The 107513-nt window shown below is 40.0% G+C and overlaps 4 protein-coding genes across 16 annotated transcripts; all 4 read left to right on the forward strand.

The window, feature by feature from the left end:
- The first annotated feature begins 6149 nt into the window (after positions 1–6149).
- LOC117256656 (adenosine receptor A1-like) lies at positions 6150–9791 on the forward strand. Its single transcript, XM_033626213.2, has 2 exons — positions 6150–6564; positions 6849–9791. The coding sequence occupies exons 1-2, from the start codon at positions 6236–6238 to the stop codon at positions 7498–7500; spliced, it is 981 nt and encodes a 326-aa protein (XP_033482104.2). The 5' UTR covers positions 6150–6235; the 3' UTR covers positions 7501–9791.
- Positions 9792–28311: 18520 nt separating this feature from the next.
- On the forward strand, positions 28312–44706 carry LOC117256540 (tubby-related protein 3-like). 3 transcript variants are annotated; one of them, XM_078170132.1, is made up of 14 exons: positions 28312–28549; positions 29705–29753; positions 32989–33121; positions 33265–33381; positions 34226–34351; positions 38140–38265; positions 38447–38575; positions 39504–39586; positions 39719–39883; positions 40015–40127; positions 40241–40349; positions 40446–40544; positions 40913–41084; positions 43453–44706. In XM_078170132.1, exons 1-14 carry the CDS (start codon positions 28503–28505, stop codon positions 43584–43586), a joined length of 1602 nt encoding a protein of 533 aa, XP_078026258.1. In that variant the 5' UTR covers positions 28312–28502; the 3' UTR covers positions 43587–44706. The 3 variants fall into 3 exon arrangements, with proteins under 3 accessions (XP_078026258.1, XP_033481894.2, XP_078026261.1); XM_033626003.2 differs by lacking the exons at positions 28312–28549; positions 29705–29753 and adding an exon at positions 29883–30235; XM_078170135.1 differs by lacking the exons at positions 28312–28549; positions 29705–29753 and adding an exon at positions 29883–30235 and having other exon boundaries at positions 32992–33121.
- A 4590-nt stretch (positions 44707–49296) lies between these two features.
- Positions 49297–92303, forward strand: tead3b (TEA domain family member 3 b). 9 transcript variants are annotated; one of them, XM_033626742.2, is made up of 16 exons: positions 49297–49470; positions 49817–49964; positions 67283–67537; positions 76593–76657; positions 79477–79539; positions 79691–79753; positions 83160–83171; positions 85123–85248; positions 85381–85421; positions 85591–85647; positions 86108–86172; positions 86253–86389; positions 87355–87528; positions 87952–88095; positions 88191–88343; positions 90047–92303. In XM_033626742.2, exons 3-16 carry the CDS (start codon positions 67531–67533, stop codon positions 90158–90160), a joined length of 1221 nt encoding a protein of 406 aa, XP_033482633.1. In that variant the 5' UTR covers positions 49297–49470; positions 49817–49964; positions 67283–67530; the 3' UTR covers positions 90161–92303. The 9 variants fall into 9 exon arrangements, with proteins under 9 accessions (XP_033482633.1, XP_033482634.1, XP_033482636.1 ...); XM_033626743.2 differs by lacking the exon at positions 83160–83171; XM_033626745.2 differs by lacking the exon at positions 79477–79539.
- Positions 92304–94424: 2121 nt separating this feature from the next.
- On the forward strand, positions 94425–107224 carry smpd2b (sphingomyelin phosphodiesterase 2b). Of its 3 annotated transcripts, none has more exons than XM_033625467.2 (11): positions 94425–94681; positions 98560–98671; positions 98774–98870; positions 99055–99131; positions 99608–99701; positions 100541–100630; positions 100720–100802; positions 101019–101151; positions 102531–102635; positions 102766–102943; positions 104496–107224. In XM_033625467.2, the coding sequence occupies exons 2-11, from the start codon at positions 98622–98624 to the stop codon at positions 104930–104932; spliced, it is 1344 nt and encodes a 447-aa protein (XP_033481358.1). In that variant the 5' UTR covers positions 94425–94681; positions 98560–98621; the 3' UTR covers positions 104933–107224. The 3 variants fall into 3 exon arrangements, with proteins under 3 accessions (XP_033481358.1, XP_033481359.1, XP_033481360.1); XM_033625468.2 differs by having other exon boundaries at positions 94425–94672; XM_033625469.2 differs by lacking the exon at positions 94425–94681 and adding an exon at positions 97778–98344.
- Positions 107225–107513: the final 289 nt, after the last annotated feature.

Raw genomic sequence — 107513 nt, forward strand, 5'->3', positions numbered from 1 at the left:
GTGAAAACATTATGTAATTTAAAAAAAGAAACCAAATAAGTATGACAAAAGTGAAGAGCACAAGTAACAGAATTCAAAGTCAGTTACATAAAACAAACAAGCAAACATAATTTAGAATATGAAAAACAACAAACAAACACACAAACAAACAAAAAAATAGAAGATAAACAGGGGTACATGCTAAGAAAAAGGTCTATAAGAGGATTTGAGGGAAAAAAATCAACAAAAGTTCCAAAAGCCTGGCATTTGTTTTGTTTTTCAACAAAGTGAACAAACTGAATGACAGACCAGTCTTATATTTTAAGAGAAATGATAAAAAAAAAAAAAAAAAAATCAGGAGATGACATTAGTGAATTTCTGTATGTGAAAACTAACTTTAGCAACTAGAATAACAAAATTCATTAGATATTCAAATGCCCTAAAATCTGGATTATTAGAACAACAAATGATATCCCAAGTCGGTCTAAAATCTTTTGGATGTTTCATGATAATATAAAAAACAAACACTGCCTTGCCCCACGCACGTGCAACCGCATGCAACAGTCAGTGACGTCACGTCAGGCCAAGGGCTCACCTGTCAGGTGTCATGGAGAAGACAGAAAACAAAATATTGTCGCCGGTTTTCTCGGTTTTGGCGAATTTTGGAGGATATAACCAGCTGTTGAAGACATGGAGGCGTTGTTAATTGAGGAGTAACTCAGATGACGATTTTAAAACTTCTCTCTGTGGCCTGTGTTCTCTTCCTATCAACATCAAAGTGGTGAGTCTGCTTTGATTTAAAGTTAATGGGCAGGTTTAAAGACTGTGTCCATGAACATGTCATTATATTGGCTAATAAGTGAATGTATTTTTGACGTTTGCTATTCTGGCTTCAGTTAGTTTTCTTTTTTATCAGGGGTAAAAAGGTCACTCAAGTGAGTTAGCTTAACTCCAACCGTTGACCTAGCGCTAATGTACTCTGGTCCAAACGGGGAAGAGGGCAGTAGCATTTGTTAAATGTACGTCATCATGCAATACTTGTCCGATTACAGCAACATATTGTTCTACAATGCTCAGACAATAAGCAGTCTACAGTATTTTGGTCTTTCAAGCATTTATCCGTTAGAAGTACTCGGGAAACACAAATAACGTCACTCATTTTAAGGGAAGCCTCATTGTAAAAGTCATAACTGCCGCCAACGGCTAACGTTAGCCACATAGACAAGCTAGCTAACACTAGCTTAATGCTAACGCAGCATCAACACGATGCTAACGTCACTCCTGCCCCAGTGTGAATATTGTTTATAACATTACTGTGTCTGTGTCTGTGCTGAATAAATAACAGTTAAAGTGCACTTGAAAATAATTTTGCAAGACACCTGTCATTTGCGGCAGACATTTTGTCACTGCCTAACAGTTTTTGTGACTATTTTATCTACTTTTCTATTTCATATGTTTTTTTAATGGCCCCAGTGCGTTAACTTACTTATTTTCAACTTTAAGTTTTCCCTATCAGTAATTTAGGCATGATGGCTAAAGTCCTTGCTGAATACCACAGCTAAGTGTATGAATGTAGCCTATGTGCCAGCAGATACATACCCATAGTCAACGGTAGCATGCCTCTTGGAATTGGTATAATTAAGAAATGAGTGATATACTATGAGCCACTTTTAAAATTTCAGATTGATTGTGATTGAAAAGATGTGTGAAGTCAACATGAGTTGTCAGGTCAAAAGTTACTGTGTGTGGATGGTAGTTGATTTTATGGTTCCTTCTTTGTTGAGTTCTGTCAGAGGTGAAAGTGCTTGATGAAAGCTTTTTTTTTTTTGCAAGAACTCTCAGTTCCTCGTGGCACTGCTGCTATCATCACTTTCATTTTTCACTATCGTCATTAATTTTTAATATAGTGCATTTTCGAAAAAGTCAGTGTTTGCTTTACTAGCACATATTTTTTCTCTGTCATGCTTGCTCAGTAATACTCATGCCTACAAAAGACTTGGAGTTGGTGACTTGTGCTCAGTAATCACATTTTGTTATTATTACTTGATCACACAACACCGGCACATTAATCTGACCAAAACTCTATGTCAGTGTTAACCTCTACCTTTCAGCAATCACTTCATAAAAGCGTAACAGGCCCCTCTCAATAACATACCAGTTGTGACCAACCCTTGTCATCACCTCATCTGTTTGAAAGTACCAGCGTAGCCCTAACCCAGAGAACTGAACATACCCTTTTGCATTGTCATGTTGTAAACATAAGGCTAAAATCAGCTCTAGTAGCAAAACCCCACCACCCTGCCCTTCTCAAATCTTTATTCTGACACAAATGTTGAAGAGAAAAACAGGGAAAGCAGGCGACTAGGAAGAGAAACCAATGAAGAAATGGTCTGTAGGCATATTAACTATGGTCTCTAGTGATGGATGAGTGTTTACTATGTGCACCACCCGCACAGTGATCTATCAGTCAGAAGTTAGGCAGCTTCAGTGAGGTCAAGATCCAACTTGATAGGTATGATCAAATATGCAAAGTGTTAATGATGCAACAATTTCCAGAAGATTGTTCTGTTTAGGTCAAGGAGAGCAAAATGTGAGTACTAAATGTGATTTTTTTTTTTAATTATAGAAAGTGAGTGTGTTTACATGGACATGAGTAATCCATGTATGATCGGGTTTTTGGAGCATCTAGTTCATGTGTTTGAGCAATTAAACCCCATATTCTGCTCATGAGTAAACCCAGTATGCCAGCTGGAGTACTCTGAAAGAAACCACAATGTATACAGGGAATATGAATAACCTGATTTCTCTGTGCTCATGTAAACACCATACCCCGAATATGATCATAACAGGGATGAGCCTCATACACGGGTTCACTTAATGTAAAGCTTAATGTAAATTACTGTACGAATTATAAACATGAACAAACTCAACAGCATTTTTAAGAGTGAAGTAACAGAAAAGTAGGTTTAATTTAGGCTCATGTGATATTTGAAAGAGAGTGTGTTTAACAGCAAGACAACTGATTTTGCTGTATTATTTTTGTTACTGTTTTGTGTGAGACAACTGAGATAATTTACATCATGTTATATACATTACAAAATATAACATATATGTAACATGACACCAACTTTTGTGGAGAATAGCAGAATGATCGTAATGAACGTTAACAAGAGAGCAAGAAAGCACAACTGGTACTAATGTATCAATACTGTGGAAAATTAGGTTTGGAACCGTTTCAAATATCGATGTGTATGGATGAATAGATTTTTCTTTGACAACACCACAGCTCAGTAAACACTCAGATAGGCAACTTAACTGCGTGTCATCAGTTGACGCATATCACCACCTCTACAACCACAGACACAAAACTTGACATGATCAGGATCAATATCAAGAGTGTTCTTAGCGTTAAGATTAGTATCAGGGTGGGAGAAGCGGGGACATTTCTCACAGACTGTGTATGGTGCTTATGAGAAAATAAATGTTATATTGATATACAAATATGATAATCTATGACTAGGATTACTTGAACTGACTGAGCAAAGCAGCATGTCAGATCACTGCTGCACAATACCAGTCAGCTCAGTTGACTGTCTGATAAAATTATAAAAATTGTCTTTTCAAGGAAAAGAGCAGTCAGCCTATTTGGAGAACAATGAATCAGCCAACTTGTACATAATATTGAAACAGGATTATTAAGGAACTCAAAATGTTGAGTGTAATGGTACTGTAAGTCAACTGTAATATAATATAAGAAATGAAACGAAAGATTGAAACCCCATGTTGGAAACTATGTATCAGTGGCCTATATCGAAAGAGATACAAAGGCCAGAGTAAGTACCATGTAAAAGTGTCAGTATGCAAATCCTTAACTCATATTTGCATAGTTTTCAACTAGACTTTATACGTCAACAGCATAATAGAATTCCTGAAATCCAGTTATGGCTACGGCTGCAGAGTTTTTTGAATATTCATCATGATCACAATTTTGGCTTCCCACTATTAAATGAACATGATTTGGGGCAATATTGACATTTAGGGTGCTTTCACACCTGCCCAAGTTCGTTTGCCCCCTTAGTGCTGTTTGTTTGGGCAGGTGTGAACACAGTAATCGCACTCAGGTGTGCATTAAAACAACCGGACCGAGACCTTCTTGAAGAGGTGGTCTCTGTCCGGCTGTAAGCGACCTCTGGTGCTGTTTGTTTGTGGTGAGAACATGTTCTGACCTCGATCCGAACCAACTGCAGTCACATGACACATTGTTTGGGTTAAACATGAGCATGTTACAGTCCTGGAGGATTATTAATGTGCACCTCCTCCTGTACTGCCTTAATATGCACATTCAGCACATCCAATGCATCAAAACATTCTTTTCTAGTTGGAGCCGCGCCTTGTTTGCCTAAAATGAACAATAACAGCAATATAGTCCACAGTCACCAGCACTAAAATCAACCTGCGTAGTTGTCCCTCCATTGTGACATTAGAAAGTGTCACATTTAGCTTGCAAGTGTATTCTTCTTCAACGTTTTGTTTACTTCCTTGATTTTTTCCGGCATGGAAATTCTGACCAATCAGAGCAGCTGTCTTGCACAAGCATTTTATCTGGTCCGCTTGTAAATGCTGCCGTGAGAACACAAACCAACTCTAGGCAATTATGCAACTTTGCAACAAAACTAGTCCCTGATTAGGACCAAAATAAGCAAACTCTAGGTCTGAAATACATGGTCTGTTCATAAAAAAAACTCTGCTGCTCATCAAACCAAGTACTTCCCAAAGTAACAGTCAGCCTGAAGCCAGCCCCAGCTTGAAGAGCTGACGAGCAAAACAAAAATAATTTGTTCATCAACCATCATCATCCGTTGTTTGGAAGTATTTTGGATTTAAGGGAGAACAAAGAGTACATGAGACTTGTGTCAGTGCTGCAAAGCAACACAGCTAACTTTAAACCACCTAAAAAAACACCACAAATGGTTCAGTGAATGCATGAAGGCCAAGACAAATAATGAAGCTAACGTAACCACACTGAATCTCTGAATCGTTGACCAGCGTCATCACAAAAATCTATAACATTGACGCTGTACAGCATGTCACGGTATAGTAACCACTGAAACAAGAAAAACATACAGCAGCAGCAGATGCCTATCCATCCAACTCTTAAAGACAGTCTGAAATAACCAATGCAATCACATTCCATATTTGTTGATTGGCAGCAATGTAGCACAATTTGAAAATAAAAGCAGTGCTCTTTTGATTTAATTTTGCGTAAAAAAGCTTTGGTACAATTTTATGTGGTTTTTGAGAGGCTAAATTGTGAGTAAGGCCCAGTTGTTTTTTGATGCAAAGATTTGTACAGTAGTGGGGATGTTGCATAACATGGAAGTGAAAACAGTGCGCTGTTTATTTATGTGGAAGTGCAATAAAAATACTCTGTCCCTAAAAGTCAGTGAATAATAGTGGTAAATAATTGGTACATCAATATTGATCAAAATAATCTGGATTATCATTTTGTCAAACATCATGCAGCCCTAGATCTGGCCTTTTTTGGTCTGCTGCCTAAGGATTTTCAGTGGCCCCATCTGGCCACCCCTGTCAGAATTTTTTAATGATAGCTGTACCAATGCTCCTGATAGAAATCAATGGATTTATTGTGACTTGTTGGCCTGGATGTTTACAATCTTAATGTGGTTGTGGTTAACTTACCTTTCAGGCTCCAGAGTGATAGTTTAAAAACAAGGAGTCAGTAACATGGTGACAAACTACTGTCAGATATCACTGAACTTTATGCAGCTAAGATGACTTGATAAGAATGAACGCCTTCACAAGTGCTTGGAACTATTTATCTGTAAACCAGTTACAAATCTTGTCAAGAAGTCAGTCTCATTTCCTCTGGACAAAAATGACATGAGGGCTCATATTGTACACCTTTGTATCATCCATATAATCTATTGCAATAGCATATAGTTTGATTTTATGTTATTTTTTTACTGGACATGGTACAGCTTTAAAAGTTAAATATTACCATACAGTAACATACAAGTACAGTTAGATAAACCTACAAAAAATGCAGATGCACAGCTTGCAGGCAGAGTATCTCAGAGTGTTATCAGAGCTTGGAAAAAAAAAACAGGACTTCCTCAAAGGTTTCACAAGACCGAGATGAATGATAAATGTCACAGCACAGCACATTCAGCCTGAGAGCCACATTCAGACTTGCGACACCGTTTGACTATCAAATATTAGCCAGATAGGCAGCACAATGGATGTGGGTGAAGTGATCTACACGTTGTTGGAGGTGCTGATCGCCATCAGCTGTTTATTGGGTAATATGTTGGTCATTTTGGCGCTGTGGACCAGTAAGATCATTCAGCAACCGACTTTCTGCCTTATTATCTGCCTGGCTGTGGCTGACTTTATGGTTGGCTGTGTGGCCATACCGCTGGCTGTGTTGGTGGACGGACGAGTGAAGACTTCATTCCATGGTTGTCTCTTCATCAGCTGTGTTGTCATCCTGTTGACACTGGTCTCGGTTTTCTCTCTCACAGCTATTGCAGTGGATCGATTCCTCAGAGTGTATATCCCTCTCAGGTAAGATTATTATTGTTTTTTTTAACAACATTTTTTTATTACAGTTTATTGTGCAGAGGAAAAGTAACCTAGTGTTGCTAATAAGTGTTGCCATAAGCTTTGTATTTTCATCCATTTTATCTCAACCTCATCTCTGACACTTTCGGATGGATTTTACTGCAAAAAGGACCTGATTTACTGTACATTTCTGCAGATTTCATGACTGTTTTTATCATTTGGAATTGCATTGTGATTTTTTTTTCAGTTCATTATATCATTAATTTGTGTTTCATTTTCTGTTTTAGGTACAAAAGGACTGTAACACAGAGACATTCTTGGCTCGTCGTAGCAGCATGCTGGCTTCTTGCAGTGCCACTGAGTTTTTCTCCAATGCTTGGATGGTACAAACATGAAACCTTGGCTGCGTCAGTCAACTCAACTATTGTCTGCAGGTTTATAGATGTGATCCCCATGTCATACCTGGTTTACTTCAACTTTTTCCTCTGCACCCTGACACCTCTGTTGGTAATGACTGTTTTGTACTTCTACATTTTCCGCATCATCCGAGGAAACCTTCGAGACAAACCAGGCAACGGTGCCCAAATCCAGTCTCAGAACTACCTGAAGAAAGAGAAACAGCTGGCAGGATCTCTGTCTCTGGTCTTGGCTCTGTTTGCCCTGTCCTGGATCCCTCTCCACATTATGAATTGTATTGCCTACCTCGGTGGGCTGAATATTGTACCAGAAGAAGCTTTCTATGTCGGCATCCTGCTCTCTCATGCTAACTCGGCTGTAAACCCAGTTGTGTACGCGTTCAAAATACAGAAGATCAAGGCAGCGTACCTGAAGCTCTGGAGACGGCATTTAGCATGTGGAGATGAAAATGGATCTCAGACAAGCCAGACAACAGACAACAATCTCAGTAGTAACCCGAACAGTGTGCCGCAAATTGAGTGAAGGAAGATTTCCTTGTTTGTTCTCAAGGAGCAGGTTTGATTGACTGTCAAGCATCAATAAACATTGTAAAACATATTAATATTATGTAAAAAGTTAAAGTCATGTACAGTATGTGAAGTGAACTGAAATTTAAAATAAGATATTCTGTGTTTTCATACAACACATCGAACCGTTTGCACTGAAAGATCTGTTATCTGTCATTTTCAGGAATCTGTGTGTGTGTGTGTGTGTGTGTGTGTGTCCTGTATATGTGAGCATGTGTGAGTGTTGTGAAATCTGGGTTGTCGCCAAAAAGGGTTACTTGTAAGTTTCATATCACTGTTGTATTTCTGTTTCTGCTCAAGTTCCAGTTCTTCATGTCCGTTTTAACAGAAAGCACACTCTGTATTGGAAATTACTGTCACTATATTTGAAAAAAGGATCAAACTTTTTACGCATGATGCATGGATGCTAGGTCTGTCCACATTAATCGACGAATTTTAAGCATTGTTGTCACCCTGACTTTGGGGGCATGCATTGTACTGCATGTACACCTGACCAGAAAAGTAGAAACCCATGTACAATGTAATATAATCCAACAGAACAGCGCTGCAGCAATTTCTCACTCCTGTCAAATACCGATGCTTGGTCAGTGGCCTGTCGGTGTCAGACACCAACGCACACAGACACCCGAAACTGGCGGTTTGAAACGACCCAGGCGGCGGCTTTTGTTGACGCTTCGGGCAGCTATCATAGTATAAAGAGAAAAAAAAATCCACATTGGGCAGGAGGCGGGAGAGCTGGGAGACGGCTGTCTGTGTCCCGTGTGAAACCAAAAGTCAAAGAGTTGTTTCAATAACAGCGTAGTGTGCTAGTATGTTTATAATGCTATGCTTGTGACGTATGTCTTGTGCCGTTATGTTAGTAACAATCATACTTATTTTAAGCCCAACCATGGTGATTTTCTAAACCTAACCATCAAAAGATGCTTCTAAGAAGCCAAACTGTATATTATCTGTGAAAATGGAAGTTTATTTTTAAAAAAGACTTCATGTAATGACCGTAAATTGACAAGCTGCCCCTGAACGTCCAAAAATGACGCAGGAGGGGTACCTAGCATGTCATATTTTGATGTGACGGGCCTCTGACCAAGCATCGGTATTTGTCAAGTTAGGATTGTGAATGTGTTGTGAAGTCAGCTGAGTGATCATTTTTAGTAAATCTATAGTTTGATCTGTGTTTGTATTGGATTAGATTACATAGTAATGGATTATGAAGAAGAAAAAACACTAGATACACATTTCAAAAGAGCGCAGTGACATGACAACACCACAAAATAAAACCTTAAAAATGACCAAAGAGTTGAGTCAACTATAGTTTTAACAACAATCAAACCTTACAAGCTTCACAAAGGTTGCAGTTATTACAGAGCTGCAACCTTTTCTGCTTAATGTGTTTTAATACTTGACCAATACCAGTTATGCTACCTCCAATAACAAAAAACATAAGCACAACACTGTATAGATTTTATTTATTGTACTGTTTTGTAATAACTGTCCGTCTGTTTTATTATTAACAAGCAAGAGTAGGTACTTAGAAATTCATGCGTCTGCTAAATTGAAGAAGAAATCCAACCTAAAACCCGTTAATGATATTTCAGTGATAGCTACTGGCAATTTTGTAGTTTTCTTACGTACAGTGTCATAACGAGATAGGAATATAACATCAGCTTCTCAAAATAATGTGGCATTAACACTTGCTCATGATTTAATGGGTACATTAGTTTAATTAAGAGATTAATAGGACTTCTTTGACTCATCAGTATTTTTTTCATTATGCTATCAGTTGTTTTTATGTTTCTATCTTAAGTTCTTATTTCAGAAATTCAGTTAAAGTTCTTCCTAGTCCCTGTTACTGTATGTTCTTTAACTTTCTGATCAGATGTTTGCACATTTTTAGATAGATATGTTAAAGTTAAGATAGTTAGATAGTTTCAGTTCCTTACAGATACAGCCCTGTTGTCCTCTGTACATACAGTAGGTAGTGACTCTGAAGTAAAGTTAAACTTTAATCAGCAGTCATGTCAGATACAATTCTGGTAAAATGTTAATGTGCAGTATGTGCAGAGGCTTAAACCACAAAGCAGTATGTGCAGAGGCGTGCATGTTTGACATAACTATGTTTGAGATATTAAACTGATGTCAATCTATTATCAGTCCCCCGATCTGATTCTGGGTATAAAACGACCACACATTTCAGTGTATTCTGACTTCAACTACAACATGCATCTTAGTAAATAACTTTTTACACTGTGGGTTTGCAGTGAGATTAATATTCTAAACTTTACTCAAAGAATATTGAATATTTATGGCTTGTGGTCTTTTTTTTTAGCAATGCATCAGGGGCTATATTCACAAACATTGTGAGAGACAGCTCTTAACTTAGTCTTAAAATTTGGAGCAAGGAATCCTATCTTAGGAGTGATTTAAAGGAAATCTAAGCAAGGAAGAGAAAAACATTTTTTACTTTAGTAAGGAAGTGTTGTTGACCATGTTGTGAGGTATTTTATAAAAGATGTGAATGGTTGACACAGACAGGCCCTTTTGTGAGCCTGCGAGATGTGGACACCCAGTGGAAATTAAATGAACTGCATCACAATATAAAAGCACTGTCTGTGCTGATGAAAGGTAAAGACAGACCCAAGTCATCACTGCTGCACTGTTGCAGTATTCCAGTTGCCAAATGCCTTACTGTTGTGATCACTTCATTTCTGGTGTTAAAGCATAACTGTGTTGGGTAGAAGATGCGAGCCTATCTCGAATAAGATCGACCACAAACATTATCTTTCCATGATATAATCTTTAGCGTGCCATTACCTCATGCAGTGTTATTGCTCCTGCTTTCTTGTCTCTCCACTATTCTCTTCAACACTTAAAAAGTTCTCATGCCAACTCCCAACAGTATTCACCTTAGGAGCTCTCTTAAGGGCTGAGATGCTTTGTGAATAACTTTTAACTTCACCAGGATGTAGTCTTAACTTTAAGGGGAAACGTCATAATTCTATGAATTTTCTATTTTGTGATTCTATGGGTTTTGTCATTAGAAGTAACTTTTCGTACTAGGAAGCTTTGTGAATATGGTCCCAGATTCATTAACAGTTACTCTAACAGCAGCCTTTCAAAGCAGCAGGGAGTCAGATTTAGTTTTGATTTTCTTTGTACTTTATCTGACTTCTTTGTTGTTCACTTACTGAGAAATTCTTAATATAGTGCTGCTCCCACACTTGTGTAGGTTTTGTTGTGTAGCTTACTCTTAAATCACAAATTATTGTCACTTACACCTCAGTTATTTTCATTTTTTTGCCTCAAGAGTCCTCCTTTATGGTGCTAAAAGCTCTAGCTGAGAGCAACTTTTAGTGAGGAATAAAGAGAACTTCTAATCTAAGAAAGGGCAGGGTTGTCCGTGTTGCTGTGGATGAAGATGGCATAGTGATTGGTGTCTGACAGGCTGTGTCAGTGAATGTGATTTGAATTAATTAATACAAGAATGTGTGGGACAAATTACTACCACTGGTTATAATAATAATGATGATAAAAATAACTAAGAATAAGAACAAACTTTATTAATACAGCACTTTTCAGAAACTAAGTGTCACATGACATGATTAACATGATATAATCAGGATTAAAATGTTTCAGGCAATTACCATCTGCAACGAGAGAGTAAAATAAAATCAGACTGTTTAAAATGAGCAATAATTTAAGTTATAAACTGATAAGACATGCTGGAAATACAATAGTGTGCTGGCAATAATAAATAAATTGATAGATGTAGCACATAAGTGGATACATTTAATAAAAGGATATTTCAGATGTTTTCCCAACTGTGCCACAAATGTCATACATGAAACAAAGTAAAATACTGACTAGTTAAGTATGTTGTATCTTGCATCAAAAATCAGCGTGTCAGCTGACAAAACAAATTGTCATTCTTCACTGTTGTTGGGTACAAGTAGCACAGGTTTTACTAGATAATCCAGCCATGGCAATGATATTACTTTCATTTGTGTATTTATTGCAGTTGCAGAACTGACAGACTGAAGAATTGTTCTGTCTCAAGGCTGAGGTGTCCAAGTACCATAGAGCTGTGCAATGTCATCTCCAATGTTATTGGATTGCTCTGCTTTGTTGGTGATCTCATTGAATCCGCATTAAGTGGCTTTTGTTTTTACAAGTCACTGATGCAATGAGAAGCATTACCTTCAGCACATTACTGACTGTGAGGAGGTCTTAGTTACTTAGGAATCATTTAGACTGCCTCCACCTTCTCTGAGTACAAAACTTAGGAGTTCTGACTTTAGGATTGACACATCCCATATTTATTGGAGTTTCTCCTAACTCTGCCAGCTAGTGGTTACTTAAACGTGGATGTTTTTTTGATGCACACAATAGAGCTCCCAAAGCTTTAATAATTTCCAGAGTGGTGATAGTCTTTGGCCACAAGATGGTGTCAGAGTGGCTCCGGTCAGTGTGAGTGAGCTTCATTCCAAGCACTCATTGTACCTCTCAAGGAAGGTAATAGACTGTATAGTTATCACCTGAGTAGGATTTACTCCATCCCACAAACTATACAACCTACTACCTCACCTTGCTAGGCTCAACTTCAGGCACCAATAAATATCCTTAAAAACAAGACTTTACCCAATATGTACCAACTTAAATACATGTTGTGAGAATAGAGCAGATCTATTATTGTATCTGGTAAATATATGACGTCTTTGTTGTATCTGCATTCTTCTCTTGGAGAGATGAGTGACAGGTTATCTCTTAAATCTACTTTAGTCCGTGTATCTGAGTTCCTTCTATCCATGGAGCTTTCCATGTGCATACAGGCTTCGTCTTCACAGCAGATCAACCTGTCTCCTTAGGAAAGACAGTAGATTGTATAGTTATCTCAGAGGGAGGACACAAACCCCACAACTATTCAATCTACTACCTCAGCCTTAAGGACAGACACTTTTGAAGGTGGCAGTGGAAACTTGTTGGTTGAACTGTGAGAGAAAAAAGAGAGAATGAGTGAGGTTTTTGACCCACCTTTGTCAAACAGTGGTTGAAAATCATTTTCTAATCTGTGTAGAGGTCAAGATGTGAGGGTTTTACCACATGCAGTCATTTTGGAGCATGTTTAGTAGCAGCACTTTCCAGAAAAAAACTAACTGTTAAAACATTCAGGATTTTTGTGTGTGTGTAGTAAACAACTGTTATTGTAACCAAAATAGTCATAAAAACATGTACACTGTTAAACAATGTTATTCAAATGGCACCCCTGCCATGGAAGGTTGTCTGGTAGCAGTTTTATCGGGAATTACCTTTCAGGAGCATTTTCTTCTTGACTCATCACATTGTGGCCTGAATTACAAAGTCAAGGTTTGGTACTTCAGACTTACAACTAGCCTGACAGTGCTACTGTGTTCATGTAAGTGATAGACAGTATCTGACCACTTGCATCAGTCTGTGCAAATGTATTTGCCCATTGTGTTTGAACGACGGGTGTCAAATACACTGCACATTAGTGTACACTAGAAATGTGCAAAAGAAATGCCACTACTTTCTTAATGACCTGCACATTAAAGACAAAATACACTTCCATCACCACAGGGAGCTTACTTTTAGGGAAATTGGCTTATAATGAAGGGCAGCTGTGCCAAGAATTAGTACCTATTTACTCCAAAACTTGGCTTTCCAGCTTGACTTCCCAACAGACAGAAAAACTAGCTCAGTTTAAGCATGTTTTTCCCCAGTTCAGTCCCCTCTGTCTCTACAACCAGAATACAACAGGAGAAAGATGGAAAATGGCAGCACTTCAGCCATTTTAGGGAGTTGTTTGGCACCCGTACCCAACATCTGTGGTGCAACCTGTTAACTTCTGCCTCCTTCCTCCAATCCCTATCCATACTGTTTATTTTCCCCCCAAATAATAGTAAAGGGAGTGCTGAGACTGGCTTAAGGAATTGCTTGTTTATAGATGATTTCAGAGGGTTGATTGTTGCTGATTTGCAAATACGTGCCAAGAAAACACTGCTAGTGATTTTTGTTTTTGCTTGAAGTGTTTTAATAGCAAAGCTGAAGGTCTGACTTCAGAATATTGCCCTTTTTTTGCTCAGTGCGAAAGCCACTTCAAGTCCATTGAAAAAGGAGTCTGTTTACTGTGCCAGCTAGAGTCTGGGACACAAGCTGGGCAGAGCTGTCTGGGCCCCGACAGAGCCATACTTTGGCTGAGCTGACTGAGCCCAGACACTGTTATGGTAGACGACGATGGTCAACCCACGCAAAGGCTAGGACGCTTTGCATAAATTAGCATGTGAACCATGGTCGCTGAAAAGCGGCTGGGCAGTTCATTAACATTCTGAATTCCTCTTTGGCCTAATTAATGCCGACAGTGATTGAAATGTTTTGGCAGGCTGCGCGGCGGTGGTGCCAGGGCATACTCATTGGGGCAGAATGAAAAGGCACAAGGGCATCAGAGAGTGGGAGGCCTTAATTGAGATGTTGAATTAATTAGACGGTAAATGGTATCAAACTCTTCTAACTGGCTGGCCAAAGCAGAGGGAATGGAGTGAAAGCAGGAGTGGATTCAACTTTTTATTCAAGAAAACTTGTGTGGACTACAAACACAATTTGTTGTGGTGAAGGACCACTACTGTGTGGTTCTCTGGTGAAACATAACTTCTAGAATAACTCAGGGCTCAACACTAAGGAGTGCCTGGGGCAAGTGAAATGCCACGTCTGGCTAGTAAATCTAGCAATTCACTATGATCGTGCAAGTAGTAAAAAAGAATTAAAGACAGTTTTTTTCCAGAGCCGATGATGTAAGTAGCTGAGAGGAGAGCCATCTCGCTTCCTTCTCATTTCTGTTCAGAGCTGCACATGTGCAGTACTGCTCAGGCACTTTGAGAGAAAATGGCGGAGGGTAAAGACAAAGTTTATGACCTGAAGCAAGCTCTTCAATTATCCTGGGCACAGAGTTAACTTGCATGGTTAGAGGATGTGGGCCAAACTCCAACTATGTATTGCACACTTTACTGCAAGTTTGAGAGCCAGATTTGATAACCATTACTAAATTGACTCTGTGCAAGTAGATATCTGATCCAATTAGGGGAATTGGTTGGGGAATTTCCACTTGCCTGGAAAAAAGCATTTACGTTGAACTCTGTAATTTAGGCTATTTGTTGGGATTGATAACTCGGGAGTCGATTTAACTTTTTATACAAGAAAACGTGTGTACATGGACCACTACTGTGTCGTTCTCTGGTGAAATATCAGGATTGCCTGGGTCAAGTAAAGTGCCATGTCTGGCTCGTAAATCTAGCAACTCACTTGCCTGATCAAAAAGAACTAAAGACATAGTTTTTTTCTGGAGCTGATGATGAAGTAGATGAAGTAGAGAATGAGTGAGCCATCCCTGAGAGGTTCACATGGCAGTACTGATCAGACCCCTGCGAAAGAATAGCAGCTTGTAAAGACAAAGTTTCTAAGCTGAAGCACAAGCCACCATGTCAGTTATACTGGAAACAGAGGTTTACTTGGGTGGCGTTAGATGATGTGAGCAAACTCCAACTATGTGTTGCGCAGAATGCCACAAGTTTGAGAGCAAGATTTGATAACTACTTACAAATAAAACAATGTTTTGAGGCAAGTTAAAATTGACTTTGACCAAGTAGATTTCTGACCCACTTGGCCAACTGGGCAAGTGAACAAAACATTAACTTTGTACTCTGTAATTTATTTGTTTGGATTTATAGCTGCTTAACCATTTAAAGTATTTAAAGTTATCAACCACTTGGAGCTTACACCACAATATGGACAGAAGCAATATGACTCACAAGTTATTTTTTCATTTTCAGTATCTTACTGTAAAAGCAATGTATAGAAAATAAAATTCTAAAAATGAAAACAATCATTAGATTAGCCCACACAAGCACAAATTAAGTGTTTGCATTGTTTCATGGAATTGTCAGCAATCAATTTGATTCAAATGTCCATTCTTTTACCTTTACATGATTTGGTGATCGCGAATCTGCTTCCATAACTGTAGATAGGGTAGTTATAATTTACAGGAGTCATACATTTATAATCACAGGCCAGTGAGGCATGCAAATAGGTACACTTTGATTTTTTTTAGTCATTCTTACCTTGATAGTTTCCAAATATCCTGTTTGTGAATTTTGACAAAAGCTATGCTATTGGTAAACAATAATAAGCACCTCCATTATGAGTCCACGTGGGTGGGTGGGTAGGAGTAACCAAGAATGGAAGCAAGTCTTTTGTTTGTTTGTTTGTTGTTGTTTTTTTAACACCTGGAAGTGATGGTTTGACTTGTTTTTCCCCAGGCTGCTGTCGATAGTAAAATGGCTGCTCTGTTGCAGAGTATAACGAAGGAATAGTGTTATAAATCCATGACCTTCATGCAAGACTCATGCCAATCAACATATCGCTGATACGGTCATTCATTGTTACTTCAGATAAAGCAGCTCGTCTTACAGTTGTAAACGTTCAACTTGTTAAAGATATCCGTGTTGTCAAATGCCAGGTGCCGAACAAACTGAGAATTTAGTAGACGAAGACACAAAAAAATACCCATTACAAGTTGGCGTTGGTCCATGATGATCGGCGGAATACGGGGGGACGAATGTGAGGGAAAAGACTGAGGTTGGTTCTCTTGTGCAGCTCTCTCCAATATTTGGTGCCAAGAAATGGGCATTGTCTGCGTGCCAAGCTGAATCTCAATGAGACAAAAAAGGGGGTGATGTCGTGGATGCAGCATGGCAGAACCCACCACTGAGGGGGGAGGAGAGTATTGGCAGCCAAGCAATGAGAGGATGCCATGTCAGAAAGGGGCTATGATACCACACAGTAAGGTATGGTGGCATAGCTTGCTGCCAGATGCTCAGTGCACTGTTTGTGCTATGTGAGCTAGGTGTTCACACGTTGAGAGAAAAGGTCCATTGTTCTATAAGCAGACTTTGTCCATATGTGGGACAAGTGGTTATGTTTTGTGTGAGCCCGAGGTTCCAGTTGAATCTCATCATCTGTGATGCATCCTCTCCAACAAACTCAGGTCAGCAGGAGTTCACTTCCATCTAACAGGCCAATGTCTGTCTTGGCGTCTCGATTTGAGACATAATTTCCAAATTAATTTTAATGTTGATGGAGCAACAAATATGAGATATATTTTCTGAAAAGTACTTGCATATTGAATCCAGAAAAATAATTCCGTCTACTTTGGCCACACACGGATTGACATTGAGTGCATTAAAGTTGCAGTATATACGCTGCATTTTAATGTGTGGAGCCAATCATCCACTTATCCAGGGCCGGAAACTTCAAACTAGAGAGGAGTGAGGATTTTGTTTATTTTATTTTTTGGTGGTGTAACTGGCCGCAGCGATGTTTCCTCAAGTCAGGTGTTATATCAGTTTTTTTCCATTCCAATATTAATTTTTTGGAGATATCAGGTATTGTAGGGAGTTTCGCCTTTCTTTTTCTTGCCATGTTCCCGTTTACTTTAAATTTTCATTTTGCAGTATTTCTTCCCAAACCTACACATTATAAAAACCAAAAACGACTTAAAAGACTTAAACTTAAAATTCATTTGTAATCTGGGAAAAATTGTCATATCTCTAATTTATCAACTGTTGTCTGAGCCAGTGTCCCACAATGATTTTTGTGCTTGTGACCTGCAGGATTTTCCCAAAAAACTATGTTCAGACTCATACAAATGTAATCCCCCTCAATCATCACTTATGATCCAGTAGAAGTGTGTGGTTGTGTATTTATCTGCAGAGACTCTGCCTGTATTTTCTTATTTTCTTCTTGAAGTATTTTGCTGATGAGGTTGGGACTTTATAAATAATTAGCGACTGGGTGCCTGACTGTAAGCAGCAAAATCGCCGACACAGCATTGGAAAAAAAAGCCTGCAAATAAAGTGTGGTGTAACACCAAGCGCACAGAGATCATTCGAAACGAGTGTTTTTTTGGTGATACTATTTGCAAGCAGTAGCTCACACTTCCTGCATAGTTACCTTGAAAAAAGAGCAACATATACCTCAGTCATGCAGCCTGTGACAATGGGCTGAGTTGTGAGTAGATAGAATAATTTTGAATCATTTTTACAATCCTGATGTGGTAAAACTATGTAGTAGTTAACATGACAGAACCAAAGATTTAAAAAAGAATCTTTTTGTGTCATGAAATGTAGTTTTTTCTTACCTCAGTAATCATCTTGTGACCCCTCAGATGAATCTCATGACCCCTTGTGGCTGGAAGCCACTGGACTACTCAATTCAATATCTGACTTGTCCTAATTGGAGAGGAAATGGCCCCCTACATTATGTCAGGACTTCATTAGATGAACTGGTTGAATTTTAGGGCTTCAGGCCATACGTCTAGCAAAGGGAATGACAATTTATAAATGCCATGTGGCCAGACATTTGCTGTCGCCTTTAATTTTAGTGTCAATAGATGTCAGAACTAGCGCTACACTTTGAAGATAACATACTGTTTTTCCTTTGTGCTAATTGAATGCAAGGCAAAATTACCATAAAATACCCCTGTACCAAAGGTGGTGGACATTTCAAATACTTTTTGATTGTAACAAGTGTCATGCAGATTGACACAACAAAACTAAAATGGTTTTTAAAATCACTATCTTATATTACATATTATATACCATATTTTTGTCACTGCTTGTGTTAATTGACATGGTATCACAGAAACAGTCGGCATAGTGAAAATTTACGTCTATTTAAAATGCTACTTGACTGCATATCTCCCGTTGGTGTTTAAAAAATCAGTAGTTGTGTTAATACTTTCAGCATTATATTATCCACTATCTACTTTTTAAAATATTTTTATTCTTATTCTTTTTTATGTGAAGTGTTTTTAAGTGCTTCGTTGAGGGTTTGTTGATAGCATGCTGTTTTATTTGAGTGATGAGGCTGGAGCACTGTTGTTTGTGGTGTATGTTTTATTACGAGCTATGAAAGTTTCCTGTTTCTTGGCCTGTGCGCCGTATCCATATCCTGTTGTATTTACCGCTCAGTAAAGTACGACAGATGGAGCTTTACTTTACACACTGACATACTCAAGAGACCAGGCTAAAAAAGTCTTTGCAAGTACTTTTTATGGTTTGTTGTAGTCAGAGTTTTAGCGGCTAGATGTCAATACAAAGAGTGCCTGAAACTTTAGACAGTCTCAGGGGTTTGTTCAGTGATCTTTTGTCATACGTGGCTCTATCTTGTCACGGGAAACCTGCCAATCCAATATTCCACACATTAAAATAAATGCAAGGACACTGTGGAACATCTGGATCTTCCAGATGTTACTCTCAAGATGGATCTCTCATGGCTTTTGCTCAGAACCAGAACAGTTTTAAGTGGTATAGTTTATGTAAAGCGGCCGTAGTCAAAAGAATCAAATCAAATGCTGTTTATAGCCCATGAATCTGTTTTGCTAACAAACAGGAAGAGCTGGATGTGTGTATGCAGTGTGACCTGATAAAAGCAACAACGAAAAAAAAAGAGAGAGACTTTGATCCTGGTAACCACAGAGTCACTCTAACCAAGGGGAGGAGAGAAACGCAAATAGCGGAGGACATGGCTTTCCAAACAACATGTCATCAAGCAAGTTCATCTGAGGAGAGCAGGGGGGGGAGGAGGAAATAAGTTCATTTTCTCCCTTGTCAGCCCATCCTCCCTGCGCCCTCCCCCTTTTTTTCCCTTCATTCACCCTTTCTGTACAGTACAGTATGCCATAATCTGCCGTTATCACACACTCTAACACAAACCCAAACGCTGACTCGACTGTATGCAAACAAAACCACACACAGCTGCTGCACACCAAGTAGCATGAGCCAAAGTGTTCACCCAGTTTGCAATAAGTCCAGTTCATAAAGAAGTGTAATCTGTAAGTAAAAAAAAAAGTTGTTTTTGTAAATGTTCCTCATTTTGATGTGAATGTTTTAAAAGCTTTTATACTTCCTGTGGTTAAAAATCCCAAACAAACCGAAAACGCTTGATGTAAAAACCGAGACCTTGCAATCTTACAATGCAAGCCCCTTCATGTATAGAACAATGCTTGCATCAGAGAAATCTGGTTCCTACTGGTTTGTGAACAGGTCTATCAGACCGCAGCGCTCAAGAACACATCAGAAAATGATAGGAGTCGCCTGTGTGATATACAAACCACATATTTTACAAGATGCTTATTCCACCCACGTGGGATTCTTTTTCATTTTGTGGTAAAATACATGGCGAACAGTAGCCGCAGTACAGCTGAAGGATATTTTGTGTTGCCTGTGGTGCAGATTTCTCGCACCTTCATACTGTAGCAACCCTGCAACACAGAAACCAAAATGTTTAATAAAAAGGGCTAAATACCTTTTATCTCAGAGAATTTCCTGTTTGAAACTTAGCGGTAATTATCACTTTTGATGGGGGGAAATTTGTTTGTTCGAGCCACTGTAGCTGCAGTGTCTATAGGCTCCGACTTGCAGTAAATTATACTTAAATGTTGCTTTTTTACCAGTCTTGTACTTTAAGAGGCAATTAAACACCCACACTTTCTTTTCACTCGGGGCATGTGTTTTTATCGTATGTAAACTGCTCATTACAGTAACTTTATACAAATGCTGTGGTCATTTTTTCTTAATGCATTTAACTCAAGAAACAACATAATTTAAGACGATATTCTGGTGTGTGTTGATCGAAAAGAAACAGTGGAGATTTAGGCATTGTTCGGTGCAAGCAAAGCAGACACGTGTACAGTGTGGAAGGTGACAGTGAAGGAAGTGTAAAAGTGCAAAAGAAACAAATCAAGGGAGACTTCAGTACAAAGAGGAATATCAAGGCCGAAACAGAAGCAGAATCAAAAATGAGAAATACCTGGAGGTGAGATTTTTTGTACAGGTCAGGCGAGTGTTCACCCGCAGAGAATTAGGCCATGGTGGCGGTGGAGGGAAAAAAAAAAAAAAAAAAAGGCGGGTTAGAAAAGAGACAAGAATGCATTTCCACATCCCTCTCTTTCGCTTGCAAGTCGAGGGAAAGGCTGAGTAGTGTACCAGCAAGCAACCCCACTTGAACAGGGGCTGGGGCTTGAGAGCAGTTTCTGGGCCATGCCCTCCTCTCTCCCTGCCCACTTTTGCCCCGCTGCCAAGAGGGAGAGACGGCGAGGAGAAAGGGAGGTAGGAAAAGAAATCATGAAGTCACAAAACTGTGCTTACACGGTCCTAGCAAAGATACGAAATCCACCCGGAAAACGCATAAGAGTAGAGTTTTGCTCTGAGGTGAAGTTACAGAGTTGACAGAGTTCATTCACCACATAAAGGGGAGCAGTCACATGAACTGTAGATTATGTGTCATCAAATAGACATCTCACTTGACAGTAGGATTAGGGGCTGGGAGGGGGCGGGGGGGAACGGACAGAGAAATAAGCTCGGTTGAAGAAATCAGAAGTGAGTACTTACATGCTGTCTTGTAACAAAGCCAAAGGGTTTGACAGATTTATCTACAGTTGGCCAAATAATTCAGTGCCAGATATTCCTGAAGCATTGCAGAGCAAATGAGTTAAAGGCTTCTCTCAGAACCGTGCAGTAAAGCCTTTTGTCAGCAGTTGGCATCAGTCCCAGGTAGTACATGCCTCATAGTTCCCATTTTCGGTAGTCACTCCGGACGTCTTTAGTTGTTCTGCACCTGCCTGTGTTTTCATTCGGATTTTTTGCAGAGCCTATAGGAGAGAATGATAACCACTGAGGTTCTGATTTAATTTCATTGTAGTGGTGTGTGGAAACCAGTGTTTACAGTCAACATAACAGACCGAGCGAGCGGTCGGGTATGTTTACCACAGTACGTCCTCAAGTAACAAAATTGTGTCATGGAGCTCTGCAGTGAAAATAAGGGCAAGTGTGGGGTCAATATCTGGAAACAGGCAAATGTAAAGATAATATTTCACGTGGATCACCACCAAGAATTACAAGAAAAACATTAAAATAATCCAATGTGTGAGTCCTGAGTGGAGCTTTAATTTTCAAATGTGTCCACGCCACAGTGCCACAGACACTGAGTATCTTTCCTCAGGCAGTATCCAAGACAGCTTCTTGTGTGACGTCACTGACTCTTCATTTTTTTTTTTCAGCAATTACGTCCGTATATATACTTTAAATCCTTTCTCTCCTCATGCAGTCTTCTTTCCAGAGCATTTCTGTACACATTCTTGAAGAATCTGTTGTTTAAATGAACCAAAAAAAGCAAGCACGAGTCATTGTGCTGACATCTCAGGCAGGTCGGAGAGGAGGAGAGGAGCTGCAAATACATCTTAACTCTGTGTCTTTCTCTTCCTACTCGCAAACACTGAGCTTATAAAAGTTTCAGCTGCAAGGGTTTTGGGCCAGCCTCCACTGGCACCGTTTCAAAAGAGCACTGCCTGTTTCAGAAAAACGGACGGGACAAGTCTGCGAGGGGAGCGCTGGCTCTTTGCTCCCTCTCCCCCGCCACTATTTCTCTGCTCTCTCCCTCTCTCTCTCTCTCTCTCTCTCTCTCTCTCTCTCTCTCTCTCTCTCTCTCTCTCTCTCTCTCTCTCTCTCTCTCTCTCTCGGGGACTCGGGGCAGTGACCGCTCCCAGGACTTTTACTCTCTGCTCTCAGGGTAATGCCACCTCGTGCCAGCTCAGGCATCTGTTTGGGATTCGCGGCAGTTTGGATTGCTCTGCAGGGGCTGGTCTCTATCACAGACACCCAGAGAATAGGAAATACAAGCTACAGCACTATTTCCTGGATACTTTGTCCTCCATTTCAGATGTGTGTCAAGCTCTCACGAGGCTCAGCGCTGCTTGTGTTACAGTTCACACAAGGTTCTGGCTGCTTTGCCTTTATTTCTGCTCTGAGTGGCTGAGAGATTCTCATCTAACCTTCCACGTTGCTTCTTTCTTGACACTTTATAATGCTGCATATGTTGCTTTTTTCTTTTTCCATGTGTTCCCTGCGTCACCTACACTAAAAAGAATAATGTACTCAATGAATAAGTGCACAAAAGAAGTAGGTTTATGTTCACACAACCAGTGGTCTCCCAAACATACAGTAATTTAACCTTCCCTTGTGTTATTCTCACCTCTCCCTCTTATGCTGTGCCTGCTTTATTGTAAAGCCTCTCTGTGCAGGTGTCATATGGAGGACACAGTTCTCTGAGCGCTGTGCACTGCCAGGAGCAAGCAGGAAGGAAATCTGTGTGAAATAATATTTGCCAACATGTATGTTTTTCTTACCCCAGTGTGCCCAAAGTTCAGTAATGACAGGACTGATTACAGTGCAAACAGAAATCATGTTGAAATATGTGAAAAATTATTTAAATGTTTTGAAATGAGAGTGAAACAGTCTTTCCTCTTTGTTTCCTGCTGGTCTAAGAAGCTGTACAACTTTGTAAACTACTGTTGTCTGTAGTCCAGAAACACAGTGACCCTTCACACAGCTATCTACACAGTGGGAAGGGTGTAAAGAACAAATGACCTGCTGTGAACTGTAAAAATTATGAGAAACAACTGCTCCTTGTCAGAGGTTATAAAAACACTATTTTCTTCAAAATTAACGGTAACAGCATATCGTACATGTAGGAAGCCTCAAAAAACACTGAATAATTTGTGATAACACATCTTCCAGCTGTTGCATTAATTACTTCCTAACATTCTGCTTGATACTGTGTTCATGTATGACTGTGTACATGCATATGAGTATTCACTCACATAATTGTATATCTGCATCTACGTAAGTGTACTTTTGAGAATTCAGTTGGCCTTAATAGTCTCTATGGCGCCAGTGTCTGAGGATCCTGTCTCTCCACTGGGAACATCCAGTTGAGAGCCTGCTTACAATACAGCGGTGACGTCATCAGTACTGACTGGGCATTGTACACATCCTCGTTAGCATAAGTGGAGTCGTTAAAGCTTTACATTGCTTATGTAAAGTTTTGATTCGACAATTCACTTGACCAGCATGGAAAAAAAGTACAATTGTTATGTTTTGTTTTTATCAAATCATATCCCAAAACAAATGTTAAAGTCCTCTCAAAAAAAGGCATGACATGGACTTCTAAAAGCAGACGAGATCAGGAAACCCTGTCCTATTACAGTTTTTTGTTGTTGTTTTTACAATGCCAGATTTTGGGCAGAGACAGTAGTAGCTATGGAAGTTGTTTCATGACAGGCATAGTCCCTTAAAGACTGAAAGTCTTTTGCTTTGTTTGATTAATTCAGGTTATGATAGGGAACCTCTAACTCAAATTATAAAATTCTCATCAGCCTCAGTATTTTGAAAAATTATAATAATAATAATAATAATAATAATAATGATAATAATAATAATAATAGTAGATGTCCAACAATGACCAAAAAGTTATTATGTAGGTATTCTTAATTTATTTTTTTAAAGTTTGTCATTTTGTGGAAACAACAACAAAAAAAGCTGATGATTAATTCCGCACTCGGTGGCATTTATTAATTTTGCATCCAATGAAACGCTCTCTTGCATTATTATGTCCTTCACCATGACTTCTTGCTAGTTACTCACCGACATACAGGAAGTGAGGTTTTTTTTTATAGAATGGCAAAGGCATGACACACCCTAATCTGTCTTACTCTTGCTGTGTCTCAAATCGCGTACTTCTGTACTTACACTTAATATTTTGAGTGCATAAGTGTGTTCACACTGAGAAGTATGGAAAAATGCAGTGCACTATGAGTACCCGGATGGTGCACTCGAAACGTTAAAGAAGTTGAGTTTGGACCTATGGACACTTCTCGCCCTCAGTGGTCGCCAGCTTGGCTACATAGCGGAAGGGGAGGGACGGCTTTTCAAACTGGAAATGGCGGCTGAGGACTGTGACTGTGAACGTCGCTGCATTGTACAAATACATGTGTTTTTTGCACTAAGCACCACTATACTGTTGTCGGATATAAGCCAGCAATATGCTTATTGGGTTAATCTAGCAATCTGTAATGATTTTGTACCGCGAACGATAACGCAAATGCTAATGCTAGTTTACTAACTAGCTAATTTGCGGTCGTCATTTCCGGTAAGTGTGCAATGGCCGTGTTTGGTTTGAGACAACACTACCCTGTCAAAATAGTACATAGTGCACATAGTATACTACATGGAAGTGTACTAACAGAAGTACGCGATTTGAGACACAGAGTCTGCCTCTTATGGGTTTACTTTGACATTCTTAACCGAACACTAACCAAACTCACTCCTCTTGCCTAAACCTAACCAATCCAAACAATGAAGGCATTGAGTACTAGCCAATCTGAGGGAGAGCAGGGCGGGTCATGCCTTTGCAATCCTAGGGCAAAATGGTGTTACAGGACCTAAGAACGAGTTTGGAGTTACAGGCGAACTTGCCACCATCACAGAAATGTAACACGCACCCTCCAGTTATCACGGAACAGTAATGCCCACCCTCCCTCCAGTCCTTCTCCTAGGTCACCGCCCAGGTCAGTGTGAGCTAACCCATGGATGGATAAAGCTCTGTCAGCACTGTTGCCATGTTTGCACAGTTAGCGGAATTAGCTCTAACTGACACCATTTCAGCTCAGCTACCTCCATGTTTGCAAGTAACTGTCTGATTGGTTACTACCTTTCTATTGGCTACAACGACAACTCTGTCCCTAGCTTCCTGTTGTTACAGGAAACACTTAGATATAGAATAACATAGCAGTCTGTTAGCAATTTCATGGAGACCTAAAGCTAACATAGAATGCTACAATAACGGTAAATGTCAACATGTAAACACCCAGTAAGCATTAAAATAGATACACTTTAGGTGTGCTATGTGAGCCATAAAGGACAGCAAAAAACTGGTAGAATATTATAATATTTCATTTTTGATCAGTCAGGAGACAAACACAATGACTCTGACTTCGTCGTGGTAAATTTTGAAAAGAGAAAAGAGTACCATGTACATGTATAGTACATACGCTAATATTAGTGCTTCAGCGTGTTAATGTTAACAAACCTATAATTAGCATGTTTGAACTATCAAGAATTGCTAACTTTATTGACATTAGCTGACCGGGACAAAGTATAGCTAATGAAAACTAAGCAAAGTCTGACAATGTGCTGAGCCTGACAAGCTGAGTCTGACCCTTTTGATTCCATTACCACGTTGCCTTTCCTCTTGCGCCACACTTAGGCCAACATGTGTACATTTTTCCACACCAGTGTTAAGAATCTAAGAATAGTTACCTTGTCTCTTGATTTCTCAGGATGTGACCTTGTTGAATCAGCAGTGTGAGATTGTGAGTTTCATTTTATCCACAGCCCAAGAGACTATTTTTGCTCCTGAATAGCATCTTTCCATTTGTAATGAATGGACGACACCTCCTGCCATTGTCTTCTTCTACCCCTCCACCTTCCCTGAACAATCCCTCCTGTGGGGATTGACTCATTTAACCCAGATTTTCCTGTTTCGTCTTCATAGTTTCTCCTTCCTGAGATACGGGCCCTCTCTGAGTTGATGATTCACCCGGCTTTACAGTGCCACTGGGTTCACGTCCTCAACAACGTGCTGTTTCAGCACTCAGCCCATGGGTGAACTAAAATATCATCATCATACCCCCTCCTCAAACACAGGTCACTGCCACTGGAAGCTCTACCTTTATGTATTTAACATAATTCTTCCTGGCTTAGTGTTTGTACAACTGCTTTGAATGGTCCCCGTTTCACCATAACTTTGATTCATGTGTTTTCATTTCATTCAGGCTTGTTGTTACAGTTGTTGGTATAGTAAGAGCTGGTTTTATGGCCTCTCTGCTATACTCCTGCTGCTCCTCGTTGCTTCAACAATGTTTACCATCTCGCTCGCGGTAATAAAACACGACTGACATGAAAATGGATTGGAAACACAGAGTATGGTGAGAAACGCAGTGTAGCTTCTGTCTCTTTAAGATCTTGATGGCTTCTCCGCTGCTCCCTTGAGGTCGCTGGCCTTCCTTAGGCCGCCTGCCAACTGCCATGTTACTGTCAAGCGTTTGCAGAAATGCCAGCAAAGCCATTAGTCTAGACCCTTTTCAACAGTCAGCAGACTGGACAGCGTGAGCAGCACGGTGATGTGGAGAGACAAAGACCTGGCCTCATAAAACCACAAAACACATTACTTTTACTTCTTTTATTTCCTATCACGTGTTATTGTTCGCTTCAGCTGTGATTACTCTCCTCTTGTGAGCTGTGAGACTGCACACAGGACTGTGAGAGGGTTTGAGGTTGGAGAAATCCACCTTTACGATAGTTGATCATATTTTGTTACGTTTTTGGATCATTACTACTGAAGATTAGTCAGTCATCTTTAAAAAATGTGAGTTACAGTATCTCCATGTGCCCCCTGGTGCCTCACAGCTGCTTCTTGCATTGTTTATTGTCTCTTGGGGTGCAGCAGCATCTGGTGGTCAACTGAGGAAATCACACTTTGTTTCTAGTATACAGTAGTCACACTTCTCTTTTAAAATTGACTTAGTGAAGTTCATATGCCATATTTTTGAGCGTTGTCTTGCTTCAACACTGTTGCACACATATAATGATAACAATAATAATAATCATAAGGTTTATCCGTATAGCACTTATTAAAACCAAGTTTACAAAGTGTTTTGCACAAAAAAACACAACTGTAAAATACACAGGTCATGTTTAACTAAGATAATAATACATACATGATAACAATAAAACACCAAAAGTAGAAACAATGGGTGAATTTAAACCTAAAATAGAGCAGTGCAAGACTTACGCGCAATGTCAGGAGCAAGGTACAGTGTAACTCACTGGTTAAGAATAAAAATAAACCTAAAAATTTAAAGGAGAAATTATAGGAATGCCTTTAGATAAAGATAAACATTCAAAAGTGATTTTAAAGAAGATACTGATGTAGCAAGGCAGGTCATTCCACAACTGAGGAGCCCTGAAAGCCAATGCTCAATCCCCTTTATTCTTTAAGAGTGAGGTGGGAACAGTCAGCAGGTTCCTGTGTGAGGATCTCAGGTTGTGCACTGGTTGGTATGGGGACAGCAGTTCAGATATATATTCCAGGACCAGGCCACGAAGGGCTTAAAAAGTCATGAGTAAAATCTTAAAATCAATGCTAAAACAAATTGGCAGCCAGTGTAAGGTCATTAAAATTGGACCAATGTGTTCTCTTTTATTGATTTTTATTAAGGAGTCGCTCTGCAGCATTTTTTTCACAATTTGGAGTCTATTGATTTCTGATACCTGTTAAAATTCAGGCCACTGAGCTATTCTATTGAAGCAAATTGAGATGATGTTATTGAAGGCATCTCACCTGTAGCTGTCAAAGTGACAAGACCCTGCCCTTAGCACCTGTCTGCCTTTATTCCTGGATTTACCCAGCTTGTCTACAATTCAGACAAAAGACCCTCTGTCGATAAACCACCCTCTCTAATTTCAACGCTCTTGATGACTGCACACTTTTATCCTGGTTTAGTTTAACACACCTGAATTAAAACTATACCTTTTTTTTGTTTGTTTTTAACCGAATCAGTTTTGCTTTTCCTCCACATAAGCCATATTTCTTTTTCTTGGGAACCTCCACAGAAATGCTCACAGATGGTGAGTAGCTGATTAGAGTAATCCCAGTTGAAGGGTCGGCCATCCTGGTTGTGTAGTGGTCGATGGGGGAGAACCTGTTGCTTTGTTAAAAATCCTCTTAGAATTTGGGTCATGTGACCCCTTTGTGGGCTACAGGATGTGTATGGAGACTTGTGGGCATTCACAAGCTGGATGGAGACAGTCACACTTCTGCCTAGATAAAAAACGTACTTAGTGAGAGATTGTATTAATGGTTTCATGTTTACAATACGTACAGATTTAAATGCAGTGATTTGCACTGGATATCCTTCTATCACTACACTCTCTGTCTCATGTTCACTCATTAAGACCAAAATCTGGATGTACTGTAACCTCTTTACACATCATCATGCCCCTCTACAATCACACCGTGAAAGAGGCCTGGGCACAGGACAGGTATGTCAACATGACCACACAGAACTTCGCAAATGTGTCATCCAAACATTTTTTGTATTAGTGTTTGTATCAGTGTTGGATCTCCTCATCATGTCTGCCATCAGTCCTACCTGAGGCCTTGTGGTTTTCTGAATGGCTGTTACTGCTTCATCGCAGCCACTTTCTGCTGTTACTAGCCAAGTGGTGCTAAACCAATAAGTGTCACGGGGAAGCTTTACTTGCTGCTGTCGGGCAGACATACTTAGGCCCACTTCCCATCGCCGGTGTGACCTGTTACTGTAGGAATGACACTTTGTAGCACAGAGTTCAGTGGGGCATTGGGAACGGAAGCTTTGGCACTGCTGGCTGCCAAAAAATGGACACTATGCTTGAACTAGAATGGATGGATGGATAGTTACTGTGATAGGGCCGTACTCTAACTCTTCAGTGAGGGTGCTTTATTGTAATGGTATAGATGCATGTTGAAAATAACCGTGTTTACTGTAAATACACGGGTATGTAAAAGTATGTAATAGACAACAGATGAAACAAAGATAAACAGGTGATGACGAAGGCCTGTAAGGGGTTGAATAATAATGTATGTCTTTTTTATTTTTTTTAATTTTTTTTTTTTTTTGCCCAGTGTCCAGGTTACAAACGAAACAATTCAGTCATTAATCAAGTAGTCAACAGAAAATTAATCAGCAATTTTTTGTTGCAATACATTCATTGTTTTAAGCAAAACTGGCCAAAATTCACAGATTCCAGCATCTCAAATGTAAATATTTGCTGCTTTCTTTGTCCTCCTTAGTATTAAATTAAATATTGTTGTCAGGTGCATAAAATCAAGCACTAATAATATGTCAACAGTGGCTGTACTATTACATTGTTAACACCAGATGGTTTACAAATGAATCAAGAAAATATTTGCCAGTTAATGATAATGAGAATAATGAGTGGTCACAGCCCTATTCCCGATCACACATGTAAAAGCAAGTGATTCAGATCATATTCTACATTGCAAATTAATGCCTTTCTTTTACTGCAGGTACCGCTGTACTGCAGTATTTTGTTGACACCAGAATGACACAGTTATAATAAAACTTGTAATTACGGTCATGTGACCAATATCATTGCATTTCATCACTAACATGTTGATAACTGTTTTTCCCTCAGTAGTCAAGAGGATGAGGATTCTGCTTCAGCCCCACAGCTACAAGTTCAGGTAAATCTTTTATTAAAATTTAAATAAAAAAAAAAAATCTATTCATCTATTGAAACTAGAAATGGTGACCAAAGATGTAAACCATAAGCTCCTGACCCTGCTGGCAGTCTGACCCACAGTACAAAAGGTGTGAAGGAAAGACAAAATGACAAACATCCTGTGTCGGCTATGCTGAAGCTTGCATGAAAATCCCAGACACAATCACAAGGACCTCCACAGGTCTGCGGACAGTGGACACATGCCATAAACAAGTCCTCTCCCTCCTCCCAAGCCTTTGTTGGTTTCTCCCGTTGACGTGTTTCTACAGAGCAGATGGCTTTACACATAAATCCTATTAACAACTTTCTGCTGATGGAGAGTCACTGAGGACAGGGCTTTCTCACTCTTTCATTATCTCTGCTCAGAAGCCTGCTTTTTTATTTTCTAACCTCTAAAGAGAAGCAACAGTAGAGCTGAAGTCAGAGGCCATGTCTGCGGAGAAGGTAAAAGGGTCGGGCTGTTGTTTTGTGGATTTTTTTTAATAGACTTTCAAATATGATGTGATGAGATGTAGCTGTGATGTGTGTGATGACATGCAGTGCTATTTGGATATAGACCATAAGGGATGAAAGTTATTCTAATTCGAGACAAATAACACTTGTACCATTATCATAATATTTACAGTTGGACTGCACAGACAAATTTGACAGTTGTGGTGCAATGCAGCCAGGAGACATTTTTCAGTCTGTATGTGCCTTGTGTTTGATTTGTGATGTTGAATACTTCAGTTATTTAAATCTGAATTAAAGACATTTAGAACAACGATTATGTAAAAAGTAATCTCTGACCCACATGTGAGGTAACTGCTCTGTATACGCTGTCTGCAGGGGAAGTATTTCATTAGAGTAAAATCCATCTGAGACAATATTTTAAAACTGGCCATGTAAAACTACACAACATATGTTGATTGATGATGTGCAAGTTAACGGGTCTGCCAAGCACAGTATCTGCAAAAGCACGGAAAAGGGATTGAAGTGGCAGTCAGTAATCCAGCTATCCAAACCACTTATAGTTACACTCTGGTGATGTCCAAACCAAGTGCAACATTTCCTATCTTACTGCCTCATGTATTTGCTTTTAGTAGTACCATATGTATCAGCTATTAATCTGTTTTTGTTTTACTTATAGTCAAGCAGATGTTGCATCATTAAATACAGTATGAGTATTTGTTCTTTTAACCCAACATTAAAGGTGATTATTAAATCACAATTTCCTAAATCTGTATCCTAAATCCAAATCCTTAGTGAATTGCAGTAATTATGCAACATCTGTGTCAGCTCAATCAGAATTTATGAAACAAAATGTATAAACGTCTCTGGGAGAGTTTCAGATATTATTTAAAAACAAGTGCTTTGATCAAAGTAATAACCAAGTATTTAAAAATGCTCTATGGCATTAGCAAGACAAAATTGTTTTCCTGAGATTTTTCTAAAAGTTGTGAGTACACTGGAGAGAAATACACAAAACATTGTTGGTGAAGACCCGAAATTCTAATGTTTAAACTAGCCTTTGTCAGAAGTTGAAAACTATAACAGACAAATATTGGCTGGAGTGTGAAATTACATTTGACAGATTTAATACATTACAAAATGATCAAATCTGCTGCCATAACTCTGAGTTGTAGATAGACCTCCATGGATGCAGGATCTACATCTAATAGGATTACCTTTATTGTCTCCGTTGGCCGCAATCACACTGACCTCCTTCTTTGTGACTCAGGTCAGTGACAAGAAGTTCCTGTCACTGGTTTCAGACTCCTCACACTTAGGAAATGCTTTCCTGTTCTATTCATTAACATGGGTATATTATGGTTTAAAAATCTTCCAATAGACAAATGCATGTAAGGACACATTGTGTGGGAGGACTGAAGGTCAGAGGTTCGAGCCCCCTTTGGACTTTACCTTAAGCTTGTGTCTAGACGGCCAAGATGGAAGCTGATATTGCAGGTGGTGAACAGCAAAATGAAGAGTTATGAAGATTTATATTTTGACAGAATATGCACAAAATACAGCTTATTTTATTTACAGAACAACAGACAGAGTCAATTAAATTTTCTATTTCTTTTTCTATAATGTTCTCAGTGGTTGACACGTATTAGTTTTCTAAAATAATTGGCTTGCCATGTCGCGTCCTCTTAATATGTGTGATGTAAAGTGTGTTTGTGATTTGCTGTGATTTGTTTTAAGTTTCTCAGTACTCAGGAGGAGGCTTGAGCAAGTTACATAAAATAGTTATAAAACTTGTTTTGCATGTGTTTAAAAAAATACTAATAGATTATCTAATTCTAGAAAATGCAGATTCATGTGCATAATGTCGTCGTGCTCAGGTCATGCTGTGTTGCTTCATTCACTTCCTGTGTCTGTATCTTGCTGCACTGTTGTAGGGATATTATTTATAAAATTCAAAGGGGAACACATCCTGATTTAAGAATTCTAACATATTATTTCCATGGCCTGGAAAAGTTTAATCAGTATTTGTGAACTTAAGCTAATCTTTCTCAAAACCAGAAACCAGAGAGGAAAGTCTCAAACTTGTGATGTCATCAAGTATAAAGTCTGGAGCTGCTCCATAGACAATGAATGGGAGCCCAATTTTGTGCATCCACAGAAAGTTTGTTTCTTTTTTAATTTCCCGAATTAGGTTTATTCTATTGTAGTGTTCCTAGTTTTGAAACAGAAAGTGTTCCCATATACTCAGAACATTCCCCTGGGTGCTCTCAGTGTCATCTAGAGCATCATTCCCAAGTCATTGTCTGAAGAACAGTTACAGATTTTACACCTGATGACATCAAAAATTTGAGTTTTAGCACTCTAGTTTTTCAATTTGGGAAAGTTCTTCATGTTTATGTGTTAATATAATATCTATTAATTTTGACAATGGGTAATGTGAACCATTAAACATAAAATGACACATTTTATTTTTACACTAGAACAATAATATTAATAGCTGTAGAAGCAGTAACAGTACAGTTCTTCTAAATCTTTTTTCCTTTCTGCTCCTTGCCCCCCTTCGTATCTGACGTTGTAATGGTGAGTTACTGTTATTGATTAAAATGTTTAAATGCTGCTGTTTTTAATAATTGTTCCAAGGTTATTTTTTTTCTGTCTCCCAGTTTACATTTTGTCGAGTCTTTGCCATCTTTTCTCTGCTCTCCTGTCACCTCTAATTTGTCTTGTATCTTTAAGAAAATCCATAGAAGACAAAAAAGAAAAAGGAGGAAACAAATGGCACAACAGAAGCCAAGCTGAATGCAAAAGAGGCCAAGCCCAAAAAAACAAAGACCAAGAAAAGTGTAGATCTATCCGAAGATGAGAATCCTGCCATACAAAGTGAGGAACTTTAAAGACACTATGTTGTTTTAACCATTTCCTACAAAGAAAGCAGATAACAAACTGAGATTTTGCATTTTTCTCTATCTCTACTGTGATGTAACCACATTGGTTACACTGCTGTTTCCTTATCGACATTTCAGATGGAAAGAAGGTGAAGAAAAAGAAACCAGAAAAAGATAAAGAAGAACCTGAGAAGGAAAAAGAAAAGGAGAAAGAGCCAAAAAAGAAAACCAAAAGTGCTCCAAAAAAGAAGAAAGGTACACCACCAGTTGAATGTTAACACTTGGGGTCTGAGGACTTAAAGCTATACTGTGCAGGAATTGTCAGCCACTAGCCACTTTTACACTGCCTGCTCAAGGCGGGAGTATCACGCCATTATACCCCCTTGCCGTGCTATATATGAGGTATGATTGTAAAATGTGGGAACAGAGTGGTCTTGCCTTTGAGCCACGAGAGGAGGTAGTAACAGCGCCAAAATGGTGCTGTATAAACTGGACAGTCGGCAGGACGATACCATGGGCAGGACGGGTGTGACATTTTGATGCTGTGTTACATGTGTAACCCACTGCAGGGGATTTAAAATGTAGCTGTTAGCAGTTAGTGGCTAACTCAATGAAGTAGAATGGCATAAATGTCCGCAAATTGGTTCACTGCTCGCCAGCAAAAGTGAAAGCCAGCTCCAGATTCATTCTCATTTTGAAACTAGCTTTGTCTGCTTGCTTTTTCACCTGTATTTGTGTTTTTTCTGCGCTCTATCCACTGCTTTCGTAGCCTTCTCATGGATGCTTGCTGCTACTACCCGATAGCTACTTTTTATAAAGTCCCCTCAACTGAGTGCCGTTGTATACTTCCCATACATAGCATGATTGGGGGAAAACAAGAAAATACAGGTTGAGGGCAGAGTCTGCAGATAAATACACCGCCACACACTTGTAGTGGGTCATTTGTGATAAATGAGAAGGATTACTTCTGTATGAGTCTATACAGTGTTCTTTTAGTAAAATCCTGCATAGTGTACCTTTATTCTTAATTAAATGTCTTAAAAATAAATTCTTGTATTGAATGTACAAACAAAAGTCTATTGAATATGTTTCTTTACAGATTCAGGCTCAGATAACGATGATGATGACGATGATGAAGACACCCCCAAAAAGAAGACTAAGAAGAAGACAACAAGGGACAGTTCTCCATCTGCAACCACCAAAGAAAAGAAGTCTAAATCTAAAGGTATGACAAGAAGCAGGAACACGGTTTTCTGAAGACATTAACAGTGTAATCCAAACAACAGTTATGGGACCAGACTGTTAAGAGGATTAAATTATTTTATTGTGTAATGGTGAGTAAATGGAAACACTGACTTGGTACTAGAGGGAACAAAACACAGCAATCTAGTGAGTAGCTTCCACTTAATTTATCAACTGTGGAAAATGTCATTAAAACTGTTGTGGTCAATTCCTGACAATTGTCTTTTTAGGTCTACTTGCAATGTACAGTTAAGAATGGAAATGTTTAGCCAGACTCCTCTGTAGCCTTTTGTAGGACTTTGACTTTGCAGGAGGTCTGGAGAAAATGATGTCAGTCACTTAAAGTTTGTTTATTTATTGTGTGGAACATATTCTTAGTTAGTACAGCCCTAATTAGAAAACAATAATCAGTCAACAAGCAACAAACTTACGAAGCTAGAGAACTGAAATAAAATAGAGATGTGGGGCCATGATGTTTTCCATGGCGGGCTGCCTATTTTTAGCCATGCTAATGACATGGCTTTCGGGATGGCAATGATGGTTGGTTGGTTGTTTCTCCACTTTGGTCCAGACTGAAATATCTATTGGACAGATTACCATGAAATTTAGCGCAGACATTCATGGTTATTATAGGATGTATCCTACGGACTCTGGTGATCCCTGACCTCTCCTGTAGCGCCACCATGAGGTTGATATTTGTGGTTTTGTCGACTATTGGATGGGTAGGCATGAAATTGGATACACAGACATCTATTTGCGTTGATGGAAAAACCTGGAAAGTCATGGAATTTCACTAGTTTTCTGGGAAAGTCATTGAATTAGTGAAATCGTTGAAAGTTTTGGAAAAGTCATGGAATTTTGTTGTGTAATGAATTAGATTGTTACAGTAATCTACCTATGCTTTGCTCCACTACTACTTTATACTGTACTGTATTTTTAAGATGGAACAGTATTGATGTTATGCATTGCGGATGGTCGTGGACATTTTATTAAGGGTCCTTGAAAAGTAATGGAAGCTTTTGAAATTTTGTCCATGGAAATGTGTGAGAACCTATGTCCATATCAAATACCATCCGCCTCAGCTTTGTTTAGTGCTTATCACTTGGTGTTAGTGATTAGTGAATTGAGATTGTGAAAATACTAAACTTTATACCGGCTAAACATCAGCTTTGTCATTTTCAGTATGTTAGTATGCTAATGTTAGCATTTAGCTCCAAGCACTGCTGTTCCTAGCTTAACAGAGCTGCTAGCATGGTACCAGTCTAGTCCTGAAATATTCCTCCAGTGCATCAGAACAACAAGTCATGGTGGGGGGCAGCTTTTGATGTGTCTATCTCATTATTCCTTCGACTTTGCTATAGGCTAATCAAGTGAGTATTACCACAGACATTTAGCTTTAAATTGAGTTATTTATCACTTTCAGATTTAATTAGTGTATGAAATAGCCCAGAGTGTTGCTGCTCTTTTCCATTATTGTGGTTGGATCATGTCCCGAGCTTCTGCCTCAGAGCTGAACTTCACCTTCCTCCACCTCAGATCAGCTGTCAGTCATTTCAGGAATACCTGCTCCAACTTGTGTTTGTGGCTCCATGCTCCTCCTGTAAAGTAAAAGAAAGCTTGGTGCCCTGTTTATGTTAACCATAGAGATGGATTTAATCATATCAGTTGCCTACTTTATGGTCACTATGGCAGTATGTTACTACTGTAGCCAGCTGCGTTTACAGTTTTCATGTTTGTGAATTCAGAATTTTATTTTATTGCAATGTATTTTAAGTGTAGAAAAGTAATACTGAAAATATATTTTCTGAAAAACATTTACAAAACGTTTGTAAGAGTTCAAAGCTTGATTATAAAAGTTTGAGTTAAATTGACATTTCACTGGATTGGATTCGCACACTATTCATTAATTCTGTCTACGTTTGCAACATTAGAAATCAGTTTTCATTATACAGTGTATCACTGTTGGTACTATTCATAGAAATAGAATAAGAGTAGAACAGACATTGAAGTGTTTGCTGTGGTCATTTGACTGATTTAAAAGGAAATGGCGATTGTTGTTGCTTGTTGTGGTGACACATATCGGTGGGGCTGCTAAGTGTGTCACACTCACTAGCTTGATAACTCTGTTTTGGCCTACTGGACACACTAGGCCTGTGTCTGTCTCTTGTTGATGCTCATCATGTAGCCTGAGCCTATAATCACGTTCATAATCAGTTATTCATTGCCTGCGTGTCCTGGTGTGTTGCCGAGCCCACGGTCAAAACTCAACTAATATCTCACCGACATCTGACGTTGGAGACATGGATAACATCGGCAAACATGAGCAAAGATTGTGATCACAGAATTTGATGACTTACCAATAACAATATGAAGCAGCTAAACCCAGCAATCCTCAATTCCTCTCTAGCAGCAAGTCAATTGAGACAGTGCACAAGAGATGTCTTCATACTATTCTCCACTGCTCGTTTATGGTCATTGCTACAGAACCTCACCTCTGTGAGCTCTCAACTTGCTGCAAGTCGGTTCACACAGAGTTAGCCCTCTACAGCGGTCCCAGTTCTTTGCAATGGCAGTGGTACACATAAAAATGGCCACTGCTATGAACATCCTGCTGTGTTGATTTGACTGTTCTTTCTACTCTAATTCTGTTTCTATGGTTCTATCTAATTAATACGTTGAACCACAAAGCTTTTGGTTAAGCGACTACATAATGGAGCATTTAGCCGCTAAAGGGCCAGATATTTTATATTAGACCAAACCAGGGCTAAAATGAGAGTCAGTATTGGACTTACATTCATCAGGTGGTCAGAAACATGATTCCAAATTATTAATGACGCTCCATATCTGCTGGATGTGTTCAAAGGTAACCAAAGGTGGTTTCAGGTATAGCAGGTTGAATTTAATTCTGCAGTTATTTATCCCTTGCATTCTCCCTCATATATGCATTTATAACAGATTGTCGCTGTCAACTAGTTAATGTTTAGACAAACCAGTCAAAGCCATTTTTACCATTGACTAGACACACCAGTCTTAAGGACTCACCTAAGCAGATTTCAAACCACGTGCTTTCACTTCCTAAAGTCCATTAATGCCAAAACTGTACAGGGAGCACAGACGGCTTTGAGCAGTAATCAGTCAGCAAGTCGAGATTTGAGTTCATGTTGGGACAGATTTGTCATTGTGGAACACGTTTTTAGAGCGAGGTAATCAGGGTTTTGAGGATACGAGACTCTAGCCACTAGATCTGAACGAGGAATTTTGCATCCTTTGCCTTGATATCTTCCAAGTTATGCACTCTCATTTTGTATCCTTTGCATGTAACTGACACTGAAAGCAGAGCAGATATCTACATGTGATGTCAGACTATCTCCCAGTGTGCATCATCAGCTTTTACCTTGGTATATAGACCCAAACATAGTCTGAGCAGCAAAGCATAGGTGGGTTCTGCTAAAGTTCTGCAGTGTCAGGAATTTGAAGAAACAGTGAGAGCAAATTTCAGACTGAGTGAGCACACACAAAATCAGGGTTGCATGCTCGAAATTTGTTCTTCACTCACAAGTCTGTCCCAGCCTAAATTCTTGCTTGTTGAATGATTACAGTTTGGATTTGTTTTTCCACCGTCTAAGTCACAAAGGAATTTCCTTTGAATTTGCCTTTGAAAAAAAGATTGATTAAATTCCTTAGTTTATGGTCACATGATTTTCCATGTTTGGTATCACATTCAAGGACAGATAAGATTTTTTTAAACTTCACTTGTTTGTCATTTCTCAGAGGACAAAGATTCTGATGGAAAAGAAAAAAAGTCCAAGTCAAAGGAGAAGGAGAAGGACAAGAAGAAAGAACCGGCCTCCATGTTCCAGATAAATGGAGAAAAAGACTCAAAAAGCAAGAAGAAAGGTGATTACATTTTAATAAACTGTCACAGTTTAAAACTGTACTGTTTATCCATTGAACCTCTTTTATTGCAAATAAGACCTCACATCCTAGCTGACATTAAACTGTGTTGTTATTGCTTGATAAGAGTTTTTACAGAATTATGAAAGTCAACTGAAAATTTTTACACCTGTCTCCTGAGCAGCTGCCAAATCAGACAGTGATGACAGTGAAGAGGAGACAAAGTCGACCAAATCAAAGAAGAAATCCACCTCCAGTTCAGCATCCATGTTCCAAACATCAGGAGACAAGGACAAGAAGACAAAAAAGAAAGGCAGGTTTACCAGTAATGCGGGATTTATACTTTTGTGTCGTATCAATGCCATACATATACCATAGGGTCTGCACAGATTGTAGAGTCTATGCCGTACCCTACGCCGTAGCCTGATGTGCATCTCCCCCGAAGTGTAACTATGCATCACGGCGATGCAGACCACCTGTCTATTTTTTTAAGCTAAAACTATTTCCCTCAGTGGAGACGAAGCTTTTGTGTGAGGACAATGGGGCCTTCACAAAAACAGCATTTTAAGTCTTGTGCATGATTTGTCCTTTGGGGATTTATACTTCAGGATTTATACTGGCGTCATATGAGCAGATGAAAAATCTGCTTGTCGCTAGGCTAATTTATACAATGTAAAACGCCATAGGCTTGAGCTAATAATGTTAGCATCTTATATTTGTTTGGAAAACATGTTTAGTATAAGACAGTTGTTTTGTCGGTGAACCATGTGAGTTGTAATGGAGCTGAATTTTGTAACAGTTGCCTTTGTTAAATGTTGCTGTTGTTCCTGGTTTCATATGAGTTGAGAAAAGTCTGCTAGTCACCAGGCTAATTTATCCAATGTAAAATGCCATAGGCTAAAAACATTAGCATGTTGTATTTGTGGGGAAAATGTGCTTTGTCTGTGAATGCTGTGAGTTATAGTGAAGCTGATTTGTGTACTTGGGTTTGAAATTGTCTCTATTTAGCCATGTTTAATGTGTGTGTTGAATCAACTAAACTTTACAGCACTTGAAACCTTGCCGCCCACTAGTGTTTCAGAGGTGTAACTGCAGAGTGACACAGACACGCCACCGCATAAGTATAAATGCTCACAAAGGCGTAGGCTACGGCGCACGGTCTGCCACACAAATATAAATTCCCCTTTATCCTCCTTTTGAGTCACTGACAAGTATCGGACCATTTCTGTTGCATATTTCAGCAAAGGCAGAAGAGAGTGATGACTCTGACTCTGAGAAAGAAGAAAAATCAAAGAAGAAAAAGGGCAAAGGAAAGAAGAAAAAAGTATGTCAAATCTCACAGTTCACCCATAAATAAAAAAAGACAGTTCAGTCATTTAATGTCACACAGGCAAGCCAACATTTGTAATGTGAGTATGACAAATTAAATATGAACTTATTTATGCTTCTTCACCAGGAGAGATCTCCATCACCTCAGATTGAGTTTGACGACTTGGAGAATTTTGTGATGTCGCCGGCTCCGCAGGGCGTGACTGTTAAATGCAGAGTGACTCGAGACCAGAGAGGGATGGACAAGAGCCTCTACCCTCTGTATTACCTTCACCTCGACAACGAAAAGAAGGTCAGGGATTTCTCTGGATTGCTTTTGCAAATAAGTAAATGAGTAGTCCTTGTGTACATTTAGGGGTTTGTGTATATTAGATTGCCCACTTTTTTTTAAATATAACAGGACTGTGTCTTTTTTTTCTGTAGACATTCCTGTTGGCTGGGAGGAAAAGAAAGAAATGCACAACTTCAAATTACCTCATCTCCATTGATGCCACAGATTTGTCGAGAGGTGGAGAGAATTTTGTTGGAAAGCTGAGGTACGCTGCCAAATCAATCATTCATGCATTCAAAAGCAGCACACAAACTGTGTAATATGAGCCAAGGTTTTTGTTTTGTTACTGAGTTTTTAATTCTGTAATACACTGTCTAGATCCAATTTAATGGGGACTAAGTTCACTGTGTTTGACAACGCTCTGAATCCAGAGAGAGCTCTTCCTGACATGTCTAATGCACGGCAGGAGCTAGCAGGCATCATTTATGTAAGTCATGAGACAGCTGCATTGCATTTCATGAATTACTTTTTAGGGTACATTTGATTTAAAAACAAAAGTGGTAACATTTATTTCTGGCATCAGGAAACAAATGTCCTAGGGATGAAAGGACCCAGAAGGATGACAGTTGTCATTCCAGGAATGGACAAGGACAACGATCGGGTAGCTTTCCGACCAAGAAATGTAAGATCTTATTTTTCTTTATTCTGCTTATTCTGCTCTTTTTATGTTCTCAAGGCAATAAAAATAAAATACTTAACAGACAAGGTCACCAGGTTGTTAGGAAACAAAGTGTAAAAGTGTGTAATCAGGATTATCAAGGAGACACCTCCAACTGTGGATATTTTGACTTTTGATTCATGTGCGTGAAACCATCAGATGACTAATTTGCAAAATCAGTCATGCACACTGTCAACAAATTATATCCATACTGCTCACAGCTTGAGCTATGATACTTTGTTTGTTATGATAGCAACACAAGGTCAACTTGTAAAATCATATTACACTTTGTTGGTATTTTTCCAGACTTATGCTTGTTTATTTCTTCGCAGGAATGTGACGGCTTGTTGATAAGGCACCAGAATAGAAGGATGGAAAATCTGATCGAGCTTCACAACAAGACGCCTGTGTGGAACGAGGAAACAGCGTCTCATGTGCTCAATTTCAACGGCAGGGTCACTCAGGCCTCCATTAAGAACTTCCAGATAGTCCACAGCAAAGACGGTGAGTACTGTCCTCCACAAGTTTTTTATTTATCTATCTTTTTATCTATCTAGGAAGACAAACACTCCTAGTTCCCTGCATGACGAGTTGTTAAAATATTAATGGGTAACTTTGGTATTTTTCAACCTGGACCCTATCTTCCAACATTTTTGTGTCTAAGTGATTAATGGGAACAAACATTTTTGAATCTGGTCCTGTATTGAGCGAGAGCGCTGCAGTCGAAAGCAATGTCACCACTTGGGGCATTTGTGCACTGTTATTGAAGGGACCCTATGGAGGTAGATCTTTTTTTGTTAAGGAGGAAGATAATTTTTGTTTAAACAGAAAGGGACCCAAAATCACCATTGCCCAACCCACCAGAGTTTATTGACATAAATAGTAATTTTAGCATGTATAGAGCTGCATATTTTCAAATCTAACTGGCTGAATAAAGCATTTATTTAGATACAAAAACATGACAATAGAGTCCAGGTTGAAAAATACCAAATGTTACCCTTTAAACAGGGAAATACAAAGCAGGTTACTGCCATGTCACAAATTCATAAGGATTTAAAAACTTAAGGAAGACTGATTAGTTGGAAGAACTTTCAGAATCAGAAATACTTTATTGATCCCAAAAGGGAAATTATGATTTGTCACATTCACTCAGACCTAAAGAATAGAGAATCATGAGAAGTAAAAATAAGAATATGAAATTAAGTATGTAAATATAAAGCAGTAAAACAAAATGAAATAGAAATTAAATGTGCATTAAAATAAAATAAAATGTGCATTATGCTGCCATGTTTAACACTAGAACTATTAGGATATAAAGAATTTAAATATCAAAATAAAATATATATTGTCATTGTAAGAGTAAAAATGTAACTACAATATATACATCAGTAGAATTAGAATAAACATAAGAAATATGTACAGTTATGTACACTGTATGTCAAATTAATATATACAGTAAAGAGGTGAAAAATATTGCACAGTTGAATACTTGCACAGAATATTGTGGCAGTCTCTAGTTTTGTCTCGAAATGGTGAGATTTAAAATCTGTAAGTAGAGCACGAAAAAACATTTTCATAACATTTGGAGTCTCATAAGGACACAGATGAAAACATGTTCTATTTTTACTGTTGTTTACATAATGCTTGGATACAGTTTTAGATTACAAAACAAAACTGTTTTTACTGATCTAGAACAACACTTCTTCAAACCAAAAATTATTTCCTATGACAATAGGTTTTATTTAGAAACACCAGCATGCCTGAATTAGCTTATTACACTTGAAAGCTGCTAATTACATAATTCAGGAGAAAATTCTGACTTAGTTAGAAATAAATAAAATCCTGAAGGCTCCCAGGAAAAGAGGCTGTTGTTGTTTTCATGAAACAAAACTTAAATAACAAGAACCGGCCTCTATGAGTGCTCACCTTGATATTACAGCACAGGAAATTAGCATAATGTCATATATGTGCTGGTTGAAATTTTGCACAGACATTCATGTTCCCCAGAGGATGGAGCCTGCTGACTTGGGTGATCACCTGACTTGACCCCTGGCGCCACCATGACGTGGACATTTTTTACTTTTAGTGGAATATCCCATGAAATGACTGCCAATAAATGTGGTGCAGATACTCATTTTCCCTTCAAAATGAATTGTATTCACTTTGGTGATGCTTTGACTTTTTCTGTGATCGAAATCTGCTTACCTACCTACCTCCCTACCTACAGTACCTACCTACCTACCTACCTACAGTACCTAACTACCTACCTACTTACCTACCTACAGTACCTACCTACCTACCTACTTACCTACCTACAGTACCTACCTACCTACCTACTTACCTACCTACAGCACCTACCTACCTACCTACAGTACCTACCTAGCTACCTACCTACTTACCTACCTACAGTACCTACCTACCTACCTACAGTACCTACCTACCTACAGCACCTACCTACCTACAGTACCTACCTACCTACAGCACCTACCTACCTACAGCACCTACCTACCTGCGTATAGTACCTACATACCTACAGCACCTACCTACAGTACCTACCTACAGCACCTACCTACCTACCTACAGTACCTACCTACCTACAGCACCTACCTACCTACAGTACAGTACCTACCTACCTACCTACAGCACCTACCTACCTACCTACCTACCTACAGCACCTACCTACCTGCCTACAGTACCTACCTACCTACAGCACCTACCTACCTGCCTACAGTACCTACCTACCTACAGTACCTACCTACAGCACCTACCTACCTGCCTACAGTACCTACCTACAGCACCTACCTACCTGCCTACAGTACCTACCTACCTACTTACCTACCTTCCTATTTAAACTCTGACTTGCCTTTTTCAGTGGACTACATTGTGATGCAGTTTGGTCGAATAGCTGATGACATTTTCACGCTGGACTTCAACTACCCGATGTGTGCCGTGCAGGCCTTTGCCATCGCGCTCTCCAGCTTTGATGGCAAAATCGCCTGCGAATAACAGAAAGATCCTCAGTCGGCTACTCATACTGAAACCAGTCTGCAACACGCCTACACCCACATCACAACAACTCTTTGGACTTGCCTTTAACACTTCCTGTGATAGGCGGCAATAATGAATGATGGGCCCTTGATCGTGACAATACCTGCTGCTCTGGGCGTGTGATTCCCTTGGGAGTGAGAAACAAAATTGGTCTCATTTTATCATCTGATCTTATCCGGCAGGGCACAGGAGAGTCCTGGTTTTTGTCTCAGTGATTCAGAATGTCTGTGCATCACAGGAGGACACACATCACTTCTATGGACTTAAGTGACTGAAATGTTAAGGGTTTTTTAAGGGGATGATGGTACACCTTGACGATGAAGGATACCAACATCATTAAGAGATGTAATACTGTGTTATATTTTGGTTTTGCTGCGCTGTATTGTTTTACTGTGTGTTTAAAATAAGTCACAAATGTCTCGTGTCAGATGTGACTGTGAAATGCAGTCACATAAAAAATGAAGTCATGACGAGAATGTCTCATTTCGTGAGACAAAATTCAGGTTTTATTTGATGGGGTACACTCTGCCACACACTGGTATGCTCACAAAATAACGGATAGCTCAAACGATCAAGGAAAGTACTTCTATTTTGAGGTCAACAGGTATTAAGTCTAATAACAGCCTGCGTACACAACAGGCTGTCCATATTTTAGTGACTTTAAAAATAAGTTGCGGTTATAATGCATCATTAGAGTAAGCAATACAGACGTACAATATGTTGGAATAGAAGTGTCTTTAGTTTTAGTATGGTGTTAACGTGACGTTTTTCTCAGCCCATCTCAGATATGTAGGTCTGATTTGAGCTCCTGTAGGATTTTCTATCATGTGTTTCTGGTTCCAACACTTTGTTAAATTAATTTATTTTTCTGAACACTGCCTTTGTTGCATTTCTAGTGTTTGTATTAATTGCATTAGTCGTGTTAGTGTTTGTGTCTAGCTGCTGCAGAGGCACTGCAGATGGAATTAGCTTGCAGCTGACTCGGTATATCTCTAATCCTTGTGTGACATGATTGTTTTGTACATGGTTCCTGACAAATACATTTAATAAACTAAAGGAATTAATTTGATAAAGTCAATATTTATCTTATAAATACCTGTTTCTGTCAATCTTTTCTTGTTTCTCATGTACTAGCTTTAATGTCTGTAGCCCGATATGCTTAAATATTGCAATAATGCAGTAGAAATTAGTGGATTTTGGGAGTTCGGTAGCCGAAGTTCACAGTTTGATTCCAGCTGGGGACCTTTATTTTGCTCTCCTTGCATATCCTGTCTGTATCGTCACTCTCACGATCAAATAAAGACAAAAAAATAGCCTTAAAACAAAAGAAATTCATGGACTTCACAGACAGTCAGTGCTACACCGCCAATCCCTCTTTAAATCCCTGCACTTTGGGATTTGGTGATCTATTAGCACAGACATAAAATATGTTTAATGACAGTGTCACCTTGTGTGAGCCGCATTTGGCAGATAATCAGAAAGACTCCTAGTTGCAGGTTTTGAGAGACACCCACGCTGTAGCTCTCTGACATGTTGAGAGGAGAGCCTCGCTCAGGGTGAAAAACCTGTTTGTGGCGAGGGCCTTGAGAGTAAGTGAGAGGTGTGTATTCTGCCTGAACCTGCTCAGGCAGTTGTCCAGACTCGCAGATTAAATGAAGCCTGAAGCTGGCAGCTCTTCTGGACAGATGCTGCAAGGTGAGTTCTTCTTCCCTCATTGTCTTTTTTTTCTGTTACGTGACTTCCAGCCAAACAACTGCCAAGATTACTGTTGTCATTCTTAAATGCTAATTCAATAAGTGCATCTACGAGTGAGTCATGTTCACGCCATCTGCACGTTACAGCAGCTGTTTTAGTGTCTCAGAGGAGGATGAATTTATACTGTTGTAATGTTGCAACTATGCTGCTGACCAACAGAAGGAGCTGTTGCTGATGGACATGTGTTCACGTTTGTATTGTTTACAGTCATATACGCATTCTTAATTGTTAAAAGATCTTTATCTCCATGAATTGGCCCTTGGAGAAAGAGAAGGAGAAAAGCAGCACAAGACTCACCATTATTCCCTCTGAATTATTCACTGAAAACAATTATTGTCTACAACTATTGTCTGTACATGCAGTGTATTTATATGGTACTGGCAAGAACAGTATGATAAAGTGTGATTGACTCATCTTTTTTTGATTTATTGCAGGTTTTTTACACCTCATTTGGTAAATTACTAACTTCAAAGTATTCCTCTAACTACAGTTTTGATTTTCTATTTTAAAACATAAACTTACCATGTACATTTATAATTATTACAGGCTTTTTATATCACAGCAAAACTAGAATGCTGAGGTTTTTTTTAATATTTATGTTTAATATAAGAATCCTAAAAAAATCCCAGTATGGAGTCATACAGTCACACTAAAATTAGATAGATAGATAGATAGATAGATAGATACATAGATAGATAGATAGATAGATAGATAGAACTTTATTAATCCCAAACTGGGAAATTCTTCTGTTACAGCAGCAAATGATCAAACAGTATGTGGACAGTAATATACATGTAAATACGAGAACACAAAAACAGATCACAATAAAATATATAAGAATATAGAAATAGAAAAATATATAGAAAAATAAGTAGTACTAAAATGTTAAATATATAAGACAAATATACAGGAATAAAATAACAATATCAAAATTGCAGGAGTAAAAAAGAAGCTCAGTTCTATACTCAACATGGTGAGAAATGAGGTAGAGGGTGTAAAATATGTGCAAATTGCTAACAAGTGTGCAATTGGTTATGAATTACAGTGTCCTTAAGTAATACAGGTGAGTCACCTTTGTGACCGATGATTACTTTTAAAGTGCTTAATTATTAAGATATTTAAGCAGTCTTAATGATTTAAGATCACTTAAATTGTCACCAGGGAAATGTGTTGGACATAAAGACTGTCAAATAAAAATACATATTGCAGAAACAGACATTAAGTGAAGTCAAATACGTGCAGCACCGCCCCTCATTCCCCACTGACAGAGGGATGAAAGAGTTTTCATTCCTTTTAGGCACCTCCTCCTGTATGTAATAGAAACCTTGATGCGTCTGTGTTTGACCAATGTTGACTTTTGTTTTGACCTGCAGCAAAGCACTTCTTCAAATCTTAGAAAGTAATAAGTATGTGCACCCCAGATCACCTCTAAACTTACAATTTTGACCCTTTATTTACATTTAAATAGCTTTAAGGTTGGGAAAATTATGTTAAACCACACTGACAGAATCACGTTTATGTTCGTCATCAGTGTGTTCCAGTATTTTATTGAAGCTATAGGATGTTTACACTGAGTGTCTTTTTAATGCTGCATCACTTCATCAAATGTAAATACTTCAGAAGCCATGTAGCCGTAGAATCTGACTTAATTACCATTTAATTTTAGTTTTTTAATCACTGAGCACATCTGAGATGTGGGCGTAGATTTGGAGGCCTGTAACTTGGCTCGATGTCTTGTGCATCATTTTATCAGTGATGGAATAAAGATTTTCTAAGTCTATTTATTCAAGTACTGTATTTAAGTACACTTTTAAGGTAACTGTATTCACATTTAATGCTACTTTATACTTCAACTCCACATTTCAGAGGCAGATATTTTACTTTTTCAGCCACTATTTGACAGTTATGGCTACATTACTAATGTTTGACATAAAAGGTGTGGTGTTATTGATGGAAACTAGCCAGTAAAATGTAAAGTAGGTAAAATAACCTTCACCTTGATCAGCTACATGATAAAAATACAGCTAATACGCTTATGCATTAATAAAAAAAAAAATACAGTAATGTGATCTATATGATTATATAAAACTGCGAGGGACTATTCAGCATCAGTGCTCAAAGAATCCGCAGATAAAACTTTTACTTAAGGGAATATTTGAGTGCAAGACTTATGGTTGAAATTGAAAAATGTTAACACTGTTGTATTATTTATTCCTACTGTATTTAAGTAAAGAATCTCAGTACTTATTCGACCACTGCCTTTCATACACATTCCTCCAAATTCAGCCTGACATATTTGGTATGTTTGGAAACTGGGATCTCCATTATAATCTACAGTTTTAAACACTGTTTGGCTGCACAGTGTAAGAAGAGTGCAGTGATGAAAGTAACTAAGCCCATTTACTAGAGTACTCTAGTTAAGTACATTTTTCAAGGTACTTGAGTATTTATAATATTGTACGTTTTACTTCACATTTATCTGACTTTTGGTACTTCAAGAAAACTAAGATAACATAAGATAACTTTATTTGCCACTTGTACGCCTGCACGTAGTCTAGGAACATAGGAATTCTTGTGCAAAAAATACAGTCAAGACAAGTAATAAAGAGTAAAAAATAAAGTGCACCCAGCAAAGTATAATAAATAGGAAAGTAACAAAAGTTTGACTCTAAGAGCTCCCCACCGTTACACACAGGGGAGCGCCATCTTGAATTTGAGAGAAACATTTTTGTACTTTTACCAAAGTAAAATTTTGAATGCATGACTTTTACTTTTTTATAGTTTCCTTTTGTGTCGTGATACAGTTGGCAGGTGTAGTTTGGTAGAAAGAAAGTAGTTCCTACATGAAACTGCTCACAACAAGGTCTGTGGATTATCTTTAGTAACCGGGTCATGATTTCTGGAAAGAGACATTGCTGTTGAGTTTTCAGATGTATTTAATATAATTTAATTTAATTTTGTTTTATTTTATTTTGCTTTTTTAAAATTTATTTTTTAAATTTTATTTTATTTTTTATTATTTTGGTGCTTTTTGCACCACAAGGCATGTGCCATCTAGCTATATTATGTTAGAGAGAAGGCGGCCAATTTCTCTGCAACTCACACCAAAACAATATAGACTGATGAATAACACCACTGGTAAGAGTAAAAATATGTACATTTGATTTTGAGGGTGAACTGTCCCTTTAAGTAAAGATCTGAGTGCTTCCACCACTGGAAAAGTGTAAAAAAAAATGTAATAGAGTAAATTATAAATTGAATTAAAGAGTGAATAAAAATTAAATGTAAATTATATTTGTTGTTCTCACACCAAGAAATTCTGGAAGGACTAGTGCAGATTAATCATGGACCATATCTCTGAAGACTTTACATTATGATGAGGAAATGTGTCTGCAAGGTCCCAAAAAAAGAAGACAAACTTTTTTTTTCTATCATATATATATATATATATATATATATATATATATATTTAGAATGAATTATTATTGTAATTAATTAGCTATGAAACTGCTCTTTGATTAAGAACCTTGACATCTGTGGGTCTTTTTATATCTTTGTGAGGCATGTTGTAGTATGTCACTGTTATTGTTGTGTTTGTGTAACTGTACGCTGAGTCCTTTTCACAGTGTTGTTTAAATTAAGAATGATTAAAAAAAGTGTAAAATTCATGTCAGTATCAATATTTCAAAACTTCTCTTGTGTGCTTAGGTGATGCATTTAGTTATTTCCCAACCTCACACTGATATATTAGTGTGTGTGTGTGTATTGTCAGACTGGTTTCAGAGCAGGAAGCAACAGCTCAGCCTGCAGAGTTTTGGTGGGCGGAGCCTGCAGTTAAGTCCCGCCCCCCAGCCTGTTGATTGACGCGCACCACTGGCTCCTCCTTGCAAGTCTTTTTTTCCCTCCCCCTTCGTTTTCCAGTGTAGTGCGTTGATTTCATACCAAAGTCATACTTAACATTCCACTTATACTGTCAAACCTCTGAGAAATATTACGGAAAACAACAAGGCGCCAAATTATAAGAAACTAACTAAAGTGACCAGCTGTTCTCACTGAGGAGAAGAAGGTGACTGGCAGAATAAAAAAGGTAAGTTCTCCTCTAATGTTCCCTCTTTCTGTTTAGAGCCCTTTTTTGTGCCTGGCTGAGTTTTTTCATGCCGCTTGTCTCGGTGAAGTTTTCAGATCATTGTCATTTTTTACATTTTTCCGCGGAGCTCCCTGCGTTGGGAGGGAAGAAAACATTTGCAGATTGATAGTCTATTGTGTTTGACTTTCCCAGTGTGCAGGGATATCTTTGACAGGCTGTGTGCAATCATATTTCCACCGGTAGCCCCGCTCATTGACACACACTAATACTAAAAAAGAAAACACAAAGCTTGTGTTCTGACAGCACAGACGTGGGGGCCAATATGTTTGTTTTGTGTCTCGCACAGTTCATACCTGGATCATCACAACACTTGAAGCCTTGTTCGTCAGGAGGAATCCGACAGTTTTACCTACAGGTACAGAGAGAGAGACAAACAAAAACGATTTGGAGGAATACACAACTTCAGTCTGGTTTGGAGCTCCTGCATCCCCAAGGTAGGACGACTTCTTGATTTGTCAGTAGAGTTAGATGACGGGGAGTTCTCGTGTGCGCCACATAACACTACATATGAATTTATTAGACAAAGAAACATTTACAAAGAAATAAAAATATTGAGAAATAATCAGTTTCAACCAAGATTCAGCTTCATGTACTTTCTTTTTGCTTTTGTCTGGTAGTGACAGGATTTAAATTTGATAAATATATTTAAATTTTACTACTTTTTCATCACTTTTAAAGACAGAAATACTCGTTTAGACACTAATTTTACATATTGTACATTAGTTTTAGACTGGCAAACTAATTTTAAAACACATTCTCCAATCAAACTTTATTTATGAACACAATATAAAGTATAAAGCAGATTTACAAATATACAAACAATTGAAAAATATAAATTAAAGCCAGGATACAGGCTTGAAACCACCTCAGGAATTAAAAATAAGGATTTCTGTTGCATCATTGCCCTTAGTCCAACATTTAGAGGCCTCCTGTATTTATTTATTAGCTGATCACAAAAAAATCCTACATGAATTTTTTTTTAAATCTTTAACTTTTGTCAATTTATAAGAAATTCTGAAGCCATAAGAAATAAATGACAGACTCAACGCTGCCAAATAAATAACATTTATGTATAAAGACAAATCATGAGGCCCTTTGTTTTGATAAAAAGTACCTTGATTTTTTATTTAATTTCCAAAAACTAATGTTTTGCACGTAAATGGATATTTAAAATCTATTTTCTTTCTTTCTTTGTACTTCTTTCGTGCCAACAAACAGTGCATGCGATGATACTCTGCAAAGTCCCCCTAAGTACATAATTCATAGGTGAGGATTTGAGATGCATGGATATGTATGCCAGCTAATTGTATAATTATGTGAGCGCCACCTCAGGCTACACCTGCTCTGAGTTGTTGGTTCAGGCTCGGGTAACCTTCTTTTTTTTTAATGACATAGACAAATGTTTTGGCTGATTACAAAATGTTAAAAAAAACTCAGACATGTTAGTATTTGTACAGTCAGATGAGCTGCAGTGTTCAAATCACTGCCAGTCAACAGGTTTGGCTGAACAACAGAATGCAGTCTGTCAGGTTAGTCACAGCGAGCAGAATAACCTGTTGAGGTTTCTGTTCAGCTGCTGTCTGTCTCTTACTGTTTGCTTTTTACCTGATATTTTCACAGTGTTTATTTTACATGTGTTTGAAATATTTTCACCAAGTTTGTGGGGAAATCTGCGCCGAGGGAGCAGTTTTCACAGCTCTGTCTTTAATCCATATGGCTGCGAGTGTGAATACGACAGGCTTTTTGGTGAGGTTTTTGAAGGCTGGCGGTTTGACTTCATGCCACAATCTGTCGATGCAACACTGATAAAGAGGACAATCAGATATCTCCCTTTTCCCGTTGGCCATGTTAGGTCACAGTCGAGAGGCGAAATCCACAGTTTGAGCCCCTTTTCAAGAACCGCTTTCTATCAACATGTGGAAGTGATGTTCTGAAATGAAACGAGCAACCAGCACAACCAAACAATGTGTCCTTGGTAAATGAGACACGCCAAAATGCCTAATAATAGATTTTGATGCTGATGGGTAAATCTGGAAAGGATTAGGCATTCTGCTGCTCCGACAGATTCCCTTTCATTGTTTTCATGCAGCATGAATGCATCAGGCCTCCTAATGCTCAATGTGGTCTTTTTTCCCCTTCCTTGAACATACTTTATGTTTCTCAGCCGTTGTGGATTTAGCATGTATGCTGTGTGTGAGAGTTAAATGCGAAGGGAAAGTTTTACAGCTTCGCCCATGTCATGGAGGTCAATTAGATTACTTGGGGTAATATCCCCTTAAAGTGGCTGTTTTCTCTCTTTTAACTCCCCAGCTGTGTTCCTCCGGGCCGTTTATCGGAAGGAAGAGTTAATGAGCATGTGTTCTCTCCATGAGGGTGAAAAAAAATCTGTTATCCCCTCTGTGGTGTTTTTGATTTTTGAAACATATGTTTAGTCAGAGGCTGCAGGTATCTCAAATGTGGCGCTCTGCTGATTCCAGCGCCGAAGTGTATCATCTTTTCTTTGCTCTGGCAGAGTGTTCACCCGGGCGTGGGTCTGTTGACCGTTTGTCAGCAGCAGCTTCACCCGTTTGTGTCAAACCCACAGAAGGACGGCTAATGAGCTTTTGCCCATTTGTGCAGACGTTGGTTGCTTTTTAGCACCATACCCACAAGTGCTCGTCCAAATGGTGGACACTTGCCCCTCTGTCAACCCAGAATCTGAACAAATACCACTTATGTCTGCGTGGTGAGCACACAGAGGGCCTTAGAGAGAAAAGCCTGCAGCACTCAGCAGAAAGGGCATTAATGACAATCTGGAATACAATATGCAGTCTGACGCTAACTCGCAGCGGTTGGGTTAAAGAGTGCAGTTGTGTCGATGAAGAGCATATTGTGCTTTGAGCTATTTATTACAGAGATACAACAAAAGTGCCAATCAAATATATCTTCAAACTTATTGCTTCACTCCCAAAGTCCCCAGCAACGCAATTTATCAACATTGCATTGGCGTTAATGCACTGCACATGTTTACATATCCTCCAAACCATGAGGTTTTAACAGATAAGCTTTCTGGCCTCCTATTCGGACCGCTCAGGGGAGGAGCCGGGGAGTGGTCTAGAACAGTGTAGTCTTTGTGTCAGCTGTCCCCAAGTTGCTAAACGTTTTAGTTGTTCTTTCTCTGGCGACCAACTGTTAGGAGTGATGTTCCACACAAATGTACTCTGAAGAGGAAGAGCGCAGAAAAGAAAAGTCTGTGCCAGCGTCTGTGGCTCCTCCAGCCTCATTATAGATAACATGAGGCTCACTGAGCCCGTCTGGTGTTTCAGAGACGTGTGTGTGTGTGTGTGTGTGTGTGTGTGTGTGTGTGTGTGTGTGAGGGCCTGTGTGTCGCGCTGGAGCTCCAGTGACCCAAGGGCACTCATGTGAAACCCCTTTAATCCCTCTGCTCAGAGTGTTTTGGGTTGGGGGATGATCTTCTCCTGCAGCAGTTATTCAGTTTGGTTGCTCCTAATATAAAACAACACAGGTTTCCGAGTGATTTTAAAGGTGATAGGGCCTGTTGGAGCATATGCAACAAGTTTCCTGTCTGCTCCAGTCTTTTCTAATGTCTAATCATCGTTTTTCCTTGTGAAAATCCCCCTATATGGCCCTGATCAAAGCTACGACTGCTTTTAATGCCTTGTTCCACGATTTATATGGTTAGCTGAGTTATTGACTGGTGCATTCTACTGCAAAGTTATGCATGTCTTAAAGGTTTCACAGATTATGGCTTCTAACCGCTCCCCTCACCACAAAATGACCAATTCAGGCTAGAATGGCTTCTCCGCTGCGTTCTCTGGAAAATTTCCGATTAAAATGCTGATTCAGGCTGTTAAAAAAAAAAAAAAAAAAAAAAAAAAAAAAGGAAAAGAAAAGCATTCTGGCGCACTGGCTCCGTTTTGTCAGTCTTTCCCTCTTCAGCTGGATTCAGACTTGATTCTCTGAAAGTGTGACAATTCAAGGTGGACCACATAGCCTGCAGTGTTAAAATAGAACAATGAATGAATGAATCGGGCCTTATGTTCAGGCTCCAGCTCGACGTGTGATACTCATTTAACCGCCTGAGTCGCTCAGTGACTCATTTAGGAAAGCAGTAACCTCCTCTTACCTCAGAGCGAGGGAGCCTGTTTCCACGCGGTGAGATTGGTTTACAAGAAAACAACAAATAAGAATCAGTCGCGGTGAGTTTCGTGGTGTAAGTGTTTGAAAAATGTCCGTCAGATTCTTCCAGCTCAGATCGCTTTCACACATTTTCATTCTTGCGTGCAGGACGCTACTCCGAACATTATTGTTTTTCTTGGGCATGCAGCTGGTATCAAACTGCAAATGTTTGACTTGACAAGGGGAGCATGTGGTGTGTGTTCATGTGTGTGTGTGCATTTGTCTCAACTTTTCCCTCTGCCTCTCTTTGTGCCTTCTTGCCGTGTGAGCTGTTGGCTGTCCAGCCCTCCTCTCACTCAGCTCTGATTGTTTCCTGAGCGCCGTGCCAGATAGGAAGTAGGAGGAAGTTATTGGAGGAGCTGGAGAGAATTTATTAGGGCCAAACACAGACACTGGAAGGAGAGGGGAGGGTGGTGACTCTGATTTTTTTTTTTGGGAGATGGGGCTCATGCTTTCATAAGTAGACGGAGGCAGCGGTGTCGGCTGCAAACTTTGAAGAGACAGGCCGACACTTTAGCAAGCTTATCACCTTTAATTTCTTAGAAGCAGCAATTTGGTGAAACGTGCATGTGTGCGTTTCTCTGTGTCAGGAGGAATAAAGCAGCGCCTCCAGTTCTTGTCAGAGAGCAGCTTTCCTGGCCACAAACCTAAAATGTTTTCTTTATCTGTAATCTGACCTTAGAGAGCAGCTGCTCCTTCTGCCACCAAGTCCTGTTGTTTCCCCTGTCAAGTGTGTGTTTGTGTGGCTGTTGGTGTGTGTTGGAGGGGGTCTCACTGTGACATCTGTGAGCACCCCTCAACATTAACAAGACGTGTGGAGGAGTTTGTGGCCGTGGATTTGTTACTGTGTATAAATGTTAAGTTCAGTGGAGGTGTGTTTAACTCTCAGCTAAGCAGGGGGGCTTTCGGCTGCCAGCAGGGGTCTGTTCTTTGCCAACAAGTGTCCCGACTCGAGCAGCAGCTTAACAAAGGCTGCATTTTTAAAGACAGGAACAAATCCTGTAGTGTATTGGTTAACAAACAGATGGAGGTACTGTACATACATTATGCCAGTAGACATGTGATGGAGAGACCAGCACAACAGGCTCGATGGCTCGACAGTGGAAGAGACAGATTTGAAGGGAATCTGTTAACAATCTGCTTTGGGACATGAGTCAGTAGAATTGAGTCATGGTAACGGGGGTGTACAGACTTACGGACAGGAGTGGGATTCTGATTTTCTCAATAATTGTGTGTGATATGACCAAAAAAATTACTGTGATAAGAAGAAATAATGTAAAAGAGTTGTGTGAATCAAAACCAGCAAGAGATGTTTAGTTTTTGTAATACTTCTAAATCTCATCTGTAAGCTGCTGTAATCATCATTTTTGAATTTTGATAACTGTGTAACATAAAGAAGGACTCCTGGGATGATTATGACCTCTGCATTTTAGCATCTTTCAGCTCATTGTTTTGGTTTTACGATCACAACTTTACTGTTGTAGTTCAGACTGATTCCTCTCATCAGGATTATTTAAGTTGAAATTCCCAATAAAGCCGCTGTGTGCTACTTACTAAACCAAACAGTTGACAGTCACAGTTTGCAAGTAGCTGGTGAACACAGTGAAGCATTTAGGAGCTAAAGAGACAGATGTCACTATCAGGTGGTTGGTGGAGACCAAATTTGAGCCAAAAGGAGAGGGGGAAAAAATCTTCTAATTCAGGTGTATGTTAGCAAGTTTCATCTATATGCAGTTTGTATTTTCTTTTATTGTACTATTATTGAATTGTCTTGACACTGGCACCAAAATGAAAACGCAAATACACACGTACTTGGTGCACAATTTTAGATTCTTCTGATTATGATGCATTAAAGAAAGAGTAGAAGACTTAAATCTATCACCAGGGCTCCATTACATCTACAAGTCTACATTATTTAATCTCCTAAAAAAACACATGCTAAATATTTTTGTAAATCATTAGTGTCACCACGATACAATATAATATTAGTTGTTTGGACAACAATAAGATATTTGCAGATATCACAAAGTCTGCCACAATATGATTTTGATTTGATTCAGGTCAGAGCCCTGCGATTGATATGAGACGATCATATATATATATATCTATATATACACATATATATGTATACATACATATATGTGTGTATATATAGGTATATATATATATCTCATATATATATATATATATATATATATATATATATATATATATATATATATATAACAAGTACAAGTACATGTGTGTATGTATATATATATATATATATATATGTATATACACGGCTCTATTAAATGCTGTATTCTGATTGGTCAGTCGCAGCATTCAGAGGTCTGATATTACTGTGTAATGACCGTTGTTATGTAGCCCAGCGTTGCTAGGGACGCTGCTTTTCATTTTCTCTTTATTCCCTGTAGCTATTGTAGCGCAGATTCAGCTGTTGCTGGCAGTTTTTTTTTTCTCCTCCCAATTTAATTTATAAATCAATAAAAATCGTATAATTAATCAATATTCTGTCTCAAATTATTTATTTAACTGATAATTAGCCGTGTAATAAGCGGGATAATGTAATGCTGCGCGTCGGGGTTCTATTCCCCCTGCCGGGAGTTATTTTCCCAGTATTCACTGGCTCATTATACATTATCCCTTATATATATATATATATATATGTATATATATGTACATATATAATTCTCACAGAAGAAGCTGCTACACTTTTCTGTTTTGCTTTTGGCTGCAAAAATAAATTAGAACTGCAGCTGGTTAAGTGCAGTTAAGTTTACTTGAAATTGACTTCACTAACACACTTAAAACAAGAACAGCATTTAACAAAAGTATAACATTTGGTTCAATACAAACTTTCAAGGTTTATTGGCAAAACAGTTGTTTTTTGCTGGTCACCATTATTAGCCTAGGCACTTTTACATTACATAAATTAGCCTAGACTTTACTTCTACTCATAGCTTAACAAATTACATGTGTCATTTATACTTTTTCTTAATTCAATTCAATTTTATTTATAAAGCCCAATAAATAACAATTTGCCTCAGAGGGCTTTACAGCATATGACATCCCTCTGTTCTTTGGACCCTCACAGTGGATAAGGAAAAACTCCCCCAAAAACTACGTCTCCTGACAGACAAGTACAGTGAACTTTTAACCTTGGTTGAGTTTTTTAAGCCGAACATTGTTAAAACAGAGAAGCTAATGTTGCCAGAAGTTAGTGGAGTGAGATATGAGTATTTTATCAAATTACAGCATTGTTTGCAAATTGCTTGTCTTTGTCTGTTGATACGTCTTTTCTTAAAAATTCAAAATATTTCTATACTGCTGATGTATCGCAGAAAGGGGAGTGAATATCCTCATCATCTTTTCTTGGCTGCTTGCCGTTATCTGACAGGTAATGAGACAGACTGTGACACAGACAAGCCATGGGAATTTCAAAATAAAGGCATATCTTAGAGAAGATATGGATCGAGGTTTTGCATTACTGATATTGGATCAGTGATGATTGTATTGATACACTGACCCAGATTGATGAGCCGTTGAATGTACTCATATGTACTGCTTTGTTTTGAAAAGCACCGTAGAGAATTTACAATGCCGACATGAGCAACATTAGGTCTCTAATGACTCTTAATGTTTGTTTCAGTTTTGTGTTTAACGCTGACCTCCAAATGCGACACTACATCCAATGGACCAGGTGCATAAACATGCCGGCCTCTTGAGTTGTCATTTAATGCTCCGGCTCCGTTCCACAATGTATAAAGCACCAGACATTTTTCTGCCCTGACTTTTGTTTGCTGCGTTGTCTTTTTGTATTTACAGCATTTTTAACCAGTAACATCAACAAGTCATGTTTTTATGCATCTAGCTCCGGCCGTCTTGACATCATTATAATAAAAGTTGCTCTGACTGTTGTTTTGCTCGCGAGGAGGAGCTAGTTTCTGTTTGAGAAACCACAGTTGAGGTTGGGAAACACTTATCCTCAGAATGGAATAAATAATGCGAGTGTGAAATTAACAGCAGAAGCATCAAACTTTGAACTTACAAGTCACGTACTGTACACAAACGCTGCCTGACTGTAATGCTTCATACTCATAATACTGTCCTAGCTCGATGGGCTCGCACGGCTCTCACGGTGGGATGTTTAGTCTCTGGATATATTTCTATGATCCATCCTGTTTGGTCTTAAAAGTCGGGAGGTTCGGCGAATGTTCCTTTCTCACCAGCGAACTGGAGGAAAGATGTTGCCACCAGGCCATAAAAATTTCGAGACATGACAGAGTAATTTTGACTCAAGGTCTTGCCCCACTGTAGTCTTCTGAATTCCACTGCGTAAGTAGAAACCCATCTGGTTGGTGCATCTGAGAGTACCAAGATGATCTCATGTTCAGTGGAAGATAAAATTGAGGAATAAAAACTGGCAATCTGAGAAAAGATTCAGCTCCCTCTGAGTGAATAAGTGTTATTGTGTCGACTCCTGAATGTCATGCCGTCCACTTGTCACACAGGCTCTGTTTGTTTTCCTGCCTGTAGGTGTTTGTAAGGGATTTCCTACACTCTGTGGCACACTTAAACAAATGCCTGCGATGGAATCCCTTCCTTGATTTAGGTTATACCGACAGCTTTCCTCCGTGTGACCCGGCAGCCTCAGAGTGACTCAGTAGAATTACTGGAATTCATTGGGACATTTCACTGCACACAGTCCTGTCTAGAAGAAGAGAAAAAAAGGAAAGAAGGAAAGGCAGCGCGGTGCCAATAAACTTCGTTGGTTCGTAGATGGAGTGGGAGCTAAGAGATAAGCTGATTGCTGAAAACAGACTGCAATGTGATCGCTGCGTTCAGGGATGGGAAACTGGGGAAGAGGGATTGTGGTGTATGAATGGTGCTGTTTGAATGAACGTGCGAGGCGCATAGCTTTGCAGCGTTATTCCTGCTGCACATTGGAATTCCGTAGCATGTTGGTCTCATGGCCTGACTCCCAGAAAGCAGGAGGGGAGGTGTGTCCCTCCTGCCTCCTGATTTTGTGTTAAATGTGAAAGCAGCGTGTCATTCAGATCCTTCAACAAACTCTCCCATCTGGTACCAGCATGAAGGAGTCTCACACACAGGTTTGGGCTTTGGACGAGGCCCACAGCTAACAATTGTTTTCATTATCCATCAATCTGGAGATTATTTCCTCGATTAATCCATTACTTATTTGGGTTTGTAAAATATTACAAAATAAAGTTCCCATCACAGTTTGCTGCTGGGCTGATATGTGTCATCAGTTTCTGTTTTTGTTTGACCGTCAGCCTAAAACCTAAAGTCATCACATTAAAATGAGACAAGCAGCAAATCCTCACAAAAGAGAGGCTGAAAAAGACTTAAACCATCAACAGATTATCAGAACACTTTCAGATAAGAATTGGATGATATGCACTGTTATCGCGGATCAAAAAAACACACAATAAGTTGATTGTGGTGAATTTCCATTATCAGGATAATAGGGCTGTACCCAAATATTCGGATATTTGAATATTCGTTTCTATGGGTAGGTATTCGTTATGAAAATTTGGTATTCGATATTCGTTTTTGTTTTTTTTTTTTAACATATTTCTTTGGTGCTAAATGTAGTCTTTTTGTTGTTGGTAAATGTAGGTTATCAGTAAAAAGAACCAGCAGCGCATCGGCTCTACAGTCCACGGCACTGCTGATTAACCATTTTATTGCAGCACAGAGTGTCTGCCAGCAACCAATTACTTGCAGAGGCTTCCTACAACTTGTTTCAACGGTTCCGATTTAATCCCCCCTCAGCTCATGCCTTGTTGCAGATTTATTTCCTGTCAATCAATTAATCGCCTGTTTGTATTTCAAGCTACTGGTGTTCCTGTGCGCGGCTCCATGTATGTGCAGTTTAATTTGTTGTGTAATTCCACAGAAATAGAATGAATAGAAAGGACTTTGAACTGTTTGCTGTACTGTGGTCATTTGACCAATACAAAATAAGAAAATGGTGATTGTTGTCAGTTGTTATGGTGACCACATACATCATTGGGGCTGTAAAGTGTCACACTCACTGGTTTTCAGAACTCCAAACTAAGACAACGTTAGCTTGACTACCTTGTTAACTCACTGGAAGCGCTACATTTAAACTTGGACAGAAACAAAATAGAAGTCACCAGGACCGTCATAGTTAGTCTTGTTAGTTGGTCAGTTAGTTATTCCACTGTTCCAACAATCACCAACTCAGGTTTGGTTGAAGCAAACCCTGAATATACTGAGTTAGATGTCAAAATATGCTGATCTGCACGCTGCGTATCCCCATGGTCTTCAGAGGCAGCTACAGTAACGTTACATCATGTTTCAACAAACATGCTATTAATGGCAACAAAGGAAACAGGTATTTTAAAGTACTCATTCATTCATATTCTGTAACCTCTTATCCTACAGGGTCACAGGGGGCTGGAGCCTATTCCAGCTGACATTGGGCGAGAGGCAGGGTACACCCTGGACAGGTCTCCAGACTGTCACAGGGCTGACACATAGAGACAGACAACCATTCATGCTAGCACTCACACCTACGGACGATTTAGAGTCACCAATTACCCGTCTTTGGACTGTGGGAGGAACCCGGAGAAAACCCACGCTGACACGGGGAGAACATGCAAACTCCAAACAGTTTGCATGTTCTCCCTGTGTCAGCGGATTGCTCATTTGAAAACATAACATTACTACTCCACTGCTCATTTGGTCATTTCTGAAAAACTTGCCATTTGCCACAAGTTGGTTTGTTTATATGGAAGTTAGGCTGCTACAACGGTTGAACTGGCAGTGGTACACATAAAAAAAATGGCCGCCGCTCTGACCACCCTGCTCCGCTGACTTGAATGGGAATGTCTGTTCTACTTTGGTTTTCTTTCTAAGTGTGAGTCATTACTGTGTTGTGGAGCTTCTCACCCAAACTTGACTCAAAGGGACAACGCAGTGTGTTTATGACATCTGCTCTAATGTAATCAATCTGTTAATCACAACAGCTTTTCTTTTCAAAGTGACGTGCTGGCAGTAAATCGTGTTGGAGAACCGAATCCCAAAGCTCTCCCTCTTGAGCCAAACTAGCTGTTACATTAGAGTCCATAAAACTGTCCTTGTAACTTTATTTACCGCTCACTTTCATCACAAACTCACGACTATTGTCCAGATTTGAAATCCTGTGACTCCACCAGTGGATGTGTTGAAAAACGGCTCCACTGACAATGCCCTGCCTCTAGTCTGAGCTCTGAGCGTGTTCACTGCTGATGTTGCATTCCAGCTGGAACAATCCCACTGTTTTCCAGACCCCAAAGTGGACGCCTAAATTGGACAACACCCCCACCCCGCATACACACCCCCTTTCCCCCCTCTGCTCTCCAACCAACCAACCAACCCACCCACCACCCACTCCTCCCATACACACGCATCCCCTGGTCTCCTGTCCTTATTTGGGTAGAGACGTTCTGAGCGCTGGGTGGAGGGGGGGGTTGAGGGGGTGGCAGAGGAGGGAGGGAGGGCGTTGGGTTGACACAAGGGAGGCAGGAGGAGAAACAGTGAGCACTCGCAGCCCTTTCTTAATAAGGACATGTCTGGAATTCAGGCCCCTCTCTCAGTGAAGAGCCTCTCTTTTCCCCGCACCTCACTCGAACACTCTCCTGCGAGTACTCGGAGCTCCATCGAGGTCGCCTGATCTGCGCGTTACACAGACCGGCGTTTGGTGCTCTTCACAGCTAGCTCGCAGTACGGAGGAGGTTTGCAGTGTTTTCTCTGCTATAATTAGAGGTAAACAATAGAGTGGCTGCCCCTCGCCCCTCACCCCCCCTCCCTCACTGTGCCACCAGTCTTTGATTATTGCCCCAGCTCTGCTGAAGCTGCTGCCCCGAAGCACCTGTGCAGTCATTAATGAAATACTTCAGGCTGCCTCAGAGACGCTTTAACACCAGGCCGCACAAACTGCATCTGCTGCACATGAGGCTGAGATAGAAATCAGTGTTTAAGAGTCACACTAGTGTTGATGTTAACAGATGTAAATGTTTCAGCTTTTAATTCACTACACAGGCTGCTGACAGACAGTGAGATAAGGAAAAATGCCTATCACAGTGTTCTAGAGTCAGAAGTGACATATTTAAATTTGAGGTGAAATGATTAGTTTAAACTATTGCAACTATTTTGAATACATGTCTTTAGTTATTTTCTTTGTTATACACAGTAGTAGGGCTGCACAATTAATTGAAATATTATCAAAAATTGCAATTTGACCAAGTGCAATACCCAAATTGCAGAAACTGGAACTTTTTGATGAAGATAAATGTCACAACATACGATTATAAATTAAGCATCGTGGTGCTACAGAGATGCCCCGGCCTACAAATCATATTCCAGATGTCAGGGAACACGCTTGTTTGGTGCAAACCCCAGCAAAAATCCTCATCGTCATAATTTTTATTTTTATTGTTTCAGTGAAAATGAAATGCAAAAACGTCCAGTCCCAATAATATTTTATTTTTTTGCATGTCGTGCAGCCCTCCATGATTGTAAAGTGAATATCTTTGTGTTTTGGACTGTTGATTAAACCTTAAAACAAGACATCTGAATACGTCATAATGTGGTGTTGGAAATTATAAGAGGTATTTTTTAAATCCATTAATCAAGAAAATAATAGGCAGATTAATTGAGAAAGAAAGTAATAGTTGTTGGTTGCAGCCCTGATATAAATTTCTTTTTTGTCCAACTAACAAAACACAGAGATGTTCACTTCACTAATTTTAGACACAGAAAAGCAGAATATTCTCAAGTTTTAGAAGCTGAAAGCTGAATTTTTTTGGGCTTTTTTTTTTGACAAACTGACTCATTGTTTCAGCTCTGATTCTCATTATCGACTGCCTTTACGTGTCAACCTTGTGATAGTCTGACGACCTGTCCAGGGTGCGCCCTACCTTAGAATATTTCAGTAGGAACTGGCCCCAGCCCCCCCACTCCCCTGAATAGGATAAGCAATAAATAAAGAATGGATGTATTTCTGTGTTTTTGTTTTATTATTGTCTTTGGTGCACTGTCTTTTTTTTGTCAGTAAAGTATCAGTACAAGTACAGATTATGATTAAGCTAACCCTTCCTCTGGTCATATGTTGTTAACAGTCATTGGGAGCGATCCAGCCGTGTGATCTGTGAGGACTGTCATGGATCACTTGAGCTGCTGATGAGTGCTCAGTTTCAGTGTTGAGTTTTAACACCGTGACCCTGTTGCAAAGGGTTCGCCATAACCAGTGCCCTCTCAGCTAAAATTAGCTGCTTCACTAGTGGATATTTGTCAAACTCTCGTTTGAGTGCTGTGACGTACGTGAATTTCGTGTTGTATGTGGCGTGCGGTTGAATCACTGTAGAACTAGTCTGGCTCACAGGATGAAGATTCTGGGTGCAGAGCTGCCAGTGGCTTATCCCCTCCATTATCTGCTTATCACCATTTTTTGTTCTTTTTAAATCACCCTCACTACATGACACGAGTTTTGAGTACCTATCGCCACACGTACACACACTCCACAACAAAAGCAACAACCTCTGAGTTACGAAAGCTACTCAATAAAACTTCTTAAATGTTTTATGTGGCGTTTTCTGTTGCAGGGATTAGGGCTGCAACAATTATTCCCATTGTTGATTAATTAGTTGATTATTTTCTCAGCTAATCGATTAGTTGTTTGGTCTATAAAATGTCAGAAAACGTCTGTCAGTGCCTCCTAAAATCCAAGATGAGGTCCTCCAATTGTTTTGTCCACAACCCAAAGATACTCATCTTGCCGTCAAAGAGGAGTAAAGAAACCCAGAAAAACTTTTTTCTTAAAAAAACTACTTAAACTGATTCATCAATTATCAAATTTGTTGGCGATAAATTTCATATTTGACAACTAATTGAATCATCGTTGCTGCTCTAGAAGGGATTTAGACATTTAAACACCAGGGCTCGCATCCACACTGCAAGCGTTCTACCAAACAAGATCTCACCCAGCAGTATTTTGCAAGAGCACCATTGCTGCATCCTGGCGTAAGCGCCGCCCAAAATGATTGTGATTGGTTCATATAAATACAAACAACCCAGGGCATTTTTTTCCCCTTAACCCAGAATTATGGTAGGTTCAGCCAGACCTTTCTCCAGCGCATGAACAGCCTGAGTTTCAGTAGGTCTGGCTATGCGTGACTACTGTATAACTGATCTACTTGCCTTTGATCTTTTTTAATTCCTGTTATGTGATGTTTGGAAGAGAAAGGAAGCGTCACTAATCCTCCGCTTCTGCTTTTTCACCAGTTTGTGGTTAGCGGTTATTAAGTGTGAATCTTTCTAAATACTGAGAGATAAAAGGAGAAGGGGGAGGCTATATGTCACGGCTATCATCATCATGAATATATCTAGATGAAACAACTTCTTGGCTGCATCGTGTTGGTGTAAATATCCACTGAATAATCAAACAGATGTATGTGGTCTTGAGAAAAAGAGTGTCACTGATTATCAGTGACATTTTCATACATTTGATATTATTTTTCCAAATAAAGTTAGAAGTACAAATCACATTTCAAGACTGAAACTTAATTTCTGGGTTGATTTTTATGTTGCAGAAATAATACAGTTAATATTTGACTCCCTTGCTGTGCAGAAGCTCATAAAAGAGGTACGATCTGGCTCATAATGGGGAAAACCAGCTGAAAACAGATAATGTAACATACTCTTTTAACGTTCTATCACATAAACTCTAAATGTCAATATAATATATCTCCCTGTATTTATCTGTTATACTTTCTTTTTTGTCAGCATCTGCAGAAATGCTAAAGCAGAAACACAAGCATCATGGGAGGATCGTGGTTACCTCATAGACTTCCATCTCAGAAACAATACGATGCTGAAAAGGCAGCTTGAAAAATACTTAAGATCTTTGCCTGCAGTCAGCCATAAGCCAACCACACTGGGACACAGTTCCCAGACCACAAGAATTCTTTGAGGCCAGCGCTGATTAGTGAGGTCTTTAAACTTCGTTTTATGGAATATCTTGAATTCATTTGGCCATTTCAGAGGAATAAAATCGAGGAAATTATAGTAATAATTACGGTCAGCATTGTTTATTCATACAAATTTAACGACTGCAATAAAGAAAATGTCAAAGAAAGCCAAAGTGGTGACCTATAGATGAATGACATTTCCTTACTCAAGTCCCATTATGCTTAACGTGAACTCAAACAGCTCTTGGCCTCGTCTGCAGCCACAAACATAATTCACTTTATGTATATTTCTAAAGAAAAACATTTGACAAATTTAGCAGGGATTAAGCTCGCACAGTATGAAAGCTGTTAATCAGGTTGTACACATAATTTAGTTTAATCAAATCCATGTTCTTCTGTGTAGTATTGATCCAGTAGGCATCCTGTTGAAATTTGCTTGTGAATTTCAGCAGCGTTGCATCATAAATTCAAAACAAGTAAAAAAAAATAAAGAAGCTGTTGAGTGCTCACCTTGTATTATGTTGAATTTGTGTTCAAATTGTGTATTTCTGGCATGCCTTTACAGTGACTGAAGAATCCAAAAAATGGAGCAAAACTATATCAAAACATCTGTTTACAAACCCTCGCACAGCTCATGCAGTAAAATTCAAATCACATTTATCCAGTCATGTGCTCAGAACTTCCCAAACACGTGCATTTTCCGCTAAAACCTTACGACGTAGAACACTTCAGCACAGCACAGGCTGTTTGTGCTGTGTTTGAAATAGTAACGTTTTATGTGTTTTGGAAGCTCTGAGCATACGACTGGATAAATGTGACTTGGATTATACTGCACGAGTTGTGTGGGAGTTTGTTAACAGATGTTTTAATCTAGTTTTGCTGTTGTTAAACGTGGACCCCCATGACCTCAGTTCACAAAGGATTTTCACCTTTTTTTGGATTCTCTGTTTAATGGTGAGACATGCAACAAAAACAAAGTTTTTCTCAAGAAGTCAAGGTAACAGGGGGTGAGTATCTTATATACAAATTTTCATTTGGGGGGTGAAGTATTCCTTTAACATGAAGAAAAAGCGGCAGTGAAAAGAAAATTATTTCCGAGATTCATGAAACATTCAGCAAAAACATCAAAAAGCCTCGGCTGAGTTCCTCCATACAAGATAAAGGATGTTTTCTTCATGTAATGGATTTGTTTGTCAGGCAGCATCATATGACCCACATTTTTTACTTTGTTAAGGAAAAGTAGATCAAATTGATATAATATTTTGGATCATTTCTTTGGTCTAAAAATAACCTCATAGCATCTGATTCTCTAGTATTACAAAGCTGTTAATATTGGGGTTTAAGCAGAGAAGTGTTCTTGTGGTAAATGTGAAATGATGGCTGATTACAGCACACTTGTAACGTGGTGGGGATTGTTTTACAGTCAAGGTTGGTGATTTTTGTTATTGGCAGCAAATTCCATGAATAGAACAAAACCAACAGTACGTCAGTGTGTCTCTTAATACTGAATCTTACTCTGTGGCTCATTCATTCCCTCTCAAGACATAAATCCTTAAAAATAGGTCACAAATATAAAGTTTCATTCTTAAATAAGACTAAGTGACTTCCTAGAGCAGCTGGGTGCTGTCGTTTTTAGCAAACGTTTCTCAAACAGGAGTAAATAGCACATTTGTTGGGGACTATTTACAGCTGCGGATTAATACAGATTTGATGGTGATGTAAGTATTTACATCACCAGGAGAGTGTGTGTTGGATTTACTCACAGTGCCCAGGCTTATAGTTACCAAACATGACACAGACTGCAACGATGTTGCTCGCTGATGAGTTTTTAAATGTTATTAGACAACAATAGGGCTCTGTAGCACATAAGCTATTTCAGGCTTCGGCTGCACAGACGTCATTTGTCAGTAATTGTTGATTTGGTGTCATGGGATTTGTCGATAATAAGAAATCATTACACTTTTCTTGGTAAAGAAGACTGAACCGCCTGTGTTTCAAGCTGTAAACACTGTTTCAGTTTCACATGTTGTGTATTTATGATTAAACATTCTGTGTGCAACATTCAGAGCGTTAATATAGCAGCAAACCACTTCTATGATGTAAAGATATAGTGGAGTGAGGGCATCCTGAGCAGAGAATGAAGTCATTCTGCCTCTGTATGTGTGTTGTAATTCGAGCTTCTCTGTGGTTTGTTGTGAGAAGCCGGTCCGGCAATGCATGCATGTTAGTGCACGTGAGTCCCTGCATGTGTGTCCTGTTGGCTAGCTCATCAATGCCGCTTGGCACAGTGCTCATTCAGAGGTTACAGCTAATATCAGGTCAGCGTTGTTGCGGAAGTATAGCACCCACCACCCTCCTGTTCTCCCCTGTTTACACGGTTAGCTCTTTTAGCACTGTTGCTATTTATGGAGTTAGCACTGTTTGCTGCTAGCCGCCGGCTCAGCCACTTCCATCGTGGGAACTGTTTCCAGACGACACATACGCTCTGAATTTCTCACAGAGCTCCTTGAAGATTATAAACATTGCTGAAGTTGCACCACACAAATTAAGCAATTTATGTCTTCATTTCACAGGTCTCCCACAGATCCTTTGATTTTGGGGCTCGGGGTCGGGCCCAGGGGGAGCCGCCACCATTGCGTCCAACGAGTGGAGCGCCAACGGTAGCCCAGAAGATGGGCTGGACGGGGACAATGAGGACAAGACCATTGACGGAGACGCCGAGGGCGTGTGGAGCCCGGACATCGAGCAGAGCTTCCAGGAGGCCCTCGCCATTTACCCTCCCTGCGGCAGGAGGAAAATCATCCTGTCAGATGAGGGCAAGATGTATGGTGAGTACGCTGGGTAACAGCCAGGGCAACAAAAGAACAACAATTACATGGAAATCAGTCCCATAATGAATGCACAAAAATGAGAAAACCACCCATTCCACAGAGATTTGTGGCTAAAAGAAAACCCACCATAGTGCCCTAAAAAGAAATGAGAAAAATACTTCTCTTCCTCTCGTGCTCGTGTCACAGCTTTGACACAGAGGTGAATGTTTTCTTTCCACTCTCAGCTCTCCTAAACAAGTCTGTACCTGTTGAGCTGTGACCCAAGGGCAGGTTCTTCCAGTCACACCAGTGCTCTCAGAGCTGGTTATTGCTGTCCTGAGAGCATCTCCACTCCTCTCCTCTTGATTTACACCTGTCTCTTTCTTCAGAGTGTTTTTCTTTACAGCCTGTTTTTTATGCCCACTGTTTTATGGCCTCTTCTCTTCCTCGCTACACGTTCAGTCGCAAAACCTGCTCTTTGTGTTTTTTATCGCTGAACGTCATTTCTCCCCACAAACCGGTATCACTGGGAGAGTTTTGCCTGTAGGTGACTGGTTGAAGCTGGTTTCTGGAGAAGTGTTTTCGTTTGATGCTGGATGGCTAGGTTAAATTGGCAATAATTAGCACAGCGTGAATCGAGACTCAGGAACAAAAACATCACATTGGCATGTTGAAGATTTTAAACATCCATATGGTTTCAGAATAGTAATGCTGTTTCCTGCAGCGTGTTCATTAAATTGCAGGTGTTGAGCCTTTAATGCCCTGAAAAACTCCAGATGGATATGTTGGCAAGTTCACTGGTAGAATCACTGACATCCAGGTGTAGGGAATTGAACGCATTTGTCTTTCATTATTTTGAACCCACTTTCCCATTCCTATTGTTGCACGCTCTTCCTAATTAGATTTAGCATTTGAGGCTGGAATTTTTGCTGAAAAGCAGCATGTGTTGATTGACAGGAACTGTGCTGCCTTCCTCGCTGTTTAACATGCCGTTGTCCTCAACAAACCTCTTTTTGGTTTTGTGAAATTATGTTATTTTCACCATCGTAATTCAACTCCCTCAAGCCATGCTTTGTAGGACTTTCATGCCCTTTAATTATTGCCCATCATGTCCCAAAAACTTGAAACTGATTCTGGCTTCAAAGCAACCAGAAAAACCATCAATCATCGCCACCAAAGTCTGTGACGGGCTGTGTATTTTAGAAGCATTAGTGTTTGTTTTTTAAGCACTTTTTTTGGGGGTGGCTTCTCTGCTGTTGACGTCAGATAGGATTCTTTTGGCGTGATTCACCCGAGATGGAATCTCATCTTCTCTTTCGTCGGGCAGATTTTGGATATTCAAGGACAAGCGCATACCTGAGATAACTCAGCCACTGTTTGAGCTTCTGTTGTTCCTCTGATCCGGTTATAAGGAGCAGAGAGGGGAGGAGACAAGAAACAGAAAATCAGTCAACAGCTGTTTGTTTTTCTGGTTCTTTAATCATGCAAGTCATTTAACAAGCAAAGATGCCTGCTTGCTTTGCTGATTCCACCTTCTCTAATGTCATGATTCTCAGCTTTGCTCTGATTGTTACTTAAATATTTCTGGGTTTTGGACTGTTGGTCGACATAACAAGACATTTAAAAAAATCATCTTGGGCTCACGGCATTTTTCACTATTTTCTGACGCAGACATAAAAGTTAATTAAGAAGAAGATATATTTTTGTAATTACTGAGAGGAAATTCAATGTTTTTCACCCTTTTATCACATACACACAGGCCCGATATACACACAAACACATGCACAAACAGGGCCTATGCATGCTTTCAATGGAGGGATGTCAGGGTCGGGGGGCTGCATTGGGCGGGTGCCCTGGGCAGTTGGTGGTTTGGTGCCTTGCTCAGGAGCACCTTAGCAGTGCCCAGGGGGCGAACTGGCACCTCTCCAGTAACAAGTCCACACTACATACTTGGTCCATACAGGGACTTGAACCACCTTCGGTTTCCAGGTCAAGTCCTTAAAGAATGAGCAACTGCCGCCCCATTAAAGCAGACCTCTTAAGTTTTTCTCTATTTTGTGTCTTATACATAGTGTTACGATGTTGCATGTTTGTAGTACAGCTGGTCAAGGTTTCAATAATGAGGTAAATGTATGTAGAAGTAATCCCTGTGAGCTAAACTTCATCTTTAGACTGTTCTGAATACTCAGTTTCCAATGTTTTTTCTACTCTAGCATTTCTCTATATGGTCATCTGCTCTTGGCACACTACTGCAAGTGTTTACATTATGTAGCCTACACTGCTAAATGAAGCTACATGCTAGGGCTGCCACTAACGATTATTTTCATTGTTGACTAATCTGTCGATTATTTCTTCGATTAGTCGACTAATCATTTCATCGAAAAATGCGTTAAAATGTTGAAAAATGTCGGTCTGTCTCGCCCAAACCCCAAAATTACGTCATCTAATGTCTTGTTTCATACTCATGCCAAAGGGTTTTAGTTCACTGTCACGGGAGAGTGTGTAAAGCTGCCAATATCTGAACATAAAAAGCTACAGTAAGAGTATTTTGGGGTACTTTTATAGTACTTTTCTATGAAAAATGACTCAAACCGATTAGTCGACTACTAAAATAGTCACCGATTATTTTGATAGTCGATTAGTCATCGATTAGTCAACTAATCGTGGCAGCCCTACTACATGCTAACGTCAATGAAACATTAAGGCTAATCTTAGTTGCAGATGTTGTAAATTTTTCCCCGATTTCAGAGAATATTCCTGCTGGAACATGTCTGGTTGTGTTTAGAATATTTTACTGGGGATTTTTTGTGGTGAAAAAGTGCCGATCTTCACATTAGTCATTCCCTAGGCCGCAGTGACGGTGCAGAGACACTGAGATATGCAAGACTTAAATACTGACCAATCAGAGCAAACTGGGCTTTTTCAGGTCGGGGTCTTAAAGAGACAGGCCCATAAATAGAGCAGCATGAGCACAGGTGTTTTTAACATTAAAGCATGTAAACATTTTTTTCTTGAGACCTATATATATATATATACACACACACACATATATATATATATACACACATATATATATATATATAGGGCCTCTTTAATTCATTATGAAATTAATTGACAGATCAACCTACAATGAAAAAACAGAAATGAATGACACCACACTTGGTCTTCTTACAAGACGCATTTCTGATGTAATTTAGTAATAAATGTAGTCATTTCTGATTACAGTTAATCTAATTAAACCAACTAAAAGTTTATTTTCGGCAGACATGAGGGTAGGGTTGCAGTGATATATTGATTTAAAGGCATACTGTGGTATAAAAATTGATGGTTATCATACATACATACATACATACATACATTTGCTTATCTTGCATTGAAAAAAAATGGAACTGAAAGGAGACTCTCACCTTTATTTTACTGATTTTTAAACAGGAGATGTTTTTACAGATACTTAATTTGAGAAAAGGTTTCAAGTTTCAGTTGTAACGTGACACTGCAGTATTTTCTAAGATGGTTGTTGTAGCATGAAAATCTCAAACTGTATCCAAGGGAAATGACAGTATTAGTTAAGTTATTCTATAATTTTCAGGATGCCACAACTAGTTTACAACATGCTTTTATTGGTGTGCACATCTGAAGCACAGATCACTGCAGGCATCTCTAAATTTACCTAAACAACTCTCCAGCCCTGTTTAGCAGTGCGGTGTTGTGTCCCAGGCTCCATACATTCGTCATGAGAATGTCAACAAAGAGGCCGGCCGTGCACAAACCTGCCCCCTTAGCAACAAACTGTCAGGACCCCTTTTAGAGGCCTGTTTTTTTCTAGAGCACTAAACACCCTCTCCGCTTACAATAAGTCATCTGAGGCTCCATGGGCAGAGCCAAGGCATGCCCCAGAAGAAGTCGTCTCACAAGGTGATTACCTCAGACATCTAAAAGCTGCCCTGACGTGAGGTTAGGGGAATGTTAACGATTGCACTGTATGTAATACTGTCTACCTTGCAGTCTCAGACTCCCAGTGGCCTTCAAAAGAAGGCTAGTCATCCCTCCCATTGGGAATTCCACTTTTTCTGCCAGGACTTTTTTTTTCTCATTTGGTGGGAAACCTTTTGCAAATTTCCATTGCCTTAGCAAGATGACTGCATTGTCCATGTGTGTTCTGTGCTCTACAAACCTGTCTAGACTTCCCAGAAGCATTGCCAGTCGTTTACGTAGCTCGGGGTTGACTAAGAGTTCAAAAGAACACATTTTAATTTTTATAAGTCACACATGTTAATAATCACATCAGTTGTGTCAGAACATGAACAACACTTTGAGAAGCTCAGCTCTTGTTTGCTATCTTTCACTGCCTGTAGAACCTTTTTCATTAAATGTGCATTATCATTATTATTACTATGACTTTTTAAAAGCGTCAAATCTACCACAACTTTCATGAATTCATTCTTGATACGAGCATAATCAACTTGATACCACTCTCATATCTGCACAGTGAACATACAACCAGCAGCTAGTTAGCTTAGCTTAGCATAAAGACTTAAAACAGTCTGAAACATCTAACCTGGCTTTGTCCAAAGGAAACAAAATCCATTTACCAGCACTTCTTTAACTCACTTATTAACAAGTTCTATCTCATTTAGTCCGCACACTGTAAATACAAGGTGGTCAAGTGCAGGAACAGGTAGTCACTGCCCCTTGCCAAGAAATAGCCTGGTCCACAAACCCTGTAAAACCACAAAATGTCACTTTTTATGTACTGATTAAACAAACAAGGTATAACACATTAGTTATTGAGCTTTTCATTGTGCTGGCAGGTGGGTGTGCTGCCTTTCAACAGAGGCAGGCTAGTTGTTTCCCTCTGTTTACAGTCTTTATGCTAAGCTAAGCTAACCTAGCTGTAGCCTCATTCTGCGTTAGACGGTAGACGGTGAACTGGATATCATTTTAATGGACGAAAGCAGGACGTTTAAATTAAGTGAGGCCAGCAAAGAATAATGGGAACTGTAACAGTAGACAACATTGCCATTTAAAGTTAGAATATTTTAACTTGTTGCCGTCCACTGTGACAGAATAAGCCAATGTTGCGTAGTTTCTTCACACAAGGCTAAAAAAATCAGGCAATCTGGACAATCACTGGACATTACTTGAAAAATTTGATAAAATAACAAGCAAGAAATAATAATTCAATATGTTTTATTCCTTTCTTTGTAAATAATGCAGCATATGACCATGTGGTTTTGTTTTACCGTCCTGCCATTCTGTCACATTGTTTGGAGGTGTTGTCTGTCTGATTTCATGTGAACGCAGCCTTATATTTAACAGACAGATCTGAAAGTGGTGCCAAACTTCTGATCTAAACCTCTGCAAGCAAACAAACTTGCATGCTTGATTGCTTTTGATTTTCCGCTCATGTTTTTTCAGAAAGTAATGAACAAAAACTGTCCAAAAATCTACAGAGTAGTTTCAGCACAGAGGTATTCCGTCTTGGTGAAATGAATAGTTGGCACATTTTACAGGCAAAGTTCAGAGGAAGTGTCTTCAGAAGATGCGTGTGTGTCAAAAAAATGTTGCCTGTCTTGTTTTGCTTCGGGGCTGTACTGACATGTTGTTCCCCTGCGTTTTCTGGCCTCGACAGGTATGTCAACCCCCGAGCACACACCTCTCCCTCTCTCAGCCCTGCAGCTGTCACCACTGCAAAGCACTCTGGGTACAAAGAAAAAAAGATTGCAGTGCTGGAGGGAGGCTTATGTCTGTTTTGACCTTTGCAGGCCACATTAGGAATTAGCAGAAGGTTCAGTGCATATGTATAGTTGCGAGCAAAGATGTGTGCGGAGGTAAAACAGAGGGGGGCCGAGCGCTCTGTAATGATGACTGAGCAGGCCTTCCCTGTCAGCCCCCTCACTGAGATGTTAGGAATGTTTTCAGTCATGGCTGAGCAGTATGTTAGCAATTTAGGATTACCTCAATGTTATGAGAAGGGAGGAGGGGAGAGAATATGGGTGGAGAAAGGGTTCAGGAGAGAGACAGAGAGGGGGAGAGGGGGGAACGGAGAGTGAGGAGAGATTACCTTTTTGCTCACTATCTTAGCGTGGAAGTGGAAAATTCCAGCGGTCATGTAGTAAAAGAAAAAGATAGGCGTGTCCTGTCAGGGAAGAGGTTAAGAATGGCAGCCTGCAGCGATCTGAGCGGGTGTTGAGCAATCGACAGGGGAATCATAAGCAGCTCGAGAAGAGAGGGAAAGACAGCGAGTACGAGGACAAACAAGGCTGTGCACGCGATTGTGCAACTGTGTGTCTGTTTGTACGCACCTGTCGTGTCCCCCTGCTGTGTGGACCAGCCTTTTCACCGTCTCTCAGACCTCCAGCACGTCAAGTCTGAGCAGATCTCGGCTGCCACGGTTGCAGCTGCCATTGACAACACAGAGATTATGTCCTGTATTCTCTCTGGGGTTTGAGAGAGCAGAATGTGTCTAAAAAATAACCGCTAATATAACCAGTCCTACTGGGTCACTGCTCCAAGAACACCAGGCATAAAATGTGCAGCTGCTGCTTTGAAGTCTCGGGACTCTTAAAATATTGTGTCAGGTTGTGATTTTGTTTTTTAAACTTAATAAATCACATCCAGTGTTTGTTTCTGGATGCATCAACTGATTTTAGTGATCCAGAGCCTGCTGAATCAGATCTGTTCAGCAGGACTGGGGTTGAACACAGGTCTCCTGAGTGATTATGTTACCTCTCAAAATGTCTTGTATGCTGTGGTTCTCAAAATTTGATGCAAGGGTGTGAAGTGGAGGATAAGGGATTTGGGACTGATTACCTCAGTGTTTCTGAAATCTTTTGCTTTCGCCCAGTGACCAACAATTCTTTTTAGTGATTAGTGCCTTTAGGGATTGAGGCTCTGTCCAGTATGTGGCAGAGGCATCATGATCCAGTTTGTCTTTTTCTACAGAGCAGAAAAACTAGTGTCTGAGAATCTGTCTCACAGCTTAATTTACAAATCATTTTAACATTCAGCTTTGTAAAAGTTTATTTGAAACTTTGAAATCAAACGCTGTTTGAGTTATTTGTCCGGCCCTCTTCAAAGCGCTGTCTCAGCAGCAAACTGTATGTCACGTAAAACAAAAGCTGTATTTTAAATATCACAAACCAACCAGATGTTGTGGAAAAAAACTGAAGATATCGTCTCAGCTCACAACCACAGAACTGCACTGTTCAACAGATGAACAAAACACATTTTTGATTTACCATGCTGTATAATTTCTGTGCTCAACACTGCTGTAAAACCCGTTACAAAAAATGTGTATGGTCTTACTATTTAGAATTAATTGCGTGGAGAGTCCTGAAGTCTGTTGTGAATTTACAGTTTCACCAACAGCCCTGAGTGCACCTCAGCATTCTTCGAGATGTTCTTATCTTCTTAGTCAAACTGTATTTCATACTGTATCTCACACACACTTTGCAATGAGATATCTGTGAAATTCATAGCAGAACTCTGTGGTTGGGACGATGTAATGTTTTTCCCCGTCTGCTCCTCAGCTGAAGAGATTGAGAGTGACAGTTGCGCAGGGGTCGGACTGGCATTGTTCTTTCTCTGTCATCCTCTGCTGGGATGGTCGGCAGCAGGTGCTGCTGTCCGTTGAGTGCAGGGTCACATAGTGGTGTTGTTTTGGGAAAAGGGGGCTGCTTTGCTGCCAGGTGGCAGTTGTTGGCAGAGACAGTTATGGCTTTGTGTTTCCTCCAAGAGTTACAGCATCAGCTGCCCCTTTTGCCCCTCTAACCGACGACCCCCTACCGCAACCTAATGGCCCTCACCCCGGCTCTAACCCCTGCTTTTCCCTGAGCTGGAAGTGCATGTGTGTGTTCGCCTGAGCTCTGGCTGTGTTCACAGGCCCAGGCCAATCAGACTGGCTAGCACAGATGTGACAGGCTTAGAGGAATGCTAGGAATGCGGAGGCGCTGGAGCGGGCGTGTCCATCCTTGGCCTGGGGCAGAGGGGGGACGGGCTAGCTCAGTATCGGCAGACAGTTCAGCTCTGCTCTGCTGGCCGACCGCCGGGCTGACTGGTTGGAGAGAGTACGGTGAGGGCTGCAAGCCTGCTGGAGATGGCCTGCAGTACTTTTATGGTAATTGCACTAACCAGGGCCTTCTGGAGGCCAAGTGCTAAAGAGTGTGTGAAAAAACAGGACTTGTTTCTCCTGTCATTATGTGTGTGGATACGCTAAATTTCCTAGACACACAGTCTATTGTGTGCGTCTGTGTGTGTTACAGAAGGCACATCTTGACCAGTTTTTGTTGGTGTAAATTTCTGTCAGCAAGTTTCGAAGAGTTTAGGTCATTATTCATAATGATACAGCGGTTCAACCTCTCCCTTTGGCCCAGTTCTCAGCCACAGAAACCCAGTAAACGTGACTTGGCAAAGAAAAGAAGTAAAAAACACTGATGGACTGATTTTCCTTTGAGACAGCACAATAATGCTTTTTGCACTTCTTATACACCAAAGATGATTTTTTTTCTTGATCCCAGCTGCACTTTGCTGAAGAGGCAGTGCTTGTTAAATCTCGTGCACGGCACTGAATGTTAAGAAGACCATGAAAGCCCAGAATAGAAGCCTGTTCTCCGCACAACCTGTTTGTGCAGAATCTCGAAAGTAGATGTTATGTCATGAAAAACATGGTTCTGTTTTCTAAGCGCTCTCTATAATTAGGCTGCAGGGCCCCGTGAGCAGACAATAAGGAGGTGTGAAACGAGCTAATGAAAACTTTGGAGTAAAACAAGTAAATCAGCCTTTAAATCACTGTCTTATTTTAAAGAAGAAACTAAATTTTAAATACAGTCTCCCAAAGGAAACAGAGGTGTTGTTATGGCCTGTGACCTCTGAGAAAAATGTGTTTGCCCTGAGTCTGAGGAGCTCTGGGAAAGGTCACACTGCTGTAAGATGTGTACTCAACATATAACAAGAGTGCCACCTTCTGTTCATTTCAGGGTATCATCAGCAAACGTTCAAACACTACTTGATTGTCATGTATTCCTATGTCCTTGTTTTTGTTTTTGACCGTACTTCCTGTTTTGTGTTCCAGGTCGCAATGAATTGATAGCAAGGTACATCAAGCTGAGGACGGGCAAAACCCGCACAAGAAAACAGGTAAACAAGTTTTGATTATTGGATTGGAATAATTATGCATGAGTTTGGTTTTAGTGACTGACAGTAAAAGACAGAAGTTTGAAAACTATTCAGAACTGCAACAACTGTTTTATAAAAGGATTCATAGTTGCTGATGTCCTGCTTAGTGGATTACAAGTTATTTAAAGGATAGGGCTGGTTTTATTACATATAATTTTTTATTATCATTCAATGTGATTGTTCTTCTTTAAACAGCCTTTGAATAACCTACTCTGGCGTTTTTCATTTTCTTAACGAAGGCAAAGTAATTTCCGAAACTAGCCGGGCACTACAGTTTTAAGTACACAGTACTCAAACTAGAGTAAATAGTGCTTGTTGGGGACTATTTTTATCTGCGGATTACTACACATTCAGTGACCTCGTGGGTATTTACAACAGCAGGTTGGTGTATGTGTGATTAACCATAGTCTGTATAAAAATAATGGACAGAGCCACCATGACATCACCTGTTGGTTTGTGGACTCCCATTTTGAAGCTTTGAGTTTGGCATTTTGTCCATTGTCACCTTGGTTTTTTGGAGCAAGAAGTGATCATATGTGGACGAAAGGGTGGAGCTAACCCTAATGTTAGCTGCTAGCTTGGTTAACACAGGGTATTAACAGCTATGGTTAACTGTGATAATGCTAGTTCTAATTTTCACTAGCGAAAACAGGTTTAAAAATGTAAATTACAGAAAAACTGACGATCTCACACCGTAGAGCAGTGGTTCCCAACTGGTGCAGCCAAGCAGTCCAGATTTCTCCCCGGTCAGTAGTTCAAAGTCCACACAGTTAAATATGTTCTGCGTCATACTTGCATTTGACCATGTCATCGAGCTAGTTCGTTGTCTCTGTCAAGTAGCTGTCCGTTAGTCACTCACTCTACAGCAGGAAACGGCACCTCAAAATAAAAACTCTGTGCTGGAAATTCACTGTGCTTCAATTTAAAATGTGTTTTTTACAAACTTGACACGTTGACAAGTCGCTTGCATTGACCCACTTCTGGACCGCAACCCACCAGTTGGGAACCACTGCAGTAGAGGGTCTTTCAGTACAACCAAATGCTGAACAAGACTTTTGAAGGTGACCAAAATGTTACAGTTAACTTTCATAAACTGAAAACACATTGAAAAAGCGACAGCTTCAGCTATGACTATACTCTGTAAATTTGTGGTTACGCCATGGTTATGTTACCTGACTAACATGGTCATCTTGACTTGTCAACGAACTGCACCTACATGTCACTCAAAGCAGCCACGCCCTTACTTTGCGTAACTTTAAGCCTTAAAAACATTTAAGTGGGTGAGCGATATAAAAGAATCATCCCCCTATAGTTGTCATAAGCCCTTTTTAGATAGGAATTGCACAAATTTGCAGGAAAGCCCAATTAGTCTTTTTTCAGCATTGGCAGTATAAAAACAAAATCGGGAAGTGCAGCAAAATGCCGCCTGCCTACTTTTGTTTATACAGAATGCGCCTTTTTCGGGGCAATGGGGGGCGCGAGCAAGTAACAAAACGTGTAGCTCAGCGTGTGACGTAAACAGTGACGTAGGAGGGAAGCCGCGGCTGGTCAGTCCTTCAGCGATTCTCCCGTTCCTGTCATCTGATGGTCGATGGCCTCTTCGTTTGCGAGGACAAGGAGGGCGCGCAATTCCTTGTCTCCCCAGTTGCTCATCTTTACAGTGTCTGTCAGGTTTGCGTTTCCCTCTTGCTACTAGCTGCTTGCTAATTCCTGCTATCAGCTGTTTCCTGTTTATTCACCACCAGTGGGTCGCACGTGCGGCGTCATCAACAGCTCCTCCCACAAGTCATCAACAGCCCCTCCCATTGCAGAAGGCCGCCTCTTGTTTTTAAACTAAAAAAGTTCCGCCAATATGTCTACCCTACGAGGCGGAAAATTGGTGTGTCTGTGTGTCTAAACGTTCGCAGCTGGCCGGCAAAATGGCCCAACATTTGCGGAAAATCTGGCAGTGTAAAAGGGGCTATAGCTACTGTTTTTTTTTTTATATACTGAAAACATGTTTGTGTTCTGCTGTAAAGTTTGACATTTTAACACATGTCAGTGTCGAATTACTCACTTTTGGAGCCAGCCTCAAGTAGCCTTTCGAGGAACTGCAGTTTTTGGCACTTCGGCGTTGGTTCCATTTTAAGCCCCAAGGTTGCTGCTTGGGATTAACTAAAAATAAACTCCAGTGCTCATGTTACTCATAATGATGAAACATTTTTTAATAGGCTTAAGATCATTGGTTCCCAACTGGTTCAGCCACAGGGTCCACTTTTCTCCTTAGTCATTAGTATGAGGTCCACACAGTTTGATATGTTAAGCGTCACACTTGCTTTTGACCGTGTCATCGAGGTAGTTTGCTTCTTTCTGTCAAGAAAGAGTCAGCGATACTACAAAATAAAAGCTCTGTGCTGGAAATTCATTGTACTTAAAAATAAAGAGTTTGCAGTCCACCTGTAGTCCATTCAGAAAGAGCCTGCAGCCCACGTTTGGACCATGACCCAACAGTTGGGAACCGCTGGTTTAGACAACAGTACAGGTCTGTAAGGAATAATTTAAGTCAGACTTAAGTTGCACAAAGAATAGTTGTTATGATGATCAGTTTAGTGATGGTTTTGTCTTTGATTTGTTGAATATAGAATATCCCAGCCTTATCCTTTAAATCAACTTTGATTGTTTGCTTGAACTGTGAGCTCTTGCTGTGTATATTATCTCTGTAAGTGTGTGTGCATGTGTGTGTGCATGCATCTGAGTGCATGTATTTTTTTATGCTCAAAAACTGTTTCACACCCCTTTAGGTGTCTAGTCACATACAGGTGTTAGCACGGAAGAAAGTTCGTGAATACCAGGCGGGTATAAAGGTAGGTGCCACCAACCTGCCTCCCGGCAACACTGACTGGGCGTCTCTTTCCTCTTTGGTTACGGCTTCTCTCTCTCTCTCTTTCCTCCCTCGTATCTGTCTCTCCCTGACTCCTTTTCCTCTTCCCTCCTCTTGGCTATTCTTCTGTGCAGGTTTCTAGCCACTTGCAGGTTCTCGCCCGGAGAAAATCTCGCGAGATCCAGTCAAAGCTAAAGGTATGCGCTTCACCGCGGGCTCGGCGGGGCTGGTAAAGGCTTGGCTTCGCACTAACCACTTAATCAATGCATATCATTATCAGTCCTTGATTTGAGGCAAGGCCAGTTCCTGCTAGATCCGTGGATGCAAGCTTGGCAAGTTAAATACACTGTTTAACGACAAATCCCAAAGAGTTAATTCTGATATATCCACAGTGCTTCTGTACCATGCATGCAGCTTTTTAACTTCTGCTGTAGGTCAGAGCTGCATTATAAGACTAATCTCACCACTCAGTAGTCAAAGTATCGCAACTGAATAATGATAACGTTTCTGGCTTTTAAGGAATGCTACACACGCCGTTATGATGAGCCAAGCGAACAGTCATTTAGCTGCATGTTGCTCCAGCTCTGTATCTGTCCTCTGTGCCAGCCATGCCTCTGCAGCATACTCTGTTCTCTAAGACTTCCTCTCTCCCTAAAACTCTCTCTACTTTGATGCCTTTAGTTCCTTTAATGTGTTTGTAATCTGTTTTGTTAAAAAAAAAAACATTAATCTTCATCATATGACTCCTTTGACTTGTTTATAGATCTTTCTGTCCTTCCTGTCACTCCTGTTTTTATCGTTTTTGCATTTTCACATATGTGTAATGCAGACTCTTGTAAATACACTGCAGTAGTCTAACTTCAATTTAAATTAACCCCTTTATGCAGAATAACCCTATAGTGGACACCAGCATCTGCTAGTGACATACTTTGTTTGAAATGAAACCGTAAAAGATAGATTAGCCATCTTTCAGTGGTGTCAGATGTAGTTCAGTTCACTCTGCAGTGGCTCCTTACTTCCTTACAAAACATAAACTCTGACATCAAAAAGTGATTATATAACGTACAGTAGGAACACTCAACTTGTTCATCCAGTGTTACAAGTTTCTAATCTTTCCACAAATGCCAAACTTATCTTGAATACAAAGTGCTGTCCTGTTCATAGTCAGCACACAAATAACCTTCTCTATTCAAAAGTTAGAAGACCTCACCAGTAAGTAGGGCTGGGTATCGGCATGCAGTACCTTTAAGGTATCTGTTGAAACAACCCAAGTAGTATCAAAACTTCTCCAGTCAAACGATACCTACGTTCAGTTCTTTTTTGTATCCAGGTTTAGAAAAAATTACTATTCGTTAGGTTTTGCTTGCAGCCAATCACAACATGTGCCCATTGATTTAATGCAATATGTGATTGGCCCTCTACTGCAGCAGCTACAACCCGTACAGTCTGTGGTGTGGTGAAGTTGAGCGTGGTGTTATTACAGTTCAGCAACCAAATGCCACCACGATATTGGAAAGTATGGCTCTACTATGTCCCTCCGTTCATATTATGGGTATCGAATAAAGTAGAAAAAAAGGTATCAAGTGAAGTACTCTTTTGGTATCTTTGTCACTTTAAGGCCCCGATCACACAGGTTGCAAAGCGCGAGGCGCACCGCACTTCCTTTTTTTTAAAAAATTGAATGCCAGTAGTAAAAAAAACAAAACAACAGCAACAAAAACATCATGTCCTTACACGGACCGTCCCGTGTAATCAATCTACCGTTGATGTTTTTGTAGCTCTGGTTGAGGGTGAGAGGCTGTCAGCAAATAGTTTGTATGGCACAGGGAAACAGAGATCTGTGTGGGTACATGAGACCCTAAAAAGAGGGTGGATCATGGGGAGTACCACCAGTTGGTCCAGGAGCTTCACCTTGATGATGACTGTTTCTACCACCAGTTTCTCCTCCATTGTTTGCCAACTGTGAACTTGTTAAGACCACCACATTGTCCGATTGGACAATGGAGAAAAACCTTTTCGCTCTGAGTTGAAGTTTTTTTTAACTGTAACTGGATTTCAGTGTGCTCTGGCAAAAATGTGAGGTGCATCGTTACGCAAAAACTGTGAGCAAAAAACTTCATTCTCATTAAAAACAATTACCAAAAGGCGTCTCCAGCTGCTTAAACACTTTCTGTGTGATCAGGGCCTATGAGTTTTGGTATTGGTACTGGTATTGTCATTTTTTAAACAATGCCCAGCCCTACCAGCGAAGTCACAGGACGTACAAAACAAAGTCGCCACATTATCCTCCCCGCTCTTCTCACAGTTACATTATAGAGTCAAGAATTATGCTTTACAAAATGTCTTTAAAATTGACACTCTTCCTCATATCTGTTTTGAGGAAAGCATGCTCTAAAAATTGAGCCAAGAAGCTGCAATATAATGTTATAAAATCAGACTTTTAAGGCTTGTATTCATTCTGTGTGGTGACTTTATTCCTCTCTGCTTTAAGGGGTCAATCATGTTTTCTTCTTTCTGTGTTTACTTTGTGCACACACAACCTCCTTCACACATAACAACATATTTGACACATTTTTGTAGCAAAATGAAAAATTATCATCACCTCATGCTCATGTGTACTCGTTACAAAAAAAATCCTGCATATTTTAATTTTACCTGTTCAGTCATCATGTAATTTAGTTCAGTCGTTTTGGTTTTAATGCGTTGTGAGATCACCTTCATGGGACGATAGCATTGGCAGCACTTTAAGGAAAGTTCAGTGCCGTTCTTCCTTTGAACTTTTTCCCTCTGTAGCTTTTATAAACGTTAAATATCAACTAATGAAGTGTACGTGCAGTGGTAGCCGTGCCAACGTCTTGTTGGAGTGTTTATTGAGCCGTTATGAAGTAAAGCCAAAGTAGTTTATTTGCCAAAGAAAAACACTCAACTAGTTTCCAAGCTGCGCTTTTAAGTTCAGATAACAAAGAACAACTCCCTCCTCTGGGGAGTAAATGGATACTGTACCATCAGCTGAACAAACAGGAAGTATAAGTGAGACGACTGAAATGGATACACACTGTAGTAGCAGCTGTACATTGGACGTGATACACTGAAGGCTTGTACTACAATAAACCTCCAAGGATTTAACTGTTTACTGTTTGCATCATGTTTTTCCTCTTTTGGTTTTTTAGTAGGGGAAATGTTGTAAAGTCTCATAAAGCAAAGTGCTCCCTAATTATACAGTGCAGAGTTTTGTGGGCTTTTACTGAAAGAATATCCTTATTAAACAGACCTTACACTTTGCTTTCTACATGATTTTGATAATGATTACACAAATTAGTGCTGTCAAATAAAATGAAATTATATAAAACAATATTTCTTTCCCCTTTCTAAATATTGTGATAATTATGTATTGAATCATGCTTCTATAACCTCAGTCCCTACCGAACATTGTAACGTCTAACCCAGACTGAACTCATGTAACTGCACACCACATCTACAGAATAAAATCAGACGAGGCAAACCTGGATTGAAAATAAAATTTTATTTCCACCAAAATTTATTAATCTCAGCACATCATGTAGAACTGTACAGTACTAATGGTTTCTCTCTTTTTTGATTCAGGCGATGAATTTGGTAAGTGAATCTGACTTGTGCAATATGCTTCCCTGCTCCCCTTTGTTTGGCAGCACCAGTGCACTGTCCCCTTGCTATGGCCCTCTGCTGGCATGGCGTCCCCACCCCGTTACTGTCCTGTGATGAAGCAATGCTTAGGAAGCAGCCACGCTTCAGATACTGCTGCACATCCTGCCTGATGTAGTGTAATCCCCTCAGCCTCTGCCAAAGAGCCAAAGTCTTGCTTGCTTTGCGTTAAGGTGTTGCTCTTTGATTCGGGGTCTCACTTCTGAGGCATCTGTCCTTTGATTGCAAAGTCATAGGTTAAAGCTGGGACAGGCAGGTTAGTTTTGGCATTACTGGGCAAAAATCCCATAATAAACTTTGAGCATATTGTAATTCATGTGAGCCAAGAGCAAACTAGACCTGTGCACCTCCTCTTGACTCTGTTTTCAGGCTTTAGAGAATCAAGTCTGTGACGGGAGACAGTGGTCAATCACAGGCCGTGTATTGGCTGTATTACAAATGCAGAGCCATGTGCATGTCCCTTTGGTGAAATCATGATTCAGTGGTGGAGAATCCTGCAGAAAAAGTTGCTATTCCAGCATTGACAGCAACTGCCTACACTCCAAAGCTCCCCAGAAAAGGAAGACGGACTTATCAGAAAGAGAGTCTAGAAGAGAGTCAGACAAAAAAACGAAGTAAAACAGGTGTCAGTGTTGGTGAAGTTTCTGGAGATGGAGAGAAAATGTTGTGCGAGAGGATAGTTCAGCCGACTACTAACTGGAGCCAGAGACTCATAGCTTGAGACTTGAATCACTGTGTGCACTCCGCCTCACTCCCCGTCGTTACAGACCACCTCATCAAGAGGAGAGTGGACAACAGCTATGGATCTGTGCTCAGCAACCACAGCAACCCAAATCCAGCCAGTGCAAACCCCAGCACCATGGGATCGGACAGCCACGACTTCCAACTGGATCAGCAAACCTTCTGTTGCTGCCGTTACGTAGGTTAGACCTTTGGGTTACAGAGGCCCAGTGATGGTGGAGTGGCTAGTGAGCTAATTCTTGTCTCATTCGTAGTCTGATAAATGCTGAGAATGGGGTGAGGAAGGGATGAGCGAAAGCACAGCAGGCAACTCTAGAATGAAATAAGATCGAATATATCAGTGTATGCAAACACCGTGTTACTGGATGAAGCGCATGAATACGCTCGTGGTCATCTGGTAGGAGGGGCATAGGACAGAGCATGGGGAGCTGCAGGAGGAAGGTGTATTTTCAAATTCAGCTGTTCTTTTTCCTCTTCCAGATTTCTGCCTACCCCAGCTTTAATGAGCTTAAGTGCATACATGAAAAAAGAGCAAGAGGATGCATTTTAAATTTAGGTTGGCGTGTTGAAATCAAAGCTTTGATGTGTTTGTAAATTATGAACCAGTATACATGAATTTGTTGGCTTTGTATACCTTTTCCTTTGTGTTTCATTGATATATTTTAATTTGTTGATGTACTTTTGACGCAAAACAAGTGCAAATCTGCCTTCTAAACCAATGCACTCTCTTTATTCTCTTTTTCCTGTGGTGATCCTGATAACACTTTGACATTCATTGATCTTGTGACCTGAGCTTAAACACCAGCCAATGCTACTTCATCCTTCTGTTCTGTTCTCTGCTTCATTCTGTCAAGCTGCTGTTTCACATAAAATGTTTTGTTGTTTAGTTTTGAGAATTATTACAAGTGTTTTTCTCACTATTAAGCTATCCTCATGTCAAGTTTATCTCTTAATAGCTCTACTCAACATTATTACACACATTAATTTCAGAATATAGTTGTTTTAAACATAAATCAAACACACATAAATAAATATAGTGCAGTGTAAAGTCTAAACACTACTCTGTAATACAGTAGTAGATAATGTTTAGGTTATAGTGCCACCTTGTGGCTGACTCGTGTCACTCCTCTGTTTCAATCTGCAGGATCAGGCGTCTAAAGACAAAGCCCTGCAGAACATGGCAGCACTGTCGTCTGCACAGATCGTCTCCCCGAGTATGATAAAGAATCACCTTCCACCACTGCCTCCTGCCCCCTACCAACCACCCAGAGTTAGCCCACCACTCATTTTATCACACATTATCATGTTTTGTTGTATGTTTCAGTTGCATTTGAATTTTATCTTTAAATAAAAAATAAAAAAATCCTACAAAACTAATTAACATTATTTTCTTGCTCTGCAGTTCTGGCCTGCTATCCCAGGACAGCCTGGACCCTCTCAGGAGTAAGTAAACCCCTCTACTGAACACTCCTGATGTCTGTGGTGTGACACCAGGGTGTAATTAGTTTAGTATTTAGTAAAGAGAACAGTGGCTGAGTCAGCACAGGGGTTAGGTTTATTGTCAGGTGGGTATTGCAGGGCATGTTTAACGGATCACATTTTTGCACACCAGGCTGGTTCTAGATCTCAACCCGGGAAGGACTCCTGGGCTTTGCCGCACCAGCCATGCGTAAGTTCCCCCTAGCCGAGGTCCAACTGTGAGCACAAAGCAGAACTAACTCTTCTTCTCCACTGTATTGTACTGTATGTTTCCTGCACTGATGTAAACCACCACCGGGCATATTAACTGCTTCAGATCTGATCGAGAACAAAAGGAACAAGGGAGATAAATCCCTCAATGTGTTCCATGACTTGTGGTCACTGAAAAACTACCAAAATCTCAAAATAATTTAATCAAATTTCTTTGATTTGTCAGTAAACGCATTATTAATTGATGCTGTTTTGCATCTTTAAGAAACAATGAAGCAGGTGGACTTACGCCTAGCTGGTGCCAAAACACATGCTTTGACACTAACAGCTTTTCACAATAAAAAAAAACATTCGTCAGAAGTACCCATGTGCCACAAACATCTCATACCGACCTCTGTAGTGGAGCTTATTTTCTGACTGAACCATTCATTGTCTTTCAGCATCAAACCTTTTGCACAGCCCCCGTTCACAAGCCTATCAGGTCCTGTACCACAGCCCATACCAAGTAAGTATGAAGCATCTGTGAGAACTGTTCAAAAATGAAACTAAACATAACTGTTGTATAAACGTGTGCTTGTGCCACAGGTTATGAGCCCTTGGCGCCTCCTCCTCCTCCATCTGCTACTGCAGTGCCAGTGTGGCAGGACCGGACCATCGCTTCCTCTAAGCTGCGGATGCTGGAGTACTCGGCCTTCATGGAGGTCCAGAGAGACCCAGACAACGTGAGTGAACATTTACAATAAGGCTCCCCACTTACAGACATGTCCGGATTTTTGGAGGGGAAGGGGACTTTAATAATCATAATAATAATAATAATAATAATTTAAAATTTATTTAAATAGCACCTTTTAAAACACAGATACAAAGTGCTTTACAGTAAATCTAAAACACATTTAAAAAACAATGACAATGAAACGAACGTAAATGTGTTGAAATGTCGCCAAAGTAAAAGAAATATAAGGAGGCCAAAACTAAAATCAAGGTAATAAACGAGAATTAAAATCAGTAAAATAGACAGCTCAGATAAAATCAGGACATGCTTTCCGACAGCAGTACACTTTTAGGAGAGACTTAAATGAAGACACTAACTCATACAGCGGTATATATTCTCGAGCAGGATGTTCTAGAGCCTCGAGGCCCTGATCTTAAAATCTCTGTCCCATTTAGTCTTCAGCCTGGACTCTGGAACAGACAAAAGGCCTCTGCCTGAGGATTCCAAACTACACAAAGGTTCATAAGGGACTAAAAGGTCTGAAGTGTAATCTGGAGCCAGCTCATGAGGAGCCTTAAGAGTAATCAGTAACATCTTAAAATCCATCCTAAAACAGACAGGGAGCCAATGTAAAGACACTAAAACTGGTGTGATGTGATTGTACGTCTGTGCTCAGGGGCCCAATGTCTCACAGTCCGTCTATGCACATGGCAACATAACATGCGATTTTGGTGATGGACAGCATCTTTGACCATCTGGATAGTCTGATGTGGTTAAACCACTGTACAACAAAGAACAACCGAATATTTAAGTGGTGTTTGGATCTGATGTCAGAAGCTGTTCACAGGACACAACCTGATATTCTCCTCTTTCCTCATTCTCACCAGTGAACACACTGTCATATTAAGTTCTGCAGCTGATGCTCTTGAGGTTAACCCTGTCCTCTGTTGTCTCATCTGTCTCTGTGCACTGCAGTACAGCAAACACCTGTTCGTCCACATTGGACAGACGAACCCCTCGTATAGCGACCCGCTCCTCGAGGCCGTGGACATCCGGCAGATCTACGACAAGTTCCCTGAGAAGAAGGGCGGGCTCAAAGAGCTCTATGAGAAAGGCCCTCAGAATGCTTTCTTCCTCGTGAAATTCTGGGTGAGCTGTTACATTTGTGTGATCATCTACCAGTTACAGTTTTTGTTTATTTGTCTTTCACTTTGTTTTATGTTTAACATTACTCTAATATGTAGAGATGCTAAATTTCTTTATGTACAACTGTATAGCTCTTTGAATTTTACCCTTTCAGAGTGACACAAGTGGTGTCAAAATATGAAAACTGCTTCCTTTTCTGATATGTCACAGATTATACAGAAGGCATTTCACAATGAATTTCTTCCTCCTCTCTCTGCACACATTATATTGACCCCAAACGTCTAGTCTCAAGAAGTTTGTCATAGTAAAACCCCTAAAAAAACCTTCAAATGTTCTTGAGACCTCACAGTTCCTATGAGGAAATTTAATCTGCATACATTTATGTGATGATCATCACCAATCTGATGACATGTACGCCCCCTGCAGGCGGACCTGAACAGCAGCGGCATGCAGGACGGTCCCGGCTCTTTCTACGGCGTCAGCAGCCAGTACAGCAGCCTCGAGAACATGACGATCACTGTTTCAACCAAAGTCTGCTCGTTTGGGAAGCAGGTTGTCGAGAAAGTTGAGGTAAGAACGTGCACCGATTCTGTGTTCCCTTCTCAAACTACAGCCTCTTGTTTTTACGTTACCACTCGGTGTGTTTGACTGTGTGTGTGTTGCAGACAGAATACGCCCGCCTGGAGGGAGGAAAGTGTGTTTACAGGATCCACCGCTCTCCGATGTGCGAGTACATGATCAACTTTATCCACAAACTCAAACACTTGCCTGAAAAATACATGATGAACAGTGTTCTTGAAAACTTCACTATCCTACAGGTAACACACACTCGGTTTTATCTGACTGTTGAAGGAATAGTTTGACTTTTGGTCAGATGAGATGATTGATACCACTCTCATGTCCGTACAGTCAGCTGCTTAGCTTAGCTTAGCTTAGCTTAGCTTAGCGTATAGACTGGAAACGGGGGGAAACAGCCAGCCTGGCACACAAACCCCCACTATATGTCATTTTTACACTGGCTTATGTACGGCTCAACCAAATGAGATATAATATGTTAATTACTGAGCTTTAAATGTGCTGGTTGGACAATTTTGTTACCTTCAAATAGAGCCAGGCTAGCTGTTTACCCTGTTTTCAGTCTTTATGCTAAGCTAAGCTAATCAGCTGCTGGCAGTAGCTTCACATTTAACATTCAGATATTAGAGTGGCATCAGTCTTCTCATCTAATACCTACCATACACTAAAAGGTGCGTTTTTAGTCACACACTTTAAGATTTTGCAAAGACTGGAGACCTTTCAGAGTCATTATTGGCAGGACTTAAACTAGATTCCTTTAGAGATTATTTCCCATCCTGCTCCTGATGGGAAATATTACGCCAAACTCCCTTTACAAAATATGTAAGGGATAAAGCTCGACAATATGTCAAAGGTCATGATCCCGCTTATACCATAGTCACTTAGTAAAGAAATAAAAAATTAGAATATTTATTCATATTTTTATGCTTTTTGCAGTCAAAATCTAAAGATTCTCACGACCCATACAATACCTTGGTTTCCTTGGTAAAACCTGAGGGTTTACCTCATACCTGGAACAATCATGGCCGCCCTGTAAGGGTTCTGATGCAGTGGAAACGGTATTCACCACTCTAGTAAATAGGACAAACCTTAGATACGACCTAGCAATGAGAGATATTCTAGTCCACCCAGCTCATGGAACCCTTTGTCCCAGCTATTAACCAGAGAGCTAACATTATGCTAGCAAGATTCAAAGTCAGTAACACTGCATACAGTTGACAAACAGTAGGTTTAACAACAAGACTGAATAGCTATCTAGCTATGTCACTGTCCCCAAAGCAATATCAAGATTTTCACAAACAAGTAATACGCCATGTGTAACGTTACTGTTGGTCGCAGCCTGAAGTAGCGAGTCCCTCCTGTGGTGTAAAGTAATTATAAACAGATTACAGATACTGATACTATTATGTAGTCGGCGTATTAATCTAGAACAGTGAACAGACATTTTCAGTGGAACGTTTTAGGAGGTGTACATTATCAGGTTTTAACAGACACCCTGCAGCCAATCAGAATTGGGTATTCACTCAGACCATGATTTGCTGCTTCTTGTTCGGCGCTGGAGAGAGAGTGCAGATATTGGTTGTTGACAACGTTCCAGTCATTAAACTATGTACACGAGCCAGGAATAAAACTTTATGATAATATAAACATGTTCTTTTATTTGGAACATCAAATCGAGAAGCAGACCGACAATTCAGACTGAGTTTTCTGAGCTCACAGGAGCGTGCCACAACTTTTATGACTTCTATCCAACATTGGAGGTTTGTCTGCGACAGTAAAATCACATTTGGTGTCGTCCTGCAAGAAGCCAATAAGAGTATTTTACAGAATGTCAAACTATTCCTCTAATAAAGTACCAAACCATCAACAGTTTGTCACTGTGGTGTTTCAAAACAGATTGTGCTGCTTCATGTGTCTCACCTGACGTTTTCTCTCTGCCCCTCAGGTGGTGACGAACCGCGACACCCAGGAGACCTTGCTCTGTATAGCGTTTGTTTTTGAGGTTTCCACGAGTGAACACGGAGCTCAGTATCACGTCTACAGACTTGTTAAAGACTAACAGCTCTTCAGGGAGGTTTTTTTGGAAAAGCCAGACGAAAGCGTGACACAATCTCTCTTCGACCAGCTCAACCATCCAGGAAACAAAAAACAACAACAACAAGACAAACATTCAGACAGTGCTAGACCGAACTAACACGGACACATTTTTATGCTTTAAAAACAAGTCTCGTTTGCGAGGAAATAAGAATCTCGACGTGCTGACACAGCAAAGAAATTTTTGAAGAATTACGGATTTTTCAAACAACCAGTTATTTTCCATGTGTTTAAACATGCTTTAGATGAAGTGGGTCACTTTTGCCGAGGTAATCGATGGAGCCTGAAATGTTTTACTGAGGGAACGAGAATGTGTTTAGGGTTGAAAGGACTCTTAGAGTATCGGCGGAGGATCACGCTCCGAGCAATAAGAGAAGTGTACATACAGATTAAAGAAGTAGAGAGAACAGGACCACGGAAGGGGGGAAACCAGAGCCAAGTGGTGTTGTTGCAGTAGGTGTGTTAGGAAAGCAAGTGCCTTTTCTCCAAAGATTATATCATTGCCTGCCACTTTGGATCGCCTTTTTTTTTTTTTTTTACTACCTCTTGTTTTTAAATGAACAGAAAAAAGACATGTATTTTGTCCAAAAAATTGGAAAGAAGCGCCTCAGATTGACATCTTCAGAGGCGTTTTTTTGTATTTGAGCACACAGAGGAATGGGACGGGATTACTAATTTTCATGTAGCCTGTTTTTACAAAAAAGATCGTCCCAAGTTTTACAGTCCAAGTGTCTAGGGAGAAGGTTTATTGTGTTACCGTACTATTTAGGTTCTGCTTTTTTTTTTAAATGTTTTATTACACAGATTAAAAATCAGGTCTTACAAGCATCTATCTATAACTGACTTTTGACACTAGGGATGCCTTGTACCGTTGCTAGCCTGACATAAAGCCAGGGCTTTGCCATCCTTAAGAGATCCCCTGTTATTTCTCTCTGTGCGAAGACGTGTGCTTGGTTGCACTTAAAAAGATCAAGAAGGGGGGAGGTGAAGCAACAGCAGTGCTTATTTTCTGCCTTGAGTTATGTAGCCTAATTGAAACTTGTTTCTGTACTGTGAGTCAGTGGATGCTAAAGGAATATGTGTTACATAGGAGTATTTTTTTCTTTTGGAGGGTCGGGGGGGGGGGGCTTTCTGTTCGTATTTGTGATCAATTAACTCAGCACAGAGACCGCGGTTTAAGTGGAGAGAAGTTAATCACTGTTTCTTTTGTTTAAAAAAGAGATTGTACGCTGTGAAGTCGGCTCATTTTGCTTCACCCTTCTCCGGTGTAACATGTGGAGAAGCTGCATCCGTTGATAAAAGTTCAGTTTGGATGTTTGAGACAGTTGTTTCACGTGAAATGAATTTTGAAATCAAATGAAATGATTGTCTTGAATGCGAGCTGTTGTCTCTGTGCTGCGTGGAGTATGACCATTGATTGTTATTTATAGGGTTGGATAAGAGATAGCGGGAGGGCGGGGGCGGGGCGGGTACTGGAGATGTGTTGATCATTTTCCACTGTGATGGAGATGTTTTTAAAGTATTGCAGGACTCACATTAGAGACAGGAGAACTGTCGTCCCGTGGATCCTGCGAAACAAGTGTCTACTCTGTGTGGTTCACTGGACAATTGTGCTATAAACAAATTTAAGATATTGTGCGGCGGAATATTTGCACCTGGCTTTGAATGTCATATTTCACAAGCTAGATACAATAACACTCCTCCTCTAGCAGGACTCTCAATTCATCTTTTATACAGACTATTTTTTTTTTCGCCATTATCAAGATTAATGTTTTGTTTTGATTCTGTTGTCTTTTGACTTTCAGTGTTTGCCATATGCTCCACTGAAAATAATGTGTGATTGTGCTGATATTGATAATTAATAATGAGATATCTAATGTATCATATTCTGAATGGTGTGGGCAGTTTTTTTTTTTTTTTTTGTTTTTGTTTTGTTTTTTTGGTTTAAGGTGGTTTACTGTTGTCTTTGTTACCATTGTGCATTGCAATTTTATACTTCAAAGTAGAGGTTGGACTATGTAATCAAACAAATGTATCTAACAATAAAAGACGCATGGTGCCTTTGGGGCCATTTTCCCCAGAAAACTTATTAAAAATGTTTGTAAGTCTGTTTTGTCCATGATGGATCTTTTCACAGCGATATTGTGTTAGTGTTAACTTTCACAAGTTAGCTTCATGATCATGCTTGACCCTCAGTTTTTTACCCATACTTTTAAATGAAAGGTGCACTGAGCATTTATTACAGAGATCCCCTGGGGTCACGGGTGTTGCACCAAATTCTGTGACCTGATTAGAAGTTTTCCTTGTATCACTGCTGCAAATGTTTTAACATATATTTATCCTCTAGCAACCTGCGGCTCCAAAGCCACAAGTGGCTCTTAAGCCCTTCTCCAGTGGCTCCCTTTGGCTTTGACAGAAAATTATATGGAATAAATAACCGTTATTTTTTTTTAACGTTTTAATTTTCATTTATTGTTGCAAGCCTAAAGTGATTCTTATATTCTTTAGCTGTAAAAAAATTGTAGCCTATGCATCGATTTAAAAAATATTTTAACATTTCAGCAACTAAAATGTGTGTCATACGTCTGTGACCTGGCGCTTTTTCCTCTACAAACATCATTTGCGATGGCTACAGTAGTCTTGAGTCTACCTTGCTGGGCTAGCTGTGGATTCCAAATCCAAAAAGGGGAGAGGCTGCATGGACAAATTTGTTTGCTTTTACTGGCAATACTGCACAGTTTAAGTACCAAATAATCAAAAACAACCCACTGCAGAGGAGCCACCTTGTGATAAAACATATTAATGAATGCTCATTTAGATCTGTTAGTAATGTTGATAGGCTAAATTTGACTTAAAAGGCTGTGTTACCTTTATTATGAGGCTCAAATATGTTTTGCGGTTTTCTTTTTTGGCCTAAAGTGGCTCTTCTGATAGTAAAGGTTGCCGACCCCTGCTCTAGCATCATCTGAAGGGCCAGAGAGTTTGGTATGTTGCAGGCATGTCCAAAGTCTGGCCTGAGAGCCAATTGTGGCCCACAGACTGATTTCAAATGGCCTGCGACTTGTTTCTTGAAATACAGTAGCTATATGTGGCTAATCACGCAATATTGCTCAAGGAGGTTCACTTTTTTTCTGTATCTCATAATGGCAGCACTATCACAAATTTGTAGGCATAAAAAAACAAGAACTATGCAGGAGGAACTGAAGTGTCTTCATAAACAGACAGGAAACAAGCAAACCAACAGTTACCTGCCAGCAGACGTTTCCTGCCACATAGCAGACATTACGTTGCTTTTAGAAGCAGTGGAAGGAGAATACTTTTTCCTCAAAGACAAAACACTTATATTTGTCTCATTTTTAAATAACCCATATGATGCAAGAAGCAGCTAGACGTGTGGCTGTGTATTTACCTGCAGACACTCTGGCGTTTGACTGTATTTTCTCCTTGTTTTGCTGTGTGACATTCCTGAGCACAGCACGCAGGTGAAGTCAGGACTTAAATTAAAGGTAGGGACCCGGTACAGACTGTAGGGCATCACCATGGGTGGATTATGAGACAATGGGCCCTGAGCATAGACATGCAAAACACTCCACTACCTCTCCTACACAGTTTCTGTAGTTTTGTGTCTGCATCTCTTTGTGGTCTGTTTGTCTCTTTGTGGTTATTTGAAGTCTCTCCCTGGTTGATATATGTTATTTTTTTCTGTGTTAAACAGGCAAACCATTTAATGCATATACAGGTCCTGTTTGTGCATCTGTGTGTATTACGGGCCTGTGTGTATGACAACACGATTTACCCTCGGGATTAATTATCTTCTTCTTCTATTTACACTCTCACAAGGTAATTTATAATAAAATAATATTAAAAGGGGGCATTTAAACATTTTACTGATAATATTTGTTTTCTTTTACTCAAGCAGGGCTTTGAATTAACGACTTTTACTTGCTTTTGACGTTTGACTGTAAGAACTTCATCTCCCAGTAGTCATTGCGGCCGACGCAGAATCAAGCCGGAAACGACAAAATAAAATCGAGTTTTTAAAAAATAAATTAATCACAATTATTACCAGCCCCATTAAAATGTAATATACACATATGCTCAGAGAGTTCTGTCGGTAAATATCAGTGACTGCATGTCTATTGCATATACCGAAGTGAAATACAGACGCGACTAAGTTCGTGTTTTATTTTGAAGGACAAATACAACCGGATATCATCACAAATATTTTTATACCTCTGCTGAATCCACGCCGGGAGGAAAATCACGTAGGAATGGAAGTGTCCAAATACCGCAAAATTACTGCTCGTTATCTGATATGCTGTCAAACCGACTATGATAATAATTAACTCGGACTACAACAACAGCTAGCTAGCTAGCACGCTAACAGGAAGTGTTTGGGGTTTAAAGCCCAAAGTAACGTTAACAGTTAGGGCACAGACGGTGAAACGGTCCACTTAACTTCAGCTGACGTCAACAGGTTCGTGCGGTGAGTTGAATTACCTGATAAATAAATAAATAAATAAATAAATAAATAGGTCAACAGAAACCGGAGCTGCTTACAGTGACAGAGACTAGCGTTAGTCAAGTGGCTAACTTGAGTTGTTTAGCAGCTGTTGTCTTAACGGTGTTACCTGTCGTCATTAACGGTCGAATACCGCAGCTACGTGATGATGAAGGTGACTATGTTTAACGGTTTCATCAAAATGTTAATTAGCAAAGCGCTAAGATGGCAAACAAGTGTAGCATTTACCTTAGCTGAATTTTATCCACTTTGTCTCTGAGCTAACGGTTCTCTACCTCTGCATTTCTTGCCCCAAAACATCCCCAGACAAACCGGCATTTTGGGTCACATGTAACTTAATCTGGGGTCATTTGGCGGTGTGAGATCCAGGACACATGCAGGCTGTGTGCGTGACAAACTGTCGCCCGCTGTTTATAGATAGCGTCAGGAAGTTTATCCTCGTTTTGGGTTAAAGTCAATAGCTGTTACCTGGCTGTGACATCTTCAGCCTGCACACACCTCTGTGGATAAACACACAGAGATGCTTTATACAGCGTGAGGTTAATGTTTAGCCTCAGGAAGAAATGCTTTATTGTGTTCACTCTGTTTGCTTTCTCTGTGTTGACACATAATAAACAGCCAGTTTTACCTCTGACACTAAAGCCCCTTGATTTTTTTCCCCCTGCCTGGCTGCTTCCCCCTTATTCTGTCCAGACAGAGCAAAGCCATGTCAGCACTCTGTGTGCGGCCGGTGTATTGTTGCACTCCCAGGAGAAAGCAGCGAATGCATTCACCTCTTTACTTTGTCTCCACCACATTTCCCCACTGCATGACACAGTGAGGCCTGTCAGGTCAGCTGAGTGTCATCACAGTATTTAAAATCACATAGCTGCTTATTTTCAGACCTGTCTGTACCTGAAAAGATGCAGACTTGTTGTTTTAATGTACAGAATTCACAGTCTGTAGAATAAAATCAGATTTGTTTGCAGTTTTTCAGTTACAAGGAGTGAATTTTTTTTTTTTGCTGATTTCTTAAAACACAAAGTCCAAGAACTTGAACTATACTCTGGCTCCAGTCTGCTTGGTTTGCACTTTTGACGCTTACCGTGCAGTTTTTAGTGGTAACTCTATAGGGCTAATAGCACGTGTGCCTCTCTCTGAGTCTCGTGATTGTGTGGTTTTTAAGGTCATGAAGTTTTTATTTTAGGAACTCAATGGGAGTCACCAGAGGCCCCATGATGTAATATTGTCACAATACCGAAGTCATGAGTGTTGTGATAACATATAGTGTGATTTATTATTTTATTATTACTACAATTTTTTCCCCAAAGGAAAACTTTGCCAACATCAGTTTTATTTAATGAAGTAACGTTTTCAATCTGTTCACTTCACCTCAGTCATTTGTATTGCAGCAAAATGTATCTAGTGGACTAAAAAAGCAATTAATTTCATGGGGTTGTGTCTCAGGGATTCACCTTGAGAGCCTTCGATGCGACAATCTGTGTTTGTATGTTGAATTTGAGAGTATTTGGGGCCCAGTGGTTAGGCACCTTAATTCACCATCTGTTGGTTGAGGTTTCTACTGAGAGTCACCATGTTTTGTTTGTTTGTGTTTTTTGTATGTCATACAAGTATGTTTTTTAGTGTGTATGTATATGTAATGTTTTTTACATGAAAATTAAATATGATATTTTTAAAAAAATCCATTAATTGTATTATTCGAGTAGGCTACCAAAAGTTTAATTTGGATATTAAGAGTTTATGTAACAGAAAATTGTTACTTGGTTCAGTGTATTGAAACCATATTGCCACACAAAGTTTTATTTAGTTATCTTTTGTATAGGGACAAGTCACACACCACAGCATTTATAGCCTGAGCTAATTTGCAATGCCCGTCCCTAGCTGGGCCTTAAGATACAAAAGACTCAGCAACAAAAAAAACAAGTAACAGTGCAAAGTACAAACAACAATAAAAATACAGACAAGACACAAATGTCAACACATAATTAGCACTATAGACTAGGAAGCACCAAATTATGCATGACTGCATCACTGATTCCTTTTTAAAAACTGTTTCATTTTGAGTTTAAAGTGATCTAAATCAGAATCCAGTTTAAGTTCTGTAGGTAAAGAATTCCACATGTTAATGCCACGGACAGAAAAGGCCGTTTATCTAAATGAGGATTTACACAGGGGAACTTTACAATTCCCGTTGGCTGCTCCACGTGTTACTGAGCCAGAATCTCTGAGTGGAACCACGAGGTCACCGAGCACCTGGGAAGCCTGATTATGTAGGAGTTTATGGATGAGTTTGAAATTGGCAAAATCAATGAAATAATCAAAAAAAACATATTTATTTTCTGAAGAACATGGCAATGCTCTTATTGCTTTCCTGTCTGAACTTTCATCGTTATAAGAGGCTTAGTTATTATAGATGCTGCTTGTGACCAAGAGATTACATAGTGACTTAAATGTAAAAAAATCATAGCATGCATTAAACTGTTTGCAGCATGAAATGGGAGACAGTCCCTGATAAGTCTAAATGTATAAGTTTACTTTTGCAACCCTGTTCACCATCTTAACATGCTCTTAGAATTTTTGTATATGAGGCCAAAGTATTTTACCTCTGAGACCTGTTCGGTATGCTGTCCATTAATATTTAGATTTAACACATTAGCTTCTGTTGATGACCGAGCCCGGGCAGAAAAGCAAACTGACACCACAGTTGTTTGGAAGCTGCCAGAGCAGTTTTAGCAGATACATGTATGATTGTATCATCTGCATACATCTGAAAACCTGCTCCAACACCTGACTGTGATAAGTCATTAATATATAAGATAATGCCGGGTACATACTACACAATATGGCCTGATTATAGCCAGACGCAGCATGTGTCATAGTAGACGACAACTGACGCCACGTCTGGGACCCCCCTACGACAATTTGAATTTGAATTCCTTTTTTACTTAATTTCTACTTTTACTTACCACAACCACAGAGGCTCCCAGCTTCATTTGAAACAGACTACATTATATGCGGGAAGTTATTTATTATTCCCTCTGTATTTTTATATTTTTACTCTTTATCCGCTCCCGTTTGCCTTGATAAAGTTAGTGCATTGTGCCATCATTTCAAACTCAACACTTCCTGTATCTGTAAAAAAAAATTTAAAAGCTCACTATAACTTCGGTCGAGAGAATCCCTTCTTTTTTAAATAGGATTTTATTTTGAAACATTTCCTGGAACTTGTTGTGGAGGATTCAGTGATTCAATTGTAGTTCCTGCCATCTGGTGGCACTTTTTACGTTACTACGACAACATTTCGGCTGGGACATGAACAGACACAGTGACTGAAATAATAGTAATAATGATAAAAATGGGACAAGAATAACGTGATGACATCACACAGATCATGAAAGACGACCGGGGATGATTGGTGTGGAACATCGTGTGGTGTGTCATGTCTGTCGGCCGAGTCACGGCATGAATTTATGACTCCACACTTACCTAATCTGACATCGTGACCATCAGAAAGGACAGAAATATCATGTAGTGTGAGCCCGGCATAAAAAGAAGGGGACCAAGAACAGAACCCTGAGGTACTCCTGCTCCAGTCTGTAAAAGAGAAGACTTCAGAAGAAATATCATGTAATATGCTGTATTGATTTTTCCGGTGACTAATATATGTGCATTGTCAAAGATTGCTTTTCCTTGCTGTATTACACCCATTATTATCACATGTGTATATGCTGGAAGGTTTTGTGCATCCAGACATGTCACGTAACATTGGGAAACAAAAAAACAAAAATTTACTCGGATAACAACGTCATTCTAACAACAGCTATTTGTGTGTTTCCCATCAGGAGCTGTCCCAGTCATCTCATCTGATCTGAAACACCATCATCACATCTACTGATCTTCCAGCATGGCTAACACAGACTCCGTCAATGTGCGGGTCCTCTCTCTGAACTGCTGGTCAGTGGCTGTGGTTTGCGTGATTCTTAATGCACTGGGCTTTTTTTGTCCTTATACATGGATGCAAAAACAGTGTCCCTATTTTCTCTGTTTCTTTCTCAGGGGGATCCGCTACCTTAGCAAACACTGTCTTCAGCGCTATGCCATGATTGGAGATATGTTGTGCAGGGAAGAGCATGATATTGTCTTACTGCAAGAGGTTGGTGGAAGCCATCTTACAAAGTTTTAAAGTTGCAAAGTCACTAATCTGATCCAGCTTGCGTGCTCTGTAGAATTAGGTGTTTTCTTGAGTTATAAATCTTCTTGTAAACTTGTATGATCAATATAAATAATGCAAAGATGGTTCTAATTTTCGAGTGACGATCGATTTATTTTTCTTTCAGGTGTGGAGTGAGAAAGACTATCTCTCCTTGAAAAAGAAACTCGCCTGTTGTCATCCTCACTCTCATTATTTCAAAAGGTAACCAAGGTTTCCTCATCACCCCAAGGTTGCTGAGCAGTCTTCTCTGAACCCTTTACCTCTGGTCGTCTTGCAATCTCTGATTAAAATTCATGAGGAAGTTGTCATATTTTCAAAAGGCTGTCTGTCAGAAAAATGTACTTGCATGGCGTTGATCCAAAGACCCCAAACTTAACTGAAGCCTGGGCAAGACCTTAAGGATTAATTCATGCAGCTTAATTCGTTCTTGACCTCCATACCAAAGCATGAGACGGCCCTACCTTTCTAATCCCCTCTGCAGCTCACAAAAATGTCAACTCTTGTAGATAAGTTCTCACATCTACTACAGATAAAACATTCTTACTTTAGAGTAATGTAGATCTATATGGACACCAGGGGTGTGACATGTTTCTTCAAACATTTAGGTCCTACTGAAGGTGGTGTAGTGTGGGAAACACAACTTCTGCTCATGTTCTGTTTTTGCTCTCATTCTCCAGCGGAGTCATCGGCAGTGGACTCGCCATTTTCTCCAAACACAGAATCCATGATACATTTCTTTTTCGCTACTCACTGAACGGTTATCCTTACATGGTAAGTCTGTAGAGCCTGAGACACAGATAGTTTTGTGCTGTACGTTTCAAATATGGCTTGAGGAAAGTGAAGAACAGTAAACATTTAAAAAAGAGCCTCATTATTTGCCAAAAAAAATTATTCATGTAGCACTTTTACACAACAGTTAGCAAAGTTTCTCCTAAAAGACATAGAAGCAAGAGACGCATGGTGCAATAAAATGTAAATAAGATTAAAATAAAGAGCCATTAAACAGACGAATCAATGGCAGTAAAAGGACAGAATTAAAACAATTTAGAAAGGCATTAAGACAATGTCATTCTAAAACAGTGTGTTTTAATAGAGTTTTAAACAAAGATGAGGAGCGAGTTCGCTCCATGTCCTCCAGCAGTTTGTTCCAGAGTTGAGAGGTGGAGACTAAAGGTCAGGGGTCTGTTGCACAATACACCCTAAGTTAAATTTTTCCTTATAGTCCTGGTTAAGGTTCCTCAAAATAAAATCAGTTGCAAAAAAACACCCATAAGCCTCCCCTAAGATTTCCATAATATGTTCACTTCAGTATTTATGGTTTTCTCCTCGTCTTGGTCCTACACTTAAGGAATTCCTCGACCGTTGCACAAAAGGCCTTAGCAACTAGGGATGCTCCTGGCGACTAATTTCCCTGAAATGAAAATTTTAGTTAAGACTAGTTGACTAGTCCAAAAAAAAAAAGGTCTCAAAAAATCTCACTGTAAAACATACAGGAAACCAAGGGTGAGTGTAGAGAGTGGATATGTGATTCTTTAGAGTTACATCCTCTCTTTGCAGAATAACATACCTCCTTTTCTCTCCTAACTTATTGAATTCTTCATTATATTTAGGCCCACCATGGCGACTGGTTTGGAGGTAAAGCTGTTGGGATGGCTGTCTTAAGCATTGGCAGTCTGACTGCAAACGTCTACGTGACTCATGTAAGGTTTCCTAACATCAGCTCTCAGCCTCACCTGTGTATTATATACAGTTCCTGATGAATGTGCTGTTGTCTCTGTATTGATTTCAGCTGCATGCAGAGTACTGCAGAGACAAGGACTCTTATCTACCTCACAGAGTGGTTCAGGCCTGGGAGCTGCAGCAGTTCATTCGGTAGTGTGTCTTTGTTATTTCTGCACAAAGACTTTGAGCCATAATTTGGTTACTGTGGTGTGTATTTGCATATTTTTCACAGTTGAACCTCATTTGTTTGTATTTGGAGTTAACGAAGTGTTTAAAGCAACACAGCAGTCCCTTACAGTATTCCTAACAAGTACTTATGTTTTAATTAAGTTAGTTGGTAACATAGTGTTTCTCTCTGCCTCACAGCCACACCTCAGCTGGAGCAGATGTGGTGATTCTAGGTGGTGACCTCAACATGCACCCTCAGGACCTCGGCAACAGACTACTGAGGTCTTACACTGGACTCAAGGACTCTTATTTAGAGACGGCTAAATTTGATGTAGGTGGTAGGTGCTGTGTGGATTAATTTGTCTGCTAAGTAATTAAAGGAGAATTCAGCTTTTAACTGGGAACTTATTCTTATAGTTTTGGCCATAAATGATACAGACACAGAGCGAAACACGTCATACTGTAAAACCACTCACACCAGGGGGAAACAGTCAGTGTCACAAAATGCAAACAAGGGCTCAACTGCTTACAACATTAGATTTCAAAAGTCAAGGGATAATTTTAGCACCAGAGAGGAAAAGATGTGTTGACAAACTCAGAGCTGTACAATTTGTGTGGGCCAGATTAAGAGGCATAGTTGTGCACTAGTTAGCATTGTCATGTCGTCTCACAGCAAGACAGTTCCTCTTTTTAGCCTGAGAGGGAGGTTTGAGCCCTGGGATGGGGGAGCCCTTCTGTGCAGAGTTTGCATGTTTTCTCTGTGTCAGCGTGGGTTTTCTCCAGGTACTCCAGGTTCCTCCCACAGCCCAAAGACATGCAGGTTAATTGGTGACTCTAAATTGTCCGTAGGTGTGAATGTGAGTGTGAATGGTTGTCTGTCTCTATGTGTCAGCCCTGTGATAGTCTGGTGACCTGTCCAGAGTGTACCCTGCCTCTCTCCCAATGTCAGCTGGGATAGGCTCCAGCCCCCCTGTGACCCCCAACAGGATAAGCAATTACGGAAAACGAATGAATGAAGCATCCCTATTCTCCTCTAATTTTGTCTTCTTGAAGGCTCAATTTTTCTGTTCAGCAGCTTATACAGTAAACACTTGGTTATGGGTTCTTTACCCTGTTGGTGTTGCATCCCACCACACAGCAACTTTTAGGTATTTTTCTGTTGTTTGGTAGTAGCAGAAGGAAGTTACAAGGAAGCATCTTTACGCAATACAAAGTCAGTGGAGAGAGGTAAATTGTTTTCTCCTCGGGTGTGGGCAGGACTTAATTGTGCTCTGTCTGTATTGGTTATGATCACATTTTAAGTTGTACAGTTTTTTACATTTTGTGAGGTAAATGGTGAAATACGGGGCAGCACGGATGGCTCGCTGTCAGACAGGCTTGAAAACAAGTCTCTAATTAGCCACATTCTCATAACCATTTATGTTGATATAAGAGCGAGGTCATGTATCCTAGAAGTCTGATACTATCATCCATGACACTGAAAAACATCTTTCCTGCACAACTTCGATAAGCACACTTCGCCACGACATTGTAAAGTCATAACCAGCAGTGTCATTGTGGCTTCATGTCTCAAGAACTGAGCTAGTGGGTAAAACATTGTCATAACTGACAGAAATAATGGTCAACACTATGAAAGTGAGGCTGACTGTGAAGACTTCCTTTTAATATGTTTCTTGTTTTCTAAATGTTACAAATTGTTTTCTGTTGCAGGGGTGTGAGGACGGTATCACTTTAATAGCTGACAACCCTTTCATCAATAAAAAGGAGCTTTGTCCATTTGAGAAGGGAATTCGGATCGACTACATCCTGTTCAAGGTGAGGGAAAGCTTTGTGTCGTCACACCTGCTGTGTTCACTGTGTATCTCCTCTTGTTTCAGTCATCAGATGAATTTATAATGTGTTTTGACTCACAAAGTGCATTTCCCCCTTTTCTTTTAATCCCCAGGGTTCTCCCAAAACAGACATCTACTGTGATTTCATGTCCACCACCAACGGCTCCGTCCCTGATCATCCATTCCCGTACTCCGACCATGAGGCTCTGACTGCTGGGTTTAGGCTGGAGACACACACTCCAACTGAGACAGGAAGTGACAGGCAACCAAAGAATCAGGACTCCGCTGCAGGTATGTGTCATAGACAGGATACCAGAGTGGCTCGAGGGACGCCAGTGTCACTTTGGTCCAGACTGAAATATCTCAACAGTTATGAATAGATAAGTATGACGACATTTTGTGCAGACAGTCGTGGTCTTTTGAGGATGAAGTGACTGATTTTGGTGGTTCCCTGACTTTTCCTGTGAGGTTCGTGGTTTTGAGTGAAATGGCTGTTATTGAATGGATTGCCATGAAATTTGGTCCAGACATTTACAACACCTGTACAGATGTGAAGCCCTGACTATATCTGACTGACCTTTAAGGAAAGTTGCTGTCTTGTAATTTTTCCTCTGAAAATATTAAACATATAGTAAACACAAATTATTTAGTCTCTGTAGTTGAGGGGACGGGTCTGCTCTGCTCGAGGTTGAGCCATGAACATAAATTACAGATCGCCTGTGAAGCATTTTATAATTAAAACAACTGGAGACTGTAAACAAACGGATACATGACTCTGATAACATTTTTAATAAATAGGCATCAGCTCTATCAGGATGTGAGTGCTTGTGTGACTTCCTGTACAAACTGAAGGCCGCTGGAAGCTGTCCGACCTCACCTCGGCTTTTTGTTACCGCTTCCTGCTGCTGCTGCCTGATCTTGTCCACTTTCCAGACGAGGCACAGTTCATTTTGAATGAGCCCATTGTCACTGTGAGCACGTCACCCTCTAACTCAAAGTGCTGCTAAACTTTAATCCCCATTCGACATGTATTTATTTTCTCTAGGTGAGGTGGGGTGATATAATATTACCTGAACTGGTCAGTCATTTTTTTATCCTGTCCAGAGTGTGTATGTAGGTAATGTTTCACCCCTCCCCCAGTAATAATCACAGCTGTTATTACCTTAATTTTCTGCAAATTTGCTTGTCCTTTTGTAATTTAAATCTCTTTCAGAGCATCATCCTTTAAATCTGGCGGAGCTTGGCAGGATTTTGATCAATATGTCATGTAGTTAGATTAATATCTTCATGAGTTTTTATCATAAAAGCATGACAGAAATATTGACAGAAACCTCTTAATTTACACTTTCCAATGTGTCCACTGCAAAAATGTCATTTAGATAAAACATACAAGTTTTTAAATTACTCAGTCACAGCAGAGATAGAGCGCAAAGTGTCCACCCTCCCCTCCAACCGCCGCTATTCATACGAAAATGACATGTTGCTGTCATACTTTCGGTTTTATGTAGGCGCATCTTCAAATCTGAATAATGTGTCCTTTAAATAGTGAGAAACCGTCAGCTGCATTGGACTGAAACTGGCAACCACAGTTGTGCTGCGCTGTGCACAACTTTGTGCCAGGTGTAAGTAGGCTTAACTGGGACCCAATACGACAAAATAATTCTAATAATAATAATAAAGTTATCAAGAGAGCAAGACCCTGTAAAAGCACATCAAATGTACTGATGTAATGTCAGCTACAGGTTGTAGTATTCTCCTTTGGCATCATCCTGCAGAATGTCTGAAGTAAACCATCAGTCAACTCTTGAAAGATCTCTGACTTCCTCTTTGTCTCTTCACTCAGTCATGTCTTCAGTGAAGGTGGCCGAGCTGGTGGACATCGTGACAGAGGCCCGTACAGAAGTCAAAGTGGGTCTGCACTGTGCTGAGAGGATGCGCTACACAGCCACACGCACCGGAGTGATGGGCTTGGCTCTGCTGTTCGTGGAGCTGGCCATCGCCGCCGTGCCCTGGTTGGCCCTGGGAGCAGAGCAACCTTTCCCTCGTACATCCTTCTACCTGCTGGCCGCATTGTGCTTCGCCATCCTGCTGACCACCTTCCTGCTGTACATCTTCTACACAATGGAGCTGAAATCTCTTCAAGGGGCTGAAGACCAGATGAGACTGGCTGTAGGAAGTCTGCAGGAGAAGCTCAGGGGCTTTCCTTTGGCTCAGCCCCACAGCGCCCAGCGGAGGCCCCCAGAGGGTCATGAGCCCAGCGCTTTTGACCCAGAGGAATAAAACAGGAGCCAACTGGGTCAAAGTGGGCTCACTGGAAGGAAGCCTTTGAAGTGAGCTTAAAGATGGATGTTTGAAGGAGGCATTTATCCTCTGAATGTGTTTTATGCTCTTGAGATTAAGTACTGCTGAATGAAGGAGTTCTTGAAGGACGTTTCTGAAAGTCGTGCAGGACACATGCTTTGACCTTTTTTTATACTTTTTATATACTCGTCTTTAGCCTTTTTTTACCCCTAGACCTCCCTCTATGCACCTCAGCAAACACGCTTCCTGTTACACAGTGTGATACATCTGTGCTACTGCTGTTCTTAAAGGTCACGAACTTGACCGTTTGTGTTTCTTAAGCATGAGGTCTGACCTGCATTCCACCCACCAGTAGTTTTAGTGGGACCAGTTGTTTCTGTTTAGAATTTCATGCTTCCCCTTTTGTGATTTGGAGAGTCCACCAAATAATCATAGATGGTCCAGACAGCTTGCTGCTTTACTTTAAGGTCCAGTGTGTAGGATTTAGTGTGTTTTTATTTAGTGTATAATCACCTGAAAATGAGAGTCGTATGTATTCGTTACATTATTACGATCTAATTATTTTTACATAGGGAGTGAGTTCTCGTCCTCGGAGATCGCCATGTTGCACCACCATGTTTCTATGGTGGCTTAGAATGGACAAACCAAACATTAGCTCTAGACAGGGCCAATCGTGTTTTCATGTCAGCCACTGTAGTGAGCAGCCCTTCTGCGATGAGCCAAACAGTGTCGGGAAAACACTGATTTTTAATGTGAAACTGCTTTATTCAGTGTTTTTACCAGTTTAAATCAATGTTTGTTCTAGAGAGGAGGAGACCTGTGGTAATTCAGCTCCCAAAAAATCTCCTGAATGTCTGGATTTTAAGTTATCAGACTAAAAAGATGAGTAAAAATTAGCAGGTGCTGGGCTAGCAGCCTGTCAACGAGCCGAACTGTGTTGGTGAAACACTGATTTGTAACGTGAAACTTCTATAATTCAGTGTTAACAGTTTTAGGATCTATGCCAAAAATGTACACCAAAAAATACTCAATAAGGCTTTTACCTCACCATCTGCATCGCCGATTTCTCCTCTCCAAAATGTCTGTAAGCATGGCTCAAAGTTTTTCCCATCAAGTCTGATTTTATAGATCACAACTGTTGCGTCGGAAGTGGTGCTTGCCTCTTTCAGGCCTTGTTTTGTGCGTAGGCAATGTTTATAAATGAGAGCCCTGGTCCGTTTGTACTCTGCGGGTAATTCAGCTCCCAAAAAACCTCCTCAACATCTGGATCTTAAGTTATCAGAGTAAAAAGGTGAGCACACATTAGCAGGTGCTGGGCTAGCAGCCTGTCAATGAGCCGAACTGTGTTGGTGAAACAACGATTTGTAACGTGAATCTGTTTTATTCAGTGTTTTTACTGGTTTAAATCACCTGGTCCATTTGTTTCGGAGAGGACGAGACCTCTGCGGATAATCCAGCTCCCAAAAAACCTCCTGAACAATAAACACTGAAGGAATCCTCACAGGGAGTTCACATGTGGCACTTAGTTGGTTGCAGTTTTTAACCTCACCACTAGATGGCACTAAATCCCACACACTGCTCCTTTAAAGAAAGAAGCCCAGTGGTCTCCACTGCACAGAGGATACACACTCCGAATGTTAGAGGTTTACATTTCTTGGTCTGTAACGTTTTTTCTCTGCAGGACAGATTGTCAACAGCCTCCAGTAGCACTTAGAAACAAAGACTCATGCACAGGTTCAGACTTTTCAGTAGCTCCCCTGTAGGAAAAGGGACAGACTCTATCTGCATGCCTCACGTTCACTGCCTTGTACTGGAAAGTATTTTTATGTTAGACAATCGACACTCCACTTTCCCATAATATAACAGTGGGATTTTACATAAGATATTCTGTCATGTACTTCTAACTTTGACCTAATTTGATCACGTGAATTATTTAAAAGAAAAAACATCATGTACTGTAGAAGAATGTAAATGCTTAATATATCTTTAGTGTGCAGTGCACTTAGCTGACTAACCAGGTAAACCACTTCCTTTTATGTAAGATAGGACATTACTTAATGATACATATCGCTGTGAGACAGTGTTATGACTCATTAGAAAGCAAACAATGATTGATCATTTTTAAACCTTTAACCTCAATATTAGAAAAGCATTTGGTAGTTGTTCATTTCATAAAGGTAAAATAATTTAAATAAACACCTGATGTTCATTCCAACAGGAAAACTGTAATGGGCATGACTATGAAAGCAATAATAAAGACTTTCTACTCACGCTTCCTGACTGCTCTGCCTCCAGACACATGTGACAACTGCAGACATTCACTGATACACAACAGGTCTGCACCTTCACCACTAGAGAGCGATGTGAGTTCATCTGACTGACGAGCTTTACAAGGAAAAGCATGAAACAGCAAACTGGCTCTTCACCAGCAACCACAGGACAAAGGTGCAAGAGCATGTGAGGGGAGGTGACGGGCAAATTTACCAGATTACACCTACGTGCTGGCACAAGTACGCCCTCGAGGCAAGAGCACCCATGGGTGTGGTACTGTAAAACTTTT

Source organism: Epinephelus lanceolatus, chromosome 1, assembly GCF_041903045.1.
Source record: "Epinephelus lanceolatus isolate andai-2023 chromosome 1, ASM4190304v1, whole genome shotgun sequence".
NCBI lineage: Eukaryota > Metazoa > Chordata > Actinopteri > Perciformes > Serranidae > Epinephelus > Epinephelus lanceolatus.

Bases quoted from the DNA above. Each gene is read 5' to 3' on its own strand.
- LOC117256656 (XM_033626213.2), top strand. From the start codon at position 6,236: ATGGATGTGGGTGAAGTGATCTACACGTTGTTGGAGGTGCTGATCGCC. The intron at 6,565-6,848 runs GTAAGATTATTA...TTTCTGTTTTAG, and splicing joins AGAGTGTATATCCCTCTCAG to GTACAAAAGGACTGTAACAC.
- LOC117256540 (XM_078170132.1), top strand. From the start codon at position 28,503: ATGCCCCTCTACAATCACACCGTGAAAGAGGCCTGGGCACAGGACAG. The intron at 38,266-38,446 runs GTGATTACATTT...TCTCCTGAGCAG, and splicing joins CTCAAAAAGCAAGAAGAAAG to CTGCCAAATCAGACAGTGAT. The intron at 40,128-40,240 runs GTACGCTGCCAA...TACACTGTCTAG, and splicing joins AATTTTGTTGGAAAGCTGAG to ATCCAATTTAATGGGGACTA.
- tead3b (XM_033626742.2), top strand. The intron at 85,422-85,590 runs GTAAGTAAACCC...TTTGCACACCAG, and splicing joins CAGCCTGGACCCTCTCAGGA to GCTGGTTCTAGATCTCAACC. The intron at 88,344-90,046 runs GTAACACACACT...TCTGCCCCTCAG, and splicing joins AAAACTTCACTATCCTACAG to GTGGTGACGAACCGCGACAC.
- smpd2b (XM_033625467.2), top strand. From the start codon at position 98,622: ATGGCTAACACAGACTCCGTCAATGTGCGGGTCCTCTCTCTGAACTGC. The intron at 99,132-99,607 runs GTAACCAAGGTT...CTCATTCTCCAG, and splicing joins CACTCTCATTATTTCAAAAG to CGGAGTCATCGGCAGTGGAC. The intron at 100,631-100,719 runs GTAAGGTTTCCT...TATTGATTTCAG, and splicing joins CAAACGTCTACGTGACTCAT to CTGCATGCAGAGTACTGCAG.